Source organism: Symphalangus syndactylus, chromosome 5 (genome assembly GCF_028878055.3).
Source record: "Symphalangus syndactylus isolate Jambi chromosome 5, NHGRI_mSymSyn1-v2.1_pri, whole genome shotgun sequence".
Taxonomy (NCBI): domain Eukaryota; kingdom Metazoa; phylum Chordata; class Mammalia; order Primates; family Hylobatidae; genus Symphalangus; species Symphalangus syndactylus.
In genome coordinates, this window is record NC_072427.2 from 18,908,047 (window position 1) to 19,052,225 (window position 144,179).

Sequence of the window (144,179 nt, forward strand, 5' to 3'; positions counted from 1 at the left end):
GAGTCATGTCTCTGACCTTTCCCCACTTCTTCCCTGCTACCTCCTCCCTCCCTAGTCTTAACACATAGTCACACTTGAGTGGTGGTGGTAGCTCAGTTATACTGACATCGTGGAACAACGCCCCCCACCCCCACCACCCCACCATCACTCACTATAAAGCCTGGAGGAGATTTCTGTCCTCTAAAAATTCAGATCTCATTTTTGAGTGTAGAGTACTTTACTCTTGTATGTCTTAGCTTTGTATCCTGGTCCAAGATAATAGATCCCCCCTCAGCATCCAATTACACTTGTTAGGTCACCAAAGTGCAAAGTAATGCTTAGAAAAGATGGCACAGGTCCAGTTATATGGTACATTAGCACTTTGGAGGGTTTCTTGCCATTCCGATGCCTAAAACATATTAAGAAAAACAGAAAATAGTAAATCAAAGTAATATAGCATTAAAAATTATATATCTGAAATCAAAGGAGGGAACTAAGAGAAACATAAAATGTGCTATAGTTTAAGAAGTTAAGTGAGAGTATGAATACAGAAAAATAAATACTATCTTTGCTTTTGTACCCAAATTAGCAGGAAGTGAGAGACAGGACCAGCTGGATTTCCTAGGCCAACTAAGAATCCCTAAGCCTAGCTGGGAAGGTGACCGCATCCACCTCTAAACACGGGGCTTGCAACTTAGCTCACACCCAACCGACCAATCAGGTAGTAAAGAGAGCTCACTAAAATGCTAATTAGGCAAAAACAGGGGGTAAAGAAATAGCCAATCATCTATCTCCTGAGAGCACAGGAGGAGGGACAATGATTGGGATATAAACCCAGGCATTCGAGCAGTGAGTGGCTACCCACTTTGGGTCCCCTCCTGTTGTATGGGAGCTCTGTTTTCACTCTATTAAATCTTGCCACTGCACACTCTTCTGGTCCGTGTTTGTAATGCCTCGAGCTGAGCTTTTGGTCGCCATCCACCACTACTGTTTGCCACTGTTGCAGACGCGCTGCTGACTTCTATCCTTCTGGATCCGTCAGGGTGTCCGCTGTGCTCCTGATCCAGCAAGGAGTCCATTGCCGCTCCCAATCGGGCTAAAGGCTTGCCATTGTTCCTGCATGGCTAAGTGCCCTGGTTCGTCCTAATTGAGCTGAATACTAGTCGCTGGGTTCCACGGTTCTCTTCCCTGACCCACAGCTTCTAATAGAGCTATAACACTCACTGCATGGCCCAAGATTCCATTCCTTGGAATCTGTGAGGCCAAGAACCCCACGTCAGAGAGCAAGAGGCTTGCCACCACCTTGGGAGCTCTAAGAGCAGGGACCCTGGTAACAGAAGGGCTCTGATCTCCAGGTTGCGTAATATCAACAGGCTTTGGCATCAGTTGTAAAAGTTAAGCTAAAATCCTTCGCTTCTAGGGATTAAGAAACTTCAAAATCTGTTCGCTAACCCTGTTTATAGCTGTAAGTGTTATTTAGAATTACCATACTTTGGGGCAAACTCACTTTGTAGGCAGATTTAATTCACTGAGTCCCCTTTGGAATACACTAGCTAACTGGTCCACTCACTAACCTTAAGCATGTCAGCAATTTCCTGCTTCTCTAGTTTTTCTCATGCTACCCCTACCCAAGAAGCTCTCTCTTCATTAGCTCACAAAATCCCACCCACTGCTGGAAAGCCAGATCAAAACCAACCTTCTGTATCCCGCTGGGGGAAATTCTCTATTCTGCATTCCTCTCTGGAAAATGTATTGCCTTGAGTTGTTACTGAGTGTTTTTCTAGAATGTCTGTGTATCCCACTGGGTATCTGACGATATGTTCTCTAAAGTGACCATATTTATTCTTATTGTTGTTTGTTTGGCAAAGGAGGGAGGAGTTCAAAAGTTCTCACCTTGAGGATTGTCTAAAAAATTAACAAAAGCGTGTGCTGGATCATCTGAATGACCAACAAATAACAGACTAAACACCCACTGTTTCATTGTCCAAGCAAGTATACATGTGAATTTGTAATCACACTGGCACCAGGAGTCCTCCAAGAATGTCAAAATAAAAATTAACTAAATGTATAAGTAACAGGTTTGTTCCAAGTGAAAGACAAATGATTTAATGGATGCTTTGGAAAGGGTAGTTTTTATATAGAAAAAGTAATGAGAACATGAGTGGTTTTATGGCTCAGTGATATGGCAGGAATGATTCAAAAGATTTTACACAGTGGCCTTCAGCATGACATTCACATTGAAAACATAAATTGAGTTTTGATAAAGTAACACCATCCATCTCACTAAATTAGTATTGTTGATGAAATGTTATTGGTTTTGGTAGTTTTGTTTGGATTTAATTGGCAAATTTGACTTGGTTTTATAGTCTTGTAAGTGCAATAAACTTCAGGTATGTGTACATAATTTTGGGTTTGCACATATTTAAGTACCCTTTGTATTATGCTATAACATAGGATTGAATATCAGTGCTAAGGAATTTGACAATTATTTTAAAAAGGGATGTGCAGTGCTATTTAGTTTTGAAAAACTGTGGCCCAGCCTTGAACGTTGGTCATTTGTTCATAGAAACACATCCTTTTTTCAACATTGGTGTCAGTTCTTAGAGATTAGAGATTATATCTATTTTCCATATCTCTCAAAGCAGCTAACTGAGTGCCTTACACGTACCATGGCTTATTAAAATGTGTGAATGATTCCGATTGTTCTGATGTACTCTTTCTGAAAGCTTAAACTCTCAGAACCCCTGTTTTTTTATATGTAACAACATGAGACTGATCCATCAATATGTGGATTTTAAGTTTTCTGTCTACTTCATTCTGAACAGTTTTTAGGAAAAGCAGATTATATACAGGCTAAGGATAAATCTGATTTTGAGAACTATTTTATGCAAAGTTAAAGACCTATCTAGTGATTGTAGCTTGTTGGAAGGAAGCATGGGTCTACGTGTTCTGTGTTTTAAAGGGGGCATTAAGTTATGAGGCTCCATGCTACTGACAATGAGATATGGCTACATAACTATAGTTTCTCTTGTGCCTTTTTCTTTGTTGAAGGGAATGAGGCATTCTTTTTTTCTTGGAGACAGGCAAAAATGGAAAGTGGTTGTATTTTCTTTTCTCCTTGTAAGTTTCCCAAAAAAGCCAATTGTCGGATCAATAGAGAAAGCAAATATACTCTATAACTTGTAAATGTAGTTAGGAAGATAAAATTAATCTCAGCCAAGAATAATATGATTATGTAAAACTTAGACACAAACCCAGAAACTTCAGCAAAAGACTTGGGGGATACAGACTCACCAACATCTCAGCAGTTACCATACTCTGACATGAACTGTTTTTGAAATGTGTATATTCTTCACCAAATTACTCAAAATTCCTGATTTAATTATCAAAAATGCCCAACCCAGTTAATCCAGATGGTGATTTTTCTTTCATTTGGACTTAATTATTTTTCTTTTAATTTTTTATTTCCATAGATTTTTGGGAAACAGGCGGTATTTGGTTACATGAGTAAGTTCTTTTGTGGTGGTTTGTGAGACTTTGGTGCACCCATCACCCGAACAGTGTACACTGAACCCAATTTGTAGTCTTTTATTCCTCATCATTTGGACTTTAATATCAGAGAGCTCTGAGTTAGAATCACAGGTCGGTGAACTGTAAGTGTGTTACCTTGGGCAAATTCCTAAACCCTTCTTAAGATCAGTTTCTTCTGGGCGTGGTGGCTCATGCTTGTAATCCCATCACTTTGGGAGGCCAAGGTGGGTGGATCACGAGGTCAAGAGATCGAGACCACCCTGGCTAATGCAGTGAAACCTAGTCTCTTTTGTACTAAAAATACAAAAAAATTAGCCGGTGTGCTGGCACGTGCTGGTAGTCCCAGCTACTTGGGAGGCTGAAGCAGGAGAATTGCTTGAACCCGGGAGGTGAAGGTTGCAGTGAGCCGAGATCCTGCCACTGCACTCCAGCCTGGGCAACAGAGCGAGACTCCATCTCAAAAAAAAAAAAAAAAAAAAAAATCTGTTCCTCCATCTGTAAGACAAAGACATTGATTTTCATATATATTATATGGATTGTAAGTTCTATATGTGAAGAACCTGGCTTTAGATTAGTAACCCAAGAAATGGAAGCTTTTGAAATTGGGAGAAATAGAGACTCAATGCTCCTTGAGTTCTAAGAGTGGTTCTCAATTCTGGTGAATCATTAAAATTATCATGTGAAGTTGGAAACACAAATGACAGTAGGCTCCCTCCTCATACAGAGGATCTGAGGTAGTGCTCAGGAGTATGTATTTTGAAAAAGCCATTCATCATGTTCAAGATTCACTGTCCTGGCTGGTAGGGCCAATGTGCTGCCTATATTTGGGAACCTTAATCCCTAGAAAAGGGTCTGTGATAAAAAAGTGCTCAGTGAAAGTGTGTTAAATAAATTTTAAACAAATCTCCTGTATCACCTAATGAGCAATGGCGTTGATTCTGGTGTTATTCAAACTGTCCATTCAGAAGATGGATTATTGCAGTAATTATGGCTGGTCCAATTAGAGAAAAGCAACATTTTACAGCAGTTTAAACTAAAATTGATTTGGCCATACTATATAGCATGACACAGAGTAAACTTCTGTTCTTGTAAAAGCCACAACTTAGAGTATGTCTTTTGTTAGATACTTAAAACAGACCTATTACGAGGCGTTTCATGATTGTCATTTACATTTGTGCAGGGCAAGGATTGTTATGACCTTTTTGCTATTCCTGTGCAGAAAGCATTTCATGTAAAACCTGGGGTTGATGACATGAGGTAATGTTCTTATCTCCCCCTTCCATTTCTTCTTCCCACATTGCATGGTGTGCAAGCTTTGAATAATGAATAGTAACTTGTAGTAGCAATACTGTAAAGCATTTGTAAAACTGATGTTCAAAATGGCTGGGCTTAACAATTCAAGAGTTTCCAGAGTACCTGAGAACTGCAGCATTGATGTTTAAATCCTCTATCTAGTAGCTGATTTTATCCTCTGTGGAAATTTTAGATATTTCAGCCAAAGTCCTGTCCTTGTTGGGGAGTGAGAAATTTAAGAATAAATAATCAAGTGTTAAAAAGAGTAGAAAAATAAAAGAAAGTAGAAATTAATATTTATGTGCTCTCTAGAGGAGACTTTTTAGCTTTCAAGCAGTGAAAGAACTCACACAGATTTGACTATAAAATATAAGCAAATAAATCTAAATTAAAGGCCATAAAGCAAACTGGGGAAAATATTCACAGAGTATATTGCAAAAAGGGTGAATATTTTATATTTATAAACATTATACAAATTGCTATGAGACCTTCTATAATTAAACAAGCAAATGATAGTATCAATTCATAAAAGAAGAAAATTCGACAGGTTAATATGTATTATATCAAAAAATAAAAATACGAATTAAATATGAGATTCCATTTTCTTATATGAAATTAACAAAACATAAAATTAAAAAAATGGTAAGACCCTCTGAAGGAGAGAAATGGACATACATAGTGCTTGTGAGAGGATTAATTTATACAAGTGTTACACAGAAAAAAGTTTGTCAATGTTTATCAAGAAATGTTAAAAAGGTCAGACCTACTGACCTGATAATCCCACTTGTGAAAGTGATCATAGTGAAAGAAGGAGGAGGAGAGGGAGGGAGAAAGAAAAATAAAGACAAAAACCAGAAATCAAACTCATAGATTTAAGAGAATATATATTAATTGCAATACAACTTACTGTATGAATATTTGAAAACAAGTTAAAAGTTTAAAAATGGGGAATGTTAGGTTAATTTTGATTCATTGATCTAATGAAATATTATGTGGCTGTTAAAAATGCAATAAATTATAATAACATAAACCATTACACTGTTATAGGAAACACAATACAAACTTGTATACAGAATGATTATACTTATGATTAAATTTGTCTACCCCCCAAAAATGCAAAAGAAAGGCAAAAATCTTTTTATAGAATAGTTACACAAATATGGTATCTCATGAGTTGGTTTGCAGTTGAGTGATTTTTTGCCAGATTTTTTCTAATATCTCCTTTGATGTATTATTTGCATTGCATCGAATTACCATGTATAATAGAAAAATAACTTTTTTGAAGGACTGCCCACTAGCCCTTGCTATCCCTATAGTTGGAATCCATCCTTCTACTTTCAGAGGTTTGAGAGATACCAGATGGACACTTAGTCTTTTCATGGAAAGTGCTATAGAGATGCAAAGATCCTTAGAAGAACTTCCAGCTCATCTTAATGGAAAAATAAAAAGATACATTATTGGGTTGAGAACAAATGATTATAGTGACATTGGCTAGAAAATATAGGAGAATATAGAAATTAATATTTAGTTCTCTGGAATAAATTCTCTAGGTTTTCAAGCAACAGAAATGTTTAAAAGAATTGGCTTAAAATATTTGAAAACCTGTAGGTAGGCAGATATAACCAAAATTAAAAAATAACAAATAGAAGATATTACAGAGTGAATGTGAGTCTCCCTACAGTTGGTTGTTCCTAATATTATTTCGCTTACTTGCTTTTGGGTAGCATTCCTCTGGCAGGGATTGGGATGGAGCCTGAGTATAGTTTACCTTCTCAGAGAACATTCAGACACCGTACCTATTGCCCTTTTATGTAAGTTATCAATATGTCTGCCAGGTTTTGAATGAAGTTAGCTGTTTTTTTTCAAGGCGAAGCCTCCAGATAGCCCCTGGATAGAATATTGTATGATTATGATAATATGCATATACATTACTATTAATATTAATATAATATTAATGTTACATATATAAAAAATGGAATTCAGTTTATGTAGGACTTGGAAAACACCTTTGAGAATGGTCTTTATGGTGGCAAGCCTGTAATATTCTTTTGCCTTAGATTTTTAGGACAGTATAATTATGGACCAACAAAAGAACTGAAAAACATAGAGGTTAAATTTATTTATTTTAAATCTTTTTTATTTCAATAGCTTTAGTGATACAAGTGGTTTTTGGTTACATGGATGAATTGTATAGTGGGGATGTCTGGGATCTTAGTACACCCTCACCCAAATAGTATACATCGTATCCAATAGATAGTTTTTCATCTTTCATCCCACTTCCAACCTCCTACCTTCCGAGTCTCCAGTGTCCGTTATAGCACTCTATGCCTTCGTGTACCCATGGCTTAGCTCGCACTTATAAATGAGAACATGCAGTATTTGGGTTTTTAAATTATTATTAATTATTATTTTGAGACAGAGTCTCACTCTGTTGCCCATGCTGGAGTGCAGTGGTGTGATCTCAGCTCACTGCAACCTCCACCTCCTGGGTTTAAGCAATTATCTTGCCTCAGCCTCCCAAGTAGCTGGGAGTACAGGTGCTCACCACCACGCCCTGCTAATTTTTTGTATTTTTAGTAGAGACGGGGTTTTGCCATGTTGGCCAGGCTGGTCTCGAACTCCTGACCTCAGGGAATCTGCCCACCTCGGCTTCCCAAAGTGCTAGGATTACAGATGTGAGCCACCACAATTCCAGGGTTACTTTGCTTAGGATAGTGGCCTCCTGTTCCATCCAAGTTGCTGCAAAGACATTATTTGAATCTTTTTTTATGACTGAGTTGTATTCCATGGTATACATGCACCACATTTCCTTTATACACTCATTATCTGATGGGCATTTATGTGGATTCCACATCTGTGCAATTGTGAAATGTACTATGATAAACATGTGCAGGTATCTTTTTGATATAGTGACTTACTTTCTTTTGTGTAGATACCCAGTAGTGGGACTGCTGGATCAAACAATACTTTTAGTTACTATTATGCTACTTTTAGTTCTTTGAGAAATCTCCATACTGTTTTCCATAAAGACTGTATTAGTTTACATTTCCACCAACAGAGTATAAGCATTCCTTTTTTTACCACATCCATACCAACATCTATCTAATAATGGCCATTCTGGCTGGGGTAAGGTGGTATCTCATTACGGTTTTATTTGCATTTCTCTGATGATTAGTAATGTTGAATATTTTTTCAAATGTGTTTTGGTCATTTGTGTATCTTCTTTTGAGAAATACCTATTTCTCAAAATAAAATATTATTTTATTTCTTGCTGATTTGAGTTCCTTGTAGACCTGGATATTAGTTTTTTGTTGAATTGAATGCACAATTTTGCAAATATTTTCTCCCATTCTGTAGGTTGTCTGTTTACTCTGATGATTAGTTCCTCTTCTGTGCAGAAGCTTTTTAGTTTAGGTACCATTTATTTATGTTAGTTTTTGTTGTATTTGCTTAGGGGGTCTTAGTCATAAATTCTTTGCTTAGGCCAATGACCAGAAGAGTTTTTCGTAGGTTTTCTTCTAAGATTTGTATGGTTTTAGGTCTCAGATTTAAGTCTTTAACCTATCTTGAGTTCATTTTTGTATACGGTGAGAGGTGGGGATCCAGTTTCATTCTTCTATATGTGGCTATTCAATTTTCTCAGCACCGTTTATTGAATGGGGTGTCCTTTCCCCAATTTATGTTTTTGTATACTTTGTCAAACATCAGTTGGTTATATTTAGCTTTATTTCTGGGTTCTCTATTGTGTTTCATTGGTCTATATATTTACTTCTATACCAGTACCATGATGTTTTGGTTACTATAGCATCACAGTGTAATTTGAAGTCAAGTAATGTGATGCCTCCAGATTTATTCTTTTTGCTTAGCATTTCTTTGGCTATTCAGGCTTTCTTTTGGTTTCATATAAATGTTTGGATTTTTTTCTAATTCTGTGAAAACTGAAGTTGGCATTTTGATGGGAATTGCATTGAATCTGTAGATTGCTTTGGGCAGTATGGTCATTTTCCCAGTATTGATTCTTCCAATTCATGAACATAGGATGTGTTTCCATTTGTTTGTGTCATCTGTGATTTCCTTCAATAGTAGTATTTTGTAGTTTAACTTGTAGAGATCTTTCACCTCCTTGATTAAGTATATCCCCGGGTATTTTATTTTATTTTATTTTTTAGCTATTCTAAAAGGAATTAAGTTCTTGATTTGATTCTCAGCTTTGTCATTGTTGGTGTATGTAAGTGATACTGATTTGTGTACATTGATTTTGTAACCTGAGACTTTACTGAATTCATTTATCAGATCTAGGAGTCTTTTGTAGGCTTAGGGTTTTCTAGGTATACAATCATATCATCAGCATACATAGATAGCTTGACTTCCTCTTTTCCAAATTGGATGTCCTTTATTTCTTTCTCTTGCCTGATTGCTCTGGCTAGGACTTCCAAGATTATATTTAGTTTAACAATATTGTTTTGCAGATTGAGAAATCGAAAAGTTAGATAAATGAATGATGCACACAAACACCGGAACAGAAAGACACAGCTATACCTAGAAGCTGAATCTCTGACCTCCTAGATGTATGCTTTTTAATTTGGTTATTTTTTATTCTTATGAAGAAAAACAATAAATAAAATTGATTGCATTTCTTTTAACATTTCCCCTACCCAAATTGGTATCTGCTGCCGTAGATACCTGAGCCAATAATTGCTAATGTTCCATACAAGAGCACGTTTTGGAAGAGAGATTAACAAATATTTGACAATGATCAACCTGTATCTTTTGGAATATGCACAAAAATAGTGAACCAAGATTAAGAGTTAATGATTATGCCTTTATTGTTTATTTATTGAGCCTATATTTTTGAGTGCCATGTGCTGAATAAATGTTTCTTAGACAATACAGGATTAATGTGAACATAATGCTGGCATTAATCCTGACTTCTGTGTAAATGGTTTTGTTTTCAGTAATATATTCAAACAATATTCCTCAGAATTTGGCATGTATAACCCTGGTGTTGTGTAAGATAATTTCAGGTAGCACTTTTTAATTTTTATAGTAATGTATTTACTTTATCATGTATGACATTATAACTAGCATATTGAGCCTTATTTCATGGGTAGTGTTGGCTAGGATATAAAGTAATATTTTAAATAATTTATGTTACAAGTAGACATGATGAAAATTAGAAAGTGATATGAGAATGACTTCAGTTTTGGAAACAATAATTTAAGAAGTTCCTGCACTGCAGGAATAATAATTTGCAGAGGGTAGAGAAATATTTTGGAAAATATCTGCTTGCAGGTTTAGAATTTAATTCTAGGCCAGCATGAAGCAACACATTCATTAAATAGTCTTTGAAGCATTCGTCATCTTAATGGCTAAAGAAATATAAACCCTGACTCAGTCCTCAACCATTGAGGAGGTGGACAAAGCCAAAATGTCCGTCATATTGTGTTGATGGGACTTGCCATAGCAACAGAGCTAAATTTTTTCCTAATTTACTCATTAGAAATGACACTTTGTTTTTTGGTTTGTGTTCTGGACATTCTATGTGGGCAATTAAAATATGCAAAGGAACTACAATGTAATAGTATTCTCGTTCTTGTTACTTTACTCTCAAACATCTCTGTCTTAAAATTGTTATCTCATTAATCTTCCCAGAACTCCTCCAAAAGTAGATGTATGTATGTGGCACTGGTATTCTGCAAAGAGACCTGGAAGGACTCATGAGCTGTCTTTCAAGGGATTCATGAGTATAGATGAGAAAGGCAATCTTGTAATTGAACCCACATGTTCAGATCAATGTCTGTTGATGCTGAATTCACACAGAAGTCAGGGTAGAGGGATTGATTAAGGCAACGTGTCAAAGAAACAGCCACATATCCTGAGATTCTGATAGTTCACATTCTCATGGACACAAGGGAAAACTTTAGAGTCCTTAAGCGGTATACTCTGGCCCTAAGGACTAAAAAATCTTAATGATAATTATATAGTGACTTCTAGAATTAACAGTACCATAGTTGTTGACATTACTAAGTAAACATAAAATGGATTTTTTTTTTTTTTTTTTTTGAGATGGAGTCTCACTCTGTCACCCAGGCTGGAGTGCAGTGGCACGTTCTCAGCGCTCTACCTCCTGGGTTCACACCATTCTCCTGCCTCAGCCTCCTGAGTAGCTGGGACTACAGGCACCTGCCACCATGCCTGGCTAATTTTTTTGTATGTTTAGTAGAGACAAGGTTTCATCATGTTAGCCAGTATGGTCTCGATCTCTTCACCTCGTGATCCACCGGCCTTGGTCTCCCAAAGTGCTGGGATTACAGGCGTGAGCCACCATGCCCGGCCATAGATTCTTAAGCATTGAGATGGGAGGGAGTTTTCGTAGGCACTATGATTGAAAGTTTTTTTTTTTATTTGATTTCCAAGCTGTCATAAATATGTATAGATGGTGAAGGGGGTGTATAGAACTCTAAGGTAGTTAATATTTCATAGCAATGAGGTCGTCCTTTCAGGAATATTTATTGAGAACGTTCTTTTGCTTTATGATCAACCATGCTGCTTTTATTGTGGCTTTTATCAAGACACTGTTCTGGAATAAATACTGAGTATGGAATACATTCTACTGGCAGTCAGTTTGGTACCTTGTTTGGGAGATTCATTTACTGCTCTATTTAAATGTTTACCTAAAGATCATGTTGCCTCACATTTATTTGTAGAAATTTAAAGAAATTTCAGGCAAACAGCCTGAATTTAGCTCGTGAACTAAAATTTTCCATTTCTTTAACTGCGTTGTAATCACTACTTTTATTTGTGAATAGTTTAAATACAATTCATAACTGCTTACTTTCTTTTAATCTTTGGCGCTTTCTTGGGAAATTAATTCCATACTTCATGAAATAAAATAACTGTTAAATTAAAATTTAGATGTCTTGGCCAGGTGTGGTGGCTCACGCCTGAAATCCCAGCACTTTGGGAGGCCAAGGTGAGTCAATCACTTGAAGTCAGGAGTTCGAGACTAGCCTGACCAACACTGAAACCCTATCTCTACTAAAAATACAAAAATTAGCTGGGCATGGTGGCACGTGCCTGTAGTCCCAGCTACTAAGGAGGCTGAGGCAGGAAAATCGCTTGAACCTGGGTGGTGGAGGTTGTAGTGAGCTGAGATCATGTGACTGCACTCCAGTCTGGGTAGCAGAGCAAGACTCTGTCTCAAAAAAAAAAAAAAAAAAAATCAGATGTCTTAATACTTAACAGGGAGGATTTTTATCTCAGGACCACCACAGTCAAATATATATATATATTTTTTTTCTGGAGAGCCAGAGAACTTTGAATTGTTTTTGAACTCAGAGCTACACAGTCTAAGGTCCACCATTGATTGCAACTTCCTATCATATCTGACCCATTACAACCACACGTATGTTCATCCCAGTTCAATGTAGTTCCCACATACTCATTGAGATCTGTCATAAAGAAGTTGCCTTGCTATATTAGTTTATAGGGGTACAATATTGAAAATACCATCTAAACCTGAAAGATATAGTCCTTCCTTCAAGAAGTTTACAGTCTATCAGACCAGACATTCAATTATTCATTAATGCATTCATTAATTTTTTTAAAATTGCATATCAGCCATGTGTCTGTACTAAGTTTGTTTTTGCTTTTGTCAAGCATAATTTTTCTTTCTCCCTGGACATAAGCCTCAGGAAAATAAGATATGGATACCAATTACTAAAGTACAAGGTCTGACTGCATAAATGCTGTGGAATTGGCTGAATGAATGATAACATTACAGAGAAGAGAAATATGATTTCAAACCTGGGAAGGAAGAAAAAAATTGATGAACTTGGTGGCATTTGAGTTAAGTCTTTTACCCATGAATAGAAAATACTATTAAAAACAAAGGTAGGAGTAGGAGGGAGACACCAGGCTTTGGAGAATGGGGAGAGTAAGATCAGGCTGTAGGAAGTATGATCAGGTATAGAGGAAAGAAGGGCTAGTTTATTAAAGCTTTCATTGTCATCCTAGAGAACTTGACCTTTATTCTATAGGAAACTACTAAATGGCAATATCAGTGTTTCTATCCCAGAGACTTTAAACAGATTTTTCCCCAGCCCCCTTTCTCATTTCTGATCCTCTTTTCTCCTTCACCTGCCATAAGTTCATTTACATTAAAATGCAGTTGAGAACCATGAGATGCCTGCATTTTTATTCCATGAGGAGGACACATTGGCACAGGTGTTCTTCGGAGAGCTGCACCCAGCTAAGTGTGTTGCAGAGGTGATATGATTGAAGTATTAACTACTGTGTTATCTAACCATTCTGCCCCTTTGCTGTCAGAAGCAATTAATGTGGATTACATATATTTGAAAGAAGAATTTGCTTCATTTCAAACTTTGGAGCACCTCCAGAGAGGATTAGATAGGAAAATGAATGGTCTCATTTTCATAAATTAAGGAAATCTGAATAATATTTTGTTTTTGGAAAAGCTTGCTCAGACTCTTCTCAATACATTGGTGCCATATGGCTTATCAGCTAAGCATGACCAGGAAGTAAGAATTCTATATGAGACAGTAGTCATAGGAGCAAAAGATGCTATTGTCCTGTTTCATGTGCTTTGATGCAAAACAAAAAACAAAACAACTAATTTTTAGATATGGCTGTCTGGTGGATGGAAAAGAATATAATCTCTAGGGATCCAGGGATATACACAAACCTTAGACTACCGTTGCTAGAGACATGCACTAAAGATAAAGTGATAGGAACAGATTCATCTTATAAATTTAGAAATTTGGGTGGGACAAATAAAGGCTTTTCCTCAGGTCACTCTCTTATCTTTGAAGGCTGATATGGTATGGCTGTGTCCCCACCCAAATCTCATCTTGAATTGTAACTCCCACAATTCCCAAATGTCATGGGAGGAAGCCAGTGAGAGGTGATTGAATTATTGGGGTAGGTCTTTCCTATGCTGTTCTCTTGGTAGTGAATGAGTCTCACAAGATCTGATGGTTTTTGAAATGGGAGTTTCCCTGCACAAGCTCTCTCTTTGCCTGCTGCCATCCACGTAAGATGTGACTTGCTCCTCCTTGCCTTCTGCCATGATTGTGAGGCCTCCAGCCATGTGAAACTATAAGGCCAATAAACCTCTTTTTGTAAATTGCCCAGTCTTGGGTATGTCTTTATCAGCAGTGTGAAAATGGACTAATACCGTAAATTGGTACCAGTAGAGTGGGACGTTGCTGAAAATATACCCAAAAAAGTGGAAGTGACTGTCTTTGGAACTGGGTAACAGGCAGAGGTTGGAAGAATGTAGAGGGCTCAGAAAAAGATGGGAAGATGTGGGAAAGTTTGGAACTTCCTAGAGACTTATTGAATGGCTTTGTCAAAAATGCTGATAGTGATATGAACAACAAAGTCCAGGCTGAGGTGGTCTCAGATGGAGATGAGAAACTTTTTGGGAACTGGAGCAATGGTGACTCTTTTTTTATTTTAGCAAAGAGACTGGTGGCATTTTCCCCTGCCCCAGAGATTTGTGAAACTTTTAACTTGAGATGATTTAAATATCTGGTGGAAGAAATTTCTAAGCAGCAAAACATTCAAGAGGTGACTTCAGTGCTCTTAAAGGCATTCAGTGTTAAAAGGGAAACAGCATAAAAGTTCGGAAAATTTGCAGACTGACAATGCAATAGAAAAGAAAATTCAAGCCAGCTGCAGAAATTTCCACAAGTAATGAGAAGCTGAGGAGCCAAATGTTAATCCCCAAGACATGGGGAAAGTGTCTCCAGGGCATGTCAAAGGTTTTCATGGCAGCCCTTCCCATCACAGGCCCAGAGGCCTAGGAGGAAAATGTGATTTCATGGCCGGGCCCAGGTTCCCCATGCCATGTGCAGTCTAGGGACTTGGTGCCCTGTGTCCCAGCTGTTCCAGCCATGACTAAAAGGGGCCAAGGTACAGCTCAGGCCGTGGCTTCAGAGGATGCAAGCCCCAAGCCTTGGCAGCTTCCAGATGGTGTTGAGCCTGTGGGTGCACAGAAGATGAAGAATTGAGGTTTGGGAACCTCTTCCTATATTTCAGTGGATGTACGGAAATGCCTGAATGTCCCTGCAGAAGTTTGCTGCAAGGGCAGGGCCCTCATGGAGAATCTCTGCTAGGGCAGTGTGGAAGGGAAATGTGGGGTTGGAGCTCCCACACAGAGTCCCTACTGGGGCACTGCCTAGTGGAGCTGTGAGAAGAAGACCACCATCCTCCAGACCCTAGAATGATAGATCCACCAACAGCTTGCATCATGTGCCTGGAAAAGCTGCAGACAACACCAGCTCATGAAAGCAGCTGGGAGGGAGGCTGTACCGTGCAAAGCCACAGAGGCAGAGCTGCTCAAGACCATGGGAACCCACCTCTTGCATCAGTGTGACCTGGATGCAAGACATGGAGTCAAAAGAGGTCATTCTGGAGCTTTAAGATTTGACTGCCCTGCTGGATTTCAGACTTGCATGGGGCCTGCAGCCTCTGTATTTTGGCCAGTTTCTCCCATTTGGAATGGCTGTATTTCCCCAATGCCTGTACCCCCATTGTAACTAGGAAGTAACTAACTTGCTTTTGATTTTACAGGCTCATAGGCAGAAGGGACTTGCCTTGTCTCAGATGAGACGTTGGACTGTGCACTTTTGAGTTAATGCTGAGATGAGTTAAGACTTTAGGGGACTGTTGGGAAGGCATGATTGGTTTTGAAATGTAAGGACATGAGATTTGGGAGGGGCCGGGGCAGAATGATATGGTTTGGCTGTGTCCCCACCCAAATCTCATCTTGAGTTTTAACTCCCACAATTCCCACATGTGGGAGAAACCCTATGGGAAGTGATTGAATTGTGGAAGTGGATCCTTCACGCGCTGTTCTGTGATAATGAATGAGTCTCACAAGATCTGATAGTTTTATAAGGGGGAGTTTCCCTGCTCAAGCTGTCTCTTTGCCTGCTGCAATCCACATAAGATATGACTTGCTTCTCCTTGCCTTATGCCATAATTATGAGGCCTCCTCAGCCATGTGGAACTGTAAGTCCAAAAAACCTCTTTCTTTTGTAAATTTCCCAGTCTTGGGTATGTCTTTATCAGCAGCAAGAAAATGGACTAATACAAAGGCTTAGAAGCATCATTCAGCCAGAAGCTGGGAACAGACCAACACATTTCAAGGGAAACACTGTTTAGTCTAACATAATGGTCTTATGGAACAAAGGTAGAACAATGACCCATTGTAAATAAATCCACTTGATTGACTATATTCAACTTTTCTGAAAGACATGTTCACAATTGCCTTTCAAAGTGTTAACTAATAACCAATGACAATCATGAAGTCACTTCTGTGATATTGGAATTCCTATCACAATTAATAACACATTTGGACCTGAGTCAAAGTAATTCTAGATTTACTACTTTTGTAAGGAAACTTCCCCAAGAATCACTAGTGACAGTCCTGTTTCTCTGGTTTCTGAGCTCTACTGGAAATACAAGACAAGCCTTTCCTGAATCGATCCAAAAGTTTCACTCTCTGGCATTTTCAGATTGCAGAGCTTTAGCATGGTGAATTGGAGGTGGAGTTGGCAAGCAACAACCTTTGGACTCTCACAGGTTGACAGGAGCTGTAGTGTAGAAATAGTAGCTGCAAGAGCGAACCCCAGTCTGATATCAGGAATGAGGATTCAGTGAGTTAAATAAAAGATACACGGATCATTTCTAAATGATGTCCAGGCTGTCCTCAGCTTTATTCATCAATATACTGCGTTACATTGACAAATTTGTAAATGTCTCAGATAAGAAAAGATATTAATTTTTAATGGTAACAAATGAAAACAGAAAAAGAAGGCGTTGAACATTCTCAGATGATCTTAATTTGGTTTGACCTACCTAAATTTGACTTCGATTTATGCTAATAACACTGCTACACAACATAAGCCTTTTAGTAGCTTACAATCTAGATGAGAAGACCAGATTTATCTCTGGGTAAGTAGCAGACAGATTTAAAAGGTATATATGTATGTTACTGCTATATGGGCACATATGTGTGTATATAATGGATGTAATCCATGTTTAATGATAATTCTGTTTGCTAGGACAATTTTCTCATATAGACTGTATTCTTTTTGTGGATGGTGCCCATGTATTTTCATCTTTTTGTGTTTCTGCCTGAAAGGTAGTGGCATCCCACACAGCTTCCTGTTTCTACTGCAACCCTCCCTCTCAAACCTTTCTCTCTTGCCTTTTGAAGGTTTATCTTCTATGGTAAACAGACTCCTTTGCATCCTCATCTCTTCCAAACACATTCACTCTACCTTGTTGTCTCCACTGAATCCTGTTTCTCTGTGGCCCACATAAGCATAGCAGGTAATTTGTCCCAAACCAGGAGATCTCTGGGGAAGAAAGTGGTTGACTTCTAGCCTTAACATGCCTGTTACAAACCATTATGTCTCCAACCCCTGGAAAAGCCTTGGGCTTCTGAGGCCCGTTATTTCTGGCTATTCTATGCTTGTCCTCACATTGGCCCAGTCGTCTAATAACTCTCTCTTTTGGTCTCCAAATCACTAAATACCTTTAAAACTCACCCACAACCTTTCTGTCCACTGTGGGATGTCATGCAGGGATTTTAGTATGTGTGTCAATGACTCAATTCACACCCTTGCCTTTCTCAGTTCCTTGACTTTATTCCACCAATTTCCACAGGTCGACCCTGAACCTTTATATCACCTCTAACTGTCATACCTCTTAAATCCACAATGCCAACATTTAACTACTTTTTGACCATACAGACTTGTTCTGGTCATGTTTGGTTCCTTTTTCACTTCTTTCCATGCCTCATAGGGACTAACATCCTTCTTCTTGTCAGCCCTATCCCATTTCCAAGCCAATCATATTAAGGTCAGATTCAGTTGCCAATTGGTTATATGAGTTTGGTCCATATATTTAACTTCCCAAGTCTTTGTTTCTTGGTCTCAAAAATCTCAGACTGACTCCCCTCCCCTCCCCTCTTTTCTTTTTCTTTCTTTCTTTCTTTCTTTTTTTTTTTTTTTTTTTTTTTTTTTTTGACAGAGTCTCACTCTGTCACCCAGGCTGGAGTGCAGTGGTGTGATCTTGGATCACTGTAACCACCTCTGCCTCCCAGGTTCAAGTGATTCTTGTGCCTCAGCCTCCCAAGTAACTGGGATTACAGACATGTGCCACTACACCAGTTAATTTTTGTAATTTTAGTAGAGACAGGGAATTGCCATGTTGGCCAGGCTGGTCTCATACTCCTGGCCTCAAGTGGTCAGCCCGCCTCGGCCTTCCAAAGTGCTGAGATTACGGGAGTGACCTACCATGCCCAGCCTTCTAATTGACTTTTGTAAAACCTCTGGCTCTCTGGCCATCAGCAAGCATTATAGGCGAGCAACAATATTTTGGCATTGTTTCATAAAGAGCTATAGGCCTATTATTTAACTTTGTTTTTGACTTATGTGAAGAAGTAGCTAAATGCCATTAGCTTTAAACAGGGCGTTTATCTGATTTCATTAGAATGAGCCTCAATAATTTTCAGAAACACAGAAATGGAAATCTATGTGCTAAGGAGCCATGGATCATTCATGGTAGCAAAATCATTGAGAGGATTTAAAGTCTTTGGTTAATGGTACAATGAGAAGAAATAGAGCCCACTTCTCCAGGAAATGGTTTAAGGATAGAGCCTCAAAGTGACTTTTAAAATATTTCTTTTCCACACAGCCTTTTTATGTGACCTCATTAAAATGTCTCAGCGTTGTTTATTCAACATACCATTTAATCAAAACCGTCTGCTAGATTCTTCCCAAGATTCATTTGTGACTCACATGAGCAAACATTCTGTAGGGTTATAATGAAGAAAAATGTAGGAGAATTATAGAAGCTTTCTTTTCTTTTTTGAACAGTAAATATTTTATTAATCCATCTCCATTTCTCGAAATTGGTTTATCTTTGAATCATGTTGTACTTTTCTGCAGATAAAAAGCACTGTACATGTCTGAAAATCAGAAGCATTGGAAGGAGATTCAGAGTGATATTTCTTACTATTGCTCTTAACGTCTCACATGTAAATTTCAAATCTAGGAAAAAGCAATCAAATATATCATTCCTAAATACTGGTTTTCTTGTTCTTTTGTTAAAAAAAAAAAGGTCTTCATCTTGTAGAGGGTGTTTAAATATGGTCTTCTTTATTGTAGATTCAAGAAACTGATGGAAGATGAAGTAAGTCATTTATGTAGGGTGTCTTCATTTCACAGTTGACAAAACCGAAGCCCAGAGAGGTTAAAACAATAACTACTTTAAAATTTTATGTAGTAATTTTAACGTGGGCTTCATTTTTCTTTCAGTCTCATCCCCTAGATATTGTTGTCTCAATGTTAGGAATAATATTTATAGCAGGTATTATCATAATCATACTTAGGAATACATCCCAATTATGTCAAGAACTACAAACAGAATTTACATTTATCTGGTATTTATTGTTATTGTTTGACTTAGGAGTTACTGGAAAATAAATAAAGTGAAAAAATTCAGATGCTGATTTCTTTTTTTTTTTTTGAGACGGAGTCTCGCTCTTTCACCCAGGCTGGAGTGCAGTGGCGCGATCTCGGCTCACTGCAGGCTTCGCCCCCCGGGGTTCACGCCATTCTCCTGCCTCAGCCTCCCTTGTAGCTGGGACTACAGGCGCCTGCCACCTCGCCCGGCCAATTTTTTGTATTTTTAGTAGAGACGGGGTTTCACCGTATTAGCCAGGATGGTCTCGATCTCCTGACCTCGTGATCCGCCCGCCTCGGCCTCCCAAAGTGCTGGGATTACAGGCGTGAGCCACCGCGCCCGGCCAGATGCTGATTTCTGCATAGATCTTCTGGCTAGACATACTGAACGAAAGAAGCATGCCAACAATATCTTTCATTCCATGTGCTCTTCCAGACCCTTACGATTCCTCCATCAAGAGATAGACTCTCATTCCTCCTCCATTGAACCTGGGTGCACTTTTATGACTGTTTGAAACAATGCAACATCCTGGAAGTGATGCCATATGACTTCTGAGGCTAGATTGTAAAAGGTCATGCTATTTCTGCTGTCCTCACTGAATACTTGCTCTTGAAGCCTGCAGCCATGTTAGCAGCCCAGCTGCCCTGGAGAAACCAAAACTAGCCTACATGGAGAGAACACACAGAGAGGTCCTGCAACTGCAGTCCGCACCTGCTCCACCTTCCTGCTCTTCCAAAGCCAGACCCTGTTTTACAATAAGTGCAGGAGAGATCTCAAACCACAGACATACAGCCAAGCACTTCCTGGATCCTTGGCCCATAAAAACTGTGAGATATAGTTATGCAGCTAGATTTTGTGGTGATTTGTTATGTAGCAATATTAATAGACAGAATCTGTTTTCCGTAATCCTCTTTCCTTAACAGTCCCGTTAATAGTTGTCACCAGAGAGATTTGGAGGTAAATGTGAGGCAGTGTATTTTTTGTTCTCGGAAGGTTGATGGATGCCATTTGGCACGGGGGCAGCTCATGCATGCTGTTGCTGACATGATGACTCACCTTGCATGCATGGAGCAGCACCTGGAGCTCCAGTGACTCCGGTTCTCACTGACTCCTCTTTCGGCTTTTCTAAGTCCTCAACCAATGTGCCTGGAATCCCAGGGCAAAGGATACCAGCTTATCCTGCATGTCATCCACAGAATCCAGGTTACAGGTGCTGAAAGATGTGTGTTCCGGTTTTCCTCAGAGGTTTCTATTTTCTTCACAGGTTTCAGTTCATCTTTGTGAATTATAGTTTGTCTTTGCTGCTGTCCACACTCATCTTTTCTTCCCAGCTGCTGGTTTGGCTGATCTACACCTACTTAGAATCAGTTCCAGATACACGGCCTCTTCCATCAGCTTCTGTACAGATTAAAGTATAATCCTCGTAATACCTCCTTACTCTATATCACTCACAGTGGTTCCGCTTCTGTGATTAATCCTGACTGATGCAGAGGCACTCATGGGGACATTGATGTGCTTAATGTGTTGGGCTTACAATGAGCAGCCTTGATTTAATCTTGGTTACATTTTCCTAGAAAGATCATTTGTCTTAGAAATCTGTGTAGCCTCCAGCTGCTGCAGTAATGTAAATGCCTGAAATCAGAATGGGAAAGCTGGAGGTGAAATTGGAAGTTTGGAAAGGCTCATGCCGAGATATGTATGAATTCTGTAAGTACCTAAACAGCAGCATTCAACTTGAGTGAGGTGGGTTCTTGGCAAGAACATGCACTCATGATTTCATGAGTAAGAAGCTGAAGACACTCAAGTCCAGGTGCTTTTCTTCAGGAAATCTTAAACCATTCGTGTATTTCTCATTTCCATCCTGTCACCAGTCCATCTAGCCAACCATATTTACTGCTTGTCCATCTAGCCAACCATATTTACTGCTTATTACTCTGTTTATGACAACCTTTACTCAGATTTGAAGTATTGGATAAAAATTAAAATAAGTAGAAGTGGTATTACCTATGAATCAATAAATTGACTTTATTAAGCTTTATAGGAATTACTGATTTAACTGCCATTAATTAGAGGCATAGTAGTAACTATCTGCACCGTAAATCTGTAATTTATGCTTAATCACGAGGGGAGGTAGAGGGGTAGTAAAATTGTCCAATCAAATGTTTTTCACAAACTATGGAATCTCTTGAACACTTTTGCTATTTTATGGTATGGGGAAAGCAATGATAGCTATGTTACTTGCTACCTGGATTGATTTTTGAGCTATTCTTTGCAGAAGAAGCTTTCCAGAGGCACATCCAATCACTGTAGCTATGTATATGGCCATGGGGATGAAAGAGACCATTAAATACGACCTCTTGTCCCTACTTTATATTTGAAACCACTAAGAAATAAGACAAAGCATAAGATAGATGGAGGCCAATCATCACTTCATTATCAATAATGCTAACCTATGAAGTTAACATCAGCAGAAAGATGTACCCACTGAGTCATGTGCAATTCTAAGCCAGAGCCAGCCCTCTATGTAAGACAGACTTATATGGAACTGGGAAACTTGATTTGCATGTGCTAATAAAGCAAGCATGGCTGTTCAGATAATGCACTCTAGCCCACCGAAGTGGAATAAGGAAAGATGTGGAAAGAGGCCAAGGCTATGGCACTAACTTAACTCCCTTCATAAAGAAGGAAACAAATGAATGGCAAAGAAGTGCTTACCCTGAATGGTGAAAATTAACAGCAAATATTTGTTTTTTAGGCATGGGACTTGAAATATCTTTTCCACAATTCTCTTTCACTGAATTATTTTCTTTACCCCATAAATCTTGTCACATGAAATATATGCTTTGCTGTTGCCCAGGCTGGAGTGCAAGTGGTGCAATCATGGTTTACTGTAGCCTCCAACTCCTGGGCTTAAGCGATCCTCCCCCTTCAGCCTCCCTTCTGAGTAGCTGGGATTACAGGTGTGCACCACCACACCAAGCTATTTTATTTATTTATTTATTTATTTGAGACAGAGTCTCACTCTGTCACCCAGGCTGGAGTGCAGTGGCATGATCTTGGCTCACTGCAAGCTCCGCCTCCTGGGTTCACGCCATTCTCCTGCCACAGCCTCCCGAGTAGCTGGGACCACAGGCGCCAGCCACCACGCCCAGCTAATTTTTTGTATTTTTAGTAGAAACAGAGTTTCACCGTGTTAGCCAGGATGGTCTTGATTTCCTGACCTCAGGATCCGCCCACCTCAGCCTCCCAAAGTGCTGGGATTACAGGCATGAGCCACTGTGCCCGGCTGCTATTTTTATTTTTTGGTAGAGATGGGAGGATCTCACTATGTTGCTCAAAGGCTGATTTTGAGGTAGGTTCAAGCAATCCTCGTGCCTTGGCCCCTCAGAGTGCTGAATTACAGGTATAGGACGCCCCACCTGGCTGAAATTATTCTTAGTGAAATCACATTGACTCCTTAAATGCCAAATCTAGTATTTTCTTCTCAGTACTCATCTCAACTGTCTGCTTTGTGGCACTGGATAGCTTCCCTTCTTCTAGGAACTCTCATCATTGGCTTCCATGCCGCATTTCACTCCTAGTTGTTCTTCTGCTTCCTCAGGTGCTGCTTTTTCAATATCATTTCCTGAGGACTCAGAACAGGAATTCTTTCCTCATGTGTCTTTGAAGTCCTGTGTCTTGCATGGTGCCTAATACCTGACAGATGTAATTGCTTCAAAAGCCATTTCTCTGTCCTGTATCATATTGACCAAGGTCTGTTTTGTGTTTCTTGTCTTTTTTTTTAGAATTCACCTTCCCATATGCTAAGGGAAAGGAACTTTTTTTTTTTCCTGTTCCGGGGTTGGGTAATGATTTAAGCCAGTCATTGCGTTTTCCTTTTCACTAATTGACTTAAGCATGAAGAAAGCTTCTAGGGTATTTCTGGGTTGGATTTTCCAAACTAATGAGAAGAGGAAGTATATTAGTTTTCTAGGCCTGTTGTAATAAAGTACCACAAACTGAGTGGCTTAAGCAACAAAAATGTATTACAGTTCTGGGGACCAGAGTTCCATAATCAATGTGTCAGTAGGGTTGGCTCCTTCTGAGGGCTGTAAAGGAAGGAGCTCTTCCAAGTTTCTCTTAGCTTTTAGATGGCAATCTTAATGTTCACATGGTGTTTTCTCTATATGCCTGTTTCTATGTCCAACAATCTCCTTTTTTATGATGACACCAGTAATATTGTATTAGGGTCCACTCTAATGACTTTATTTTAACTTGATTACTTTTTTAACTACCCTATGTTCAAATAAGGTCATATTTTGAGCTACTTATGGTTAAGAATTTAAAATATAAATTTTAAGGGAACACAATTAATATGCTAATAATGAGAAAACAACTTTCTCTTTCAATATTACTGATGCCCGGAGCTATAGCAGCCACATTGTAACCATGAGGAGACAACGTAGTTACCAAGCCACTATACAGAAAGTGGTAGAATGGCAAGAGAACCTGATTTTTGTTTACATCTTTGATCATCATATTCTTTTAGAAAAACAAATTGGTCTTCAATGCATATACTGTTTGGACTAGAGCAAGCTGACACTGAGGGCAGACAGACCAATGAGGTGAATATTCTAATAGTTCTATTCAAACAACTTGAACTCGACTTCTGAAAAGAAGCAACATAGGCAAGAGGCATCAATGAAGAAACTTTCTTATAGGAAAAAAGATGGTATCTAGGGCTGTGCTTGGGACATATTCTTAGTGCTGTCTGTTCCAGGACTGTCAGTGCTGGTAGCTGCTTGGATGGCGGGCAGTTTAAGAAAGCATTTGAGGCTGGGCGCGGTGGCTCACGCCTGTAATCCCAGCACTTTGGGAGGCCGAGGCGGGCGGATCACGAGGTCAGGAGATAGAGACCATCCTGGCTAACACGGTGAAACCCCGTCTCTACTAAAAAATACAAAAAAATTAGCCGGGCGAGGTGGCGGGCGCCTGCAGTCCCAGCTACGCAGGAGGCTGAGGCAGGAGAATGGCATGAACCCCGGGGGACGGAGCCTGCAGTGAGCCGAGATCGCGCCACTGCACTCCAGCCTGGGTGAAAGAGTGAGACTCCTTCTCAAAAAAAAAAAAAAAAAAAAAAAAAAAAGAAAGCATTTGAAAAGAAAGAGCCAGCTGTTCTTATAAACATTTTATGAATACAAAGGACTTATAAGTTGGACTTTTCCTTCTTCCCAGTGGTATGATTCTAGATATAACCAGATAGTCTAAAAATAAGCAATTCAGTAGCTGCTTTAAATCAGTGTTCCCCAAATTGTGATTCACAGAATGTTAATTCTGCGAGTTGTTAATAGATATGATGAAAATCAAAGATAGGAAAGAGATGTTCTACACCCAAATGAATTCAGAAATTTGGATATTACAGGACTTCTCAGAGCCTTTAGTATTCTAGTGTAAAGTGTGAATCTTTAAGATAGGAATTTAGTAAGCAATATTTATAAAACATAAAATCTACGATGCATCAATTGAGACTTTTTTTCACAGAGCATGTCGCAAGATTGGTCTGAGGAACACACTTGGGACATGCTGCTTTAAACAATGATTTCACTCTAGGTTTCATTTCTTTTTCTTCTGGGACATCGTACCCTGGCTATTCAGCCTTAGTGTAAAGGGCTCATTGCAGATGAGATTGCCAATTCCCTGGTGACCTGTGAGCCTTTATGCAGTCATATTGACATTCCCATTTAAAATACTGAGGCTGGAAGAGATGAGACATACTACTGTGTGAACAGAGCTGTTCCCAAGAGACAGGAGGGAAGGAAAGGAAATCTATGAGCTTGCTTCATCTCAGGTAATGTGCCAAATATTCAGCTAGACTTATTGGGCACCAAGAGCCATGCTTACAGCTGAATCCACCAAATAAAAGGGATTTGCTACTGGCATCTCAGAGGAAAGAATTTTCAAGTGAGAAAATGCAACTCTTTATTCCCTAGGGGGAGAGATTTTCTAGATTAATTTCCCTAGACATGTGTTGTTCATTATTGCAAGTCCTCAGGCAGTGGTGAAATCTGAGTTCTGCAGTAAGATTATGTTTTGCCCCTCCAAGGGGCCTCCCATTCTTGCACAAACAAGTGATGTGGTTTAAAAGTTTAGAACACACACATTTCTGGGTTCAAATCCTGGCTTTGGCACTTTGTGGACTGTGACCTTAGGAAGATATCTTCAGATCTTTGAGCCTTGATTTTCTCATCTATGAAATGAGAGTGCCAATAATATCTTCCTTAGCAAACACTTGTGAGTCTTATGCAAACTCAGTAATAGGCATAAAATAAATAAATGCTTAATGAACTTGTAACTACTTACAAGAAATAAGATGTTGAATAAATTACAAAATCCTTTTGAAACATGTTACATTTTTAGGAAAAGGTATTTCCAGGCTGAAGAGATGGCATATGCAAATCTATAGAGATGGGGAAATTGCAAAGAGTGAATCTAGCTGGGCTTTTGGGTTCAAAGTCAATTGCAGTCAGATATGGAAAGCAGTATGTGATGGCTAATTGTTTGTGTCACCTTGAGCAGGCCATGGGGTGCCTAGATTGCACATTGTTTCTGGATGTGTCTGTGACAGTGTTTCTGCATGAGACTGACCTTTGAATCGGTGGATACAATAAAGTAGATTGCCCTCTCCAGGACAGGTAGACATCCTCCACTCTGTTGAGGGCTTCAGTAGAACGAAAGGTAGAGAAAAGAGACCCTTTTTTCTGGCCTGCCTGCTTGAGTAAGGACATCTTCTCAACATCTCTTGCCTTCAGACTGGAGTTTACACCATTGGTTCTCCTGGTTTGGACCTTTAAACCCGGATAGAATTACATCACCAGCTTCCCTCAGTCTATAGCTTGCAGATGGCAGATCATGGGACTTCTCAGGCTCCATAATTGCGTGAGCCAATTCCTCATAACAAATATGTCTTTCTCTTTCTCTGGAGGATTTATTGAAGAGGGACGTGTTTAATTTCTTGCATGTTAGAATGGCAACTTTGGCAATAGGGGCTGAGTCTAAGTTCCGAAATTTGAGATATGGTCTTCATTTTCATGTAGCTTGCAGTGTAATTTAAAGATTACTTTGCTGATCCTACAGGTATTTACTACTAATGTATTATGGCTGACACAATAATAAATGATCGGTTGGCATGTGCATGGTAATGACAATGAGTTCAAGCAGTAACCATATGCTGGTGAATTCAGCCTCAGGCTTAGAAAATTGAATATCTACTAATGTGTATTGTTAAATAAAATAATAGACTTTTAATTTAACTTTTAGGATAAAGAACTCTTCCTTTTAGCCTAGTAGGAATGGCCTCTAGTTGACTTTAGAGGAACTACAAATCATACCTGAAGTTCCTTAATTCCTGATAGTCAAACAAGCATATTTTAACCTATGGGCTCCTTACATGTGAAAATCCTATTGGTGGAAAATAAACTTCTGAATACAGACACTGCACACCAGATTTTCTTATCTTGCCATTCTGTGCACTTTCATAATCTTGGCCCACTCTTCAAATAACATTTTCCTCTTACTTCTCTATACAAACACTGCTCTTGTGCCCCGAAAGGCAATGGGTGCATTGCTGTCTCTGAAACTTGGCTCAGGATATTTCCCATCTGAAGGACTCTTCTAACTGTTCTCAATCTGCCTGGGTTATATTTTCCTCAAGGCTTGGATTTCATTTCCTACATGACAATGGCATTGAATGCTTCAAGCTTTCATCATCTTAGCATTCTCCATAATTCTTTTGGATGCATGGTCTGTATTGTTCATTGAGAATTTAAGCTGCAACACAAAAAAAATATGTCTCTCTTTATATACAAATTCTCGTTATAGCTTCAGCAGGCTGTATCTGGAAGTGTGTCGACACCTACCTGAACTGGGACAATGGGGAAGGAGAAATTACTGGGAATGGGTAGAACTTTTGGTGGGAATAGGGTTATGGAACCTGGCCTTCCTGCATGACTGGTCTTTAAGACTGGTGCTACCCAACCCAATATGCTCAAGAGAATAATGACAGACAGAAAAATTGTTAAGGGTTAAGTTTGCCCCCAGGCATATGGAAATTTCATGTATCTCTCTGAATCTTAGTTCTCTTATCTGTAAAATGAGGCCAAACAATGTTAAAAATAAACACAAAACTCCACATCTCACAGGGCTATTGTGGAAATTAAATCGATGAACTTACATAAAGCACTTAACACAGTGACTGATGCATAATAAGCATCCAATAAATGATGGGTATTATAGTCCATAAATGAGAGGCTACAATAAAGTGCTCCTGAAACTTAGAAGTGAATTACCCTCTGCGAGGAAAACTAGGAAAAATCAACACATAAAAAAAATGAGATTAATCATCTGTGGAATTAAACTCTCCTAAAATGCCGGAGTCAACACTAGCTCTCAAATAGGGCAGGCTTAAGCCGGAAGAAGGAGTTCATAACTATAGTTGATCTCTGCTGGTGATGCTTGATTAGATTTGAATCTATTTAATTCAATGAATATCCATTCCAAGTCCATTTTGTACAGAACACTGGGTTATTTAGAAGATGAGTGGGATGATACATTTGCCTTCCAAGAACTTTCAATCTGAAAGCCCAATAAAGCTTGCACACAAAACCCTCGATAATTAAAGCCAGAAGTGATCAAGGTGCTGCATGATCATGCAGAAAGCAAAAAGTAATTCTGCTGAGAGGATTGTCCTGGAGAAATGGACACCCTGAAGGAAATGGCATTGAGATAGGCACTTAAAAATAGTGGTGGGCATTTTAACAGACAAATGATGGGGTGCAGATGATATTACAGAGACCAGTAAATGTGTGGACACTGGGAAAAGTTCTAAAGGGAATGTTAAGACAAACTGGAGATCAACTAACAGGGGGATGGAGAAAGAGGACTCAACAAGGCAACTTTGATTTTGAACATCTTGGTGTCTCCAATGACTGATACAGCAGGCTGCATGCAATAGGTGCTCAGTAAAACCTTATAATTGATTTTGTTGCCTTTCATGCTTGGGAGACATATCACCCATGACCCAGAATAATAGTGCATTTGATCACCCATGACCCGTAACAATAGTGCATTTGATCACTTGATGTTAAATGTACCAAGAATTCTCAAATAACTTGCTGATGCATGTCCTGTACTTGATGTGACTTACAATGGGGCAATGCAGAAATGACAATGGCAGTGAGGAAGTAGAGCAACCCATGGGGCTACTTGAAAAAAACCCATTTGTTTTAGGTTTCTCAGTGTACCACTTGCATCAGTCTTATTTCACTGTCTATCTAATTTAAGTCCGTGAGATAAATAGTCTTTTGCCTCTTTTGTTGTTATGGTATAATAAAAATACATATTTGGTTTTTGTCCTTGGTTCCTGGCTCTGTACTCCTAAAACCCTTGGAATCTCCTGAGTGATAAAATCTAATTGCCAATTAGAGGGTTGGAACTTTCAGTCCTAACCCTGACCTTTGCTGCTGGGAAGGTTGTATTCCTAGAGAGGGCATGAAAACTCTCTCCTGCACCCCATACCTTACCCTATGCATCTCTTCCATTCGACTATCCTGGAGTTATATCCTTTATAATAAACCAATAAACATTAGTAAAGTGTTTTCTGAGTTTGCTGAGTAGCTCTAGTGAATTGTTGAAATGGAGGAGAGGGTAGAGGGAACCTCCAATTTATAGCCTGTTGGTCAGAGGTACAGGTAGGTCCTGGGATTTGCAGCTGGGGGCAGTGTTGTGATTCTGAGCCCTTGCCTTGTGAGGTCTGCACTAAATTCAAATAGTTTGTGTCAGAATTAAATTGAATTGTTGGACAACTATTTGGTGTCTGAAGTGGTGTCGGGAAAAAGAAAAAGCAGCAGTTGAGAAAATGAAGACTCAGGTTAGTAATTTATCTGGGTCACGCAGCTTACATATGGGAAGTCGGGACTAGAGTCCAGGACTATAAGACTCCAGAGCCCTTAACCATGTGAGAACGCTACTAAGAAGAGGTTCACCCCTCTGTTCTGTGAGACCTGTTGGGAATCAAGATAGAATAAGAAATAGAGAGAAGTTGCTCTCACTCCAAAAAATAGCAGAGAATAATGATTGAGTTTGAGCTCTAGACTTCAACTACATGGGTCCTATAATCGGCTTTACTAACAAACTTGGTGAAAGTTGCTGGATGGAGCTTTGTTTCTCAGTTTCTTATGCATACAATAGAGAAAATAATAAAACCTATTTTATGGGATTTCTGTGAGACTTATGTGAGTTAATATATGAATAGCCCGAAAAATAGTGTTGACACATAATAACAACTATTATATATGTTATAAATATTATAATAGGTTAACATATTATTAGTGTTACTGGATAACACCTACAAATGATTGGCTTATGACAACATGATATAACCTGAAAAAGAAGATTTTTTTGTTGTGTTTTTATTTACTAAGGGGTAATGTCAAAGTAAGAAGACCAATTCCATACATTATATATGGAAATCAGTGCTATGATGTTAAAGTCAGAATGGAGCAACTGTGTGGTTGAAAGTAAGATCTTGGAGGTTGAAATAGCTAATCATCACTAAACAAGAGTGGGAAACCTAAATTCCTTGGAGAAAAGGCTAGTGCATTTCCCCAGACAGGGCAGATGATCTTGGCCCCTAGAAGAACCCAACATTCCCCATGAGATGTTAGAAACGGTGGTGGTTGGGGGGAGTTCCTTACTGTTTGGCTTCTAATTCATGTGATGATCCATAGTATTCCACGTGACATGGGCTTGGCAAATGGATGTATGGATACCTCAGCAGAAGAGAAAGGCCAAAGGTCAGAACCAGAGAGAACAAGAGCCCCAGGAACCCACCAGATAGAAGGGAAGTAGCTGATAGCTCACATACCAGTATTGAAAGTGACATAGAAAACTGCAGTGCCCAAGGAGACAGGAGTGTGTGTGGGAAAGTAGAGGCCATTCTAGGGGTGGTGGCAGAGAGGAGTGGCCAGGGGCTAAACGGAATGCTATCCAGCCTGGAAGTATAGGGTTTATAATAACTAGTAAAGGTTCAAGCAGGCTGCATTTCAGGATGGGACTCCACTAGATCAAGCATAAAAAGCAGGAACTAGGCCAGGCATGGTGGCTCACACCTGTAATCCCAGCACTTTGGGAGGCTGATCATGAAGTCAGGAGTTCGAGACCAGCCTAGCCAAGATGGTGAAACCCCGTCTCTACTAAAAATACAAAAATTAGCCAGGTGCAGTCGCGGGCGCCTGTAATCTCAGCTCCTCAGGAGGCTGAGGCAGGAGAATCACTTGAACCCGGGAGGCAGAGGTTGCAGTGAGCTGAGATTACACCACTGCACTCTAGCCTGGGCGACAGAGCAAGACTCCATCTCAAAAAAAAAAACCAAAAAAACAAAAAAAAAACGGAACTAGAAGACAACAACCCGGTTATTAATGCTGGATCACCTGCACATCAGGAAAGAGCTGTGGCATTGGGCACACAGTGCAGAGGGCACTCTTGACACTTCGGATACCAGATAGATGGCAGCGTAGTAAATCCCACTTCCACCTGCTGGTGCTTCTAAGGCACTTTTTGCCCCCAACAGTGTAGACATAGAGCCTTAAGCATGAGCACCAGGCCTGAAGGACTGTAGCCATTAATGGCTAAGGAAGGAAGAAATGAAAGGCCACACTGTTTCAAAATATTGTATCTTTGAGAACAAACTTTAATACGCCTTTAATTTTTGTGAGAGAGCTCATTTCAGTCAAGTATATTTATAAGAAAGTTTTCATGTGAATCGAACAAATAGGTTTTCTTTCTTTACACAAAGAAAATCAGGGTGGGGAAGAGAAAGAATTAATTAAACTTGAGATCAGTCAAATAATTCGGTTACTTGGAAAACAGCAATAATTTATTTGGGGATCGGGTTCCATTATATATTGTCAAAATCATCATTCTTCTTAGATCCAAGCATCTCCCCTCTGTGCAAGTCCCTACCGTCAGATCTATGTGGAAAGCACTTCTTGACAGCAAAGAGATTCTGGTATGGGCTTATAAGCAGACATTTAACAATTAAACATTTGAAGAATTTCCTATCCTGGAGGGCTTGAAGATTAAGATAGCTTCCCTCCAGAAATGTTTTGAAATGCTACCTCTGAAAACAGGAAGATGAACTAATTTACTTCCAGAACTACAAATGGTCAATCATCGTTACACACATACTGATCAGTTACAATGTGTAAGGCACTCCAGCTAGTAGGTACAGGGCTAAATGAGGGGGTAATTCCTACTTTAAATAAACTTCCAAGTCAGTTGAGCCAATAAAAGATGCCCTGAGAAAAAATGGAAATGGTACAAGGCAATAAATTGTACATTCCTCTATCAGCTGGGGACCATTCAGGAAAGTAAAACCTAGTCCTTTTTTTTTTTTTTTTTTTTTTTTTTTTTTTTTTTTTTTTTTTTTTAAGACAGAGTCTCACTCTATCACCTAGGCTGGAGTGCCTCCCTCGTTCACGTGGTTCTCCTGCCTCAGCCTTCCAAGTAGCTGGGATTACAGGCACCTGCCACCACGCCTGGCTATTTTTTTATATTTTTAGTAGAGACAAGGTTTCACTATGTTGGTCAGGCTGGTCTCAAACTCTTGACCTCAAGTGATCTGCCCACCTCTGCTTCCCAAAGTGCTGGGATTACAGGCATGGGCCACCATGGCTGGCCCTCACTAGTTCTTTTAAAATTCAGAATTTAATATAAACACTTAGGGAGACAGGTATTGAATGACTGAAAAGGCAAAATGGTCATCGAGATGACAGAGGTACTAACTTCAGAAAGCAAATACCACCCTCTCAGGCTGGAGAAGCACAAGGAAGAAGAAAGGGCTATTAAAGCATAGCAGCTTGGGGCAAGAGGCTTCCAGAGTTGGACACAGAGCTCTGAAGAGGGAGGGTGCCCAGCTAGTATAGGTGCTACAGAATTCAGAGTAGTACTTGCAAGGAGCTGAGACCCCAGTCTCTGAGAGGAAAACACAAAGAAGCTAATCCTGGCAGTGTGCAGATGGGCATGAGTGTTGGAGGAGAGGGGACAATGAAAATGGAATCAGTTCTGCAAGAATAAGGAACCATTGCTGGAGTCAAGTTGCTACGACAGGAAGCTAATCAGAAGAGGGTCCCTTCCACTTCCTGATTTCCTAGTCTCCTCTAGGGCTTCGATGGGCAGAAAGCAGCAAAAAATACCTGGCAAATCAGAAATGTTGGTTTCAAAGTTCCAGCCCTAGCATTCCAACACAGAGTGAAAGAAGGTCAGTTAAGAGACAATAGCTCAATAACCAAAAGAATACCTTAGAAGAGGCACAAGGAGACACTGCATAGGGGATTTTAGGTATGATAAAACTACTCTGAGCTCAATGGTCAGGGAAGGCTCTGTGGACAGTTAGTGATCTGATCATTTTGTTATAGCTCAGGCAGATTCCACTGTGGGTCATTCATTCATTCAATACATATTTAAATGCCTATTAGGTGAAAAGTGGCCTGTTAACACTGGAAATATAAGGATGAACATGACAGATGAGGTACATATCTTCATATAACTTATATTAGAGGAAAGAGGAAAATAAAAAACAACAACTGAACTTCAGATATTAATAAGTTCATGAAGGAAGGAAATAAGACAGGGTAATGTGATCAAAAGATACAGGAAGGGATTGGGGCCACTTCAGGTTAGGCCATCAGGGAAGGTGTTCTTAAAGAAGGTGACATTTGAGTGGAGACTTGAATGTGAGGCAAATTAAAGATGCAAGTAACTGGGGTAGGGAAGCAATCTGAGCAGCAGAAACCACAAGTGCAAGGCCATGAGGCACCAATGTGCTTGCTGTGTCCCAGGAGCAGAAGGAAGAGTAGGGGTTTGTGAAAGAGTAGCCAGACATGAGGTGGGAGAAACAGCAAGGCACAGGCCTTGTGGGGCTGATATAACCATTGTAGACCCTGATAATGATTTAAAAAGATCATCTTGCTGCTATGTGGACATTGGACAGTAGTGAGACACACAGGTGCAGGGTAACCAACAGTCTGGGCAAGAGATTTTGGTGTTCCGGTTTCAGGTGGTAGCAATAGAGATGGTGAGAAGTGACCATCTTTGCAAGATACATTTGAGGTATTGACAAAAGAATTTACCTTTGGATTAGATTCTGATATGGTTTGGCTGTGTCCCTACCCAAATCTCATCTTGAGTTGTAGCTCCTATAATTCCCACGTGCGGTGGGAAGGACCAGGTAGGAGGTAATTGAATCACGGGGGCGAGTCTTTCCCGTGTTGTTCTCGTGATAGTGAATAAGTCTCATGAGATTTGATGGTTTTATAAAGGGGAGTTCCTCTGCACAGGCTCTTTTGCCTGCTGCCATGTAAAACATGTCTTGCTTCCCCTTCACCTTCCACCACTACTGCGAGGCCTCCCCAGCCATGTGGAACTGTGAGTCAATTAAACCTGTTTCCTTTGTAAATTACCCAGTCTTTATTAGCAGCATGAGAACAGACTAATACAGATTCCAAGGGTGAAGAAGAAAGGAATGTGGGGGTCTGCACCATTGGATAGGTAACGATATCACTTACATGTTTGGAAAAGTCTTAAGCAGGTTTCAGGCTGTTGGAAGAGGCATGCGGTTTGAGATATCTTTCTGGTACTCAGTAAGAAACATAGAATAGGTTGTTAGATTTATGAGTGGCATTCATTCATGGGAGGTATAGGGCTCTGGAGACATACTCACTGGAAGACTGTTGGGAAAGGATCAGCCAAGAAATAGCTAGTAAGAGATGAATGGAATAGAATTAGCTCTTGGATTATCTATCATCAGTCTGAATTAGAGGCAGAAGGAACTCAGCATCTGTTGAGGCCAACATGGATATGCAAGAGCTTTAGTCAGTGGAGATGGGTATTTATGGCTCCCCTTATCAGATAAGAGTAGTACTGTGGATGTAGGTGATTAATGCTTTTTGGGTCAGTGGGGCTGAAAACAATGATAAAAGAAGCAATAATGAGGGAAGAGGGCATTCCCAGTGGGAAATACAGCCTGTGCAAACCATATAGTAGGAGTTTAAAAAGTGTGTTCTATGGAAGAGAGAGTAAACAAGTTAGAGAAGCCAAGGAGAAATAGGGCAAGTCCCGCATAATCTCTTAGTATTGGAAAGCTTTTTAGAATTTATTTATTCCAACCTCATATTTAGACATGGGGAAACTGAGACCTTGAGGCATTAAACACCTTCGCCAAACACACACCATTACTTAGTATCCGAACCATGACTGTAACTCTTTTCTCCTTATGCTCATCCTCCTATTATATCATGAATATTGTATAGCTCATGCTGAGAAGTTACAGTTTTAACTATAGCAATGAGAAAATAGACAAGGCTTTTGAACAGAAAAATTAGGAATAGTGTAAGGTGTGCTTTGTGCAAAATTACCGCTGATAGTCATGAAGAGGAAGAGACCCAGGCAGGCCAGGTTGGCATCGTTGGTAGTGGTCAGGAGACATGAGAAAATCCCTGCCTATGCACAGCCATTCTCCTCATCAACCTGGCCTATAGCTAAGAGTGAAATCCAGCTACAGGGAAACAGGGATCCTATGCTAAAATGTAAAATCTAGTTCATTGCCTTCCTTGTCGTGATGCTATTTCAAGTCACATTCATTTCTTCCCTTGTCACTATTATATGAGAAAGCGTGAGCAGGTATGGTGAGCTTGGGAAGGATGTGTGAACTGACAAATTCTTAGGAAGCCACCTTTTTGGCAGGAGATGCCCGTTAAAACTTAGGGCTCTACCTATTCAGTAACTTAGGAGAAGGACTCAACTGAAAAATAAAGTATAATACAGACACATGCACATATAGTTACCTGGACTCAAACCCTTAGTTGGATTATAAATTAGCTAGCTTATAAATGGTGGTTTCTACTTCAGGTAGAAACTGGGATATTTTGAGACTGTAAGTGGACATTATTAATAATTTTGCCAGGCTGATGAGTACAAATGGGGACTGTCCCAGACAACCAGGAAATATGGTCATCCTATTTCTGTTTTTCCTTTTCTTCTCCAAATACCTACTTTTCTTGCCAAACAGGAAAACTAGAACACAAACACAAAAACAAGAACTCAAAAAAAATGTTAACTAAACTTTCAAAGTTCTGCCTCTTCACTCATTTTTAGGTAATTATGAAGAAGTGTTTTTTAGTGGAAGATTTTAGACTTTGGAGTCTTACAGACCTGTATGCAAATCTCAACTTCGCCAACAGCTTATGTGACTCTAGGCAAGCTGTTTAACCATCCTCAGGTGTCACTTTTGGTCTTTGTGTAATAAAAATAATAACACCTGCTTCTCAGGTTTGTAGTGAGGATAAAAGGCATGATGCACAAAGATCTTGCACTTTAAAAAACGTGAGCTCCTTCTACTAAAAGCACTAAAGCAAATAAAGCTGCCAGAGTACCGGAAAACATTCATTATCTGTCCTTCCATCTATCCATCCATCCAACCATCCACCCACCCACCCATCTATCCATCCATTCCTCCATCCACCCATTCATTTATCCATCCATCTTCAGCTATGAAGCTTCATAGTAAGAGGTAAAGCCATCCAGGTGACTAAATCACATTTTAGTGTGGACCTCAGTATCACCCTTTTTCCCCAAAACGTTTTTAAAAGGGTGAAATCTGACACTGTTCTAAATATCAAAGGCAATGGCAACGTTTGGATTGGCTTTGACATTGCCCAATAGGATAATTACAGTGTAGTTATATTGTACTTATGCACAAATATAATGAAGTATTTATAATTAAATCCATCATTGACTGTAGTAAACGTATTCCACCTGACTTCTGCAATTCATTTTCCTTTAGTCCCTTGTGGGGGAGTAGGGGGGTGGAGGCGGGAACCTACCATATGCACTCTGCAATGAACACCAATTCTTTCTAACTTGCCTTTTTTTCCTTCTCCTTGCTCCTTTATTTTCATATTGTTTAATATGCTTATGCCATGTAGATAATTTTGTAGATGATTTTTAAAAATTTCTAATTTATTTCGTTTTACAACAAATGCATAGGCACATTTGTTTTTGTAGTACGCAGATATTGAAACAGAGACCAGAGAGGTTAAATAACTTGCTCAAGGCTTCTCAGGTGGTGAGTGACAAGTGGACACCTTAGCCCAGGAGTTCAGAGTCTGTTAGTTTGAGACATGTTTATTCTTAGGTTGTTTTTATCCTGTATAATCTTGAAAAACATTACTTCTCTGAAGTGTCACCTCCTTTCATAAATTACCTGCCCTCTCTCTGGGTTCTCCAGCTTGGGCCTAGTTCTCTGGGAACATGACAACACCCTCCACAGAACAAATAAGACCTTTAGACATCCAAAGTGCCAAAATATTGTGTGTCTAGAAATCTGCTAAGTGCAACTGAAAGTATCTAAACACAAAACTTGCATGAATGTTAAAGTTAAAATAGACTATTTCTAAATTTTACTATCAGGTTCTGGATAAGATCACTGAAGCTGAAGTTGTCTAATCTATCTTGCTTTTACCATTAATTTATTTGTGTGGTGCCCTCCTTGCTGGTCCTCTAAGTACACGCTTGTTGAGTTACTGGAAATGCAGCATTGACATTCTCTCTGGGCCTCATGAAATAACGGAGCTAGACTAGATCTCTTCCAATTGCTTTCCAAGCTCTTACCTTCTTTGACTTTGCTGCGACCCTCCTCAGCCTTTGCAGGACATAGCTGTGAAGTTGGCTTTGGTATGATGCTATAGGAGGACAGGATTTAAGCTTCGCCAAGGGTTCCAGGATCTGGAATTCCCAGCACAAAGGATACAAAACCTTCTTTCTGTCCTGAAGACCTTTACAATCAACTGACTCCTAGAGGTTTAGTGTCAGATCACCCTTTGGTCACCAATACGGACTTTCAGATGTAGTAATCCAACATGCTCAGGGCTTCGCTTTTCACATGCAAGAAGCTTTTGGTCACAGAAGAGTGAGCGTCTGCAGCAGAACCATTTTGGGATTTCTGGGCCTACTTATCAACACTTGCCCAAGATCCTGTATGGCAGCTCCTGCAGCACATAATCCTTTTATTTATTTATTTACATTGAGTTGTATTTTGAGGAAAAATGAGACACAGAGGCAATACATATCTAAGAGGAAACGATAAATAAATATCACTTTAATCACAGAGGCTTGACTGTACGATCTTTAGCAGCTGGAAAATTGCCCAGGTGGCGGCCACCCTCCACATCCATCTGGTTCCTACAAGAGACTGCAGACTGCTCTGCTCCCCACCCACCCAGGGGCCCTCTGCTGCTGCCTCTCATGCCTGGTTTTGAAGACAAAATAGGAAAATATTCCAAATTTAGACATCTTTCTTTCTCTCTTGGTTAGAGAAGGCCTCTGCAGCACAGTGTAGGTGGGTCACCCCTCTGTGGAGTGATGGTCTTTCTTCTGCTCTGTGCTACTTTGGCTCTTGCCCCTCTTATGAAGGCTTGGGTCCTGACAGGCTGGCCCTTTAAGATGGGGATTGTGAGACATTATTTTTCTTCTAACCTAATCCCAACCCTAGGAGTATAGAGTCAATCCAGCCTACCTCACCCCTTTTAAGGATGAAGGTGCAGGTAGGTATTAGACTGGGTGTGGGCATCAGCCTGCAGTCAGCTCATCTGGTCTCTCCCTGACTCAGCCTTTCTGGCTGACATATTTGAAGTGTTCAATGAAAGGAAAAGAGCTATGTCCTCATCTCTGTTGGCTAAAAAGGAGACCTCTGGGTCTCTGTGTCCAAAGGGCCTAGGGGCTGTGCTGTTTTGCCTCACTGCTTATTCATTCTATCCATTATTCCTTCTTTTCTGTAAACATTTATTGAGCAATTGCTGTGTGTCAGGTAATTTTGGTGCCAAGACTGCAAAACTGTATCAGACATAAAAAGTAATTAAAATAATTCCTAATACTAATTGCAATCCAGTATAAGTCTTCTAAGAGAAGTTTATACAAAATATCTGAATACTGAGTGAGGGGAAAGAGGGTAAATTTTTTTCTTTTCTGGTGAAGCAAGAGGGTTCCTAAAATAAGTAACCTTTGAGCTGCATCTTTTATGGTGGTTAAAAACATAGGCTTTGAATGGAAGAATTATTTTGCTGCTGCTCCTAACCTATATGCCCTTGTGCCAGTAACCTAAGCTCTCCAAGACCCACACTCCTCATCAGAAAAGCAAGAAATAGAATACTGACTTCATAGGATTGTGGTGAACATGCATGAGCTATATAAAGCACTTAGCAAGGTGCCTGACACAAGGTGACCTTAGCTGTTACTAATTTTAATGGCTGTATATTATGATTATCACTAAAGGACAGACGAGTGGGAAAGAAGAGGAAAACATTCTAGAAGACAGCACAGCCTGTGCAAAGGCATGGGGGCACCTCTTTCCTTCATGTTACCCTTAGACATGCAGAGCTACAACATACAAGATCTGACCCTGGCCTGGAGGAGGTGGAGGGTGAGAGGGAGGGTACTTGGATATTTACAGAGGAGATATGTTGCACAGGCTCTTCCAAACCTTGTTTTCAGAGTCTTGACATTGACTGCCTGGCTATGCACCCTTCTCCTCCCTTCATCAGCCTTCACCCAGTGGATCATCCCATTTTCTTCTGCAGACTAATCCCTTCTCCAGCCCCAGTAGACAACAAATGGATCATCTGATTGATATCTCAGTATTAGAAAATCATTATCAGGCCCCAGAAATGATTTTCTGTTACAGAACTGGGATTATTTATTTATTTCAGTACCAACGAATCTATTTTTCACTCAATGGAGATTTTCCATTTTTGGCCCACAGCAATATCCGGAGAGAGAGAGAGAGAGATTCCTACAGAATACAAGACAAGACTATCACAATGGTGAGTAATAAAAAGATAAAATCAAACATATCTTCCTGTGTTGAGTGTGGGGAAACATTGGTGAGGTTGATACAAGCTTAACTACAGATGCTTTGAAAGGATCCACCGATGTTTAACACATGGAGGGAAAATATTGCTGCAAGCTCCAATTCTAAGCTGCAGTGGAAGAATGAGGTAAGAGAGGTGGAGAATGGAGAAAAAAGAATGTGTTCTTCTCTCCATAATTAAAAGTGAAAGGAGCTTGTGGCTAAGAAAGATGGGGCAGAATGGAGCCATCCATCTGGGTAGCCTCTCTGCCCGCATTCCCTTTAACCAGGGCTGAGTATGTGATTGCCGCTGAGGACAAGCAGTGGATAAAAACCAAGTGGGTGAAATGCCTTGCATTGCACATTCAAGGCAGATGTCCCCAGTGGCTAAAAGGCTGGCATGGAGCTGGACCAGAAAATGTAAATGCGTTCAGTTCACAGGCAGGCAAACTCAAGTTCTTAGAATATAGCAAAACTCCTGAGGCCTCTCCAGAACCTGGGGGAAGATTTGAGTTAATCTACTTCAATTTTATTTTATTCTGAGGGTTTTTTAAATTTTTTGTTTTTAGATGAGTTTTATTTTTCCTTGGTAGAGAAACCCTTGCTGTATCAAATGCCCTCTCTGGGCTTTAGAACTTCATTAATTAGCATCTTTTAAATGGTTGGGTAATATTCTTTTCTGCCTTTTCCAAGCCATTTCCCCAAGCCTTAATTTTAATAAAGCTGGTGTTCATGAACATTTGAATTTTAAAGCCCTTGGTTATAAGAAAGACAGAGGATGCATTTTAAAAGAGAGCCAATCGAGGATGACTCAAATGATGAACAGGACTTCTCTGCTTTTATGAGTCTACTTTTAAAGATCCAATATTATCTTAAGATACTTTTTTAATTTTTTTCCCCTGTAGATAGAGAGCAACCTTAAAAAAAATATGCAGACTTGATTAGGGGGGCAGAGACACTGGGGAGGAGTTACTCTGGCATATTTTAGTGTGGGTGGCAATTTCATTTAAAATAGAGCGATAATAAACCTGTGTTTATTTTTTTCATAGAAGCACTACATTTCAAGCAGTAAAGGTGAACCATTTAAGAGCTTTTTAAAAAGAGAACGCATGACTAAAACTCTTTAAGATCCCAAATTGTTCACAGAATTTATGCAGCGATGAATACATTTGCCAGTGTAGACTGTTAAAGGCAGAATGCTTGGAAATCAACTCCACGGTTACCCACCTGCCTGGTGCAAGGTTGTGCGTTTCCCCAGCAACTGGGATAACATCATAACCGCTTACAGTGCTGCAGAGCCTGCAGCCCCCTGGGCGGCTTCAGGTGGTAGTGATGCTATCAGCTGTTGCCAGGGCAACGCAAAACCTTGACCTTCTGAGGCCTGCCAGGCAAGGAGTGGAGAAATACAGATTTTGAGTCCTGTCTAGAGGTCTGCTGGTGATTAAAGGAATATAATTATGTATCTATCTGCCACTAGATTACTTATTAAATTCACATACACATACAAATCAATGCATAATACCTAAATAATGCATACATGCTTGCAAGCAGTCTCCATTTAGTAGGTAGAGGGTGCTTCCATATTTGGAAGTGGTAAATGTTTTTATATCCTCCATGGAATCTACCGGTTGACAAATGGTGGTAAGATATTTCCCCCAGTCTTCCCAACCTCATCAACTACTCAGGATTTTTACCTCCTGATGCCAGAACCTGGAAGAAGTATTGAAGAGGTAAATCTGCAGTTACTCTTAAAATGTTTTACATGTCGGAGAGATGAGGTCCCAGAGCAGTGAGGTGATTTGCCTTACATCATACAGATTTAGGGAAAGAGAAATAGGATTGTGCTTCTCTTGTGTGTGTCCCTTTTCATCCTAACTTACACTGGCTGCCTGCCCTTTGTGAGATATAATATATATTTGTGAGATATTATATATATAAAATGAATATCAGTTGTTCATTCTGCAAAGTATTTCCTCGGCTTCTGAAGCACCATCTTTTCTGACATCTTTCTACACTATTATTGACCGAATCCCCATTGTCTTCTATCTTGAGTGTTTGGAAGGGAATGCAGGAGGCATCTGTCTATGTACCTACTGGCTTGTGATGACCTCAAGTACCTCTACTTTAGAGCTAAAGGAAGTACAATCCAATCTTTCTTAAAAGTTTATTATTCTCCCTGTCATCGTGGAAATTACCCCTGCTTACTCCCTGAAGAGTAGTTTCAGCACCTTTGATATCCTGAATATTGGGGAACCAATGGGGGACTCATTTAAACCATGTCAGTGTTCTGAGTTTTACTGATCACTGTATACTCCTCTCTCTCCAAATGTAGAGTGTTGTGATGGTGTTCAATTACCATTTCTCATTCACTCAGTTTAGTTTTATGCTTACAACCACACCTTAATGTATTGTGAGAAGAAAAGGATTCTGAAAAGCTCATCTTTCTGGAAAAATAAACATTGGCCCTACTTATTAATTTTTATAGTAGCTCTATCTTGGTGCTGGTACAACAGGCTTGGTGATTGCCTAGGAGAGAGGAATGTGATATAATTCTAGATGCAAATAATAAAGCCATATTTCACCTAGCAACAATATAATGGGGGAGGGTCAGACCATTAGTGGGCATCAAGACAGAATAAACTATCCTTCCAGTGTACTTACTCCATGAGGAAAGACCCTTTTCATGATTCCATTCCTCATGAAAGAGAGTAAATCTGGTTTTCTTCCCTTTTGGTAATTGCATTTTGGGACACAATTGCCAGTTATCTCTAGGCATCCCACAGGTGAGGATATTGGATTCCACTGAGGATTTGATGTAGTAACTCAGCTCTTGGCTTTTTTTGTGGTGCTAAATGCCATTTTGCTGAGTAATCAGCATGTTTTCCCAGTGAATGTGGTGTGCCATCTGCAATCTCTTTACTTAACTTCATGAGCTCCATTTCTTCAAAGGTGAAGAGCAGAGCTTTTAAACAGAAATTTGAAATGGGTTCTTAACAGAACCTTGTTTGTTACTTACAGAGTCAGACTATTAAAAAGCAAAGAACTTGAAAAAAAGAAGAACTCAGTCACTTTGGATCACTGATCATCATCCCTGAATTGATGTAATTTGCTTAAATTGCTGAGTGGAACTCAGAGTTCTGGGTTTCGCATTCAGCTTGTAACTACTTTTATTTTTGTAGCACTTAGACTCTCTCTAAAGCTACTGTTTACCTTTCTAAGTTGCATTCAGGAAAGCCTGATAGATAAAAATCCAAATTTGCAAAACAGATCAATTAGTGGACCAGTATTTCAACCACAGAGAAAATTCACAGCATGGCTCCTTAAATAAAATCATGCTTCACTGGTGAGTTTGAAATAGAATTTGATTTCCCCCATTGTATAGGTGAAGAAACTGAGATTAGAACTGTTTCCCAAATATAAAAATTTGCTTCACACACAACCTTTTAGGAATATATCTATTATGTAAAAGATGATATGCTTGCATGCAGAGAATGATGTCAGTGACACAAATTCTCGGTGAGAAAACTGTCATAAGATTTGAGATTCTGTTATAAAATCCCTGAGTCCTCCAAAGTTCTTCTTATAAGTGAAACAAACCTTTCACTTACCTCTGGAGATTGTCTCCCATTTCTCTATGTACCACCAAACTGAGAAAAACTGAACTGCCATCTTCTGGAAACATCTCAGCATTCATCCACAAGCATGTACCTAGACAAGTCAGTAAAGCTAAGAGAGAAGAAGCAGGGGAATAATTATATTTTATATGTAAAACATTGTTTTCTTGCTCACTTTACCCAAAGCGGCCTTGTTTATAATGTGACCCCACCTCTTGGCCACAGAAAACTAGCCTAGAGGTCAACCCCACTCCAGTCAAACCTATCGCATTCTCCGTCCATCAAATTGGAATTAAATGACATAGACAGAACTCAGTCTAGTGGTTGTGGGTGCTAGAATCAAAGGGTCATGCAACGTTTGGGCTGGAGAATACCGTCAATTATATGAACAGTGATAATAAAACAGAGAAAGCTAAAAGTTATAGAAAGAAGAGATGCTCAAAAAGATGCGGCATCTGGAGTCCATGTGGCTAGGAGAGCTCCTGCTTGAAAAGTTTTCAGTAGTTGTAAGATCCTGATTCTACTTCCTCACCTTTATTTTAATATGCATATCTTTTTTTATATATATATATTTTTTATTATTATACTTTAGGTTTTAGGGTACATGTGCACAATGTGCAGGTTTGTTACATATGTATCCATGTGCCATGTTGTTTTGCTGCACCCATTAACTCGTCATTTAGCATTAGGTATATCTCCTAATGCTGTCCCTCCCCCCTCCCCCCACCCCACAACAGCCCCCGGAGTGTGATGTTCCCCTTCCTGTGTCCATGAGTTCTCATTGTTCAATTCCCACCTATGAGTGAAAACATGCGGTGTTTGGTTTTTTGTCCTTGCGATAGTTTACTGAGAATGATGGTTTCCAGTTTCATCCATGTCCCTACAAAGGACATGAACTCATCATTTTTTATGGCTGAATAGTATTCCATGGTGTATATGTGCCACATTTGCTTAATCCAGTCTATCCTTGTTGGACATTTGGGTTGGTTCCAAGTCTTTGCTATTGTGAATAGTGCTGCAATAAACGTACGTGTGCATGTGTCTTTATAGCAGCATGATTTGTAGTCCTTTGGGTATATACCCAGTAGTGGGATGGCTGGGTCAAATGGTATTTCTAGTTCGAGATCCCTGAGGAATCGCCACACTGACTTCCACAATGGTTGAACTAGTTTACAGTCCCAACAACAGTGCAAAAGTGTTCCTATTTCTCCACATCCTCTCCAGCACCTGTTGTTTCCTGACTTTTTAATGATGGCCATTCTAACTGGTGTGAGATGGTATCTCACTGTGGTTTTGATTTGCATTTCTCTGATGGCCAGTGATGATGAGCATTTTCTCATGTGTTTTTGGCTGCATAAATGTCTTCTTTTGAGAAGTGTCTGTTCATGTCCTTTGCCCACTTTTTGATGGGGTTGTTTGTTTTTTTCTTGTAAACTTGTTTGAGTTCATTGTAGATTCTGGATACTAGCCCTTTGTCAGATGAGTAGGTTGCAAAAATTTTCTCCCATTCTGTAGGTTGCCTGTTCACTCTGATGGTAGTTTCTTTTGCTGTGCAGAAGCTCTTTAGTTTAATGAGATCCCATTTGTCAATTTTGGCTTTTGTTTCCATTGCTTTTGGTGTTTTAGACATGAAGTCCTTGCCCACGCCTATGTCCTGAATGGTATTGCCTAGGTTTTCTTGTAGGATTTTAATGGTTTTAGGTCTAACATTTAAGATGGATTAATATGAATATCTTTATATGAACTTTTTCTGGAGCTAGTTCTGAATGAGTTTGGTCTGTGCAACTTCAGGAGCCCCCAGCATCCTGTTCTTTGAGAAATAGCCTTCAGTACAACTGCTTAGTTTCATCAGTGACCTATTTTGAATGTGATTAATAAATTCAAAGATTGCACCATCAATTATTTTCAACTAGGGTCTCTTGAGCCCTAGACATTTGTCCATTTCAGGATTCCCTCAAACCAGGGCTTAGAGTTCACCTCATTCTTTTTTTTATGATTTTTATTATTATTATTATACTTTTAAGTTTTAGAGTACATGTGCACAATGTGCAGGTTAGTTACATATGTATCCATGTGCCATGTTGGTGTGCTGCACCCATTAACTCGTCATTTAGCATTAAGTATATATCCTGATGCTATCCCTGCCCCCTCCCCCCACCCCACAACAGTCCCCGGAGTGTGATGTTCCCCTTCCTGTGTCCATGTGTTCTCATTGTTCAATTCCCACCTATGAGTGAGAACATGCAGTGTTTGGTTTTTTGTCCTTGTGATAGTTTACTGAGAATGATGGGTTCCAGTTTCATCCATGTCCCTACAAAGGACATGAACTCATCATTTTTTATGGCTGAATAGTATTCCATGGTGTATATGTGCCACATTTTCTTAATCCAGTCTATCGTTGTTGGACATTTGGGTTGGTTCCAAGTCTTTGCTATTGTGAATAGTGCCGTAATAAACATACGTGTGCATGTGTCTTTATAGCAGCATGATTTATAGTTCTTTGGGTATATACCCAGTAGTGGGATGGCTGGGTCAAATGGTATTTCTAGTTCTAGATCCCTGAGGAATCGCCACACTGACTTCCACAATGGTTGAACTAGTTTACAGTCCCACCAACAGTGTAAAAGTGTTCCTATTTCTCCACATCCTCTCCAGCACCTGTTGTTTCCTGACTTTTTAATGATGGCCATTCTAACTGGTGTGAGATGGTATCTCATTATGGTTTTGATTTGCATTTCTCTGATGGCCAGTGATGATGAGCATTTTCTCATGTGTTTTTTGGCTGCATAAATGTCTTCTTTTGAGAAGTGTCTGTTCATGTCCTTTGCCCACTTTTTGATGGGGTTGTTTGTTTTTTTCTTGTAAATGTGTTTGAGTTCATTGTAGATTCTGGATATTAGCCCTTTGTCAGATGAGTAGGTTGCAAAAATTTTCTCCCATTTTGTAGGTTGCCTGTTCACTCTGATGGTAGTTTCTTTTGCTGTGCAGAAGCTCTTTAGTTTAATGAGATCCCATTTGTCAATTTTGGCTTTTGTTTCCATTGCTTTTGGTGTTTTAGACATGAAGTCCTTGCCCATGCCTATGTCCTGAATGGTATTGCCTAGGTTTTCTTCTAGGCTTTTTATGGTTTTTGGTCTAAAATGTAAGTCTTTAATCCATCTTGAAGTAATTTTTGTCTAAGGTGTAAGGAAGGGATCCAGTTTCAGCTTTCTACATATGGCTAGCCAGTTTTCCCAGCACCATTTATTAAATAGGGAATCCTTATCCCATTGCTTGTTTTTGTCAGGTTTGTCAAAGATCAGATAGTTGTAGATACGTGGCATTATTTCTGAGGGCTCTGTTCTGTTCCATTGATCTATGTCTCTGTTTGGGTACCAGTACCATGCTATTTTGGTTACTGTAGCCTTGTAGTATAGTTTGAAGTCAGGTAGCGTGATGCCTCCAGCTTTGTTCTTTTGGCTTAGGATTGACTTGGCAATGCAGGCTCTTTTTTGGTTCCATATGAATTTAAAGTAGTTTTTTCCAATTCTGTGAAGAAAGTCATTGGTAGCTTGATGGGGATGGCATTGAATCTATAAATTACCTTGGGCAGTATGGCCGTTTTCACAATATTGATCCTTCCAACCCGTGAGCATGGAATGTTCTTCCATTTGTTTGTATCCTCTTTTATTTCATTGAGCAGTGGTTTGTAGTTCTCCTTGAAGAGGTCCTTCACCTCCCTTGTAAGTTGGATTACTACATATTTTATTCTCTTTGAAGCATTTGTGAATGGGAGTTTACTCATGATTTGGCTCTCTGTTTGTCTGTTATTGGTGTACAAGAATGCTTGTGATTTTTGTACATTGATTTTGTATCCTGAAACTTTGCTGAAGTTGCTTGTCAGCTTAAGGAGATTCTGGGCTGAGACAGTGGGGTTTTCTAGATATATAATCATGTCATCTGCAAACAGGGACAATTTGACTTCCTCTTTTCCTAATTGAATACCCTTTATTTCCTTCTCCTGCCTGATAGCCCTGGCCAGAACTTCCAACACTATGTTGAATAAGAGTGGTGAGAGAGGGCATCCCTGTCTTGTGCCAGTTTTCAAAGTAATGCTTCCAGTTTTTGTCCATTCAGTATGATATTGGCTGTGGGTTTGTCATAGATAGCTCTTATTATTTTGGGATACATCTCATCAATACCTAATTTATTGAGAGTTTTTAGCATGAAGGGTTGTTGAATTTTGTCAAAGGCCTTTTCTGCATCTATTGAGATAATCATGTGGTTTTTGTCTTTGGTTCTGTTTATATGCTGGATTACATTTATTGATTTGCATATGTTGAACCAGCCTTGCATCCCAGGGATGAAGCCCACTTGATCATGGTGGATAAGATTTTTGATGTGCTACTGGATTCAGTTTGCCAGTATTTTATTGAGGATTTTTGCATCAATGTTCATCAAGGATGTTGGTCTGAAATTCTCTTTTTTGGTTGTGTCTCTGCCAGGCTTTGGTATGAGGATGATGCTGGCCTCATAAAATGTGTTAGGGAGGATTCCCTCTTTTTTCTATTGATTGGAATAGTTTCAGAAGGAATGGTACCAGTTCCTTGTACCTCTGGTAGAATTCGGCTGTGAATCCACCACGTCCTGGACTCTTTTTGGTTGGTAAGCTATTGATTATTGCCTCAATTTCAGAGCCTGTTATTGGTCTATTCAGAGATTCAACTTCTTCCTGGTTTAGTCTTGGGACGGTGTATTTGTCGAGCAGTTTATCCATTTCTTCTAGATTTTCTAGTTTATTTGAGTAGAGGTGTTTGTAGTACTCTCTGATGGTAGATTGTATTTCTGTGGGATCTGTGGTGATAATCCCCTTTATTATTTTTTATTGTGTCTATTTGATTCTTCTCTCTTTTCTTCTTTATTATTCTTGCTAGCAGTCTATCAATTTTGTTGATCTTTTCAAAAAACCAGCTCCTGGATTCATTAATTTTTTGAAGGGTTTTTTGTGTCTCTATTTCCTTCAGTTCTGCTCTGATTTTAGTTATTTCTAGCCTTCTGCTAGCTTTCAAATGTGTTTGCTCTTGCTTTTCTAGTTCTTTTAATTGTGATGTTAGGGTGTCAATTTTGGATCTTTCCTGCTTTCTGTTGTGGGCATTTAATGCTATAAATTTCCCTCTACACACTGCTTTGAATGTATCCCAGAGGTTCTGGTATGTTGTGTCTTTGTTCTCACTGGTTTCAAAGAACATCTTTATTTCTGCCTTCATTTCATTATGTACCCAGTAGTCATTCAGGAGCAGGTTGTTCAGTTTCCATGTAGTTGAGCAGTTTTGAGTGAGTTTCTTAATCCTGAGTTCTAGTTTGATCGCACTGTGGTCTGAGAGACGGTTAATTATAATTTCTGTTCTTTTACATTTGCTGAGGAGAGCTTTATTTCCAACTATGTGGTCAATTTTGGAATAGGTGTGGTGTGGTGCTGAAAAAAATGTATATTCTGTTGATTTGGGGTGGAGAGTTCTGTAGATGTCTATTAGGTCCACTTGGTGCAGAGCTGAGTTCAATTCCTGGGTATCCTTGTTAACTTTCTGTCTTGTTGATCTGTCTAATGTTGACAGTGGGGTGTTAAAATCTCCCATTATTATTGTGTGGGAGTCTAAGTCTCTTTGTAGGTCACTCAGGACTTGCTTTATGAATCTGGGTGCTCCTGTATTGGGTGCATATATATTTAGGATAGTTAGCTCTTCTTGTTGAATTGATCCCTTTACCGTTATGTAATGGCCTTCTTTGTCTCTTTTGATGTTTGTTGGTTTAAAGTCTGTTTTATAGGAGACTAGGATTGCAACCTCTGCCTTTTTTTGTTTTCCATTTGCTTGGCAGGTCTTCCTCCATCCCTTTATTTTGAGTCTATGTGCGTCTCTGCATGTGAGATGGGTTTCCTGAATACAGCGCACTGATGGGTCTTGACTCCTTATCCAAATTGCCAGTCTGTGTCTTTTAATTGGAGCATTTAGCCCATTTACATTTAAAGTTAATATTGTTATATGTGAATTTGATCCTGTCATTATGATGTTAGCTGGTTATTTTGCTCGTTAGTTGATGCAGTTTCTTCCTAGCCTCGATGGTCTTTACAATTTGGCATGTTTTTGCAGCGGCTGGTACCAGTTGTTCCTTTCCATGTTTAGTGCTTCCTTCAGGAGCTCTTGTAGGGCAGGCCTGGTGGTGACAAAATGTCTCAGCATTTGCTTGTCTGTAAAGTATTTTATTTCTCCTTCACTTAGGAAGCTTAGTTTGGCTGGATATGAAATTCTGGGTTGAAAATTCTTTTCTTTAAGAATGTTGAGTGCTCACTTTGGCAGCACATATACTAAAATTGGAACGATACAGAGAAGATTAGCATGGCCCCTGCGCAAGGATGACACGCAAATTCGTGAGGCGTTCCATATTTTTGGCTAGCCATATGTAGAAAGCTGAAACTGGATCCCTTCCTTACACTTTATACAAAAATTAATTCAAGATGGATCAAAGACTTAAATGTTAGACCGAAAACCATAAAAACCCTAGAAGAAAACCTAGGCAATACCATTCAGGACATAGGCATGGGCAAGGACTTCATGTCTAAAACACCAAAAGCAATGGCAACAAAAGCCAAAATTGACAAATGGGATCTAATTAAACTAAAGAGCTTCTGCACAGCAAAAGAAACTACCATCAGAGTGAACAGGCAACCTACAAAATGGGAGAAAATTTTTGCAACCTACTCATCTGACAAAGGGCTAATATCCAGAATCTACAATGAACTCAAACAAATTTACAAGAAAAAAACAACCCCATCAAAAAGTGGGTGAAGGACATGAACAGACACTTCTCAAAAGAAGACATTTATGCAGCCAAAAAACACATGAGAAAATGCTCATCATCACTGGCCATCAGAGAAATGCAAATCAAAACCATAATGAGATACCATCTCACACCAGTTAGAATGGCCATCATTAAAAAGTCAGGAAACAACAGGTGCTGGAGAGGATGTGGAGAAATAGGAACACTTTTACACTGTTGGTGGGACTGTAAACTAATTCAACCATTGTGGAAGTCAGTGTGGCGATTCCTCAGGGATCTAGAACTAGAAATACCATTTGACCCAGCCATCCCACTACTGGGTATATACCCAAAGAACTATAAATCATGCTGCTATAAAGACACATGCACACGTATGTTTATTGCGGCACTATTCACAATAGCAAAGACTTGGAACCAACCCAAATGTCCAACAACGATAGACTGGATTAAGAAAATGTGGCACATATACACCATGGAATACTATGTAGCCATAAAAAATGATGAGTTCATGTCCTTTGTAGGGACATGGATGAAACTGGAACCCATTATTCTCAGTAAACTATCGCAAGGACAAAAAACCAAACACCGCATGTTCTCACTCATAGGTGGGAATTGAACAATGAGAACTCATGGACACATGAAGGGGATCATCACACTCCGGGGACTGTTGTGGGGTGGGGGAAGGGGGGAGGGAAAGCATTAGGAGATATACCTAATGCTAAATGATGAGTTGATGGGTGCAGCTAACCAACATGGCACATGGATACATATGTAACAAACCTGCATGTTGTGCACATGTACCCTAAAACCTAAAGTATAATAATAAAAAAATTAAAAAAATAAATAAAATAAAATAAAGGAATACTGCAAAAAAAAAAAAAAAGAATGTTGAGTATTGGCCCCCACTGTCTTCTGGCTTGTAGAGTTTCTGCCGAGAGATCAGCTGTTAGTCTGATTGGCTTCCTTTTGTGGGTAATCTGACCTTTCTCTCTGGCCACCCTTAACATTTTTTCCTTCATTTCAACTTTGGTGAATCTGACAATTATGTGTCTTGGAGCTGTTCTTCTCAAGGAGTATCTTTGTGGCGTTCTCTGTATTTCCTGAATCTGAATATTGATCTGCCTTGCTAGATTGGGGACATTCTCCTGGATAATAACTTGTAGAGTGTTTTCCAACTTGGTTCCATTCTCCCTGTCACTTTCAGGTACACCAGTCAGACGTAGGTTTGGTCTTTTCACATAGTCCCATATTTCTTGGAGGCTTTGTTTGTTTCTTTTTATTCTTTTTTCTCTAAACTTCCCTTCTTGCTTCATTTCATTCATTTCATCTTCCATCACTGATACCCTTTCTTTCAGTTGATCACATTGGCTACTGAGGCTTCTGTATTCTTCACGTAGTTCTTGAAACTTGGCTTTCAGCTCCATCAGCTCCTTTAAGCACTTCTCTGCATTGGTTATTTTAATTATACATTCGTCTAATTTTTTTTCAAAGTTTTTAACTTCTTTGCCATTGGTTTGAATTTCCTCCTGTAGCTCGGAGTAGTTTGATCGTCTGAAGCCTTCTTCTCTCAACTCGTCAAAGTTATTCTCCATCCAGCTTTGTTCCATTGGTGGTGAGGAACTGCATTCCTTTGGAGGAGGAGAGGTGCTCTGCTTTTTAGAGTTTCCAGTTTTTCTGCTCTGTTTTCTCCCCATCTTTGTAGTTTTTTCTACTTTTGGTCTTTGATGATGGTGATGTACAGATGGGTTTTTGGTGTGGGTGTCCTTTCTGTTTGTTAGTTTTCCTTCTACCAGACAAGACCCTCAGCTGCAGGTCTGTTGGAGTTTGCTAGAGGTCCACTCCAGACCCTGTTTGGCTGGGTGTCAGCAGCGGTGGCTGCAGAACAGCGGATTTTCGTGAACTGCAAATTCAGCTGTCTGATCGTTCCTCTGGAAGTTTTGTCTCAGAGGAGTACCCGGCCGAGTGAGGTGTCAGTCTTTCCCTACTGGGGGGTGCCTCCCAGTTAGGCCGCTCGGGGGTCAGGGACCCACTTTAGGAGGCAGTCTGCCCGTTCTCAGATCTCCAGCTGCGTGCTGGGAGAACCACTACTCTTCAAAGCTGTCAGACAGGGACATTTAAGTCTGCAGAGGTTACTGCTGACTTTTTGTTTGTCTGTGCCCTGCTTCTAGAGGTGGAGCCTACAGAGGCAGGCAGGCCTTCTTGAGCTGTGGTGGGCTCCACCCAGTTCGAGCTTCCTGGCTGCTTTGTTTAGGGAAGCAAGACTGGGCAATAGCGGACACCCCTCCCCTAGCCTCGCTGCCACCTTGCAGTTTGATCTCAGACTGCTGTGCTAGCAATCAGCGAGACTCCGTGGGCGTAGGACTCTCCAAGCCAGGTGTGGGACACAATCTCCTGGTGTGCCATTTTCCAAGCCCATTGGAAAAGTGCAGTATTAGGGTGGGAGTTACCCGATTTTCCAGGTGCCATCTGTCACCCCTTTCTTTGACTAGGAAAGGGAACACCCTGACCCCTTGTGCTTCCCGAGTGAGGCAATGCCTCGCTGTGCTTTGGCTCGGCTCGCGCACGGTGCACTAAACCGACTGTCCTGCACCCACTCTTTGGCACTCCCTAGTGAGATGAACCCAGTACCTCAGATGGAAATGCAGAAATCACCTGTCTTCTGCGTCATTCACGCTGGGAGCTGTAGACCAGAGCTGTTCCTATTCGGCCATCTTGCCTCCACCCCTTACCTCATTCTTTCCTACATTTTCTGCAAATATCTGGGGCTGCTATTCTCCCAGGCCCATTGTACTCATACTTTCTGTATCTGTATTATTTCTTTTACCCTCCGTTGGTCTAGATGCAAAAGTCAGCCCTTTACACTTTCCAAAGATAATACACTCACAAAGTCCTTCAAAAGCATATTACTCAACACTGTGGGTCATAGGGAGGGTTTCTGTTACGTAATGTGCAGCAAAACATAACAAACAACAACTCCCAAATCTCTAAAAACATCTTGGATATCGCTATTCTCTGAACTCCCTTTTCAGACACTGCCATCGGGATTGTACCTTTTAAAATATTTTTTCCCATGCTACTTCCACCTTGATATTCTTCTCTGCTTTCTCTCTCCTGTTTCTCTCTCATATAACCTCTTTTGTCATTTGGCCTTTTCCTCCTCAAAGAAACATAGAAATCCTTCTTCATTTTTAGGGCAGATGAGATGCTTTCCTCTCTCACAAAACTTGGCAATAGCCAGGGCCTAAGCCTTGGCAAACACAACTTCTCACCAGGATTTAATAGGTATTTTCTCAAAGCCTGTGTCCTCTGTAAGTAGAATTCTAGTTCCAGCTGCCAAGGTAGCTGTGAGAGTGATAGTAGTAGTCATAGTCATTCTCTCTCAATACCCTGATATATCAATTCACATCATTTGGACTTTATTCCATCAATGATTTGCAGTCAGTCCTTCATTATGGAGCTGCCTCATGGGCCTCTATCTGGCAGAGAGAGAGAGTGACTGAGCAGGGGAGGATCCTGGTCCCTTAAGATCCACCAAATCCAGAACCTCACAGAGTATCTCTGCTTCACACAATAGAGTTCTATGTAAGAATATATTTGAAGAGAAAGGTCACACTGCTAAAAATAGCTTATAACCTCCTGAAAAAAGAAATGAGATGCCACTGAAGAATTTTAAGCAGGGCAGTGACAAGATTTAACTCACTGTGGTGGGACTGAGAGGAGAGGCCCTGGGGTTAGGGTATCCAGTTAGGAATTCACACTGGGGCCTAGCAAGATGGTGAGAGCCTGAACCAAGGGGATAGCTGTTGGAACAGAGACTAAAAGTCACTGGACTTCGTGGCCAATATGACTTTAGGATTTAAGCAAGAGGAAGACATCTTGTATCTACAGTATTTCTAACCTTGTGACAAGGTGAATCTTGGTGTCACTACTGAAATGAGGGAGTATGGTAGGAGAGCTTGATTTTGGAGGGTAGGTGGGGATGTAGGTTTGACCCTGTATATTTTGAAATCATTGTGCTTTCTGAATCTGCATCTAAGAATGGGTAGCAGCCAGGTGTACACGTGAACCTGTTGCTCAAGAGAGAGTTTAGACTGGAGCTCCTGATTTGGGAATCATTCATGTTAAAGGGTCACTTCAAGGCATGGAGTGAGAAAGATTAGGAAGAGAAGACAGGACTTTTAAGCATGAGAAACGAGGAACATGCACATTGAATGCCAAGAAAGAAGCAGAGGGGCCTGAGAGGGAGGGGGCAGAGAGGCAATAAGAGAAACCAAAGGGTAAGTTATAGAAGCTAAGAGAAGAGAAAGTTGGAGTGGGGAGGCTGGTCAAATATTAACATGAAATCATGCAAGTTGTAGCCTGGCAAGTGTCTTTGTATTTGGCACTTAGAATGTTGATAAGATCTAGGAAGGTGATGGCTGCAGAAACCAGGTATTGGAGTGTAACTAGGAAATGACAAACAGAGGAAGCAAAGGAGAGGGGAGGATGGCAAAATGGGAGTTTGAGGACAATTATAGGCAAAGAGGAAGAAGCCAACGGATAAGAGATAACAGAAGTCAAAGAGAGGGCCTAATAGATAGACAAGTGACTCAAAAGAAGTTAGAATGACTGGGATTATGAACACCAGGGGAGGTGCTCACCACGGAGAAGGGACACCCCTTCAAGAAGATCAAAATAGATAAAGACACATTGGAAGGTTCTTTGAAATTTTTACAGTGTGTTTTTTTCATTTTAAATTTATAAAGTGCTTCTATGGGTTGAATGTTTGTGTCCCTCCCCTCACCCCACTTCCACAATTCATGTGTTGAAACCTAATCCCCAGTGTGATGGTATTAAGAGGTGGAGGCTTTGGGAGATGATTAGGCCATAAGAGTGCTGCCCTCATGAAGGGAATTAATGCTCTTATAAAAACAGGTTTCAGTGAGCTTGTTTGCTCTTTCTGCCATATAAGGTTACAGCTAGAAGGCACCATGTTCACAGCAGAGAGTGAGTCCTCACCACACAATGAATCTGTTGATGCCTTGTTCTTGGACTTCCCAGCTTCCAGAACTGTGAGCAAAAATGTATGTTGTTTGTAAATTGCCCAGTCTATGGTATTTTTGTTACAGCAGCCCAGATACACTAAGACAAGTGCGTTGTGTAATTTCATTTGTAAAAGCCCCTACTGCCCTGAGATTCATGCCATAATTGTGTAAAAGGAGAAACTAAGGGAGAGAACCATGCTATCCAACACCGTATCATCATATTGCAAATGGATGCTTCAGAATGCGTGGTGATATTTCATTCAAACAGCCAAGGCAATCTTAATGGCATCAGCCTAGTGACTGAAAGGAGCTGAATGGTTATCAGACAGCTTAGCGCCTGGCTGGCCTCATGACGGAAATAACTGAATTGACTGAAAAAATATTCAGATTGTTGGAGTCATTCAGATAGTCTCAGACTGTAACTCAATTGGAACAAATGAAGACTAATAAAGTTTGCATCTTTGCATTAACACAGAAGCAGCCAGCTGAAAAGTTTAAAATAAAATGAAATGTAAAAAATTAAACTGTTTATGTGATACATACAATTCTATGAAAGTAGGTCTGATATTTGGTTTTCACTGAATTATAAGAACAAGCCAGTTGTTTAAGTACTGTGTAGAAATAGCCAAAACCAAATGTACACCAGGGCTATTTGTCTTCACTACCCATGATGTAAAAAATCAATATCACTCAGAAATGGTGATTCTCTTTTGTTGGGGAAATGGAGTGTAAGGGTATGGGAGAAGTTTATTGGATGGAGAAGGATTCTGTGATGGTATGGTCATAATGGAGGTTAAGCTTAATTATGACAGTAGCACATTCATGAGAGTTTTAATTCCACATAGATAGTTTACTGGAGACAGCCATCAGGTGACTAATGGAGGTTTGGCTATGACTTCATAATCCACACAGCTAGGCTTTTGCCCTAGGTATACAAACTGGCTGACATTAGCAGGCTTTCTCACTTGATAATCTTCTTTTATAACCAAAACTGATCACTTTATTAAAAGAGTTAAGCACAGCAACAGCAAATAGCCCTAAGTGTTTAAAGAATATAAATACAGAAAGTAAGACTTTAAAGATTCAGGCAGATTCAATTGGATTTTTTTTTAAGTTTGCTTTAGTTTTTATAAATACTCAACTGGAATATTTTATAAATACTAGACTGAAATCCGTAAGTCTATAATTCTCTTAAGGGAAATACTGATTAGAGATGATCATTCAGGGTGCACTTTAAGTCTACCAATACCTTCTTAGTTGTAGCTCAATCCCGATAAATGTCAGTTAAGGGTCCAGTTGCCTTGCCATGCCTCCTAACCAGAGGATCTTGGAGCAGCATGTTCTGACCAACTCTTGAAAATAAAAGTTTCTATCCTCCTAGGAAAATTTGCTCTGTTACCAAGGCAAAAATAACTATAAGAGCTGGTCTTAAATATGCTTCATTGATCAGTGACAACTAGCTCAAGTAATCCAACTTCTGAAGGCTAAGCCAATCAGTGACAATACCATGTTTCTGAAATCAGTCAATTGGCAACGTCCTTGTTCTAGTGACTGCATTTCTGAAAGTCAGCCAATCAGAACCAGCCTCACTTGAGTGCCTAAACTTCCGCAGCTAAAGTTCAAGCAATCCCTACACACTAATTGCTTAAGTCCTCCAGTCCAGAAACTCCATACTTTCCCCAATCCTATATGGACTCAGCTCTCTGCTTTGCTCCCCAAGACTGTACCTTATACACACAGCTTTCTCTTAAAACAATGATTTGGCTTTTTGTTTCAGATAAGGGTGGATTAGGCACAGCTATCCCTGAGAACTGCATGCTGATGCACTTGTGGGTGATAGAATTTTCAGTTGGTACTTTTCTCAATGGACTTCTATAAGACTGGCCTTTCCATCTGATCTGCCTTAGTTTCTTCATTCTTCTCCCTCCCAGTGTACTACCAATTTATCTTGGACCACAGAGCATTTTGGTAAGAATAAAAAGGCATCTGAGCTGGTATTGGTGCAGGAGAGAGAGAGCATCTTTGTAAAATTACTGTAGTAAAAAAGTGCAGTTAGACTGGGTCTACCATTATATCACCATGGAAACTAATTCTGATCTCACTGTGACTCTGTTTCCCCATTAATAAAATGCTAATTATTGAAGCTACTTTCTTGTTCAAGGTGAAATTAATTAAGATATGCAAAGCATGTCATTTAGTGCCTGGAATATAAACTATGTTAAATAATGAAAGTTCTACTTCTTCTAGGAATCTAACAAGTCCTGGTGGTTTGGCTCTCTCTCTCTTTAGTATTTACACTTTCAGAGGTATTTTCAGTTTCTGAGACAGCGAGTCTTGACTGCAGCTGCATACTTCAAATACTTCATAAACTAGGAACAACAGCAGCAAAAGTTTAAAAATAACATATACTGGTGAGGTTGTGGAAAAAAAGGGAACACTTATATACTGCTAGTGAGAAGGTAAATGAGTTCAGCCATTGTGCAAAGCAGTTTGACGATTTCTCGAAGAACTTAAAACAGAACTACCAATTGACCCAGTAACCCCATTACTGGGTATATATCCAAAGTGATAGAAATCATTCTACCATGAAGACATATGCATGTTTATGTTTATTGTAGCACTATTCACAGTAGTGAAGACATGGAATCAACCTAAATGCCCATCAGTAGTAGACTAGATAAAGAAAACGTGGTATGTATATACCATGGAATACTACACAGCCATAAAAAAGAATGAGATTGTGTCTTTTGCAGTAAGATGGACGGAGCTAGAGGCTATTAGGTGAACCAACACAGGGCAGAAAACCAAACACTACATGTTCTCACTTATAAGTGGATGTATTAGTCTGTTCACATGCTGCTAATACAGACATACCCAAGACTGGGTAATTTATAAAGGAAAGAGGTTTAATTGACTCACAGTTCAGCATAACTGGGGAGGCCTCAGGAAACTTACAATCATGGTGGAAGGGAAAGCAAACACGTCTTTCTTCACATGGTGGCAGCAAGGAGAACTGTAGAGCGAAGTAGGGGAAATGCCTCTTATAAAACCATCAGATATCATGAGAACTCACTCACTGTCATGAGAACAGCATGGAAGTAACCGCTTCTTTGATTCCTTTATCTTTCACTGGGTCCCCCACCATGACATGTGGGGATTATAGGAACCACAATTCAAGATAACATTTAGGTGGGGACACAGCCAAACCATATCATTCCTGTATTAGTCTGTTCTCACGCTGCTATGAAAAAATACCTGAGACTGGGTAATTTATAAAGGAAGGAGGTTTTATTGACTCACCGTTCTGCAGGGCTTGGGAGGCCTCAGGCAACTCACAATCATGGCAGAAGGGGAAGCAAACATGTCCTTCACATGGTGGCAGCAAGGAGAAGTGCAGAGTGAAGGGGAAGAAAACCCCTTATAAAACCATCAGATCTTAGGAGAATTCACTTGCTGTCATGAGAACAACATGGAGGTAATAGTCCCCATGATTCAATTACCTCCCACTGACTCCTTCCCATGACATGTGGGGATAATGGGAACTACAATTCAAGATGAGGATTTGGGTAGAATCACAGCTAAACACATGTAAGTGAGAACTAAAGATTGAGTACACATGGGCACAAAGAAGGGAACAACAGACACTGGGACCTACTTGTGGGTAGAGAGTGGGAGGAGGGTGAAAATCGAAAAACTACCTATTGGGTATTATGCTTATTATCTATGTGACAAGATCACGAGTACACCAAACCCCTGTGACATGCAATTTACCTATATAATAAACATGTACATGTGCCCCTAAACCTAAAATAAAAAGTAAAACAGTGAGGGTTCTATTTCATCGAAGACTCTGTCAAATCCCGCCCCCCCCCCTTTTTTTTATTCTTTAGTACTTTAGCCTTTAGTACTATCACTTGTAGAGGAGTTTTTAGTCTATGGGACAGTGAGTCTTGACTGCACAGCTACACACTTGAAATGTTTCTTAAACTGTAAACAACAGCAGCAACAGCAGCAATAAAAACCCAGTGATTCATATGTAGTAGATCTGGAGTGGGGCCTAAGCATCTACATTTTCAAATCCTATGTGAGTGATTCTCATATGTATCCAAGATTAAGGAAAGAGGAGTACTGTTTCAAGGCTCACAGGTAAAAAGAAGATCATTATGTGTTTTCCCAATTGTCTGATGCTATTCACTGGGGCAGAAGCAGTGAGCTGTAGTGAGAAATACATGGCTAAGGAGGTAGGGATTGGAGCAAATGCTCTTTCCATGCTCTTTCCTGTGCCTATAGCGTAATATTTGTTATATGGAAGGTTTAAATAAATAATGCTTAAAGTTCAGAAATAAAACATCTGTTTTTTTTTTTTTGATGAATCCCTTCAGACTATAAACACTGAGAACTACTGGTCTAGACCTGTCTCCTAAGATTGAGACCTGTGAGGCCCTTCCATGTAGACATATTGTAGACTCAGCCCAACTCCAGGCTCTGCAGCCAGACTGCTTGGTTTAGAATCTGGCTCTATGCCTGACCAACTGTGTGTCTTCAGTTATTTTTCCCCCATCTCATAGTTGCAGTGTGAAAATCCCATGAGATTAATATTTGGAAACACATAAGTGACCAACAAAGAGATAAACCTCAATAAATGTGGTTATTATTATATTCGTTGTCCAATTTATTAATCTTTCCCCCATACCCACTTTCCTCAGTTATACCCTATGTAGTGAATTGTAGAACCAGCCCTGATTGCTCAAGTGGAGCACCTGGGGGCAGCCTTTGCCATCTCCCTCTAATCTATCCTCTATGTCTAGTGCACTTTCTGACACTGTTGGAAATGACAATATTTTTTCTTACCATCACTCAGTTCAGGCCATGTTTGACTTCGTCCGGGACTCCTACAACAGATCCCTCTTGGGTCTCCCGACTCTAGTCTTACAACTGCACACTCAGTGTGCAGCTTGCCTCCAGACTCAGCTTTCCAAACTGCAGAGAAAATTATGTCATTGCCTTGCTTGAAACCCTCAGTGACTTCCAATTGTTCTTAGGATACTGTCAAAACCTCCTCATACATTGAACAAGGTCTTGCTTCTTTGGCCATTGTTAACCTCTTCAAGTCTCAGCTCTTTGACACCGTCCTTGCACAATATGCTGTATCAGTTTGGACCTCCCTTCTGTGCTGTAGCTGTGCCAAACTTCTCTGAACATCCCCCAGTGTCATTGTCTCCATCTGGAGCACTTTCACTGTGAATGCAGAATGAAGCATATGAGATGCGGGAGGATTGGAACCCAAAGGAGATGTTGATTATTTCAAGAGCCCCTCCTGTTCTAAATTCTCACATTCTATAATAAAAATACTTGCCTCCTGGGTTGGTGATGATGATGATAATGATTGGTGGTTTCTATCCACCCTTTAATTTCGTCAGCAAGCTCCAGCTGCTAAGTCAGAATCTCTCAAAATAATTTAGTGTTCTGTTCCAGTGCTCAAGGAAATTATTTTGACATTCTCACTCAGTACCTTCTTGATCTCTTGTTTGGATTCCATTTCTAATCACCAGTTGGCCTCTGTAAAGCCTTCTTTTATTCTTGCTTCTCACTTCTGGATTTGATAGATTTTTGTTACCCTTTTGTTTAAACTTCAGCTTTTCACAGTGGACTTTGGGTTGCTAGATTGTCCTTGGAAACTGGAGTTGTATTCAGCAGGAATCCTCTACTCCTAACCCAGTCCTGTAAAACCCAACCCAGAGCCAATCTCTGGCCAGAACTCCAGGATCTGCTTTGACTGCCCTTGGAATTAAAAAAGTAAGACATTAATCATTGGACTGCTAGGCAATTCTTTCAGAATAATAATCTATGATTAGTAGGCTCAAAATTGAACTTGATTTTCTTAACAGTAAAGTAGAAAATGCCCAGGTTTTAAGATTTTAACAATGTGTGTGTGTGTGTGTGTGTGTGTGTGTGTGTAAACACCTAAATGAGAACAAGAAATACAAACCTAATTGTAGCACTAATAATGAAGGAAATCTTGCCAGACAGATAAATTTTAACTTCATTATTGGCTTTAATTAGCAAATGAGTGGACAAATAGAATACAGTGAATGTCCCTGGTCTTGACTTGATTAACACATTGCACAGAGCACTTCACAAAATGATAGCCCATCAGGGCATTTAAATCGTCTTAGAAGTGAACATTTGCAGCAGAGGAGAACTGGCTGGCTGCATGCAAAGGGAAGGTACTAGAAATGACAGGCTTTTGGGAAGATGATGACATGGACCCTGTCTTATTCAGCATCTTTCCTAATGATGTGGAAGGGGAAGCACACGGTGTATTAATTAAATTTGACAAGGATGCTGATTTGGTTAGCAGAGTGAACCTAGAGGGTTTACAACATGGTAAGAAAATAGGAAGAAGAAAATACAGTTAGGAAAAATGCAAATGGTGCATTCTGGGAGAATTAAGCCATTAGAAAAATATTCAGAGATCCCGATACAATAACTGGGGCACGTTTAAGGAAATAGAGATGGAAAGGCCACACTTGTTTTCCTTCCCCAAGTGGGGCGTGCAGCATCACTTCTTACACATCCCCTAAGGCTAAATAAAATCTGTACCACTGATAAGGCTTCAGCAAGAGAATTTTTTTTTTTTTACTGAGATTAAGATATTGGGAGTTGATGGTTTCTATACATTTTACTTAAATGGTTCTTTATCTCAGCTATATCTCACTACCATTGTAGTTTTTAATCACTTGTCAACCTTCTGTATAATGGCTTCCTCTTATGGACAGAGGGCATCTCTCTGGGGTCAGACACCCTTTTCATCTCTATTCAGCCAGGGTTTTTCATTAGGGTTTGGGGCTGCCTGCAGATAGGGATTAATTTCTACTTTGTCAACTTTATTAAAATGACTTGTTAAAATAATCAAAACTTTGCATTTGTTTTTCCTAATGGTATTCAGTTTCCTGGCTGCTCACAGTGACCTTTCAAAGCCTGTTTATCCTGAAAATGTATGTCATAATTAACTTTGATTTACTCCTTTCCTTTGCACACCATTTAGAAAACATGTAATTGCTTTCTCAGTCTGTTCTTTTCTGCAACTCCATAGATTCCATAGATCTATTTTTGACCCAGGCTTTATCAGCCCTTACTTAGTCTGTTGGCTAGATCACAGGTGTAACAATGTTAAAAATGGTTTGGTTCTAATATTAGGTTTTATGTTTTGTCAGTTACATGACCATGACCTTAAGGAATGAAGGATTCTCTATCCTGCTGACTGATTTATCCTCAACTGAGTATGAGAGAGTGATCCATAGGGTAGAGTAAGTGGTCTCTACTGAGAAAACAATTTCTACTGTTCATGCTTCCTGGCCATGAAGATGGTCAGTCACCCACAATAAATACATTGCTTGGTGTTATAAGGTTCTCTTCTCTAGGGTTCTGTAGGCCATTTTCAGTTGCCTACTGGTAAGAGTGTTCTTCCCATCCTATAATTCTAAATGTAGAGACTCATTGCCCTCAGCTGCATGAAGGAGTTTGGAAACAGGTAAGAGGGAGACTTCAAGCCCCTGGAATGTGCCTTTGAGCACTACCAAATGGCAGTTTTTTGTCATTTAGCCCAGCATCTTCCCTCAGTCCTCCAGATGGCCTCCTAAGCGGTACTTAGAGGTGTGTCAGGTATGGCCTCATATGCCATTTGCATTCTAGGTCTCCTTTAAATTCTGCATGTGTGGGAAAAAATAAGTATCTCAGGTCTTTTGATCTAAAAACAAATTCAACCAAACCACAAAATTAGTGGTTGGCCTGGCACAGTGGCTTGAACCTGTAGTTGCAGCTACTTGGGAGGCTAAGATTGAAGGATTGCTTGAGGCCAGAAATTTGAGACTATAGTGTGCTATGATCATGCCTATGAGTAGCTACTGAACTCTAGCCTGGACACTATAGTGAGACCCCTAACTCCAAAGAAAAGTTTTTAAAACTTAGCACTTGGCTGGGTGCGGTGGCTTATGCCTGTAATCCCAGCACTTTGGGAGGCCAAGGCAGATAGATGATTTGAGGTCAAGAGTTCATGAGCAGCCTGGCTAACATGGTGAAACCCCATTTCTACTAAAAATACAAAAATTAGCTCGGCATGTTGGCATGCACCTGTAATCCCAGGTACTTGGGAGGCTGAGGCACAAGAATTGCTTGAATCCAGAAGGCAGAGATTGCAGTGAGCCAAGATCAAGCCACTGCACTCCAGCCTGGGTGACAGCGAGAGTGAGACTCCATCTCAATTAAAAAACAAACAAACAAACAAAAACAGCACTTGACTCGTTGACTTAGTACAAATATGCTAATTTTATAAGTATTGGACTTTCAGCAACTTTCCTGATTTTTTCAATTCCTTAATTTATCTGCCTAATAAACACAATAATTCTTGCTATGTAATGTTATTGTGAGGATTGAATGAAACAATAAATTAAAGCCCCTTGGTACAGAAAGGTCCCTGCTATCAGAATGCTATCAGTTGTCATTCACTTTCTCTGATCCTCATTTAATCTCCTTTGCATAAAAGCAAATTAGATTTGAAATAGCTTCTAGTTATTTGATGTCTGTTAGCATTTTGGTGAGAATTCAATGACCATGGAGGCAAAAGCAATTGGCAAATACAGAGCCATATTATAGAAGTCTCAGGTGATAAGTTATTTTTGCTGGGTTCAAGGTGATTTTGTTATGTACCTGGAATTCGCTTGGTCCAGATTGACTTAAAAAAAAAAGTCATAAACTAAGTAAAAAGTAAGAATGAACCAAACTATATTTTTCCATTCCTTTAAACCTTTAGTGTTTACATTTAAAGTTGAGAACCAGAATGGTTCCCCTATCATCTAGGATGGGGTTGGCAATCGTTTCCTATGAAAATACAGTTAGAAAATACCATAGGCCTGTAGGTCATATGGTCTTAGTTGCAACTTTTCCACTCTGCCATTATAGTACAAACACTGCTATAGACAACACACAAGCAAGAGTGTTTTCCAATACAATTTTACCTACAAAATCAGGTGGTGAGCTGGTTTGTCATGTAGGCCATAGTCTCTGGATACCAGTTGTACGATAATTCTGACATAATGATCTTCTAAAAAATATTAAAATGCTTTTGAGTAAATATAAAGAGTGATGGGTTCTCCCCACCCTCTGACCCCAGGGATGAAGAACTCTAGCAAGGACCTAGTTGGAAAACTATGAAAATTATTTCAGTAGTATAAATAAATGGGCAAATTAAATTACTTAGACTACAAACCATCTGGTTGAATTTTTGGTTTACATTTACAGTAATCATATTAACTGGATTGTCATCTCAGACCAACTTCCCAGAGCTTTTTAGATAAAATCCTGAGTGGACAAATTATCCTTGAAGGACAAATCATCATCTTCAGCTTTTTCTTTTTTTATGGAAAGAGTCCACTTTAGAAAGTTTGAGAACATCTAGAACAAAGCAATGGGAATCATTAAAGCTCTGAAAAAAATTGTGAAGAGTACTCACAGTAATTATGGTTATTCAGCATGAAAAAGAGAAAATGAAGTCTTAAAACATGATCAGTTATTATATAGGCCTAATGTCTTCCAAGACCCCTTCTCTGAGTGTCACCTCCTAACCCCCACATTCTTCTTTTGCTTTTTTTTCTTTTTCCAAACCACTTTTAGAAGGGTTCTACTGAATTTAATGGGACAGAGGCTGTTTAAGTGACCATAAGAAAATATTTTTTTTATTTAGAAAAATCATTAGATATTAGTAATGACCTAGAAAAAAATCATTTTATTCTACAAATGAGGAAACTGAGTCCCATACAAGTTTTACAACTTTTCAAAAGCACCAAGTTATCTGGTGACAGAACTGGATCCAGAAATTGAGAAGCCCAATTCCAAAGCCAGCGGCCTCTGTGATGTGTCTCAGCAACTCCCCAAATCTTTATATTAATAAATGATTTGCAACTTACAGAGTGTTCTCACTATTTGGTGTTCTTGATTGTCACCTCAGTTCTGTAAGGTAGGTGGCCTTGCGTGCTGAGTTTTAATCAACGTTTTACCACTAACTAGCTTTAAAAGGCAAAATTTAACCTCTCAGAACTTCCATTTCCATTACTGAACACAGTAATACTTATCCTGTTACAAGAAACAGAAGCAACAAGGCATGCAAACATACTGTATGAAACTAGAAAGTGCTGTTCAAAGCAGGGTTATTATTTCTGTTTTACAGAAAATTCTGAGACTCAGAGAAATGTAGTGAACTTGTCCAGGGTTGGGAGGATAAAAGTGATGTCATGTGAACCTGTCTCTAGCTGCCCTCCTTCTTTGTCCAGTGCTCTTTCCACTCTAATCACATTACCTCCTCCTGCGAGCAGGTCTGAGACATAAATGTAGAGGGCAAGGTTGATGAACTGCAGGCTGCTGGATGTGAAATACCCCTGATCTGGGCTCTGTGTTCCCTGGTTCATGTAGACTCTTGCCTCACACTCTATCTGTTCATCTGTGTACTCATTTATGTAAAGGAAGAAAAGAGAAGGAGTGAAAGGAAAGGAAAGGAAGGAAGAAAAGAGAAGGAAGGAGAGAAAGAAAGACCTATTTGAAGATTAATCTTACATATAGGACTCAGTTCTCTCAATAAATCTGCAGAGAGTTTAGTTGGAGGTACCTACCACCAAGGCCAGGTAACTCTTTGGCCAGCACCACCTAGAAATGTACAGCTCCCACAAGAGGGAATGCTGAGCAGAGCCATCAGCATCTCCATTTTCTTTCTCCATTTTCCTAAGGATAGATATGTCAAAGATGCAGAGAGTACATTACAAACATCATTCTGGGCCTTGGACTGGACTTATGACTTATTGGAAAGACAACATGAGGGATTTGGAGTCATACAGGCCAGAAAAGTAATTACAGCTTTGTCATTGTGGCAATGACATGAGACTTCAGATTCTGGCTCTGTGTAATGAGCATGAGCACCTCACTGGATTATCTGGGGGTTAAATGAGATAACATCTGTAAATTGCAAGACACTGTGCCAGACACATTGTAAACATGAAAATAACACTACTGAGGACTTGTTATTTGCTAGACATTATTTTTAGTGCTTCACGTGATCAACAAATTAAACACACAAAAATACAAGAATTAGGTTAATATCATTCCCCTTTCACGATGGAGGAAACAGACACATAAAGAAGTTGGGTAAGTTGCCAGCATCACACAGTTTAGGAGTGTTGGAACCAAGATTTGATCCCAGGCAGCCTGACTCCAGATCCCTGGAGTTTTCTATAATTTTTATTTTTTACTGAGACATAAATGACGTTCAGTAAACTGACTCTTAAAAGTGTACAGTTTGGTGAGTTTTCTGTTTTTTAAAAATGTTTAATTTTTGTAGGTACATAGTAGGTATATATATTTCTGGGGTACATGAGCTGTTTGGATACAGGCATGCAATGTGAAATAACCATGTCTTCCAGAATGAGATATCCGTCACCTCAAGCATTTATCCTTTGTGTTACAAACAATCCAATTTTAGTTATTTTTAAATGTACAATTAAGTTACTGTGGACTATAGTCACCTTATTGTGCTATCAAATAGTAGATCTTATTCATTCTTTCTGTTTTTTTGTATCCATTAGCCATCCCTGCCACCACCATCCCAGCACCTCAGTACCCTTCCCAGGCTCTGGTAACTATCCTTCTACTCTCTGTGTCCATGAGTTCAACTGTCTTAATTGATAGATCCCACAAATAGGTGAGAACATGTGATGTTTGTCTTTCTATGCCTGGCTTATTTCACTTGATGACCTCCAGTTCCATCCACATTGTTGCAGATGATAGGATATCATTCTTTTTATGGCTGAATAGTACTCCATTGTATATATGTACCACATTTTCTTTATCCATTAATTTGACATACATACATACTTGTGAGACCATCACCAAAAATAAGATGATGAATACATACCAACAACCCCCATCCTCCTTTGTCATCTCTTCTACTTGCCTATCCCAGAAAACCGCTAATCTACTTTCTGACTCTATAGACTCATTGACATTTTCTAGAATTTTATATAGATGGAATCATATAGTATGTACCTTTTTATCTGATTTCTTTCATTTAGCATAATTCCTTTAGGGTACATTCACAGTGTATCTGTAGTATATTCTTTTTATTGTTTAGTAGTATTTCATCATATAGATACAACCACAATTGGTTTATCCATTCACCTGTTGATGGGCACATGGATATTTCCAGCTTTTGGCTATTCTAATTAAGGCTGCTGTAAACATGAATATGCACATATTTATACAGACCTTTGTTTTCCATGCTTTTAATCGCAAAACTACCATAATGCCTGTCTCTGTTTGAAGTGGGTTCTATAAACCTTAGGATAAGTAAAAAAATGATGGCCTAGCATGACATTCTTTTCTTGAAATCGTACATTATTTAAGAGAGAACCCTGTAGGTACATGGTCTTGTTTCTTTCCTGGAGTAATGGCAGAAGAGAAAGAACCTCTTGCATACCCCATGCTTACATGTGGAAACCTTTCTGGGATAGGGGGAGAGAGTAAAAGGACAAAGGGGCTGGGTTACTGGAATTTGATTTGCTGGAAAGCAAAGCCCAATCTACCTGTCACAGTTTTTAACCTGATGTGTTTTCAGAGTAGTTATTGGTGATGAATGACTGGTCCCAACCGCATTACCTGCCAAAAGTTAACGTGAAAGCTCCAACGACTTAGGCAGGAAATGAGATCCCTGGATGTTCCCAGAGTCAGTGAGACAATTAATCTAATTTACATCCATTGCATTTCAGAGAACTAAAATTTCATCTGCTGCTTCTAGGCATTCATTTGGGGTGAACCCACATTACTCTAAGTGAAACCCCTCAGTCAAGCTGTTTATAAACTACACAGTGGCTAACAGGGATGGAAAACCAATAGAAGAGCTCAGAAATCACAGATAATGCCAAGATGGGAGAATGAATTAGACAGGACTGCACATGTGTGGAATAAAGAAATAGATCAATTGGGTTAAAACTCTGCCCAGCAGAGAACACAGGGACTTGATAAGTTTCCAAGACTGAAGTGATAAACTAAAAACTCCAGACAGTAGAAAGAGACATGAGGTTGCTTCCCAATGCAGGAAATGAAATATTCTTGGAGATTAAAAGAAAAAAAACTAGGGATCTTATGGCAGTTTGTTTTTTATATTTTGTTTTTTAAGTTGTCCTCTCCTGTAGGATTCACAGGCACTAATATGACACAGATAAGATGGAAGTGATGTCTAGAGGGCAGAATAGAACATTAACTGCGGCTACAAAAATCATATCTCATGGAAGGAATAATAGAGAACAGCCTGCAGAGAACTTGCCTGTGAGGAGCCTGCTGAATTGATTCTAGGATTGAGCAGAGTTCTATGTTAGCAATTCTCATTGCTTAGGGGGCCAGCGATTCCAGGGGATCTTGAGACATTATTTCCACTCTTCTTGGCTTAGAAACTTTTCAAAATAAATAGGCAATTATTTCTTATTTTAGACTTATCTTGCAGTCTGCTTCCTAAGGCACTGCTAACTGTTGCCTATGGTGGTAACCACAGATGTCAAGTCAATTTGAAGAAGAAAATTTGAATAGTTCTCAACAATGATGAACCATTCTAAATGTGTTTGATTTTTCTTAAAATCAATGATTTTAAATGATCGGTGACATTGATAGATGAAAAAGACCAAGATTTTAGTGCTTACCTACAGATATGATTAGCAAATGGGAGTTATGGTCATGCCAAATTATGTCTGTGTTCTAGCTGACCTCTGGCTGACCTCCTTTTAGATAACCCTAAGTCACTCTAACTACAAAATATTTTATTTTAACAAACCTTTATGGAGAACCAGCTACGTGTAGGCAATGCAGAGATGGAAGGCACTGACACATGAATGGGGTCCAGGAATAGGTTCAATGTGAGTAACAGCCTCAGTAGGAAGCAGAATTCGGTTCAACTGAAAGATTTCAATGAAGGGATCACATGCAGAGGAATTGGCAGGGTAAAAGAGCAAATACAGATAGGGTGGCATCTAAAAACATAGCACAGCAGGTGGCCTCACAAAAGCTGTGGTCATGGAAGGACACAGCATCTGCCACAGATGCTCAGCTACAGAAGGAGCAGGGCAGGCATAGCTGAAGCACTTTCCCCTCTGCTTATGTCTTCTTTCACCCTTCAGTCTCTTGCTGATGCATCCCATTGGCCAAACCCAACTTGACACCATCAGCAAGGTGTATGCAGGCATTGGCTTCCTTCGCCCCAGAGTGGGTCAGAGAAAGAAGAGACTTGGGATGTGAGAGGTGGAATAAGTATAGGAGAACCTATTCAGTCTCCCTGTTTTGCCATTCAGCATTTTTTCTTGCTTTTTATTAAGTAAAGAAACAGTTGCCCCCAAGACAGAGGAGAGAAAAAGTCTCACCAGCTACCATATTTTCATAGGATGGTGTCAATTCCCTCACATATCTCCCTGAAATTTAATGGGCACTTCTGGAATTTTTTATTTAAGGTAGGAAGAACAGATGGGAAAACTCAGGTAACATGAAATGTACATGGTTTCTATAATTATCACTTCTATGGCTAGTCCCAAGACCTGTGTTAATTATCATAGCTTTCCTCCGACACCAGCCATTCTTTACCTTCACCCTCTGCCATCATTTCAAGATTCTTTGCTTGGGAGAATGATCCGTGACTTCATGATGGAAGGATCTAAGTTCTCAGTTGTTCAGTATTGATTAGGTTGCCTTAGTTTTCTATTTATTATTAAACTTTGATGTACCAACAGAAAGCCCAGTGAATCTCGTGGGTTCCAGACCTCGTTCTCTTTGCTTCTATCAAATAATTGTGTAGTTCTCATTGGGTTTATTTTATTGGTTTTATACACCTGGAAGCCACCTGAAAGCAAGCTTAAGAGGTAGAGTCTGCAAGTGTCAGCCTCTTGGATCACAGAACAGAGCACAGGAGGGAGGAAAATGCAGAATATCCAGAACAAATGACCTCAGTGCTGGGATAAGATTGGCCTAGGTCATGATTCTGCAAAGAAGGAGTCTGAGCTTAGATCTGGATAGAAAGTCAAAGGTTCTATCTGAAGCAGAATTGAATGCCAATCTAGGCAAGGACACAAGGGTTCAATGACTTTCGCTCTGTTGTGCCCAAGCTGCTGACCCCCACCCATCAGACCCTTACGTCAAGTTACCATTGTCTCACAATAAACTCATCATCATAAAAATAGCTTTATTTCCTACACACCAACTATAATGCTACATCCTTTAATAAACTGTAATGGGCATATATTAAGTGTTCCCACTTTGCAAAAGGCTTTCACATACCTTCCTGTAAGTTAATGTTTCAAATAAATCTGTGATTGTTTGATCGGCTTTTTAGGTAAGGAACTGAGACTTAGAGAAATTAACTTTCCCTAAAAGAGAAAGTGAGTAAAAGGCAAAGAGAAGATTCAAATCCAATCTGATGTAAAAATCTATGTTTTTATTGCCTACTTTATGCTGCCTCCTGTAACTTCACTACAATCCTGCAGGGGGATTATTATTTGCATTTTATGGGCACGGATACAGATGGACAGAGGTCCAGTAACTTTTCTAAGTCGTATAGCTAGTTAGGAGAAGAGTCTGGGGACCCACCCTACTCTGAAATCCGTGTTCTTTGCATTCTATATAATTTTAGTTTACACTGAAAAGCAAGTTAATAGAGACGGGGAGAGAAGTGAGTGAAGAAGCATTTGGCAGGGGCCAGTGGCACAGTAATGACTACATGGCAATAGCTTCATGGAAAGGAATAGTACACCTAGTAAGGTAGGGAGGAGCCAGTAACAGATCTGGAAGAAGGAGCAGATGAGCTTGGGATAAGGAAGAGAGATGTGAGAAGGTTTTGCACCCAGCTGAAGGTCACATTTCATTTGCCATAAACATAGCCTTTCTCAAATTCTAAATTCAGTGGCAGATTTTTTTTCAAAACAAAAAGAAACATACATAAAACAAATCTCTTTTTAATCTACGCCTTTGCCTCCACTCTCTCCACATATACAAGAAGAGAAATAGAACAGTGCAGTTCCTGTTGGTGAGTTACCATGGAGACAGCTTCCACGTGATCTCCAGCCATGACTCACCACTGCAGGAGTCTCCAAACTTAATTATTTATTAATAGGTTTTTTACCAGGGCAGCCTCCAGAGGTGGAACATCTTGTTTCCAAGGCTGGGACAGCGGTGAGAAATGGAGGCAGAAAACACTATGCAATTACAAAGAATTAATTAGAACCTCTGTAAACGCACTGACAAACATGCCTTAGGAGAAACTGTGGTAGGATTTGAGGGTACTCAGGTGTCTGGGGGAGAAAAAGTGAGTGAGCAGTGGGTCTCCAACAGTTCTTTCTCCTGTGACACTGAAAGAGTCCCTTGTACTGTTCCTTCCATGAATTAGTTATTCAAGTTGGATTAGTGACCTACAAATTCCAGGAAAAAATAATTTACACTAAAAAATAGAAATATATGTGTATTTATAAATATACATATATAAATATGTGTGTTTGTGTGTGTGTGTGTGTATATATATATATATATATCTTCAGTCTTTGTATACCTCCTTAAGATAACATAATCAAAGTGGCGTAGGTAAACTAATTAATAAATGAGGTGCTTAGAAATGACATCAGTTATATTAGAGCAAGGTCTTGCTGGGAAACATAAGTGATTCCTGAGATACCTATTTACATGATTGCACATGAATTTTTTCCTTTACACTTAAACCTAGTGAATGCAAATGGAATGGAAAAAGCAGGAAGGTGGTTGATTAACCAATTAGTTAATTTATTGGTTCATTCTTTTTTTTTTTTTTTTTTTTGAGAAGGAGTCTCGCTCTGTCGCCCAGGCTGGAGTGCAGTGGCGCAATCTCGGCTCACTGCAAGCTCCGCCTCCCGGGTTCACGCCATTCTCCTGCCTCAGCCTCTCCGCGTAGCTGGGACTACAGGCGCCTGCCACCACGCCGGCTGATTTTTTTGTATTTTTAGTAGAGACGGGATTTCACCTTGGTCTCGATCTCCTGACCTCGTGATCCGCCCCCCTCGGCCTCCCAAAGTGCTGGGATTACAAGCGTGAGCCACTGCGCCCGGCCGGTTCATTCTTTCATCCATTCAACTACAGAGCTATTTATTCATTCTTCTGTACTTACCAGGAATCACTGATTTGAATATCATATGGTGCTTGACCCCATGGATGGCTCAGTCTAGTAAGAGACGTGAGACATGTACATAGATCACTAAATTCATGGTAAATGATTATTAATTATCTTAAGAGATGGATAGATGGAAGGGAATAACAAATGAAAAGATAAACTTGTCACAGTAAAGTCATAGAATGAATAGTGACACTTTGTGTCTGAGATGAAATTCATCACCCACCAGTGTTCCTTCCAACTCGTAAGATCTCTCTGAATGTATGTCAAGTAGTCAACTCATTTTGATGTTGGGTTATGTGAATAGCACACAAAATCATATCTCGGTTCCATTGTTGAGTTTTCTTATATTTATTGCTGTGTGGCGTTATCTATCTTCCATAATGAAACTGTCAAGGATCTGACTGGGATAATTCAGTCTGTCCTTTACTGAGGTTTAAACTTCCACTCCAAGTTAGGGCGTAATTATTTGGCAATTAGTTTTCTTACATATATGAGTATGAAAAGAGACGTTCAGAGTACTCCATAGCATTTTAGAGCTAGAAAAACATTATAGGTTATAAAACGAATAAAAGCTACTGTCTCTTGGTTATTATATGCCAGGTGATTTTCTTATATTAGCTTTAATCCCTAAAACACTGCAGGGTAAGCATGACCAGTCAAAATTTTTCATCAATGAGGAATTTAGGCTTGGAAATATTAATTAACGGGTCCAATATTCCAGAGTTAGTTAGGAAAGCTGGTTTGTGTTGAACCCTAAAGCCAGCATTTGTTTGACTGGACACTGATCCAACCTAGCTTCAATTCCCTAGTTTCATAGGGAAATTAAGACTCAGAAATTTGAGACACCTTCATAGTCATTCCTGATTAAAAGGTTTTAATTAACGAGAAACAATTTGCTAAATTGTTATTTTTGCTAAAATTAATAACCAACGTCAAAATTAACAGTAAGCCTTTAATTCTCATTGAAGTCAGAAATGCTACAAGGATTCATGCAATCACAACTATTACTTAACATTGATCCGAAACCTTAGTAATGGAAATGAGAGATGGGAAAATTAGGTAGAGTTACAAGAAATAGAGAGGAGGGAAAGTTCATAATTAATTCTTTGATGAAACCAAATGGAACAATTAAAAATTCTAATAAGGCAAATATTAGAATTTAAAACACTGATTGGTTTCAAATTATATGTTCAAAAGCAACAGCTATGAAAATACAAGGGACCCAGAATAGCCAAAACAATTTTGAAAAAGAAGAACAAAGTTAGAGGAGTCAAACTTTCTGACTTAGAAATTTACATAGTGTTAGTAAATGTGTACTGGCATAAGAATAGTCACACAGATCAAAATAATAAAATGAAGAGTTTAGAAGTAAACTCATATTTAGACTCAACTGTTGTCAAGGATGCTAGGGCAATTCAATGGGGGAAATAATAGTCTTTCCAACTAAAGATACTAGGATAACTGGATATTAAATGCAAAAGAATGAAGTTGGACTACTGCCTTACAACACAGACAATGATTAACTCAAAAATAGACCTGAAAAATATATTGAAAAGGGAAGACTCCATCAATAACATAAAAAAAGTTTAAAACAGGCAAAATTTATATGAGAAAAATTATAAAACACTCCTGAAGTAGAGTTGGACAAATAGATGTATCATATTCCTGGAAGGAACATTCAACATCATTAAAATATATTATTTTAAAGTTAATATATAAATATCATAGGACCAAATTAAAAGGAAAAATTTTTATATGTTTTTTTTTTCTGGAGCCAGAGAAGTTAATTATAAAGTACATTTGCAAGAACAAAAAGCAAAAATAGCTAAAATCTCTCTGATTAAAACATTGTGAACAGAACCAGTAATAGACTTATATACAAAAATCAAATTTATAATACCATAACATTTCATACTACTGGGGGAAAGATGAACTTCTTGATGAATGGTAATGGAATATATGAATAACAAAATAAAAAATGAAAATTGGTCTATTCCTCATCCCATATACCAAAAAAGAATCCAAAACGAATCAAAGATTTAAATGTTAAAAACTAACGTATAATGGAATAAAGTATGAAGTAATTATTTTATGATCTAGAAATGGGAACAATTAATAATGACTCAAAAATCCACATTCAATAGGCGAAATCTTGAGATATATGAACATATATAAATGTATATAATTATATATGATATAATCTATATAATACATATATGTTATATCATATATTTATAATATGATGTAAATGTATATAATATATGTATAATTTTTAATGTATAATATTATGTATTTTAATATGTACAATTTATATGTATAATTTTTGCAAGTACCAAAATAGTTTGTAACTTACTTGCAAAACACACCAGAAGAGTCAGTAATCTTAACATAAAAAGAACTTCTAAAAACATAAGAAACAACAAGACAAATGCATGAGATATATAAAGACATTGATTTACAGAAAGTAAAAAACAAATGGTCCTTAACTTATGAAAAGATGTTCAACCTCACTTATAGTAAGAAAAATGAAATTTAAAAACGACACTGATATGCCTTTACTTTCCTTCCAGATTGCCAAAATCCAAAAGGTTGACAAGCACACTATTCATGAAACTTCAAAGATATACACACTCTTGTAGATTAGCAATGGATATATTAAATTACACAAGCAATATGGTAACATCTAGCAAAATTATATATCCATATAACATATGCATATATATTGACCCGTTGACCCAGCAATCTTGCTTCTAATAATTTGTCACAGTGATACGTTCCAAAAGTACAAAAAGACATATTCCCAAAGATGTTCGTTACAGCACTGTTTGTCATAGTAAAAGTCTATGTCCCCAAGTGTCCATCTATAGGGGACTAGTTAAATAAGCTATGAGTGTTCACTTCTGTAGCATATATACTAAAACTGGAACAATACTGAGAAGATCAGCATGGCTCCTGTACTAGGATGGCACTCAAATTCATGAAGCATTCCATGCTTTTTTTAAAAAAAACATTAAACACTAAGCAAAGCCAGCATGCTTATGGCAACCTGTTTAGGGCTCAGTTTTGTTTTGGCACTAGCTGAACACAAAGGTTCTTGTTTAATTCTTAGCCTAAGTATAGAGGATCATAGGGGAGAGGGAGTCTGTGTTCTCAGCCTCCTGAATACTTAACATAATTTAAATATAAAAAAAAAGAAAAGTAAGGTAAACCTGTGCTACAGTTCCCAGATGGGTAAGTGTAGCTAGCCCTCAGAGCTCAGCCCAAGGCAGAATCTAAATCACACCATTTCAAGATTGTGTGTGTGTGTGTGTGTGTATCCACACACACACACATATATATATACGTGTATATATATATATGAAATAATGGAGTGTAGCCAATTACGATTATAATTTTTTCAAAGACTGTGTCTTACAAAGTTGTCTGTATTAGTTTAAGGAGACCAGCGAATTTAAAAAATTTTTTTTATTTGTATTGATTTAGGGATACAAGTGCTGTTTTGCCACATGGATATATTGCATAGTGGTGAAGTCTGGACTTCCAGTGTAACCATCACCCAAATAGTGTTCATTGTGCCCATTAAGTAATTTCTCATCCCTAGCACCTCCTGCCCCTCCCACCTTTCCTAGTCTTCAAGGTCTATTATTCCAAACTCTATGTCCACAAGTACACATTATTTAGTTCCCACTTACAAATGAGAACGTGCATTTAAGACACTAAATCATTGATTTCTTTAATATGCTTGAAGTCACTTTGTGATTCGTTGTTACTTTTTAACCTTCTGTGTCTGCTCTGGGAAGAGTGGGTTCTAGGTCCGCCTTTTTGCTTTGTGAGGCCAAGCACAGGTGTCTGCTCACCCTGCATGGCTGACTAGAGAAGGTGTTGCAACAGGCTCTGCCTTTTTGAGAAACCTTGCAGAATGAACAGGCCAGCAGGGATGCCCTTCTGTATGTTCTGATGTTTTGTTTTTGTAAGAAGAAGGAAAGAAAGAGAACGTAAAACTGTACTGATAAGTTGTGAGTAGGGGGACGGATAGATAGCATTAGGAGATATACCTAATGTAAATGACAAGTTAATGGGTGCAGCACACCAACATGGCACACGTATACATATGTAACAAACCTGCACATTGTGCACATGTACCCTAGAACTTAAAGTATAATTAAAAAAAATAAAAATAAAATAAAAAAGGGTCTTGATGGCCGGGCATGGTGGCTCCCACATGTAATCCCAGCACCTTGGGAGACCAAGACAGGGTGGGTAACATAGCGAGACCTTGTTTCTACAAAAAGTTAAAAAAAAATTAGCTGGGAGTGACAACATATGAGATCAGGGTGTGGTGGTAGGTGGCTGTAGCCCCAGCTACTCTAAGCTTAATCAGGAGTATCTTGGGCCTAAGAGTTCAAGTCCAGCCTGGGCAACATAGTGACCACCCATCTCTACAACAAATAAATAAAAATAAAAAAGGATCTTGAGAAACTGGCTGGTCAAATTGGATTTACAGTAATATTTTTCATTGCTGGAGTGAGGTAGCAGCTCTCCTCTGTAGCTGAAAATTGTTTCAGTTGGGGGTGGAGGAAAAAGAATGCCTCTAAGTTTGCTCTTAAAGATAATCACATAGAAGCAGGAGCTATATGTTGGAAGTGCCCTCGTTTCAGTCCACGTACTTAATAGTGGTACATAATCCTAAAGGGGTTTAAATGTACATAAAAATATAGTTTGAAATTATTTGCTTTGCTGTTCACATTGTAGATCACTATAATTTCAAGAAGTGGCATTATAAATAAAAGGAGGCACTTTAGGATGCTGTCTATTTTTAAATCTGTACTTGAATTCACCTGATCAAAAATTGTTTTTTTTTTTTTTTAAAGAAACACATGTCTGGTCTGTCTTTTTAAACTAATTGTTCTCTTAAGCTATGATGTAAATCAAGTCATTACCGGTTAACTTTCAAAGCACATCTATTTAAGAGTATTGTTTTGAAAAAATATGCTACAGGTTAAAAAAATGCTACATAAAAATGAGAAGCTGCTGAATGTTCTGAAATCTGTTGTTTTTTACAGGTAAATTATCTAAAAGATTTATTTAGCTAATAAATCATACAAACAATTTTGTATGATTCAATAAAACACCAAGGTATAATAAAAATAAAAACAAAACTGAACTATGAATACAAAATGAAGTATTATACTAGTGTGTAATTAAACATGTATTTATATGCTGCTGCTCTTATATGATCTTTGGGATGTATTAAGTAAAAAACAATAAAACTATTGGAAACATTTTTGTATAATATGGCACAACATTTAATCGAGAAAGAAGGGACTAATATATATATTTTATATCTATATATATCCATATATTCACATGTATATTTAATGTCCATATAAATATATATTAAAGGATATATGTACATAAATCCTTTATTTTTAAAGTGGATAGATATGGAATATAAAAGGGCATATATACATATAAATCCTTTACTTAAAAATGGAAGAAAAAACTTATTTTTTTTTTAACAGAGAATAGCAGAGACAGGACTGAAGTTAGACTTTTCTAATACATTTTGTTTTGTAGGTTTGACTTTACCACCACGTAAATACATATACTTTTGAAACAAAATTACATAAGACTTAAAAAAGGAATTGCTAATAATTAAAAAAATCTTTGAATTGAGTTGTTGGAAAAATGATGCAGAGAGAAACTGTTTCAAATAATTTTAAAACGCAGTAATTTTATTGCATGCTTTAATGGATTAAATGTAGAAGATAACAATAATTAAAACAAAACATCAACACACCAAAGCTTATTGTTAGTCAATTGTGTGTGTGTGTACAGAAAATAATTATGTGAATAAACCAAGATTTTCAATGTTAAAGAAGAGATCATATCTAAAATCAAATAAGATATGCCAAGAAGTTTAATCCCACATTTCAATGAAAATATCAGTATGAACTCATACTGTATTTTCTTTGGCAGGAAAAAAAATACTTGAAATCATGACTAAAGCAATAGCAATGAGCACCCCAATGCTCAGCTCATGAACTTAATCACAACATTAATCAGAGATCTTTGAAGATATGACTCATTCCTGATTTGAGGTAGAAAATGAGTCTAGATCATTGAAAGTATGGAAGTTACAAAAGACAGTTGGAGTTTGATTCAAAATAATTCAGATAAAATTTTAAGAGGCTTCCACTGCCCAAAAATGGAAAATTTGAGTGTTAATAAGGATATTAAAACACAGCAGTATTTTAAAATTCATCAGTTTATAATATCAAAAAACAAAACACAAAAATACCCTTATTGCTTACCTTTGGAGAAGTAGAAAATCAACTCATTATTTGAAAACTGATAGGCAAGAAAAGGTTTATATGGCAAAACATATGATCATTAATAGTAAAACAATTTTGAAAAAATACTGTGATAAAATATTTACACTTGGATAATAAAATATTATAGAATATTTAAACCATGTGGCATTAGTACAATAATAATAGAACAATAAAATACACATCCAAGTATATCTGTTATTCATATGATACATTTAGCACTCAAATTATTGACAAAGTGCTAGATTGTTTAATAAGTAGTTCAGACATAATTGGTTAACTATTTGAAGAACTAACTTTCATTCTACCATAGCAATATCAATTCCAGATAAAATCAAGAGAATGTAGAAGTTGGGGAAGGAGGAACAGAAAGATGGTAAACAAGAAGAAAAAGAGAATGGAAAAAAAGAAAGTGAAGGGTTAAAGAGAAGAGTGTAAGAAATTTAAAAAAAAAATCCAGTATTAGAGTGGGTCAAGACTTTCTAGGCAGATACCTCAAGAAAAAAGAAAAAATAAAATATTCAATAAAATGAACTCTAGAATCAGATTCTCTAATTTTAAATACCAAGCTCTAACACATAATAATTGGTATGCAACTTGGGAAAGACTGAACCTCTCTGTGCCTCAGTTTCCCCACTGAAATAAGGATAATTATCGTATGCATTTTAAAGGTGGTTTAAAGATTAAATAAAATTGCATGTGTTAAAAATTTAGTACAATCTGAAATCTATAGACCAACTACATAAATGTGGGCTATTACTGAATGCAATTTGAAATTTTACATATTAAAAACTTTATAACAATAAATACAAATGACAAACTGAGAAAATACAACATGTAAATGTAATAGATGAAAGACTAATAAAATTATAACTATATAAAATAAATATACAAAGGAGAAATAATAAAAGATCAGTAATTTATAAAATAAGAAATATCAATGACAAGACTTGAAAAAATATTCAACTAATTAAAATCAAAGCAAAGGAAACTAAAATTAGATACTTATTGTCTCTGAAAAAAACTGAAGACAAGATTCAGTATTGGTGAAATTATATTAAAACTGCTAATCTCTTAACGCTGCTGGGACAAATACATCATTAACTCTCTGCAGGGTAACTTAGAGGCATGGGTGAAGTCTAAATTTACGCTAAGAAAATGCTTAGGAAATTAATATATGAAAATATTCTTCATACTATTATTTGTAATAGTAAAAACCTAGTGTCAACCAGTGTATCCAGTGAATCCAAAGATATATGATTTGTCAAATGTATTTTGATATTTAGAAGAATTGTTAATGACATGCGTATGCTATATTATAAAGTTGTTAAAAGCAGGTCACAAATAATGCTTTCACCATGATATTGATTTTGAATAAATACATGGTGGTATTTTTTTCTTTTTACATGTGCATTTTAAAAATTTTCTTCTGTGAAAACACATTTATTTTGTAATTTGAAAAGTTTTTAAAAAGCTTCTCAAGGTTCGAAAAGTAAGTTATTATAATTATACTAGCTTACCATGAGTTGGTAGTGATGTTTTTCTTACAAGTAAAATAAATAAATAATAATAAATAGTGCTCATAGCTATGATTCCTGGCGTCTCTCAAGGACTATAATGAGGAAAAAGTCCAACCTGGCTAGCAGATTCTTATGAGTTTTTATAGAGCATGGTGTCCCTCCTATATGACATCTTAAGGTGACCTAAAAAGGAATAAATTCTGAGAAAGGTTTACACAGAGTAAACTTTTCTAAACATTGCAACATCTGTCTCAATCTTCATCTTAGCCTAGCAAACACCTATCACCTTCACAAGTGACACCTCATAATAAGTACAGAGAGGACTATTTTCAAGAAAGTGGGGGTAATGGACTTGTTGATTTCAAAATCATCCGCAGTTCAAAGTTGTTCAAACTTCAAGGTCCTATCTAGTAATCATGTATTCTGTTTGTGGGGTCTTGGCATTTAGAACATGTCTCCTACTCATTGGTAATGCATGCACCAGATTTTCCCATACTCTTCCAAAATCTTGGTGTTGGGAATGTTGCTTAGACCCATATACCCTCCAATTACCCAGCATTCAAATTTCATAAGATTAATAACATTACTACATAAATCTATATATCAAATAGGGAATAAGTGAAGAACTTGAATCTATTTCATTGTATCCTAACATCAAAAGTAGACTGTAAAATATTCTAAGATAAATGGGGATGCAGTTCTATCATATGTAGACTCTATTGATAAGAAAATATAGAATATTAGAAAAGATTACAAGCCAAGGCAAATTTGAAATATCTTACCCATTAAGCTAATTGTCCAGCACTGCTTACTTCTAGTCACTGCAATATGCTTTGATATGGGCAGAAAGCTGGTTTAGTGACACCAAGCCAAGGGAATGACTAAACAAATTTGTTTTCCTTTTAGACAAGTTTAAATATTATGGTTCTCTACATTGATTATTTTTTCAACAAGTATTTGCTGAACAACTACCACATGCCAGTCACTGTGATTAGTCTATGGGGTACATCACAGAACTTCAGAATTAACATCTTAGTGATAACCTTTTGGCATGAGTGAAAGGAATTTCTAAATGTTTACATCAGGAATCAGCAAACTACAACTTGCAGGCCAAATTTAGCTTTACTACCTGTTCCTGTTGATAAAATTTAACAAAACACAGCTATAGTCATTCATTTATATATTATGTATGGCTGTTTACATGCTACAATAGTTACAACAGAGACCATATGTAATGCAAAGCCTAAAATATTTACTGTTTTGTCATTTATAGAAAAAGTTTGCTGACCTTTGGTTTAGATAACACTAAAATCTCAGGTTTCCTTATGAATTCCCATGATTCATTCAACGCAGTCTATTCTTCAAACAACCTCCAGAGTCATCCTTTTTATATGAAAGTGGGATGATATTATTCTGCTCTTAAAAATGACAATGACTTTTCATGCTCTTACAATGAATACTACATTCTTACACAATGCTTGTCTTTTTTTTTTTTTTTTTTTTTTTTTCGGTTGCTGTAACTGAATACCCAAGACTGGGTAATTTATAAAAAAAAAAAAAAATAGATTTACTTCTTACAATTCCAGAGACTGAGAAGTTCAAGTTTAAGAGACTGTATCTGATGAGGCCCTTCTTGCTGATGAAAACTCTCAGCAAAGTCCTGAGACAGCACTGGATATCACATGGTGCGGGAACAAGAGCAGTCCTGCTCAGGTCTCTCTTCCTGTCCTTATAAAGCTGCCAGTCCCATCATCAGGGCCATATTCTTATGACCTCATCTAATCCTAATTACGTCCCAGAGACCCCTACCACCAATTAATGTAATAATTTGGGGATTAACTTTCCAACACATGAAATTTGAGGGACACATTCACACCACAGCAACCTTCAAAGCCCAGCTTGTTTCAGCTGTGGTGGCCTCCTTTCAATTCCTTGTTCACTATCTTTATAAACTTTTTCTTTAATCTTTTTCCACCTAAATCTTAGTCTCCCAACTCATTCTTTATTCTTGGATTAAATTTCACTTCTCAGAGAAGATTTCACAGCCATGTTATTTACAGTAATTATTACTACACCACTACCCTGCCCTGTTATTTTATCTTGTACTCTTATTTTCTTTTATGGCATATCTTAAAATTTGTTTGCAGATATTCATTTATGGGTTTGTATGATACCTGTTTATGCCACTGGACTCAGTGAGGGTAATAATTATGTTAATTTTCTTAACTAAGTACCCTATACCCATCTACAGATATCCTGGACAATATTAGTTATGTTATTTTTTTTGAATGAAGAATGTAGGAATATATTATGATGTCAGTTGGGTGGCACTAGACTTTTTATGGAAGCAGAAAAATGGCAGATGTGTTTGAATTTCTTGAATAAAACAAATAAGAGATTGTAGTGCAGTACTCAGAAAACTTGTCTAGGTCTTCTAAACCATGATTTCGGAAATAAACAAAAAGTAACAAATAAATTGGTTGAGAGGATAGTCAATCACTGCCGAGACCTAAATTCATAACCTGGAACACTATTTAGAAGAAACATCTCAAATGACACAGAGATGAAAAACATGAGATAACAGATAAGAGATTTGGAGAATAAACCTCAGAGACCAAAAGTACAAATAATAGGATTTCAGGAGGATAAAAAAATAAAATAGAAGCAATAAGTGCCTATAGGAAGATTTATCTGAGGGATATGTGTAGGGCAAATTAAAATAACAGAAGTTCCAGTCAGATTTGGTGAGAAAAGATACACACACTTAAGTTCATTCTAATAAGATTATAGAGTTCCAGTGCTAAAGAGAAAATCTTATAAACTTGCAGATAAAAAGCAAAAAGGACCTGTATTACTTGGCCTGGGCTACCATGACAGAATGACAGACTTGTTGGCTTAAACAACATGAATTTATTTCCTGACAGTTCTGGTGGCCAGAAGTTCAAGATCAAAACATCAGGAGGGATGGTTTCTAGTGATGCCTCTTTCTGGTTTGCAGACAGCTCTGTCCTCACATTGTCTTTCCTCTGGGTGCACAAGCAAAGAAAGAGAGGAAGAGACAGAGAGACAGAGACAGAGAGATCTGGCATCTTTTTCTATCAGTCCTATTTGATTATGACCACACCCTAATAATGTCGTTTAACCACTGTTACCTCCCAAAAGGCCCTATCTCCAAATATATTGCATTGGAATTGGGCTTCAACATACAAAATTTCGTGGGACACAATTTAGTACATAACAACGTTTATAATGGAAAAACGAGACCGCCAGTGCTCTGATTGTCTAAAAGGCTGGAAGCTAGATGAGTTTGGGATAATATTTGAAGACTACTGAGAGGAAGGACTACAACTAAACTTCCTGTGCCTAGTCAAGTTATTATTTGTCTCTTAGGAGTGAAAGAAATATACTTGCAAAGACATTAGGATTCAAAGAATAGATCACTCAGTCCATCAGAAGAAAACACTCAATGACCAACTCCAACAAACAGATCCATCATAATAGAAATCTCAAGGTAAGGAAAAGGGAGGAAGAGAGAAACATGGTGAGCAGAGAATCCTGGTTTACACATATAAATCTAAATGATGGTGACAGACTTTCTAGTAGTGTGAAATAGAACAATAATATGGTTTATTAAAATAGAAGGAGCATCTGCAAGGAAATTATAATAGCTTACATCTGAACATACTTCATTAGTTCTGTGAAACCAGAATTGGATGGTAGTTGGGAGGGAAAGGGAAGTATTCTAAAAATGTCGTCTGTGTGAGACTTGAACAGTGGCAAGAAGGAAAGAAGAAAGAAAAAAGTAGTGTAAGATTTCATCTCATAGAAGGGTAAGAAGATGAGGTTAATAGAATATTAGGTATAGGAAAGAGTGGGAATCATATTAGTAGATAAATAGGGTCTGATTATGAGTCCTTGAAAAGGGAAAGTGATCAGTTAGAATACAAAGCATGTACTACAGTTTCTAAATTTAAAAGTCAAGAAATGAAATAAATACCAACTTTAGCAAATTGGCAAAAAAAAAAAAAAAAAAAAAAACCAAAACCAGGGAAAATAAAAAAGGAAATCATTAAAGACATTAGGTAGTAAATATAAAGATGGCAGGAATACAATTAATGTATGAATTTAGGAATGAAATTCTTTCATTAGAAGCAAGATTGATAGGGGTAAAAATTGGATGAAAATGTGCTAGTTATTTAAAAATATATAATGCATTTTTAAAATTAAAAACATAAGAGATAAAGAGAGATATTAGGGCAAATGAAAACAAAACTAACAGCAGAAGTGACAATTATATTTTACCTAATACAATCTAGGTGAAATGAACTACTAAAAACACCAAACAGAGGGGCATAATATAATGATAACAGAGTTAGCTAATGTTGAAGATACTTCTATCATAAACTTCTACATACTAAATAACAGCTATATGTATAAATCTGTTAGAAAATCAAGGAGAATTTGATAAGCCTTCAATATAGGAGAATATTTCACTATACTTATTTTGAAATCAGAGAAAATTAAGGACATGAAGGAAATTAATAATATAGTAATTATATTCAATAATGTAGGCCCATATATGCCTAAAAGAAATAATATTCATTTTCTGTAGGTTCATGGAACATTTACATAAATTGAGCTGAACCTGATTACCAAGAAGATTTGATAGGCCAAATATAAAATTCAAAGGTTACCAGAATAATGTCATCCACTTGGAAATTGAGAAACAATTCCAATAGATATTGGAATAGATACTCCTTAAATCATAAAGAAGATCAAACCAACAATACAGACTCCAGAAAGCAATGAAAAGAGTATTTTACAAAAATATAAAACAGCATTTTGATGAATTTGTAAATAAAAATATAATAACAAAATCTAAATTGAATCTAAATTACTCATCTCATGATTTTAGAAAAAGAACATCCACAAAACAACCAAAAAAAAACTAAGAAAAAAAGAATTTATTTTAAAAAGTTGAAATTAATTAAAATTAGTGCTAAAAATAGCAAAAAGGTTATAACATTAAAGCAGATACTGCTTGAAAAATTATAAAATACCTCATGAGCCTGATGAGATACCTAAAAGAAGAAATAGGAGGAATTTGAGGAGGAGGAGGAAAAGGAGCAATAAAGGGAAAAAACAAACTACAGGATTAAGATTGAAAAAAATGTATTATCAAAAACACAATAGTAGAGAAAAAATTAACAGGGTAAGAGAATACATGACGAACATTTGAAATCTTAGGAGAATGGATTATTTTTTAGAAAAATATGTTATTATAATTTTGATCAATTACTATAAAAAATGAATAAACAATTACATATCTCACACTGAAAAAGCCACCACATGGGTTCACAGCAAAATTCTAGCTCATCTTTAGGGAAAAACTATTACACACCACCAAAAAGATGAAAAATTTTCTCAGATCATTTTAAGAAGGCTTCTTAGCTTTAATTCCAAAATTCAAATAGATACATTTTTTTAAAAGTTGATTCAACAATAAAAAAGAATGAAATAGTAATACATGCTGAAACATGCATGACCTCAAAAACATTATGTCAAGCGAAAGAAGCAATACATAGAGACCACATAGTGTAAGATTTATTTACATAAAATATTCTGTTTCTGTAGACGCAGAAAACAGATTAATGGTGGCCTGGAACTGGAGGAACTGAAATTGGCTGCACATGGGCACATTTTTTCAAGGTGATGGAAAGTGGATTGTGGTGATGGTTGTACAATTATAAATTTACTAAAAGTCACTGAATTGTATACATAAAATGGGTGAATTTTATAGTATGTAAATTGCATCTCAGTAAAGCTTTTGTTTGTTTGTTTTTTGAGACAGGGTTTCACTCTCACCCAGGCTGGAGTGCAATGGCATGAACATAGCTCACTGCAGCCTTGACCTCGTGGGCTTAGGTGATCCTCCCACCTCAGCCTCCCAGGTTGTTGGGACTATACATGCGTACCAGCACGCCCGGCTAATTTTTGAATTTCTTGTGGAGATGGTGGTTCACCATGTTACCCAGGCTGGTCTTGAACTCCTGGGCTCAAGGGATCTGCCTACCTTAGCCTCCCAAAGTACTGGGATTACAGCCATGAGCCACTGCATTTGGCCTAAAGCTCTTTCTTAAAGTAAATGAATATTAGTTAAAGTAAATCAGGAATATTATTTATAAATTCACATGCAAAAAGTCTAAAATGCACATGAAAAAATTCTAAAGTAAATCAAGATTATTTTTAAATACACATGCAAAAATGTATAAATACACATGAAAAATGTCTAAAATATAAACTAGTAGATTTTATGAAGATATATAAAGATATTGTCATACTATAAAGAAATAGCATTTCTTTCAGGAAAGCAAATGAAAAAAGTCATTAGCCATTCTTTAGAAAGGAAAATGGGACTGCAAATGTATTAATTAAATTTGCCAACAGTCAATAGCAAATATTATTTCAATCACAAATCAGTAAAATTATTTTACTCTTAAATCAAGGACTAGATAAAGATGCCCGTTGTTAGTCAATATTTTCTTGGAGGTTCTAAAAATGCAGTAGAAAAATAAAAAAGTACAAATATAAGGGATAAGTGATAAACCTATCTCTTTTAGATAAAATTATTTGATACCTAGAAAACTCGCTAGAGTATAGTTAAAACAAAAAGTTCTCCTTCTATTAAAAAGAATTTGGTAAGGTGGTGTGTAATATGATAAAATTACAAAAAGAATATCTTTGATATATCAATAAGCATCCAGAAATTAAAGTAGAACAAAAATTACATACATAATGGCAAAAAATATAAAATCTTAGGAATAAATGTAAGAAAGTAACAGAAAATTTTATGAATTAAATTTTTACAAATTTATATTAAATGATATAAGTCAAGATCTGAACAGACACCCAGTGATTGATAAATTTTATAAAAATGCCAACTCTTCTGAAATCAATGCATAGTTTAATACAATGCCAATTATAATTCCAGTATATATTTTTAATAACTGGATAAAATTATTCTAAGCACTTACATAAATGAAAACAAAGCCAGAGAATTGCCAAGAAGAGCGTGCAAAAGAAAACTAGAAACGGACAATATGACTTATATAAAAGATGATTCAAAATATCCATTGAAATCAGTTTCTCATCGTATTGGCGTATAAACGGACACATAGATTAGTGTAACAGATTGGAAAATCCAGAACTATACCTAAAAATACATGAAAATGTAATACACAATGACATTAATATTTGAACCAGTAAGAAAACATAGATTATTTACAAATGGTAGAGGCATAACTGGCTATCCCTCCAGAAGAAAACACAGTTAATCCTTGTTTTACCCAAAGCATAAAATAATGCTATAAAGATTAAAGATTGAGCTAAAAAATAATAAGACAATAAACATTATAAAAGTAATATTTAAGACACCTCATACGTTGTTTGGCATTTGCACATAGCAAAATATGTATAAGGACCATACGAAATTTAAGAACTTTTGTATGTGGAAAGATTCCAGAAAAAAACGGAGAATAGAAAACAATGATGAATCTGGGAAAATTTTTAATATAAATGATATGAGTTAATATTTATTTTATGTAAAGAACCCTTTCAAACATTCCAATAGAAAGATTAGCAAAGAAGCAATGCATAAAAAAGCAATTCCAAATGGCCAACAAACATTAAGATACTCAACCTCACCAATTGTCAGTGAATGCAAATTAAAATAATGAGATATCCCTTTATGCCCATGATACTGGCAGGCATTGAACAGAGCAATAACGCCTATTGCTGGCGGGAAAAAGGGATGCTTGAATATACTGCTGGCAAAAAATGTGCATTATTATAGCTCTTTTTGAAAACAATCTGGCAATATCTATTAAATTAAAAATATTCTTTGACCCAGAAACTTAGTTATAGGAACCTAACCCAGAGGAAAATATGCAGCAGGAGGTAAAGATACATGTACAAAAATATTTATTGCATCATTATTTGTTGTGCCAAAAGACTGGTAGCTTGGTGAATTCCTATTGGTAGTAGAATGACTGGATATTGTGAATGTTAGAGAACATTATACAATGTAGTACTATATTGCCTGAGTTGGAAACATTTCCATGATGTATTCCAGAAAAGCAGAATGCAAAAAAAAAAGAAGAGTGTAAACAATAGACAAGCAGAAAGCCAAATCATGAATAAACTCCCATTCACAATTGCTACAAAGAGAATAAAATATCTAGGGATACAGCTAACAAGGGGTGTGAAGGACCTCTTCAAGGAGATCTACCAACCACTGTTCAAAGAAATAAGAGACGACATGAACAAATGGAAAAACATTCCATCCTTATGGATAGGAAGAATCAATATTATGAAAATGGCCATACTGACCAAAGTAATTAATAGATTCAATGCTATTCCCATCAAACTACCATTGACATTCTTCACAGAATTAGAAAAAAATAGAAAAAAACTACTTTAAATTTCATATGGAACCAAAAAAGAGCTCGTGTAGCCAAGACAATGATAAACAAAAAGAACAAAGCTGGAGGCATCATGCTACCTAACTTCAAACTATACTACAAGGCTGTAGTAACCAAAACAGCATGGCATTGGTACCAAAACAGACATATAGACCAATGAGACAGAACAGAGACCTCAGAAATAACACCACACATCTACAACTAGCTGATCTTCAACAAATGTGACAAAAACAAGCAATGGGGGAAAGATTCCCTATTTAATAAATGGTGCTGGGAAAACTGGCTAGCCATATGCAGAAAACTGAAACTGGACCCCTTCCTTACACCTTATATAAAAATTAACTCAAGATGGATTAAAGATTTAAGTGTAAAATCCAAAACCGTAAAAATCCTAGAAGAAAACCTAGGCAATACCATTCAACACGTAGGCATGGGCAAAGACGTCATCACAAAAATGTCAAAAGCAATTGCAACAAAAGCCAAAATTGACAAATGCGATCAATTGAAATAAAGAACTTCTGCAAAGCAAAAGAAACTACCATCAGAGTGAACAGGCAACCTACAGAATGGGAGAAAAATTTTGCAATTTACCCATCTGACAAAGGCCTAATATCCAGAGTCTACAAGGAACTTAAACAAATTTACAAGAAAAAACAACCCCATCAAAAAGTGGGCAAAAGATATGAACAGACACTTCTCAAAAGAAGACGTTTACACAGCCGACAAACATGAAAAAAAGCTTAACATCACTGATCATTAGAGAAATGCAAATCAAAACCACAATGAGATACCATCTCATGCCAGTCAGAAGGACAATTATTAAAAAGTCAAGAAACAATAGATGCTGGTGAGGCTGTGGAGAAATAGGAAGGGCTTAAACTGCTGGTGGGAATGTAATTAGTTCAACCACTGTGGAAGACAGTGTGGAGATTCCTCAAGGATCTAGAACCAGAAATACCATTTGACCCAGCAATCCTATTACTGGGTATATACCCAAAGGAATATAAAGCATTCTTCTATAAAGACACATGCACCTGTATGTTATTGCAGCACTGTTTACAATAGCAAAGACATGGAAACAACCCAAATGCTAATTAATAATAGACTGGATAAAGAAAATGTGGTACATATACACCATGGAATACTATGCAGCCATAAAAAGCAATGAGATCATGTGCTTTGCAGGGACATGGATGAGGCTGGAAGCTATCATCCTCAGCAAATTAACACAGGAACAGAAAATCAAACACCACATGTTCTCCCTCATAAGTGGGAGTTGAACAATGAGAACACATGGACACAGGGAGGGGAAAAACACACACTGGGGCCTGTTTGCTGGATGGGAAGCAAGGGGAGGGAACCTGGATGATGGGTTAATAGGTGCAGCAAACCACTCTGGCACACATATACCTTTGTAACAAACCTACATGTTCTGCACATATATTCCAGAAATTAACGTAAAAAAAATCACAAACAAGCATGTAATATCTCATTTGTTAAATGAAATACACACACGCACATACATGCGTATATGTGTACATATATATGTTTTCATATATCCATTATCTATCTGTATCTGACTGAAGAAAAATATGAGATTATACATGCTGGCATGTTAAAATGTATCTCCTGTGAATAGCAATAGAGGGTGATCCAGGTAAAGGGGTATGCAAAGGAGAATGAAGCAATCACAGCAAAACATGGGGAAAATAAACTAAAATCCAGCATGTGTGATTTGACCTCATCTGTGACAGACAGACTCTAACATGGCCCCTCATTACTGCTTTTTTCTAGAATTCATACCTTGTATAATCTCTTCCTCTTGAACGTGGGTAGGCCTGTGATGTGTTTCTAACCAACAGAATGTAGCAGAGTTGATGGGATGTCACTTTCACAATTATGTTACTTGTAACTTGTAGCTTCCATCTTGCTAAAAGACTCTTTATTGACTTTTTCCTTTGTTGACTTTAATGACATAAGCTGTCATGTAAAAAGGTCCACGTGGCAAGAAACTGAGGGCAGCTTCCAACAGACAGAGAGCAAGGAACTGAATCCTGCCAACAACCACAGGAGCTTGGAAGTCAATCCGTCCTCAGTTGAACCTTCAAATGAGACCCCTGCCTGGCTAACACCTTGATTTCAGGCTTGCAGAGGATGTAGCTTAGCTAAGCTGTGCCTGTACTCTAGACCCACAGAAAATATAAGAAATAAATATTGTTCTAAGCTGCTAAATTTGTGGTATATGTGTATGCTGCAGTAGATAGCTAGTATATCATTTAGCCATTTATATAAAATCATATATGTGTTAGAAAAATTAAGCATAGCTACTGTTTATTGAAAACCAACAACCCTCCAAAAACTCTATTTGTATTATATCAAAGCCTAATGAAAAACCACTGTGAAATAATATCACTTCCATCTCACGAGAGAGGAACCTGAGACTTGGGAGTTAACTTACAGGAGGTGTTTGGCCAAGGGAGGTTAGAACCCTGGATGTCCAACTCAAAAGTACCTTTGTTTTGTGTGTGTATGTAAGTGCTTTTCACTCATCCCATCGGCAGTCCAAACAGGCAAAATATCTGGATTGTTCATGGTCCAATTCTCTGAAAAACTGCTACAAGCCCTCTAAGCTTCTAAGCTCTAAAGACTAAAGATGCTTGCTGTACAGGACAGGTGGTCCCCAACCCATGCCTAAGCAGCCTTTTGGCTTATGTCTACTTAGAATATTATCTAAAACCAACAGGACAGCTCAGGGGGTGTCATTGAGCTCTGCACTTCAGAGCATAAAGAACAGTATTTCCACATGTCTGAAAGCCAAAAGACAGAAGCAACAAAATGTGTAAGTGAGACAGAGCAAGATGTGTAGACAGAATGTCAGTACTTGCAGAAAGAAGCTTTAACTTAGTGTTTTCTAAGAGGATCCTGTGAAGATGTTAAATGAGTGTTTTATAGAAAGCCAAATAAAAGAATCAATGGGCAACTAGTTTGCAAAATGCTGAGTTGAAATTAAACAAATGTCTCTTATTGCAAGTTTTCCCAGAAAATTTAATATGCTAATATACATTGAGCATTAACATTAATTTAAATATATTTAAATCCAGAAAATTTGGTTTTGTACAACCAATTTTGTACAATATTGTATAACCAATATTAATGTACAAAATGGTTGGACATTTTGTACATGAATACTGCATTTTCAAAAAATGAGAAGTGGAAAATGCTTTTGTATTCTTTCTGCCTGCTTCAATACATGTTCCCGTCTCTCTAAAGCTGATTTGACATTGCCCTTCCTCTCTCCTCCTCCTAAACTTGTGTCATTTGAAAGCAGTGAACTACTCTGGGAACAGAAATTGTGATAACCATTTTAGAATTTTCTCTAAATATTCCCTAAAAGATCCAAAATATATATTGGAATTAGACAAATAATTTTTCAAAAACAAAATCTAGTGTATCTGTATTCTTCAAAAATTAAAGACATCAATTCTAGGCATTATCTCCAAAGACTAAACACTAAAAAGATATTAGTTCTAGAGGAGACCTAGAGAAGCGTAAGGAACTAAGTCAAGGTTTTGATATTTATTAGCAACAATATTGATAATAATATTGCTTTATATATGTGCACTTTGAATATTACATTCATAACCCTAATCTCATTTAATTACCACAGTGATTCACTGGGATTTGTCTATTATTAGTTCCAATTTTAGAGATTTTGTTTTAAAAAAGAAGAAACCATAAGAGATTATATGCTCAAGGTTATAATTCTATCAAATGAGATAATTAAAATTGAAAATAGATTTTATTTTTGGTAAAGTTTGTAAGGAAAATGTTTTACATTCTAGGTGACTTTCACAGATCAATTTAACAATTCATTAATTCACCCTTCAGCTATATCCAGTCTACCATTCAAATTGACCACAGAAGTTTTGTTCTAGTTTTTTTAACATCTCTCTCTTTTTTTAAACTTTGAAATTTGATTTAGTTCTTAAAAGTAATGGCTTGTTTTCGCTTTGTTTTCCCCCTTCCTTTCCCTGTTTTAGAAAATTAATTTGAAAGTTTTAATCATGTCTATTTAAAAGCCCTTTTATGTTGTTCTTTCCTCTTAGTTTTGGAATGCACATTCTCATCTCTTTCTCTGTGACTTTCTCTCGTGGTAGTTGTTTAACTCATGGCTATGAAATTTTGCAATGTAAATGCAATTCTACCTTCATGTGTTTCTATGGCATCTCACATCTCTTGGGTGGGAGGTTAGGGAGAATAGAAAGGAACTCATGGATTTTCAAATACTGGGCTAAGTTTTGTACTATTTTATCTGCTTATGGATGATATCTGCTTAGGTATAAGAGGATCCTGTGAAGATGTTAAATGAGTGTTTTATTGAAAGCCAAATAAAAGAATCAATGGCCAACTAGTTTGCAAAATGCTGAGTTGAAATTAAACAAATGTCTCTTATTGCAAGTATAAATTTGGGAAGTATAAATTTGGATTTATAGAAGCACATACGATGTAACCCTCAACTCTTTGTTGTTTGCAGGTAATTCCTTTTACACACATAGCTCCTGTAAGATGTTAAATTTCTTTACCTACCTATGGCCCTGACTGAGTAGTTTTGTTTTTGGGGTTTTTTTTTAAGTCATGTTTCAGGTATGGAATAATCTTTTATAAAGGCCAGCTTAGTGCTACCTAGTAGTTCCAGCTCCCTTTATGCAGGAATCTGTGATTTTTATCCACCCAAATTAGCAGGAAGTTCATCAGGAGCCTCAGCTTCAGCTGTTGCTCCATGCCCCACTTCTCTGTTTCCTCTTGGTTTCTTTCACTATGTACTTGAGAATTTTCCTTTCTTGATTACTGGTTCAGCTGTTTCTGCTTATTGATTATGTCTATCTATCTATCATCTATCTATCTATCTATCTATCTATCTATCTATCTATCTATCTATATCTATCTATCATCTATCTGTCCATCCATCCATCCATCTATTCATTAAGTTAGTTAGTCAACTGTTTATGGTTTAAACCAGGAAAGGAAATTTCTTCTTAGCCATGTTAAATTGGTATCTATCCCCCGTGTCTTACATCACTTCTCAATATTAATCTTTCACTTTGCAATCCGTAAAATAATTGATATTATGGAAACAGTAATTATAGCTTGTTCATAAAATCTCAGAAGACTGGATTTAGAAAGCAGATTATGAAATTGAAAGAAGCAGTTTAAAAATAAATGAAAGGAAATATTATATTACTACTTTCCACAACAGATAGCAAACCTACGAAAGTGCTTCTCTAAGTGGTATTTTAGTTCAGTTAATGATGTGTTAGGCATCTTAGGAGGTAATTCATGTGAAGGACTGTCTTTATTGAATCACAAATGTACTTTGAGCAATATTCTGTGTTGGGCAGGGGGAGGATGCTATGGTTAACAGCTAGGTAGGGTTGATGTCATGTGAAAAATGCAGTGTAGTGAGAGTCAATAGCATGAAAATTTCAGAGGACAGGGAATACATAACAGGCCAGAGAAGAAGTCTCGGACCAAATAATTTTTAAGCCAAAATTTGAATGATGAAAAGGAGATGGCGATTTCAGTTTTGGTCACGTCAAGCTTAGTGAAATCCTTTCAAGTGTGGATACCCAGTAGTCATTTGAATAAACATGTCTGGAGCTTAGGTGGCAATTCCGGATTGGAGATACTGATTTGGTCCTCCAATTGAATGGTAATTTATTCGTCTATCATGTTTAATTTTAATTCCATTTATATGCTATCCATGAATAATGTTTCAAAATCCAAAATATACTGAAGTCTGCACAATGAAAAGTGAGTCTTCCTTCAACCTCTGTCACCCAAATATCCAAGTACCCTCCCAAAGACAGCCATTGCTACCAGTTCTAGAGAGTAGCATATCCATGTTCATATTTCACACATATCGTATCATATTATTCAAACCTTTCTGCATCTTGCATTTTGACTTAGCATTATATTCTGATGATAATTTTATATCAGTCCATATGGAGCTTCCTTATCTGTTTTTATTTTTGGACAATTATGTATTCTATTATGTGTATCAATTAGTCCCACAATTGTAGATATTGTTTCTCATCTTAAATGATATTTTTAAAATGTAAATCTCAGCTATATATCTTCCTAATTAAAAGTCCTAAGTAGGCCAGGCACGGTGGCTCACGAACTGTAATCCCAGCACTTTGGGAGGCCAAGATGGGTGGATCACAAGGTCAGGAGATCGAGACCATCCTGGCCAACATGGTGAAACCCCATCTCTACTAAAAACACAAAAAATTAGCTGGGCGTGGTAGCAGGCACCTGTAGTCCCAGCTACTTGGGAGGCAGTGGCAGGAGAATGGCGTGAACCCGGGAGGCAGAGCTTGCAGTGAGCCGAGATTGCGCCACTGCACTCCAGCCCGGGCGACAGAGCAAGACTCTGTCTCAAAAAAAAAAAAAAAAAAAAAGTCCTAAGTAGCTTCTCATATGATACTCAGAATAAAATACAAACTTTTCACCCTAGCTCACAAAGCCATTGTTATCTGGTGTCTGCCTTCTCCCCTGACTGTACCCTATACTCCTCTTTTGCTAGCTCACAATGGTCTAACCAAGTTAGCTTCTTTCTCTTTCCTTGCTATATCAAGATCTGCTTGCTTTACAGGTTTTGCAACTCTATACTCTTCCTGGCATGCTGTTCTCCCCAACTTTTATGTGACCAACTTCTTCAGATTTTATGACTAGTTAATGTAAAGTAGCCACCCAGTCACATTCTATAAATTGTCACGCTACGTGAATTGTCTACATAGCATTGTAAAGTCAAAAATGAACATGGACTGACTATGAGCCTCGAGTGTGCCAGCCAGGGGAACAAATCTCTCAGATGTCTAACTGCAGGGAGTTGGAGTGGTGGGTGGGGGATCCAGCTGGTGTGCTCTAATATCTATGGCTTCATTTACACCAAGCCCACACTTCCCTTGGGCTGCTCCAGACAGTGACTGATAGTGGCAGGAATAGTAAGGCAGGCCTATTTTTGGGAGATATGGGGCTCTGTTGATAGGGAACTTTCATTTGAGGACTCTCAAATGGCCTTAAACTTTTCTTGGAATTGTACTACAATCTAGGACACGTCCACTCAACCTTTCTTCCTTCTTTTGTTCTCTTCCTCTTTTCCTTACTCAGGGATGAATCATGGATGTGTGTCCCATGACTCTCTCCTCAATTTCATTCATAGACCGTCCCATGATACATTTTTTATTTGCATGTTTAATACTGTCTTGGCTTCTGCTTCTTGGAGATCAGGACTAAAACATCAACAAACATTAACATATCAATATTGATTGAGAAAGTGAATGTCACAAAAAGAATAGGCATGCTCAGAGCAGTAAAAAGAAATAAAATCTTGCATCATTAAAGAGAAGGAACAAAAGAATATTTCAATAGGTAAGTAGCTATGAAAAGTATACATTGCTGTTGTGAAATAAACACACTTAAGACTTCCAGCATCAGGCTTTTCTAAGCATGAGTCATCAGTGATCTTGTTGAAGGCATTATCATTGGAAATGTGAGGGTGAGGACTAAAATATAACTGTTTAAGGAATGAATGTAAGGCGAAGAAATGGTAGGCAAAAAGTATAGACAATTCTTTTAATACAGTTATATAAAGGAGAGGAGAAAAGTAAAGTGGTAACATGAGAAGGAGGAGATGGATATCAAAAGGTTTTTGGGTGTTTTTGTTTTTGTTATAGGATAGAAGAGATTGCAGCATGTGAGAAAAATCTAGTAAGGTTGATAAATTGAAGACAGGAGAAAGGATAACTAAAGGAATAAAATTCTGTAGGTTATTGGAGTTGACAGGATCCAGAATACAGATGAATTTATTGGCTTTAGCTCTTCTCTTTGTCAGAGAAATAAAGGAGGAAAAGTAAATGTTGGTACTAGAGTTGAGTTGAGAAGTTAAATTATCTCTTCCAATGGAATATTTTTTCTCTCTCTCCATGAAATAAAACCCAAAGCTATCTGTTGAGTAAGAGGGAGAAGAAAATGGGAGTCTTGAGGAAAATGGGATGTTTCAAAATCATTTTATAGGAAATGGAAGAGCAAATTGACACATTCCAGTTGTTATGGGGGACTATACATTTATAAATGCCTGTCTGTTTAATTATGGAATTTTATCCAGCAGTATGCAGCTACCCATGTGCAAAAGTGAACACATAAACCAGCTATGTTCATTCAGATATGGGCTTTGGCCAGACTTCTGTGATGGAAAGGCACTAACTAACACAAAATCTTAGGGAACTGGTAAAAATGGGGAAGCATCAGACCTTGAACTATTAGCAAAATAAGAAGCAGAGTGAAGAAACAAAGAGGCTTACATAATAAGAAAAAATCAAATAACTGGAGACCCAATAAATTACAAACAGAAAATGTTTTAGAAATAATTGGAAGAACCTGAATGAAAGATGACTGAACAAATTTAAGTGTCTGAATTTAATTATCAAGAAATGGCAGCACTTCAAGGGATTGAGAATGTCTAAGATGTGCACATGAGAATTGGTAACTGGCAGGATATGGAAAAGAAATACGTGGGAGATGAAGAGGTCAAGGAATTGAGACATCAGGGAATTGAATGGGCCATCCAAATGGACATTTAAATAATCCAAGATAATGACATGAGTATAAGGTAAAATAATAAAGTAAGTTGAGTCAATGTCTTACGAAAATAAAGAGGATTATACTGATGAGGAGGCGTGAAGGTGACGCAGCCAAATAACGTGAACCTAGAAGCAAAAAAAATAAAATAAAAAAACTTATCAGAAGAGGAAAAAGATGCCTGTATAGACATAAAATACATAGAAGATGCTTACAAACGTTTTGGACTCGTGACCCAAAGCCTTCAGGCAGAATATGCTCTGCTTCAGATTCTAGAGAGTATTGGATGGCCTGGGCCCTGGTCTTTGCCATGTCTATGATGACCGTGTTTTCAAAATTAAAAACTGAAACTTATAATGTGGCAATTATAGATGTACTTATAAAACATTGTGACAGAACATTGAAAGTGGGCCTGGCAAAGAAAATGAGGAGCATATGATATCCATAATTAGGGTATGGCTTACGGTTCAATGTGACAAAAAATGGGATGTAGAAACAGGGTCTACCAAACATTTGTCTCTCTGCTTCAGTTTTCTCCTCTGAGGCATGATTCTTTGATTGCCTCGCCAAAGCTAGAATAGGCACAAAGAAAAGCAAGAAACCTAGTAAAAAATTCTTTAGATTTCTGAGTTATGATTTTTTTAATTAAACTTTCTAGCAAATGAGGAACACGCACTTGAATATAGATGTGCTCAAGTGTTTTTTGTTGTTTTTGTTTCCTTCTGTCATCCATTCAGCAACACCTTTTGCCACCTACTATATACCAGGCATTGAATTATATCTGGGAGTCAGTGATGAATACACATGGTTCCTGTTCCCATAGAGCTCACACTAAAAGAAAGACAAATGGTAAAAAAAAGAATAAAATAAAATAAAATAAAAAAACTATAATACACTGCAATAATTCCCCAGTAAATTTGTAAACATTGCCTTAAAATCAAGAAAATAGAATGGTTTATTTTGCCTTAAATTATGATTAAGCATAATAATAGCTACCATTTATTGAGCTTATTACCCTCTGCCTGGTGCTGTCTGTACACTTCACTTTTATTTCCATGACCTCATTTAATCTTAACATCAGTACAAGGTGAATATTTTCATTATTATTATAGTGTATGAATATATTAAGTAGTATAAAGGATAAATAAGTTATCCAAAGATAAGTCACAAAATTGAAATGTGAACTCGTGACTGTCTGACCCAGAAGACTGAGTTGTTATTTTAATGCCTCAAATGCATGATACTTAAGTTTTAGTCTTATGCTAAATCTTTAACCTGACTTGAGATTCAGAATGACATGATTGCTGTATACTTCTGAGACCTTTAAAAACTACCTAAGTATCTGCAATTTTTTATTGTTCCTCTAATGCTTTTCTAAATGACAGCACTAGCTCTGAAGTTTTTCTCCCCTGAGGCCATGGCAGACATTGCTAATCAATCACAGCACTAGTTTCAAATGAGCAGAATGGGTCCCAGTGCTGTTTCATTTGGTACCTCAGGTAGGCATGATTAATTGATCAACATCAACAGGAAAAATAAACACATTTGCTTGCCATCTCTGTTCTAAAAGGTAAACCACCCTGGTTAATACAAATCTAGGAGGAAGACACAATATTAAAGCAAGGTAAGATAGAGAAGGCCCATGAAAAATAGCTAGACAAAGATTTAGTACATCATAGGGACTTATGAGTTAAGTAGGCTCTTGATAAATATATGCTGAATGCAATTAAAGAGAGATCTTTTCCTTTCCTTTCTTTTGTCCACATTATTTAATTTGTTGAATTTTTCTGATATATCAGGAGGGCTTATAAATAGCTCCTCTACTTCTTTTTTGAGAATATGAAGACTTCAACATGACTTGCTCTAGGATGACCAAAGGAAGGGGATCTGAGTGAGCCATCTCAGAGGCTCCAAGGTGCCTGCTTCAGAACACTGATGGATAGCTACATGCGGGCTGAAGGTAATGAGGTTAGTCAGCTGGAGGGCTTTCACCAGGCCCTTAATCTGTCACTTCCTTGACACCTGCCTTCCCCTGAAAAGCGACAAATGATACATTGAGCCATGGTGGTAATGTAAACATCAGTGTATTCTAGAATCCCATATCTACTGTTCTTATGACAAGCACTTCTTTTATGTACAATTTATTTTTCTCTGGAAAGCTCTGTCTAGACATAGTCTTAGTTTCCAGGGATATCCCATATCTTTAATGCACTCTTCCAGGCTTGATGAACAAAGTACAGGGTAGGCAATGGGTTTTTCTGGAGGACTGAGTTAGGATTTGTTCAGAATCTGAACTATGATTCACTCTGAATATACACCCCTTTTGCATATACCAGGACATAAGGATCTTAATGATCCCTGACTCTACGCAGTTGGCGTGAATTTGTTTCACTAAGCAAGTAATACTCAAAGATGACATTTCTATATCCTTTCCTCAACTGATATTAGATGGATGGAATTCCATCAATATATAAAATATATTCTATTTCTAAATATGTAAAATGGCGCCTTCCTCCAGCCCCCTGCTTTCCTTATCACCGTTACCTGGGCTTTTTCTTTCCTTTTCCTTCATAATACTAATCATTTCTGACTTATTATTTATTTATTTGATTTTTGTTTATTGTTTCTCTTTTCACACTAGCATGTAATAGAACAACAATTTTGTCCTTTTTGCTACAGTAACCTTGGAACATTGTACTTCCTTATTCATATTCGTTGAAGTCTGAATGAACTACTGTTACCAAAATAATTCCTTAAAGCAGAGAAGTTTTCATGGTGAAGTGGTAAGAATAGTGAATCTGGAGTCTGAGCCTGTTTGAGTTATTTTTCTTCTGGGCTTACCACTTTTATGTGTGTGCATGTGTGTGTATGTGCATGCATGCATGAATGTGTGTGTAAGTGACTAGGTCTAAGACTCTGGTTTCATGTCTAAAAACAAAGAACATAATTCTTGTTCTACCCTGTGTCACAGGATTTCCATGAGGATCATATGTTGTGGAAACATCTTGAGAACCCTAAAGTGCTATATAAGCATCAGTTATAGTCACACTATAATGTGATCATAAACTCAGGAATAAATAGCTGGTGGTGTCTGGGTAGCACCATAAACGTGCAGAGCTTCCAGGAGGAAGACAATGAGGCCTCGGTGGCTGAGGGGTCCTTCTGAAGTGTTTTCTTGTCTAGTCTCCAGCTTTTAGCCTCCCTCCAGCTCCTTCCCTCTATCTTTTCATTCTTCCTTTCCCTCTTCCCTTCTCACTAGTATGCATGCTTTAATTTGTTCAAACAACAACATAACACTCTGCTTAAATTTAATTAGCAGTTTATGCCAATTACAAATTTATACTGTTAAGGTGAGTTAGGAGTTGAATTTTTTTAAAGTTCATTCAATGAAGATGAAAAACACCTTTGTATTTTGCTGTGCTGAACTAGTCTCTTTCTTTCTTTTTTTTTTTGTGATGGAGTCTCTATCGTCCAGGCTGGAGGGCAGTGCCGCAATCTTGGCTCACTGCAAGCTCTGCCTCCCGGGTTCACGCCATTCTCCTGCCTCAGCCTCCTGAGTAGCTGGGACTACAGGCACCCGCCACCATGCCCGGCTAATTTTTTTTGCATTTTTAGTAGAGACAGGTTTTCACTGTGTTAGCCAGGATGGTCTTGATCTCCTGACCTCGTGATCCTCCTGCCTTGGCCTCCCAAAGTGCTGGGATTACAGGCATGAGCCACCGCGCCCGGCCTGAACCAATCTATTTCTAGTCAAAACTTGAGTTTGGCGTAACTGCAAGTAATCACAATTTTAGGTAGAATCATAGTCTTTCTCGTGCAACAGAAATGGTGGATGAGCATATTGATGCCTGGACTCAAAGCCTTTCCAGGCTACAACTTTGAATCTACTGGTGTCTCTCTGTTGCCAATAGGAAAAAGGATTAGAGCTGTTCTTAATCCACATAGACAAAGGTTGGACTTGGACACTCGGTGTAGCTGGGGAAAGACTCAGAGCTTTGGAGTCAGACAGAGCTGATGTTGAGTCAAGTTTGGCACTTGTTAGTTATGTATCTTTGAACAAATAAGTCTCTGAAAGAACAATGATATTTACCTTAAAGGAGTGAGAGTTAGTGGTTAAACTAAATGTAAAGTGGGCATGGATTCTACGCCAAGAGCAATTGTCAGTGTTTAGGGTACTGTGAATAACATCACAGAGATAAGGTCCTGCCCTCATGAACTCACTGTCTCTAGATTCTCTTTTTCCCCATTTTTTTTTTGTCATTTCTGACATGCGGGTTCCAGCACACAACCTCCAGATACATACTGTTTTATTCCCAAGATAATTCAGACTTAATGGGTTATTGTTACTGCCGATAATCCAGTTAATAAATATGAGCAATTTATTCTAATTCATTTTAATAAGCTTATATAAAGATGGGAGGATGGAGAATAATCTCAGAGGAACCTTCAGTTGACTAGAGCTTCCAAAAGCACAGAATGAAATAAGCTGGTGATATATAAATTGACTTTAGATTGTACACCAACAATACATTTAGTCTTCCTACATATTTTACTCTATTTACTGGAGAAAAACCATCATAAGCCCATCAAAATCATGATTGAATTTATGTATATCACTACTTAGTAGAAAAAGTGAAATGAATGTAAAATATGAAGTAATTATACAGGTATTACAATTACTTAATATTACAGAGATGGTGAAAAACCTGAAGGTAAAATTTAACTAGATTAGAGGGTGGAATATTTTGGCTAAAATTTATTCTGAACACCTATAAATCATGATATCAGATGAGAACATCACAGAAACATGGCTGAGGCTTGGATATTCTGAGAGCATTGTTACATAAGAATTTACTGATAGACCTGAGGATGATTGATTCAGAGAAAAAATCATTAAAGGAATGTATGAACATTTTATTTAGAGATGAAATGCTGTTCTGTGGAAGAAGAAGTAAACTTATTCTCAGCTGATCCAGAGAAAAGACTAGGATTAATGGCCTAAAATTTCAGGAAAGCAGCTCTTTTAATCAATATAAGGGTGACCTTTTTAATAATTAGAATCATTTAGAATCAAGTTCTGGTCAGCTTCCTTGAGTTTCTCCTCCTCCTCCTTTCTGAATTGATAGTTTTTCTAAACATTCCAGGTTCCTTTTCAACCGTCTCCTATGCCAAAATCACTCATACAAGGTTTCTTTCTATTTCCTCTGCATGGACATGAACAGAAATATTCTATGTAGACCATAATCACATCTTAATTGCTTAGCCGCTGTTAATACTGGATCAATACTTATAAAGGTACAAATGATTTTTATTTGAAGTTAGATTTTCTGCATCTCGAAATAGTCTACAGTCCCTTCACAAAAAGCCTGCTTTTTTTTTTTTTTTTGGTTATACTTTAAGTTCTAGGATACATGTGCACAACATGCAGGTTTGTTACATATGTATACATGTGCCATATTGGTGTGCTGCACCGATTAACTCCTCATTTACATTAGGTATTTCTCCTATTGCTATCCCTCCCCCCTCCCCTCACACACGACAGGCCCCAGTGTGTGATGTTCCCTGCCAATCAACATAGTTTTGAACTCCTCTTGTCTGTAGCTATGTAACTAGCTCAGAAAAAAATAAGTCTGAAAATGTGGCCTTGCTTTGCTCACATGACCTTGAGCAGAACATTTCGCCTTTCTAGGTTTCAGTATCCTCATTTTCTACAATTAATCATTTGGACTAGATGATCCCTAGAGTTTCTCCATACTCTAATTTTCCATGATTCTATTAATCAGCTTTCCCCACAGTGGTGTAGGCAAACTCTTAATTATCCAATGAAACTTTGATAGATTCTGTGTAAATAGTTGTAATTCTTTCTTTGTGTTGTATTCATTTAGGCTCTGCCTAAAATAAATAGTCAGCTATCTAATTTAAAATTGTATCCTCAGTCTGCTTAGTATTTATGTGTAGGTGTCACTGAGAGACAAACAAGGGGGAGGGAATACTTTATTCACAAATGTGAACTTTGTTCACAATATTGAACTTAAAAACCAACAGAAAAATCTCTTAAATTTTATTTTAAATCTTTTGGCGAGAACTACAACTGGTTCCATGTCTAGGTGAAAATAATAACATTTTTCTCTTTTAAGAAATTGATAATTTTATCTTTCCTAGAAATTCAAATATTTATCAAAAAAGAAAAGTTTTAGTGAAAAGTTGTCATATATATTTTAATAAAATATTTGCTGGGATATAATTTATATACCATACAATTCACAGAATTAAATATGTAATTCAATTTTTTTAGTATATTCACAAAATTCTGAAACCATCACATTAATCGATTTTCGGACATCTTTGTCACCCCAAAAAGAAACCCCACACCCATTTGTAGTGAGTTTCCATCCTCCTCTTCCTCCTCCCCCAACTGCCCCAATCCTAGGCAACCATTAATATACTTTGTTTCTATAGATTTGCCTATTCAAGACATTTTGAATAAATAGAATCAAACAATGTGTCATCTTTTTTCACACATTGGCTTCTTCGTGTTAATTTATTGGTATAATTGGCTTCTTTTACTTAGTATACATTAAAGGTTCATGAATGTTGTAGTATTTATCAGGACTTTATTCCTTTTTATGGCTGAAGAAGATTTAATTTCATGGATACACCATATCATGTTCATCCATTCATGGATTTAGGGACCTGTGGGTTGTTTCCATCTTTTGGTTATTGTAAATAATGCTGATAGAAACATTTATTTACAAGGTTTTGTGTAGATGTATGTTTTAATTTCTCTTGGGTGTATACCTGGGGGTGGAATTGCTGAGTCAAGTGGAAGCTTTATGTTTAACTTTTTGAAGCACTGTCAGTCTCTTCCACAATGTCTGCACAATTTTACATTTCCACCAGCAATTAATGAGGGGTCTAACTTCTCCGCATACTGGCCAACACTGGTTATTATCCATCTCTTTTATTAGAGCCATCCTAGTGGGTATGAAATGGAATCTCATTGTGATTTTGATTTGTATTTCCTTGATGACTGTTGATGTTGAGCACGTTTTCATGTATTTATTGGTCATTTGTATATTTTCTTTAGAGAAATGTCTATGGAGACCTCTTGCTCAATTTATTTGGGTTGTTTGTCTTTTTAATAATTAATTTGTAGGAGTTCTTTACATATTCTAATACTAGTTTCTTATCAGATATATGATTTGATCTGAAAATACTGTTTTCCTGTTCTGTGGGTTGTTATTCACTTTCTTAATAGTGTCCTTTGAAGCAAAAAGTTTTTTCTTTAAGTTTGAAGAAATCCAATTTATCTATTTTTTTTTTTTCTCTTTTTGCTTGTGCTTTGGTGTCATGTCTAAGAATCCATTGCCAAATTAAAGGTCATGAGAACTGAATTCTATGCCTTCTTCTAACATTTTATAACTTTAGCTTTTCTATTTAGGTCTTTGATCCATTTTGAGTCCATTTTTGTATACAAAGTGGGGTAAGGATGAAAATTATTATTTTCCATATGCAATCCAGTTGGCTCAGAGATGTTTATTAAACACACTATTCATTTTTCATTGGATAGTCTTGGCACCATTGTTGAAAATCAATTGACCTTGGATAACATGGGTTTACTTCTGAATTCTCAATTCTATTGCATTGATCCATATGTTTATCCTTGTGCTAGAACCATACTGTGTTGATTACTGTCACTTTGTAGTATATTTTGAAATTAGAAAGTGTGAATCCTCTTTTTTTTTTCTTTGTTAAGATTGTTTTGATTAATCTGAGGTCTTGAGTTTCTATATAAATTTGGGGGTCAGCTTGTAAATTTCTACATAGAAATGAACTGGAATTCAGATAGAAGTTGTGTACAATATGCAAATTAATTTGGAAATATTACTCTTTCAATAATTGTCTTGTGATTTATGAACATGAATGTCTTTCTGTTTATTTAGATCTTTTTACTTTTTCTGATTAATGTTTGATTTTGTCAAAGTGTTATTTTTTACACTTTAATAAATTTATTACTATTTTTTATGCTATTACAAATAGAATTATTGATTTTAATTTTAGGATTGTTTATTGTGTATTAACAATTGATTTTGATTTACTGATTTTATATTCTACCATCTTGTCAAACTCTTTTATTCTAATAGATTTTAGTTGATTCATTGGGTTTTCACATACTTGTTTATGAAAACATGTATATATATAGATAAATAATGAATGTTATGTGCAAGTAGAGATAATGTTACTTTTTCCTTTCAAATTTAGATGTCTAGTATTTCATCTTCTTGTGTCATTGCCTGGCTAGAATTTTTACTAAAATGTTAGATAGAAGGGTGAGAGTACATATCTTTTTTTTCTTCCTAATCTTAGAGTGAAAACATTCATTCTTTTACCATTATACATGATATTATTTATGGATTTTCATAGATATACTTTCTCAGGCTGAGGAAGTTCCCTTCTAGTTCATTGAGTGTTTTATTATGAAAGGCTGTTGGGTTTGGTCAAATTTCTTTTCTGCATCTATAGAGATAATCATATGTTTTAAAAAATATTTTATTATATTGCTATTGTGTATTATCTTAATTAATTTCTGGGTTTTAAACCAATCTCACATTCTTTGGACACATTGCACTTGTGCATGCTCTATAATCTTTTTTTAATGTTGCTGGATTTGATTTCCTAGTATTTTCTTGAGAATTTTTATGTCTATATTAATAATATATATCAGTCTGTAGTTTTCTTATAATATCTTTGCCTGATTTTAGTATCACTGTAATACTGACCTCAGAAATAGTTGGAAACTGTTTCTCCTCTTCTAATATTTTTAAAAACAGAGTTTGAAGAATTGATATTAATTCTTCTAAAAAATTGAGGTAGAATTCACCAGAGCAACCACCTGAACCAGGGCCTCTCTTTGTGAGTTGTCTTTCTTTCCTTTATTTCCTTTCTTTCTTTCGTCTTCTTTCTTTCCTTTCTTTTCTTTTTTTTTTTTTTTTTTTTTTTTTTTTTTTTTTTTTTTTTTTTTTTTTTACAGGGTCTTGCTCTGTTACCCAGACTAAAGTGAAGGGACATGATCATAGCTCACTGCAGTCTCAAACTCCTGGACTAAAGGAATTCTCCTGCCTTAGCCTCCTGTGTAGCTGAGACTACAGGTGCCCAAACCACCGTTCATGCCTAATTTTTATTTTTATTTTTGTAATACTGGGTTTTACTATGTTGCCCAGGCAGATCTCAAACTCCTGGCTTCAAGCGATCCTCCTACCTCAGCCTTACAAAGTGCTGGGATTACAAGTGTGAGCCACCACACCAAGCCTCAGTGTAGTTTTTGATTACACATTCAATCTTTTTACTTTTTACAGGTCTATTCATATTTTCTAATTATTCTTTAAATAATTTGAATAGCTTGTGTCTTTCTAGGATTTGGTCTATTTCATCCAGATTATCTAATTTGTTGATGTATAGTTGTTCATAGTATTCTCTTAAATACTTTTTATTTCTATAAGGTTGATAATAATGCTCCCTCTATTATTTCTGCTTTTAGTAATTTGAGTCCTTCTCTTTATCTCTCTGTAAATCTCCTTAAAGATTTACCAATTTAGTTGATCTTTTCAGAGAAGAAACTTAGTTTCATTAATCTTATCCACTCTTCTTTAATTCTCTCATTTATGTCCACTCTTATTTTTACTGTTTTCTTTCTTATTTTGGCTTTGAGATATAGTTCATTTTTCTTTTTCTAATATCTTAAGGTAGAAGATTGGGTTATTGATTTGTGATCTTCTTTAATATAGGTGTTTATAGCTATAAATTTCCTTCTGAACACTACTTTTGCTGCATCTCATAATTTTTGGTATGTTGTTTTGTGTTTCATTCATCTAAAAATATTTCTCATTTCTTTTGTGGCTTATTCTTTTAATCAGTGGTTATGTTAGGAGTGTGTTGTTTAATTTCCACATATTTGTGAGTTTCCCAATTTATTTCTGTCATTTCATCTTAAAGAACTTTTTTAGTTTTTCTTCTAAGGTTGGTCTGTTAAGCAACAAATTCTCTCAGTTTTTGTTTGTCTGGGAATGTCTTATTTTTACTTCATTTATGAAAGATATCCTCCCAGTAGGTGTATGTTGCTGCACATAAGATTTTTCAGCATTTCTCTGAGGCTCTGTTTATTTTTCTTCATTCTTTTTTCTCTCTGTTCTTCAGGGTGTTTAATTTCTATAGATTTATCTTCAAATTCACTATTTTTTTCCTTCTGGCAATTCACATATGCTTTTGAGCATCTGTAGTGAATTTATCTTTTTAGTTATTGTATTTTTAATTCCAGAATTTCCATTTCTTTTTTTAATAATTCTTTTTTATTAATATTCTTTATGATACGTTGTCATCATACCTTCTTTAATCATGGTTTCCTTTAGTTCTTTGAACATATTTATAATGGCTACTTTGAAGCCTTTGTCTGCTATATCTGACATCTACTTACTCTGCTTTTGTTACCTGCTTATATTTTCCTGTCATTGGGTCAGAATTTCATGCTTCTTTGCCTGCTTATAATTTTTTGTTAGAAACTGGACATTTTATTTACTTTATTTTTATTTTCTGCCCCAATATAATCTGCAAAAAACAAACAAAAAATGGACATTTTGGATAATATAGAAACCTCAGGTCCTTGCTCCCAATCCCCTTTGGGGCTTGTTATTGTTAGTTATTTATTTGTTTAGTGGCTGACTGTATTATTTTTGTGAAGTTTGTTTCCTCTGCAGTGAGTTAAATTACAGATGTTCATATAAAGTTGTATCCGGAGTAGATTTTTAGTAAAATTGCAAAAGTAGCGTGCATAGAGCACGCTTCTAACTATGGAGGCAGAAACAAGAACATCTGAGCATAGACGACTTCTGAAAAAAGAGCCAAGAAACTAGTCAAGTAGCTACTTCTGGGAAGGAGAATAAAGAACCGGTGGGCTATTATGAAGAGAAACTCATCTTTCCGTGTATCGTTTTTTTAGCATATGTTTTGTTTTGCCAGGTATATGCGATTCTTCGTAAATATACAAGGTCAGAACAAGTGAGTTTTTTATTTTCATTAGAATAAGAATCTTAGCAATCTCATAATAAATCATGAATATATAATTTCAATAAACATTAAATGACTTTATTTAGAAATTCTGCTTTGATTAGAGATTAATGGTGAGTGAACATGAATTTATCAAACTTATTTGATAGTTTTCAAAATCAAACCAATCTTTGTCTACTGTTTTATCTGGTTAAGTCATTAATGATATAAACCTTAGCAAAGGTGTCTGACTTTAGAACTAAATTGTTAACCTAGAGGAAATGCAGGTACGTTTTGATTATTTCCTTCTCTGCCCTGTTGGTAGCCTTCAGGGATGGCTGTTACCTTGCCCTTGTGCTCACTTCCACATCACTGGGGTTTCCCCTTACGTGGCCACTTCTCCTTGCTCAGTTCCAAGATCTTTTGCAGAGTGCATTTATTTCTCAATAATTGCAGGCAACCAAGAAAACTGTGAACTCTTTCTCAAACTTTATTGTCTGAGTTCCCCTCCCCCGGAAGGACTCTCTGCCTTCTCCCTTTAGAGTCTGGCTCTTCTCTGATCAGGTTCACTACAGCAAGATTAACCTGTCATTAAAAAAGATAATTGTACTTCAGGCTTTTCCTGTTTCTTAAATGAATGTTGAACTTAGCTCCAAACCCCCTTGCCAGAAAGTGACTGAAAAGCCCTTGGCAACAGAAGCTGATTATTTGCAAAAGTGGGACTCCTAATTGGAAAATGTGATGGAATGAAAATAGTGAGTCCCTAGTAATCTCCTTCTAAAATGATAATGTGTTCCACTTACTGAATATTAATGTGTCATATTCATGAGCCTGGAGAATTTGAACCTGTGAGATAAGAATTTTTTTTTTTACTTCAGAACCAACATGCTCACTCATTCACACTTCTCCCATTCACAGGGACAAGCCTGCCATTCTTGACGGGACACCTCTAGCAGGCGGCAATTAGCATGTATGCAGACCTCTAATTGGTTGCGAATTTTTTTATGATTTTTTTTTTCTGTTCCTTGGAGTAATTATGCATGCTTTTATGCTCTTTATTCTGCTCTGTTATAAATTCCTAACACCAAATGACCATGTATTTCACCTCTTCTTTAATTTCACTGCTCATAGGGAATGTGCAATGTATGCGACTTGACCATAATTTAGAAGGACTGATTGTGTTATTAAGAAACACAAAGAATCTATATATCCAAATTTGCGTTGTGTGTGCCAAGACTTTTACCTGAGGCTCCACACTCATTGCAATAATGTAGTTATTACTTAAAACATACCTAGAACTTTTCTTTGAGATCAGGTCACGTTTCCCAGGATAAAGGGAAGTGAAAGCCTGTACTATGATTAGCTTGGTGGTGCCAAATGTGATTCACTTATTTAAGACACAGTTTTTGCATAGTAATCAGGGCTAGACCTCACAAGGGCCCTGGTATAATTAAAGCCCATCCCTGAGACAGTTCCACTTTGCAAAACTTGGGGCTTTTTAAAAGAAATTTCACTAACAGTGGAAGACTTGTGCATAGAATTCATTTTTCAATCAATTGAGCATATATAAAGGAATACTTCTTAGATATAAAAATATGTGCCAATAAACAAATAAATTTGTAGTAGAGAAAAATTAGATTTTGCTCTGCCATTTTTTAAGGAGAATGGAATTGGATTGTGTGGGAATCCTTTGTTTTGTTTTGAGCTCAAAGCCAACCTTTGTGTGATGACTTATTTTCCTCAGAGCTGAAATGTTGGGTCTGTGAAAGTAATGAGAAGCACAGTGGGGATAAGTTTCTGAAGGATGGAAGAGGCTGGAGGCTGTCTAGTGGGAGAAAGTTCCCAGACACGTGAGAGACCCAGCAACAGGTAAGAGAATAAATTAGTAAAGAAGAGACACATTGGAGGGGTGATTTATTTAAAAGTAAAATGCTGTCTGTTAGGTATTATAAAAAAAATCTATCCTATGTCCCTTATGAAATCCTCAGTGAAAACTCAGTTTCATTTTGTTTAATGAGGATAAGTGCTAAGGGCTTTTCTGAGTGTTGGGTGTGACGACCACAAGGGCTACATCCCAGGAGAAAGTTATGTTGCATTTCTGTGCTAGGCCCAAGGTAGTGATCACCAGATGGGGGTTGTATACCTTCAGTTCTTCCTTCAATTTCCAGCACTCTCCCCTGGAGTCCCTCACAGCCTGTCATCAGCCAAGTGAATGACTTCCTTCTCTATCAGTGCTGACACATTAACTTTGGGGAAATCTCAGTGCAGGAATCTCTAGCCAAATCTTAAGAAACACCATGGCTGGCAAAACTGCAACTGATAAAATAAATTTCATATCAAATATAGGATTGGGGGAAATCAATGAAAGTGGCATTGAATGTATGAGTGTCAAAAATAAATAAAAATTGTACAAAGCCTCCATTTCCTCAAACAAAGCAAAATTCTCATCTTTCTGAATCTGCTCAGGTAAGTAAATGTGTACCTGCATCACAGTGTTTAGCTGTTCAGGTGATGTTGCTGCTGGACATTAAGAAGTTCACATATCTGAAATTAAATAGCTTTTTAACTTGAATTGCCTCGTTTCATTGTTTCTTTGGATTGAGCAGTGGCATGGGTTAGTGGTTAAGTGCCCAGATACCTAAGTTTTAAGACAGTTTGAAGCTCAGCTCTGCAATGTGTGATTCTCATGATCCAGGGAAGGATGAAATAACCTCTCCTTACTTCATCTGTAAATGCAGATTAAAATCATCCTTACCTGACAGAGGACCCAGTGAATCAATGTAAGTAAAAGGCTTAGTCCAGTTGCTGGTGCAGGGGAAGCAGAGTGTGCTTACTATCTTCTTGCTTCATTTTCAGAAGATAGACAGGGTGTTAGTGCCACCACTGGCCTGTCACAAGTCATCTCACTGGTCAACAGTTATTTTGCGGGCCTGATGCCCTTCCACTCACAAAGAGGATGGTGTGTAAAGAATCTCTCTTGGTGTGACTCCAGGACTGGCCCACTGGCTTTTAACACACAAAACCCTCCTCTTTAGTTAGGCAGGAATCAGCCCAAGTCTGAGGATTGGCAAATTGTGAGTTTTGATACTGATATGTTACTCAATCTTAATTACTCATCCACATACGTTGTAGTGCCATCTCTGGAAACTGAGAACCCCCTGAGATTCTAGTAGGAAAGATTTCTAGTGCCAGAAAGAGTAATGGCCCTAAATCAACATGGCCCAAGGACACGAGCAATTTCATAATGTAAATGATGATAACCTGTAAAATTATAGTTTTTATTTTCTCCTACTTTTACGGTAATAAATAACAATCTGGTAAAGAAGAGTAAAGAAGACACATACAAGGCTGTCAATATTTTAAACATTTTTAGGAGGAGAAATCTAAAAGAAGAAAGGAAATGGGATAAGACACATATACTGCATGGAAATGATAGCAAAATTTATTTAGAAAATCTTCTTTTTACATTTTAGCATTTAAAAATAATTTTTTATACATATGCCCACAGGCATAGTTTTTACAAAAATATAAATCCTGAACTTAGCATACATACCATTTTTAGTACAGTCTTTTATTCTCTTTTTTCACATATCTTCTTTCTGCACCTCAGCCAATAAGATTCCCTGCTTCACATACTCTCTCAGTGCTTGTTAAAAGCATTCTGGAAATATTTTTATAAATTTCTCCATGATTATCATGTCATGATTTTATACATATATACAGTTTTTTGGCCTTTGTTCTTTTAAAAAATTATTTTATATTTGCTTTTTTGAATCTTTAGTTCCTCAAATAATAAAATAAAATCCTAGTCAACTGGACTAACATTAATTTATTATTATTTTTTTAAATGCTGCATGGTGTGAATGTACAGTAATCAACTGTTTCTCTATACAAAAATGTTCATTTGGTTTACAGGATTTTCCATTTTTATCCTTTTCCTAGATTGTGCCCCCAAATGGTTATGTCTTAGTTTATATCTGTTGCTTTAAAGGAATACCTGAGGAAGGCCTGGTAATTTGTTTTGAAAAAGGTTTATTTGGCTTAGGGTCCTTCAGGTTGTGCAGGAAGCATGGCACCAGCATCTGCTTTGGGTGAGGGCCTCCAGCTGCTTCCATTCATGGTGGAAGGCAAAGGAAAACTGGCTGTGCAGAGATCATGTGGTGAGAGAGGAAGCAGGAAAGGAGAGGTGCCAGGTGCTTTTTCACAACCAGCTCTGGTGGGAGCTAATAGAGTGAGAATTCACTCACCATCCCCCATCCTAGGGAAGGCATTAATCTATTCATGAGGGATTTGTCCCCCATGACCCAAAAACCTCCCATTAAGTCCCATCTCCAATATTGGGGATCAAATTTCAACATAAGATTTGGAGGGGTAAATAAACCAAATTATAACAGTTTATTTCTTGATTTTGTTTTTGTCTTATCCTTGTAAAATAAGCTAGTAGCTTACATTTATATTTTCCTGGCTACCAATGAGTTTTCACATATTTTCATAAGTTTCTTGGCTTTTGGGGTTTTGCTCTTTGGCAAAATTTTAATGAATATTCACAAGTTGTTTTACTCATTTGTGTCAGTTAAAGAAGAGTCTTGACTTTTCCCCCAAATCTCATAGTTACCTGTTTACTTTATGATATGATTGTCACTCAAAATAATCAATTTTTACATAGTTGCTCTAGTCTGAATATTCGTGTACCTCAAAAATACATATATTGAAATCTAATCCCCAGTATGTAGGTATTAAGAGATGGAAACTTTGGGAGGTGACTAGATCATGAGGGTGGAGCCTTCGTGAACAGGACCAGTGCCCTTATGAAAGAAGCCTGAGGGAGTTCAACTCACCCCTTTCTATGATGTGAGGATGCAGCAAGAAGATGTTGTCTATGAGGTAAGAGCCCTCACCAGACACTTGATTTGATGGCAACTTGATCTTGGACTTCTCAGTCTCCAGAACTGTGAGCAATAAATTTCTGTTATTTATAAATTATCCATTCCGAGGAATTTTGGTATAGCAGCCCAAATGGACTAAGACAATAGTAAAATGTATCTATGTTTTATTTTATGGCTTTGGATTTTCTATTCTGGATTAGAACATTTTTCTGCCCTTGGCTTATACATATTGTCTTCAGGATAGTCTCTAAATGTTTTATTGCTTCATTATTTTACGTGTAAATCTTTAGTCTACTTGGGAAATAATTTCATGTATTCTAGAAAATCAATGTCCAATTTAATTATTTTCCATATGGGTAGCCAGTGCCCGAACACCATATATTGAAAAGTGTATTCTTTTACTTTGGGAGGCCTGAAGCAGGCGGATCCCTTGAGGTCAGGAATTTGAGACCAGCCTGAATAACATGGTGAAACCCTATCACTATTTAAAAAAATACAAAAATTAGCTGGGTGTGGTTGTGGGCACATGTAATCTCAGATACTCAGGAGGCTGAGGCAGGAGAATTGATTGACCCTGGGAAGTGGAGGTTGCAGTGAGCAGAGATTGCACCACTGCACTCCAGCCTGGGCAACAGAGCAAGACTCCATATCAACAACAACAACAACAACAAAAAGTGTATTCTCTTCCAGCTGAACTGAAATACCAAACAAATTTTTATATGTATCAGTATATATTTGTGGATTTTCTATTCAGTTCTCTTATTCTCATTGTCTCTTCTGGCTAATGACATACTGGCTCAATTACAATAGTTTTAGAATAGTTTGAATCCTGGCATGTCCAATGTCTTGCCATTCTTTCTTTCTATTTATTAAATACTGTTTGGCTATTATCTAAAAGTTATTTCTTTTTATGAAAACTTGAAATGCCACTTTATGTAATCATAAAAAGCACTCTCTTGGGCTTTAACCAAAATGTTATTATATTTATTAATTTAGAAAGATTTTATATTTTGTGATCTTAAGTCTGCTATCCAAAGAAATGGCATGCCTTTGGCTGGGAGTGGTGGCTCATGCCTGTAATCCCAGCACTTTGGCTCACACCTGTAATACCAGCACTTTGGGAGGTCAATGTAGGTGGATCAACTGAGGTCAGGAGTTCAAGACCAGCCTGGCCAACCTGGTGAAACCTCGTCTCTACTAAAAATACAAAAATTAGCTGGGCGTGGTGGTCGGTGCCTGTAATCCCAGCTACTTGGGAGGCTGAGGCAGGAGAATCACTTGAACCCGGGAAGCAGAGGTTGCAGTGAGCCAAGATCGTGCCATTGCAATTGAGGCTGGGTGACAGAGCGAGACTCCATCTCAAAAAAAAAAAAAGGAAATGGCATGCCTTTTCATTTTCTATATCTTTATCATCAACATCCTATACCACTTCTATATATTCATTTTTAAGTTTTTTATAATTTATTTTTTCTACTATGATGAATATTTTCTTCTCATTTATATGTAAAGGTGGTTATCCCTAGCTTATAAATCCTATTATAAATTCTAATTTTTTCAGTCCTGGAATTTTGGGGCAAAAAATGTTATTATTATAAAACAATTTAAGCTCTTCTTTTTCAGTATTATGTACTTGAGTCTTTGCATTTTTAGAACCTCCAAGTTAATGTTAAATTATAAGGGTTATTGAGGATATTCATCTGACTTTTTATTTATTTTGAGTGTTAAATATTACCCATTTAGGGTAATATTTTCTGTTATCTTTGGTCATTTTATTTTATTTGTTTACCTCCTTCATTTTTTTACTTAAAATGTATTTAAAAGAATAATAAATTTAATCTAACATCACTTCAGCATTTGCACGTTTTATTCTTCTTTATTTTCTTAACATAATGTATTATGTAAACAAATTTCCTGATATTAACCACCCTGCTTTTCCTGGAATAAGCCTTACTTGGTCATAATGTATTCTTCTAATAACTGTGCAGGATCAATTTTCTAATATTCCATTTGAACTGAGATTGTATAGTAGTTTTCTGTTGCATCTTTGTTATGTTTTGGTACTAAACCATACACATAAATGAATTAGATAAATGCCCATCTTATTATCTATGGCTAGTTTAAATAACATTGGAATTATCTATTACTTAAAGATTGGATAAACTCAGCTGGAAATCCACCTAATCCTAGTGCCTTTTGTTATCCCTTCTATGATAATTAGCCTATTCAAATTTTCCCTTCTTATTGGGTCAATTTTGGTTATTGATATGTTGCTAGGAAATCATCTATTTTGTTCAGGTTCTCAAATTTATTGCCAGAGAGTTACATGCTGGATGAAATGTTAACAGAAAATACAGAAAAAGTATAATTCTATCCATAATATTACTTAATGTAAATAGGTAAAATTGAATATGTACATTATCATGTATTGGATAATATAAATGAAAATACTGAATTTGAGGATATTATTTTCCCCATGAGTTTCTGCAGTTATGATATCAGCAATATTATTTTAAAAACAAAGCATTGTACATTAGTAGTTGATAGGGTTTGGTTCTGTGTCCCTACCCAAATCTCATGTCCAGTTGTAATCCCCAATGTTGGAGGAGGGCCCTGGTTGGCAGTGATTGAATCATGGGGGCATACCACTTCCCCCTTGCTGTTTTTGTGATGGTGACTAAGTTCTCAGGATATCTGGTTGTTTAAAAATGGGGAGCACTTCCCCCTTTGCCCTCTCTCTTTCGTGCTCCACAATGTGAAGATATGCCTGCTTCCCCTTTGCCTTCTGCCATGATTGTAAGTCTCCTGAGGCCTCCCCAGTCATGCTTCCTGTACAGCCTATGGAACTTTGAGTCAATCAAACCTCTTTTCTTTACAAATTACCCAGCCTCAGTTCTTTATAGCAATGCAAGAATGGACTAATACAGTGGTTAAGAAAGGAGGTTCTGAATTTGGGCAGACATGGATTCAAAATATGGGTCTGCCATGTGTTCACTGTATGACGTGGACTGTTTACTGGAAGTCTTCTAATCTGTTTTCTTGTTTGTATAATACAATGGGAACAATAATGGTGTCGTCCTCTTAGGGTTGATGTAAGGATCAAATGATCTAATGCAAAAGCTTAGCATAATGTCTGATACATTATTAAACTTTACTTATTGTTAGCTTTTGTCATCAAAAAAGCAGACTGTGGAGAACCTGATAGCTACAGTTTGACTTTCATCACAGCTGTTATTATTTATAATTCCATTTAGCCTTCCCAGCCTTAAGGGATGAGACAGCCAAAATGAAGAGTCTGTGGTGTAGCCACTTTGTTATTATTTAAACTTACAGGCCCTGGCAAGTCAATAGTTGAGTCTAATCCAAGGTGATATGCAGATGGCAGAAAGACCTCCAGGCAGAGTTGTCGGAGTGGCAAAAAGCTGTATGAAAATGCAGAATAATGGGCTAAGAGAGAAAAAGCTAGAGGATTTAGGAAGAGACAGTGGAGTGTCATTGATGGGATGAATTTTAGGCTTTCAGGATCAATTTTAGAAATTCTGTTTCCACCATTTACTAACTGGGTCTTTGAGACTTAGTGTCCTCATTTTTAAAATGGGGCTAATAATCACACTTGCCTCATAAGGTTATCTTGAGAATTAGAAGATGCATGAAAAGTTCTTGATATGTAGTATATACTCAATAAAGATTTATGTTAAGAAGTGTCAAAGTAATGCAGTCAGAGAAGAACCCCATATAATGTACAGAGTAGTAGAATGTACGTTTCAAGATGGACTCATGAATAATCCCTGAAGTCAGCAGGAGAAACGATGGAATAGGAATTCCTAAATGGCCTAATTCTGAAATGAGCATGAGAATGGAGAAAACAGTATACCACCATTTGTACTACCTGCTTCCTTAAACTCATGACTGGATTTGGGAGAAGTTCATGTTGGTCAGGAACATTGTATTTAAACTCCAATTGGATTTTCTGGATATAAGTAGTTACAGTAACGTAAATAACAAGAAGTGACTATCAGTGTGCAGATATGCATTTAGAAGTGGCCTGTTGGGGATAAGGTAGAGCCTTGTCTGGAGGGTTGGTACCTTTAACATGACACTGTAGAGGGACGCAGCATTGATAATAAGAGATATTGGGGAAAGACTAGGTTGGAGAAAAAATAAGTAAGACCAGATGATTGACGTACAACATGAAGATTTTAAAGCCTGAGTTGAATCTTTCATTATAATTAAAAAATACATATTATTATTTGTTCTGGAAGTCGTTATTGTTGTTTTGTTGTTGTCTGTTAAGCAGGGTTTTTGAAGGGACCTGATTCTTGTAGGAGGAGAAAGGAGTTTACTACAGTTGAGAGTCTAAGAGAAAAATCTAGGGTGGCTATAGAATAAAGTTTCTTCCTTTGGATGCAAAAAGAACAATTTTGGCTGATCACTGAAGGATATACTTAAGCCAGTTAGAAAATAACTTGCTTCCCCAAAGATGAAGGATATATAGAAAAAGAAGCCTTGAGCTGGTCAGTTAAGCAGGCAAGAGAAAAAGAAGAGAGAGGTGAGAAGGCACAAGGAGAAATAAATGTGGCCATGAATGCTGAAACCCTCTGTATACCTGTAATTTGCCCTATTTGCTTGATACTTGTACCTTCATATTCTTCTTGCAGCTATAAAATCGCCTGAGCACTTTAAAGGCACAGCTGAGTGCACCAAGCTGGAGGAGATCAGGCGGGCAAGGAATGAAAATCATCAGTGAAAGGCCAGGGAAGAACCCTGGGTGCATTGTCTTTAGATAAGAACCTCTACTTCCTGAAATGCAAGACAGACAGATATTGAAAGAATAGCAAAGCCAACAGGTTCATCCTAAGGGCTATGTTTTTAACATAGATGAAGTACTAGTCAAGGAGAGGGTTACATTAGGAGGATTGGAAGGGAACGGAGAAAAGATTCAGAAGAACGAGCCTGGAAATGAAAATTAAAACAAAGAAATGTCATTTGTCAACTACCAAATTGGTGAAGACTTACAAAGAATTACAGTACCCAGCATTTTCTAGGATAAATGGAGAATGGGACTGTAATTTATACATTACTAGTGGGAATATTCATCAGCACAGACTTTCTGGACTCAAATTTGGCAATGTGTGCAGAGAGCCTTAAATACGTGTACTTTCAAAGCCATTGTTTTAGTTAGGATTAGTTCAGCTGCATGTGATAGAAAACCAACTTCTAAAATGACTGAAACAAGATAAAAGTATATTTCTCTTTCTCTGGAGGTGGGCAGTCCAGGGCTGGGTTGGCACGCCATGGAAGGTGTCATGGACACAGAGACCTATATCTTGTTGTTCGATCGCCCCAGCAAAGGCTTCTCATATCCTCGGTGGCTCCTTTGGCTCCAACCATCCTGTTAGAACTCTGTCTGAGGAAGACCAAAAGAAGACTTTACCTTTAAATAACACTTTCGAAAGTTGTACTTTACTATACTTTTACTTCTAGCTCAATGCCTAGAGCTTCTGGTTGAAAAGGTGGCTGGAAAAAAATGTAGCCTTTATGTAGGCGTCCATGTGCTCAGCAAAATTTCAGTGATCAAATAATAAAAGAAAAGCAAGGAACAACGACTGAGACGGTGTAGCAGCAGCCTCTGACCTATTCCACTTTTATTTATTTAAGGAAGTACTCAGAAAACAATTCAAAAATGGGTATACACACGTTTATTGCAACACTATCATAATACAAAAAAAAATAGAAATCACTTAAGACCCCAAAAAGGAATTGGTTCAATAACTTATAATACAAATTATAATACATGCCTGTATAGGATACTCTACAGCCATTAACATGGTGTATAAAAGGACCAGGAGCTGTGGCTTACGCCTATAATCCCAGGGCTATGGGAGGCAAAATCAGGATCACTTGAGAACAGGAGTTCAGGACCAGCATGGGCAACATAGTGAGACCCAGACTCTACCAAAAGTTAAAAAAAAACAAACAAAAAAAACCAAGTGTGGTGCTGCACACCTATAGTCCTAACTACTGGAAAGGTTGAGGCAGGAGGATCATTTGAGCCCAGGAGATGAAGGCTGCAGTGAGCCATGATTGTGCTACTGCACTCCAACCTGGGTGACAGAGCTAGACGTTGTCTCTAAAACAAACCCAAACCAAACAAACATGGTATATAACTGAATTTCTTGACATGAAAAAGTAATTGCAATGTGTTACCAATTGAAAAGCAGTTTACAAAATGGCATGGCTACAGTCATTCATGTTTGTAAGAAAAAGTCTAAATAAATAAAAGTCAGAATAGATATACATTAAAATGATAATCTCTATTGATTGGTGGAATTATTGGCAATTTTAATTTTCTTCTTTGTACTTTGTAATTTCTGAATTTGTCACCAATGACTATAAATGTATATTTTTAAAAAATCACACACCAGGATTCTATACCTACGTTGCACTGCCACAGATACACCTTTCTTTAAAATCTTGCTATTTCTCAAACTATCACAGTATTTGCTCCTTCTTCCACTTTTGACTTTTTCCACACTAATCATTCCTAAATAAAATCAACACATCAATTTCCCTATAAGAACAACTCTTACCATACTATTTCTGTTAAACCGTAAATACTCTGCAATTCTTCTTGAATTAAAATAAATAAAATTTTCTTTCCTTGAACTTCAAAGTTTTTCACTTGATATTCAAAACCTACTTTGCTCATTTCATCATGCCAATGACATCTTCCCTGACAAATGTGTTATTAGCTGGTCTCAAATACTTCCAGTCTTTTTCTGCTTCCGGGTCTCTATGTCAGAAATGCTCTTCTTTCTCTATCTTTCAATGTTAAAATCCATCTTCCATAATCTTTAAGATCCTTCTCAAATAGTGTCTCCCCTCTAAAGCAATTCCAGTAGATGTAATCTCTGCAAACTTTTTACAGTTGCAATGGTTATCTTCAGTATTATGTAAAAGCTATTTTGGGGCTTGTCTTCTTCCTTTTGTTAGAATCTTGCAAATTCTCTGAAGCCCAGCCTTTAAGTTATTCATCTTTGCATCCTCCATTATACCTATCACAGAACTTAAGTACAATAGGACCTCAGCCAGTGTTCCAGGAAATAAATTAAATTGAATGAAATTTACATACAGTGATAAGAAGGAGATTACTGCTGCCCATGGGGAAAAAGGAGAACAGAAATGGGAAAGCCGTATTGAGAGGATGTTTGAGGACTGTGAAAGACAGAAAGCAGAGTGAGTTGAAATAAAAAAATTTCCAAAAAATGAAATGTCACTGAACTTTAATAAAAAGATACGATTCAGAGAAATAAAAAATAATCCAGGACCAAACTCTTTTGTAATTATCCATGATTCTCTTCCTAAAATTGACACATGGTCTTGTCTTGAACATCTTCAGTGACAAACTTACTACCTCACGTGGTAGCTTATTTCTTTGGAGGACAGTTCTAATTGGAAATTTCTTTCTTTGTATTGAGACAAAATAAGCCCAATTTTTGTCCATTGCTCCTATTTCACCTTAAATCTTCCTTCTCTAGGAGAGCCATTTACATATTTGATCAAGTTTATTTTGTTCTTTCCAAATCTTTCTACTCTTAAGCTAAGCTCCTTGGTTTTATTAAATCATCCCTCAGAAATCATAACCAGGAGATTCAAAAAGAGCCTGTCTTTTCAACAGATTAATATTCTATCACTGATATTATCTGATACACATTGCAGACATGCATTGCCTGTCTTCAGCATGCTATGTATAATTTATGATCACCCAGTACCACACTGCTACTTTGCTTACTCTCCCCTAAGAAGACCTATGGGGTTTAACAATTTTATAAAATGGGAATTAAAGTGTCCTTAATAAATAGCTGTATTTATTGACCTGTTTATGTTGATGAGATTCTCATCATAAATCTCTGACTCATCACTTCTAGCCAGATCGCCATGCCTAAACCACTTTCTTTGAAGTTTATGGAAGCACCACTGCACTTATGCTAGAAGGTGAAAGTCCAGAACAGGTGGGTGAATCTTCAGGTGGGTGATATCTTTCTCAGTAGCACAGATACATGAAAGCAAGCAAGGGCAGAAAGCACAGAGCTCACCAAAATGGGCCAAGCCTTAGTGGGGCAATGTCAAACCCTACCATATTTTTAATCTGTTAATTGCATCTCAACCAGAAGGTCAGGAAGCGTTATCATGAGAAATTTGGAAATCAGAAATGGGACATGGCTGAGCATACAACTAACTGGGGGAGAAGGACATCTTCGATTCTGTGAGGGTAAATGAAGGAATGCATGATTGTATACCGCACTCAGTTTATGAGACCATGTGAGTAATGTCTTCAGAGACAAGAAAAGTTATCTTCATCACAAAGTGATGATGGATATCACCTAGAGACAATACAGATCAATAGAGAAAGTTTCTACAAAGATTAAAAATCTAATGAATGATGTCTCCTTTCCTACCAGTTGAATAAAAATGTCCAACAAACATTTTCAGAACTGAAGGGTACCAAGTATCTTTTTTTTTTTTTTTTTTTTTGAGATGGAGTCTTGCTCTGTCGCTCAGGCTACAGTGCAGTGGCATGATCCGGGCTCACTGCAACCTCCTCCTCCCAGGTTCAGGTGATTCTCCTGCTTCAGCCGTCTGAATAGCTGGGATTATAGGCATGCGCCACCACACCTGGCTAATTTTTGTATTTTTAGTGGAGATGGGGTTTCACCATGTTGGCCAGGCTGGTCTTGAACACCTGACCTCAAATAATCCACCCACCTCAGCCTCTTAAAGTGCTGGGATTACAGGTGTAAGCCACCATGCCTGGCCAAGTATACCTTTTTATGGATTAGAAAAAAATCTCAGAAGTCAAGTATGTTGTGTAAGGTCATGCCCCCAGTTAGTTGAAGAATTGGGATGAAATCCCAGGTGTCCTGCCTTCCAATTTACTATTCTTTCTACCAAAAAAAGTAAGGGATTTTTTTTCTGTTTCTTTTTCTTTCCTTTTATCTCTCTCTCTTTCTTTCTTTCATTTTCTTCTTTTTTTTTTTTTTCATAACTTGAAGCAAAACATGACCACTAAGAAAAATCCTAACAAGGCAGAAATGGGGAACAGGAGGAAATCAACATTATACCTCTGCTTTTGCTGAGGCAAAAACAGAGGCAAGAAATGATGACTTTGACATTCCAACCCCCAATATGCTGCCTGCAGGGTAGGGACACCAACAAATTCAGCAATGGCATGAGAAACACAACAAAACAAAAAAGAAGATGTTTTTAGGCATTTATTAGATCTATGCAGGAGAAAGAAGAGTTACAAATATGTCTATTAATTTCATCTTAATAGTGGCTCCCTAATTTGAATGGTGTTAATTTCATTGATTTAACACTGTTGAGTCATTAAGAGAAATGGAGGGATAATCCTGAGTCCTCAAAGGAAACACTGCAGCTAACAGGCTCACGCCAGGCTCATTAACTGCTGTTTGTAACCCTTAAAAAAGTTCCCATTTGGCCCAACTGTGTGGATTAGTTTGTATCTTTCTATTTCCTTAAAAATATTAATGCAAGATACTATGAGCCTGTCTCAGGGGCAGGCACTGTATCACCAAAGACAAAGTCCCTTGCCTACTTTCCAGTGGCTTTGTTTCCTAAATTTAGATTGCAACCTTTTTCAGGATGGAGCCAGGAGCCTCCTTTCCTCTTCAATAGACCACAATCCTGTAAAGTCACTGCCAGAACCAGGGCCGGGGCTTGGGGGAAGATGTTATCTGTTGATTAATGTGGTCTGCACTCATATTTTGTATTGCTTTTGCTTTCTCTTTGTGACTTTGCTATGCTGATTAAAAAAAAAAAAAAAAGGGAATCATTTCTCTGTAACGTCTTTGCAAATTGGAACTAATTAGCCCATTTGGGAAAGTGACATGTAGTTCAGGGAAACAGACATCCTGAATTTCCTAGGACAGTGCCAGTTTCAAATATATGTTCTTAATGTTTCTGTAAATCTGTGACATATGCTGAAAATTTAATGTTCAGGGGACACAACTACATCTTCTATGTTGCCTTTTTTACAAAACAAGGGGTTTTGTTTAGGTGCTTTTTGGTTTGAGAATGAGTGTTCTACATACTGGCCTGTAAGGCAGTGCTACTCAAAGTGTGGTCCACAGGCTGGCAGCAACATCATAGGGGAGTATGTTAATAATGCTGATTCTCCAGCCCCAGCTCTGGACTCTATTTTAACGGTCTCTCCAGGTAATTCTTTTGCATGATGTAGAATGAGAAGCACTTCTCTAGGGTGTAGATTCCATAATTACCAGTTTTTGAGGCAGCAGACAAGCATACAAAACCACTGGACATAGCATGGGAGTCCCAGCAGCCAGTATGACTCCAAAAATGCAATTCAGAATTTATGAGGTCACTTGAGATGGTAATTACAGGCTTTCTCAACAGTGCTGCTTCTTCAGCAAAGTGGTATTTATGAAGTCCCAAGATAGCCTTGGCAGCCCATAAATCACTGTGACTCTATACACTTCTGTGAATGCCTGGACCCTGGCAGGAGGTGCTCACTGGGTAAAGATTAGTTACCAGTCTTCCCAGAAGGGTTAATGACTCTTGCAGTTCTTACTGCCTGTGACATATGCCCAACACAATGGAAATCTAGAAGGGATAGATCCGTGGCTAGCCACATTATTATTTTTTTCTCCCCAAAGGCATGAATTCTACTCAAGTGGCCTGCCCCTCAGCAGAAGGTGGACAGTTGTTTATGTTGCAATTAACAAAAAGGATACATGATGGGTCCTGCACTAAATGTCTCCCTTGGATCATGAAGTCTTTTTACCATGTTACTGGAACACAGAAGGGATTGCAATATATTAGATATGTCAGGTAGAACATTTCAAGATTAATAAGATGCTATCCTGTCTGCCAAGTGGATTATTGATTATTTTTTAATTTTTACAACAAACCAATGAGGTAGGTATTTTTATTTCCATTTTGCAGATGAACAAACTGAAGCTAAAGAGAAGTATTATGTGTGCAATGGCATACAACCATCTGAAATGGAAAAATAGATTGTGTTCCTATGAGCTTCCATAATACCATGTGACTTCTCTGACATATGGAGGGTTTTGAGGCTGGGAATGAGGCATTGTCTGTAAGTTACTAGCACCAACAGTGTATTCTGGGAACAAACACAGGCTGAGAAAAAAGAACAAGCCAGATATGAGAAGGAATTCTCAAATATCGGCTACTCAGAAGTGCCTTCTCTGGCCACTCTCTCTAAAATAAAAATGACCCTATCTTTCACAATTACCTAACCTGATTTGTCTTTTATAGTTCCTCACAGAACTTGACTTGATATTATATATTGTTTTGTCTATTTTTTGGAAATATTTTCCCCATTGGAACATAAGCTTCATGAAGGCAAAGACTTGTTGGTTTCACCTGTACATCCAGTACCCATAACAATGTCTGGCACATAGTAGATACTCAATGAGAGACTCAATGTACACACAGACAATGGCTTCACCAGATATAAAAACAGAACTTTGACCCACGATCTGTAGCAACCTGTCCAGGAAATCAACCCCTTATCTACAATAAGCAAACCAGGAAGCCAGCCTGCTGTAAGTCAGACTTTTCCAGAAGTTAGATTGCTGTTTCCAGTGACATTCTAGGAAGCTAAACAACTGCTGTAACAATTTGCCTAAAATGAACAGGACTTGATTAATACCTGAAAGCTTCCCTCATTTTTGCCCCCAACTTAGGATCCACTAGAGAAAGTCAAATATATTCCCCTAACCAATCACATGGCATTCTGTGTCCAGTTAGCTAGCCTGCAGCTTCCCTGTGCCAACAGCCTCTAGTCGGGACATAGCTGAAACCTTTCCTTTTTTTTCCACCATAAAGCTTCCTACTTCTCTGTCTGCCTTTGAGTCTCTGCCAAAACACAAGTGACAGTGGCTAACTTCCTTGCCCTGGTAAGCTCAGAATAAATAGACTTTGCTTTTCCCATTTGGTTGGTCTTCATTTATTTCTTCATCAATAATAGATGTTGAACAAATGAAGGAGTAGATGTTCCTTGAGTTGGAAAGGCCAATCAGAGAAGCTTATGAAATCTGTAGGAAGAGGATGTTTTAATGGAATATACTGTTTGTATAACAATCATATTTGTTTGTGTGTGTGTGTGTGCGCACACGCACACACATGCCTCCAAAGAGAAAACAAGAAGGAAAGGCAAAGAGATGTCATTTAGATGAGACCAACCAAGTAGCCCTGGGGGACATTTTGAAACATAGTCACAATCATTGTGGTCATGTCAAAATCTTAATGTTGGATCCTTGAAGACAGGGTTATTACTATGATTTTTCTCCAAGAGAATTCTCATTAGTGTGCCCTGAATGAGAGTATAAGAGTCAGCAAGTGCTAAGGAGCTACCTTTCTAGGTATAGCATTAAAGGTCAAAAGTCCCACTGTTCCATTGGCTAAAGACAAAGACAATTAAGCCCAAAACACTACTAAGCCCCATATAGATGGAAGCAACTTTTATAATTAGGCCAATGTCTGGTGATCAGGGTGGTGAAAATATGTGTCTTCACCCAGTTAGATTGGCCAGGAATAGGTCCAGGAGCCTCAGGAGATATCCAACTCTAGTTCACTCTAGAGAACTAGCACCCCACTCTAGCTCAGATCTAGAGTTTAATTTAACTGAAAAGGAGGTTATCAAAATGGGTATACTGCTATCGATGCCTTCTTTCATGCCTTGTAGTGTCAATTTACCTTAGAGGCTCCTGTCCCATCAAACTATATTTTTCTGGCTGGTCTAGTTAACAAAGGTTTGTGTGTGGGCAATTTTGTATGCATGTGTGCCAGTGTCTGGGACATATCTCAGTGTTGGATCAGGAAGCACACAAGGGTATTCTTGACCTTTTTATGCATAATATGTGTGCCCTGGTCTTGACAGAATGTGATTAAAATGGAGAAATTAAAGGGCAAAAGTGAAATTCAGTTATTTTCAAAGCAACTGTAATAGAACAGATCAATAACTTGTGGCTTGTTTTTACACCAATCTTTATTGTTTTTGACAGATCCCCTACTGCATTAAGTGCAATGTATTTCGATGTTATCTAGGTACCCTCCAACAGGTCAGCTGGTTTCACAGGGATTATTTCATAGTGGGTTGAAATATAATGGTTCAATCCGGGCATGCTGAAAGGCAGGGTTTGTAGCAATGTGTGAGTCCTGTGATCCACTGGTGAGATTGTGATGAGGAATTGCTTGCCTGAGGGGCAGAAACAAAATGCTATGAGATAAACCAAGGCCATTATCCAAGCATTCTTTGGTGTGTTTCATTTTCAGCTATAGATGCTGCTTTTCTGTCAAAGATGGGATGGAAAGAAATCTCTTGTTGGTAAAATGCTGGAGGGACATAGATGGAACATGTTTTATTATAGAATTATGAGGCAGGAAAAAAAAAAAAACCTCACGACTTAATCTGGTCACCTCCAGGCCCTTGGCAGAACTTTGTTTAAACTACCATGAGAAAATGCTTTGAATATGTATGGCACCACACAGTGTAATATTCTTATTAATAATAGATTTATCCATCTTTTGCTAATTGTCCTTAAAAGGTAATACTCCAGAGTTGGCTATTAGTAGATCATTTCCATATCTTAAAATTAGTAGAGTCAGTTAATTTTTTTAAATATCTCATCTTAATTATTCCTTCGGTGTCTTGTCTTATTCTTCTTGAATGACAGCAAGAAAGCAATATTCACTCTAGCTTTTACACTACAACTTCAGAGTGTCCAAAGATTCCAATAATTTTGTATTAATCAAGGTAAGCTAATCCTCTTTGATGCCACAGACAAATCCCAAAATCTCAGTGGTTTAATAGAGAAAAGGTTAATTTATTGCCATAAGCAAAGTTTAATGTACATCAGGTGACCTTCCTCCACCTTGGAGTGATTCTGTTCTGAATCTGTGGTCTTCAGAATCATCATGGCAGGGAAGTGTGGGCTACAGGTATGAGTTCAGCAGTCATTTGGGAGGTGCTTGGAGCAATCATCTCCTTTCTAGGCAAGTACTCTGGGATGCATTTGTTTGTTTGTGGTTCTTTATCACCTGTAGTTTATCCCTCAATTTCTAATATTTTAATTCTCTCAGTTAACTCAATTGTCTAGGACCAAAGAGAAGGATTTTCATCCACATAAAAGAGGGGTTTGTATTATCTGTGATCTCTAGAGCCGTATCAAGACACAAATTAGTATTTGGTCTCAATTATCTAAGTTGACTGCTGACATTGCATTACTCTCCAATTTAAACTTCATTTGAAACCATACAGGCTTTGCCCATCTAAAATTTTTTCTTAATCTCATGAAATCACTCAAAATTCTTTTTTTTTGTTTTTTTTTTTTGTTTTTTTTTTTTTGAGATGGAGTCTCGCTCTGTCGCCCAGGCTGGAGTGCAGTGGCGCAATCTCGGCTCACGGCAAGCTCTGCCTCCCAGGTTCACGCCATTCTCCTGCCTCAGCCTCTCCGAGTAGCTGGGACTACAGGCGCCCGCCACCATGCCTGGCTAATTTTTTGTGTGCTTTTAGTAGAGACGGGGTTTCACCGTGGTCTCGATCTCCTGACCTCGTGATCTGCCCGCCTTGGCCTCCCAAAGTGCTGGGATTACAAGCGTGAGCCACCGCGCCCGGCCTTCAAAATTCTTGTGTACATAATCCACACTTGTGTCTCATTCTTTTCATCTGGGGTAGATGTCCCAAGGAGACCTTATGCACTCATGCCTGATGCTAGGCAAAGAGACTTTTCTCAGTGAGCCAGTTATTGCCAAGTAGCCTAAAAGAGGTCTAGCTTAGCTTTTCATTTAGCCATTTTATTTCATTATTTTTCTTATTGAATAAAGTATGTGCCCTCTGGGATTAATTCCCATTAGGAGGCAAGAATCAAGTTAAACACATCCATTAAAATGCATATGAAATGAAACAGCAGAAGAGTAAAAGAGTTTGCATTTCAAAATCCCAAATACATGACCACTTTGTGAAGAAAAGCAAACAGTTAATAAAGCTAGAGCAGCCTTGTAACAGTAAGGAAATAGCCTTCCTCCCTCCCCCATAACTTTGGAGAGCCCTGCTGTACAAGCACACATTATTCTTCCCCTACTCTTCACTTAGGAAATTGAAGGCTATATTCAAAATTATGTTAAAATTAGGTGAAGCTCTTACGAATAGAACTGGATGTTCCCAGCTATTTATCTGAAAAGTGGATGAGTACGTCATCCTGAAAGAAGCCCATCATAACCCACAAACTACTTCCTCCTGGATCGGAGAGACCCAGTAAAGCTTGGCCCTTTGGCTCTACTTCATTCAGTCTGACCAGCATAGCTTGGAACTTTGGCTCTACTTAACCATTCAGTCTGTTGACTAGAACATTTTACTATGCTTGGAGGGTGGAACTTTTTCATGAACAGGGTCTTCTGTAGTCAAGGGTTGCAGAATATGCCATCCTAAAATATGCCACGTTGGGATTATTTTGAGCCAAAAGCAATTGAAAAGAAGCTGATACGAGAAAAACTCTCTGCCCTTTCCTCCATTTACCTAAAAGCAGGACATACATTTTCAAAAGTGTCCCTCCTTTCCTCTCCACCAGGAAGGATGAAGATGACTTTAGACCTTTATCAGCCTGGAGACAGCACCAGAGGAATCTACATAACAAACTTTCCTAAGCAACTTTTATCTACCATTAGTTTCCCACACACCTGATTCCCCACAATTTGCCTTCCCTGGAAACTCAAGCTCCTTTGTCTTGTCTTTTCTCTAAAAATGCATTATTGTTTGTTCATGATACCATCTAAGTCAGAGTTCTATACCGGCTGTCAGATAGTTACTCTTTCCCTGAGTTTTCTCCCATGTATTCATGAAATATACATGTTAATAAACTTCTGTTGGCTTTTCTCTTGTTAATCTGTCTTTTGTTACAGGGGTCCCTGCTGAGAACTCAGGCAAGTGGAGAGGAAATTGTTTTTCCTCCTGTACAATAGTCATAGAGTGGCACAGAGAGCTGAAGAAAGCATGCTTTAAAGTTGCATAGATAAGGGTCATGTCCAACACTGACATTTTATAGTGTGTCCCTGTGGGAGAAGGGTTTACTCTCCTTATCAGAAAAACGGGCATCAATTAACCTATATTGCAGAATGTCTGTGGGTATTTACTAGAAATATATGGGGAATAGCCAAGTACACAGAGCTCAGTAATTGATGACTTTTATTCACTTTTATTTTTTGCATAGCCTTGAGAGATTCTTCCGGCAGATTACTTGTTTGGGTTTCCTGGGTCCAACTACCTCTCATTTCGCAAAATGTGGCCCATTTATTTTAGCTTTCATTTCAAAATAAAGTAAAAAACAGAAAGCCACTCTGGTTTAGTGCCTTGCCCAAGGGCATAAAGCTATTGAATCACCCAGAGCCAGGCATTACTCGTGTCTTAGTGAGAAGGATGCAAATCTAAAGGCATGTCCTTTTTCCATTTGACTTGGAAGGAGCTTTGGATGTCACCAAGTCCCCACAGGCAGCCTAAAGAGACTTTGTGAGAGGGATGCATGGATATTTGGGAATATTATTCTTTTTGCACTACAAAGGATCTTTGTCTGTTGCTTATTTCCATTAGTATTGCAGGGTGAAGGACATTTCATATCACAGAGATAGCAAATCATTCTGAGAGAGCAGCTGTTAGAATTCCTAGCCCAAGTGTATCAGGAGGTACTGTTTTTGACAAAACCAGAGAAATACTATGAGCTGAGTAAAAATGAGAGATTTCAGTGAGAAGTTGCTATTGTTACTATGAATTCTTTTATTTTAGAAACTATAATTTATGCATATTGGGAATAAGGATCCTGGATCAAGTGTAAAATCATGTTTTATCCACTCTTCATTTGAAGCATGCATTGAATACTTCTTCTGAACTTAGCATTGCTACTGTGGCTAGGGGAATAGAAGAATAGGCTCTGATCCCCACCCTCAAGTTTCGTAAGTTGTTTCAGAGATAAAATTTACAAACTTAAATTACTTGTAGAACCTACATAACTGAAATTAATTAATTACCAAAATTCATGTTCTAGAGAGTAAGTGTTATAGGAGATAAGGCCAAAAGAGATCCCACACCCTGTCGAACAGATGAGGAGTTAGTTTTAGGGGAAGATAGGGAGGTTTTATCCCTGTTATATGAGGTAGTCACAGATATCAGGTGGTAAATCTCAGCAGGACCAAGGACAGAAGGGGTCAGGCCTACACATGGAAATACATTTGTCCACTGCATAGAGTTGATGGAAATTAGAGAAACAGATTTGTAGAATAGTCTTCAAACAGTGTATAAACCCCAGATACAGGAGCTCTACAAAAAATATTTATTTTTAAAAAATATACAATTTAATATGTTAACTATTTTCAAAAAATATTAAAAATCAAGTTTAAAATAAAAAACCCATTAAATAGGTTTTGTATTAAATTTCAACATATTAGAGCACACCTGTGCTTTTAATATGTTGCCAATGCATTCATTTTGTGCAGATATTAAATATAAACTTTTCTCATCTCTGGATATATATTTGGTCTTTTTGTATAGGAGTCATGTGCTCATCCTTTTCTCTTCTAAATGTAGGTATTTGAGTGTCCAATCATGGAAACTAGTACAAGCAAATACAATCACATATCCCACAGTGGCAGTATTATGTTGTAAACACTTCTAATGCATCTTGGTGGCTTTGAGAGACATTGGAAAGGATTCAGCTGTAAAGCAAAATGTCTAAGTACACTTAATACTCAGCAAAAACAGTTTAAAAATACAAAAACCCAAATTGTTATTGTTTGCAATGATTTATGCATGAGAATTAGCATTATTTACAGACTGCGCAACTGCAATATCCAGAGATAAATTTAATGCTATGCCGGATGCCCCCCCGCCACCAAAACAAAAAAAAAATTCATCAAGGAAACATTATAGTTTCTTAAAATTAGTCTCATTATCATTATTTTATTAAGCAGTAGTTGCTGTAATGAGGAGTTTAAAATACATCGATAGTGAAGTCTTTTCAAATATATATTCAGAATCCAAACATTAGATTTGTTTGGATAAAAAGGTTTATTATAAAAGGGTATTTGAAAACTATTGATTTAGAGGCACAAAAGCTGAGGGCTTAGGTCTAAACCTTGGGATCTCCAAGCCTTAAGGAGATGCAAGGGAGAAGCAGAGGGGCAGGGGATGCCTATTAGCAAAGAACATAAGTTATTGGTCTTAAATTTCAGCAGCTTTGATATTCCATGATTGCCCTTTTGATGTAGTATTAAGAGGGCTAGAGCATCCCAAAATTGGATAAGTAATCCCTTAATAATTGCTAGATGACTTGTGTAAAGCAAAAGCCTTTCTTACAATTAGCATGAGTTTCTGGTAGCCTCATTCTGGCTGTGGTCAAGGGTACTGATGCACAGCGAAATGCAGATGCTATAGTTGTCTGCTGCTGCTACCTGGGAATAATCAGCATCTCAGAGACATGGAAGTACCTGAACCATGAGTCGATGAAAGGGGATAGAGGTGACCCAGAAGAGGCTTCTGAGCGATGCTGGGGTTAAGAAGACTGAAAAATGGAAGACTTAGAACTAACTGTAATGAGAACAAGGAATTCTAAGAAAACAGTTTTTCATGTCTGGCTAGAGGAGAGAAATCAAAGTTAACAGCTGTTCATTGGTGAGGTCACGCAGACACCACAGAGTAGTATGTTCAGACAGATAGAATTTATTTCAACCTAGAATGGCTCCTCGGTGACCAAGGAAACTTGCTGAAGTTACTTTTCTGTGTGCAGAAGTGGAAGAAAGGGTTCGTTAGTAAAGGATAGTTTCCCTACCCCAGCTTACCAAGAATCAGCTCTGGAGGTAGAGCCAGACAACTAGAGGGAAGCAAAACTCCATTAACCACTTCCTTTGGTAAGCACCTGCCAAGACTTATCTGTACCAGTCTCGGTACTAAGACCTGGGGCTACATCGATGAAAGCACAGTCCTTGCTCTCCAGGAGCTTACAGACAGTATAAGCTAGGGGACCAGAACCAGTAAGCAATGGCAATACACTGAGATGGGAGGTCAGATGAAGAACAGCACAGGATGGGAGAGGAGCCAGAGGAAGAATAGCTAGTCTAGGTTAGATTACATTTGATCAGGATAAATTGGATGTAAATTAGCTAAAGAGGAGTGGAATAGAAGGGCAGTTTCAGATATCAGAAATAGTGCTTGCAAAGGCAGGGGGAGAAAGGGAGGAGGACATGTTGAAGAGCAAAGGGGAGGCTTGGACACAGAATTGGGAAATGAAGCTTAAGAAAAAGGACAGGCAGTGTTATCAGCAAGCCAGTTTCCCTGCCATCAAGCAGCCTGCATTCTCATGGGGGAAATAATACAAATATGTAATGCAATCCTGAACCACAGGGGCATTTCTTTCCCTGGATACCATAAACAACTTCAAGAGGAAAAACTGAGAACTTAAGGGGTAATTTCATCCTTATGCCTGCCTGAGATCAGATTTGAGTGACCAACATTACAGAACTCCTTGATAAATCACATACATTGGAGATAAGCTAGGCTTTCCTTGATGGTGAGAAAAAGCTGGAGTGCTGTAAGTACAACAGTAAATACCAAGAAATGGGTGTGATAGGAGAAAAGGAAATTAACTTTGGAAGAGAAAGGAGGGAAAAAGAAATCTTCCCAGAAAATGTGAGATTTCATTGTGTCTTTAAAGATGAAGAGATGTTTATTAGGAAGTCAAAGAAGGTTAAGGGCAGTCTAGCATCTGAGTGCAGCCTGTGCAAAGTCGTAGACATGAGAAGCAGCAATGGGGAGCTAGAAAATGCAGCTGAAATTGGGAAATTTCTGTTAGGAAACCTGAAAAATGTGTGTGTTTTTAGAAAGGGTGAATGATAAAGGGGAAAGATTTTATTTTGTCAGTAATGGGGAGCCCCTGAAGGATTTTAAGCCAGGAAAGGATAAGAAATAGAGAGTTGCAAGAAGAGCTTAATCGGTTCTTTAAGCTAAGGGAAGTTAATTAGGAAATGTAAGAAAATTGCCTCTGTAATTTTCTTAGTGTGTACATAGTTGATGTTCAAAATTTTGTGGAAATGCAATTTTATATATTCTCTCTCTTTGAAAAGATAAATGAAGTTTCCAAAGCCCACTGCATCTGGTTGGGTGAGTTGCAGGACAGCCCTAACCCAAGAAACTTACCACAGTGGTTGCCTGCAAAGAAAGGAATTAAGTGTAGAGAAGACAGAGATGGAAGGAAAACTTAGATCATAAACCTATTCCCCTTTACTCCTTGATATTGCAGCACATACACAGGTATATTATCGACCACCATACTTTTTACTTACTTTTTTAACCAAAAAATATTTCTTTATGATTCTCTCTATATAATTTTATGCCACACAGGTTTAATTTCCTGGTAAGCACAGATTTTTAAAGGAACAAATTTTGTGTGAAGGACCCACAACTAAGAAAAAAGAAATATGAGTGAGAAACATAGAACCTAGTTCTTATATGTGACAAAGAGGAAAGCTTAGAATTGGTTGAAACATACAAAGATATTAAACACAACACAAATGGCCTTTAAAGTCTTGTCTATAGTAACAGGCTTTAGGCTCATTCCCTGGCTGGTGATGTGATTTTAAAAGGTGGTAAGAGGAAGAGAGATGTATCTCTAACTTATTTTGCTGTGGAATTCTTTAGCAACTAAACTAGGTTTTAAACTGGTAAGAACAGAAGACAAAATGTAAAAGTACAATGACTACTCAAGACAGGTGGGGAAGTAAGAAGTGAGTGCTTATCTAAGGAAGTTTAAATTTGTAACTCAGAGGATTCCATCCCAGGATACTAAAGGAACTTGCAAATGTAATCTCAGACTCGCTATCTATAATCTTTGAGGATTTTTGGCAATCAGAAGATTAAAATAGGCAAAACTGTAATCCTAAGCTTTGAAATCAGATAGGAAAGTTGAATCCTAAACATTGTAGATATTGACTTATGGACATTGCTCTTGGGTGAAAAATCAACGGCAGTCTGGGACCAGGTGAGCAATTCTCTCTGTGAAAAAAGACCATAGACTCAGAATGGAAGGCAAGGCTCAGTTTGTGAGCACTGCACTGGCAGGCAGGGAGAGACTTCTCAGCAGCCTGAGCTGAGTGGTGCCCCACACCACACCAGTTTCATTACACATCAGAACCACGTACTTTCTTTTGTACTTAAAAACAGCCTAAATACTCCCTCCAAGAACTGCCCTGTGGTCAGCAGGGCCAGAGGATCCTCATAATATTTTGGAAGGGAAAGACAGTTATCATAAGGCTTGGCATAGAAAAGAAAGAAGGACGTGGTGCCATGCATTAGGAAACTTCAGAAAGGCTATTTGAAAGCAATAGTGATTGCAAGAAATAGGGATTTGCAATATGTCATAGTATTTGTCTAGGAAAACATTTGAAATGTCTATAATATGGCTGTATGGTTGTCTAAGTAGAACATTAATATTCCCTTCATTTCTTTGTTGAACAAAATTTCCACTTTGAGAAGACATGATTTGATGTTCTACTGGTTACAGTGGGCTGATTTAATTATGACAACATCCAGAAAGGGAGATCGTGTGGCTCTTTATACAATGAAAAGTCATCCTCTCTCTTTTCTTTCCCTTCACTCTCCTTCTCTCCCTCACTTCCTTTATTCAGTGTTTGTTTATATGCTATTTCTTTTCTGCTAGGCACCGTGCTAGATGCAAACACAAGCTTTCTTGCCTCTAGGTACTCACATTCTGGTGGGAAATTCTGAGAGGTAAGCTAAATAATCATCATGATCTAGATCATAATGGCTAGATGGAAGACAGTTCTAGAGAAGTGCAGAAAGAGAGCAGGAAGGAAGCTCAGAGAAGACTCATTAACCTTGTGGCATTTTTAAGTGTTTGCCAACTGGATGTTACAGAACCAAACTGTGGTCCGCTTGCCTGGTCTAGTAAGGCCAAGCATCCACACTGGTTTGCAGTGGGAGAAAGGAGGGCATTTATTTGCAGGGAACAAAGCGACGGAAATTGGGCAGCTCACACTGAAGATCAGACCTTCCTGCTGACCTGCCTTTAAAAACCCAGGGGGCAGAGGTTACAGAGAAAGTCGTACATCAATACATGGAGGCTATACATTGGTTTGACCTAAAAAGGTGGGGCCTCTCAAAGCAGGGGTTTACAAGTTGTACGTAGATTCAAAGATTTTATGATTTGCAGTTGATTAAGGAGGGAAAAGTTTTATCTAAAAATTTGGGGTCAGGAGAAAAGGATGTTATCTCTATTGGATGGGTGTGACTTCCTTCAGGCTCCTCAGGAAGAACTTCAAAATAAGAAATGGTAGTCGATGTTAGTCTCAGTTTCCCCTTATCTGAGGTCTATATGCCAGTAGTTCCCTTTCGTGAGGGTCTGAGTTTCTGAAAAATGACTCAAAGACATACATTAATACGGTATCTTTCGACCGGGCGTGGTGGCTCATGCCTGTAATCCCAGCACTTTGGGAGGTGACATGGGCAGATCATGAGGTCAGGAGATTGAGACCATCCTGGCCAACATGGTGAACCCTGCCTCTACTGAATTACAAAAATTAGCTGGGTGTGGTGGCATGTACCTGTAATCCCAGCTACTCGGGAGGCTGAGGCAGGAGAATTGCTTGAACCAGGGAGTCAGAGGTTGCAGTGAGCTGAGATCGAGCCACTGCACTCCAGCCTGGTGACAGAGCGAGACTGTCTCAAAAAAAAAAAATATATATACACACACACGCACATATATATACTCACATATACTCTATTATATATATACATATACTATATATTATATATACTATAATTTGTATATATGTATATATGATATATAATATATGATATATAATATATGATATATAATATATGATATATAATATATGATATATAATATATCATATATAATATATCATATATTATATATGATATATAATATATATGATATATATTATATCATATATATGATGTAATATATATCATATATGTATATATGATATATAATATATATTATATATGTATATATGATATGTAATATATATTATATATGTATATATGATATATACTATATATGTGTATATATTATATATAATATATATGTGTATATATTATATATTAGATATGTATAGTACCTTTAGTTTCTATAAAGAATATCTCAGGATTCTAACTTCCTTGGCTATTGTTTTAAGCTACTATTACCTTCTTCGTTATGAAACTGCTCATTTAATTCTCAGGGATGGCTAGGTGCCTGGAATTTCCCTTGAAGAAACTCAAAATTTGCTGTTATTTCCATGCTTCGAGGATGGGCTCAGCAGGTCAATAAGAAGTATTCTTGCTTTGTCTCATGGAGAAGGGAGGTGGGGTGTTTCAAACAGAAAGAACATCATGTGCAAGGCTAGGTATTGGGACAAGGCTAGAACTCTCAAAAAGTCTACAAAGTTTGGTGTCTTAGGAGATCAGCCTGGAGAGATGGGGGAAGTAGCTTAACTTGTAGGAGAAGACACCTGTTGGGTGGGGTACCGATCAGGAAAAATTCAGAAAAGCCTGCCCTATTAGAGACGGTTCAACTAGTCTGCTCTCCTTGGACGCCAAAATCTTAACATATTTATCAGTTCACTTGCACTTGGTCTGAATAGTAATAATTATTTACGACAATGGCTGCAGTCTCTCCTTCCCTCCCTCCTTCCTTCCTTCCTTCCTCCCTCCTTCCTTCCTTCCTTCCTCCCTCTCCCTCTTTCTTTTATTGTCTCTTTCTTTCTTTCTTTCTTTCTTTCTTTCATTCGTTCAGTTGTTCTTTCTTTTTCTTTTTTCTTTTCTCCTTCCTTCTTTCTCTCCTTTCATCCTTCTATTATAAATTTGTAAATAAGAAAACCTTAGAAATAGCTATACCAATATAGAGAAATAAAAACTCTTCAGGTAGAATAACTTAAACACGTCTATTTATTGAATAGACTACAAATATTTTTTCCTTCATTTATTTATTGAACAAGTACTATTGAGAACCAACTAACTTGGAGCCGTGTATGAGCCACTGGGAATAGAGTAAATGAGATAATCAATGTCTTTGATCTCATATTCTTTCATTCTACAGGAAGGAAGCAGGCAACAGGTAAGCACACAAATAAATGAGTAATTTCAGAGAATGGTACATCCAAAAGCAATATAATCATGTGTTGGTCATTTTCCTGTTTGGTGTCAGTCCCCCTCAGGGCCTTTCTATGCTCTGTTATATTTTGGGGGTGGGTGGGATAGTGGGACCAGGCAAACTACATTTCCTGACGTTTTTCCCAGAAAGCTTCCTAAAGAGCTCTGCCAGAGATGATCTCTACTAGGGGTTTAGAGGCAGGAGGAGCCTCCTGCTTGCCTTCTCTTTCAGCAGCAGCTATAGACTCCAGTGTCTTTCACCCATATTCCTGCAACCTGTTCTGTGCTCTTTTATGTGATGGGCAGTCAGGTGTGGCCACAAGCAGAGATGCAGGAGATGCTCAGGAAAACAAAGCTTATTAATATTCTCACATGTCTTGGACACAGGAGGCATGGGCAAGCCTCAGGGTGGTCTGAAGGCAGAAAGCAGAAGTGAGGGGAATGTCTAGGCCAGAGCCTTTATTGCGATTTCTACTGGAAAGAGCAGGGCAGGGTGAACAGTTTAGGACTGACTAGTTTGAATAACCTAGGAAGGCTTTGGGCTATAGGGTGGTTCTTAGTTTCTTGGTCCCTTGCTCTGTGGTAATTAAGGCAAAGGAATATTGCCTCCTGACGTGTGGGGGCCAAATAAAGGAGTTTTGGCTCTAGACAATTAATTTGCATATCCGAGAGAAGCTCCTGGCTGAGCCCTTTGCTATTTTATCAACTGTATGCAAGCTCCCTGCTGAGCCTGGTCCTGGCACTTGTCACCCCCATGGATTTGTGTGGCATCTCCTCCAGCTGCCAGCACAGGCTGTTGTAGTTGTATGGGAGGGGCTCCTTCTGGTGGTCCTCGCTTTGCCTCCTCCCTTTGTCCTCCAAGTCCTTTGGATGGCAGCTGCTTCTCACGGTTACCAATAACTCAGTTACTTAGACACCTCGTTTTGTCTTCTCAGTATTTCTAATGCTTTTGTAATCCATTTCTTATAATCAGTCCCTCTATTTGAAATGTAGGGTGATTCCTGGCATTGGTCCTGTTGATATAGAGAGTGACAGAGGATGCTGCCTTGGGTCAGCTACCTGGGCAAGGCATCTCTGAGGAGACTGTAAAACAGATGTGAAAAATGTCAAGAGATCACCCTTGTTTATACCCAGGGGGTGAGCACTCCAGGCAGAGGTGCCTGCAAGTGCCTTGAGGAAGGAGAAAGTGTGGTCAACTCTAGAAACGACTAGGTAGAACTCTGATACTAACCTTCCAGTTACTCCTCTTTAAGAATTGACTTCAGGCTGAGTGTGATGGTTCATGCCCATAACCCCAGCACTTTGGGAGATCAAGGCAGGAGGATGGCTTGAGCTCAGAAGTTTGAGACCAGACCAAGCAATACAGCAAGACACCCATCTCTCCAGAAAAAAATAAAAAATTAGCTGGGCATGGTGGCTTGCATCTCTGGCCCCAGGTACTTGGGAGGCCAAGGCGGGAGGATTGCTTGAGCCCAGGAGGTCAGGGCTGCAGTGAACCATGTTTGTGCCACTGCTCTCCAGCTTGGGTGACAGAATGCAATCTGGACTGGAATTTCTTTAGCTTGGATGTTGGTAGCTGTGTGCAGTGGTCCTAGAACACTGATAGCCCGTGTACAATGCTCCTAAATCAACCTTTCTAAAGGTCCCAGTTGAGACTCTTTCATCTGTTGCATTTTTCCAAAGGTTTTGGTTGCCATCTGGTATTTTTTCATCCAACCAATGACTTCTCCTTTGTCTTACATAGTTTTAAAACTGTTTGCACTCTCTGGCTTGCTCTCTCTCTCCCTGCCATGCTCTCACTTCTGCCCCATCTCTTTGTCTGTCATCTTTCCCTTGTGAAATTCAGCTGTGCTGAGGAAGAATCAAGTGTGACATATTTACTCCATTCTGGATTTGGGCAAGGAGAACAACTGCTGGGTCCCATCTGAGCTGGAAAGAGCTCCCCCATGGAGAAGGAGTCTTAGACACAATGGTGTTTCCTGATTATTGCTATTTCATATTCTCATTCATTCAGCTGTTCTCTTACTCACTGGAGAATCAATTCACTACCAGTGTCATCAATGTGGTGACTGAAACTCAATGAGACTTGGTTTCATTTCTCACAAATAGGTTGAGCTTCATCCTTCAGTTTAGTCTCATTTGACCTTGGAAAGCATTATCCAAATTTGTTGAGCCCTTCAGAGTGAGCACTGACCTCAACCACCCTCCCAAGGAGAAGCTGGTGCTTCATGACACTTCATGACCTTTTATCCGAAGGTGGTCACTTGGGTGTCTATTTAAGTCTAGACGAACACAGCAGGCCATTGTTTGAAAATAGGCACTTTTAATCTAAAAAAGCTTTTTTTCCTTGCTTTAGGAGAATTAAAATGATCAATTCTGTATAGCTGAGTGGTAGTGCAAGCCAAAATATTTTTGAATGAAAAGGGATGCATGGTGAACATAACTTTGATCTTTGTCTACCCTGGCTTATAGGCCAAAAGTTGTTTATCCAGGACAAGGTTTAGTAAAAAAATATATCTCAGTACAAAAGGTATGGTTTGTTAAAATGTTAGTCATTCATTCTACATATTCTTTGTAGACTTTACAAATCAGAAAATCAAAGACTATGGTGGATTCTCATCTCTGCCCATAAAGGGGCTTCCAGGAGGGCAGTGGACTGGATAATACTCATTTTTGTACTTTTAATGATAAGAGTCTATGGCTGGCAAATTCTTTGTAGTTGTTGTATAGGCTGTCTTTACTGATTCCAAAAAGCTTATTTTAGTTATTTCTATTCACATATCTGTTTCTCAAAGAAAATGGTTAACTTTCCTCTGAGATACGAGGAAGAACTGCATTTTGTTGTAGATTTGTATCCCCCTCTGGAATGCTCCCTCTATTATTTTGCATTAAGATCAAGCCATCCTTCCATCAAGAGAGCTTCCAGGACCACTCCAGCACACAGGGATCAGTCTGTCCTCTCACATCAACTCTATGTCTGTCCCTCATATTTGACAATCTGCACACATAGCCATAGGACATTGTTGATTGTGTGCTAAATGAATTATTTTTATCAGCTTTATTTTTTGTGCTGGATCACTACTCATAAATGTCTTATGCCCTTAATTAGTTTGTAAGTTACTTACGAACAATAATTGGAGTTTATAATTTTTGTGTTGGTCGTGATGCCAACCCAGTACTGAGCACACAGTAGGTCTCAGTAGGTTTTTCAATTTGATGATTTCAAGACAACTAATGTGAATATCTCTTTGTTCTGGTATTCAGAGTAACAAGATAGAAGTCAAACTTATATATAATGAGCTAAAATATTTGTGCTCCAACTCCATCCATTTGGCTGGTAGATATGTTTTCAGTGTTTAAAGATGAGGGATGCAGCCAGGCGTGATGGCTAACATCTGTAATCCCAACAATTTTCGAGGCCAAGGTGGGCAGATCACCTGAGGTCAGGAGTTTGAGACCAGTCTGGCCAACATGGTGAAACTCCATTTCTAATAAAAATGGGACAAAAATTAGTAGTGGGTGGTGGCACACGCCTGTAGTCCCAGCTACAGGGAGACTGAGGCAGGAGAATTTCTTGAACCTGGGAGGTGGAGGTTGCAGTGAGCTGAAATCACGCCACTGCACTCCAGCCTGGGCAACAGAGAGAGACTCAAAAAAAAAAAAAAAAAAAAAAAGGATGAGGGATGCTAATATTACAATCCTTTTAAATTACTGATTTTTCTCCTCCAAGCTTTCTTCAGCCCAGCGTTTTTCCATCTTAGTAAATAGCACCGTGAACATCTGACTGATGAGGCTTAAAACCTAGAAGTCACCCCTGTTTCTTTCTATTTTAAAAACAGATTTATTGAGGTATAATTGATAAATAAAATATTGCACATATTTAATATGTTCAATTCGATGGCTTTGGACATACACAAACACAGATGATACCCACAATCAAGGCAATATCATATAAATCTTTCACCTTTTACTTCTAGTTTTTTTTTTTTTCCCCTTCTCGCTACACATCCAATCCACTGCAAGTGCTCCACTGATAAGTCTAGCTAAACCACAAAAGATGACTGCTCTTCCCATCCACACCTTAGTCTAAGGCACCATCATTTCCCCAGGTCAACAGCAGCTGCTTCAATGGTCTCCAGCTTCCCTTGTCACCTCCCTACTCTGCCTAACAATCACTGTGATCTTTTCAACAAATTCTGATAAAGCTCTTGTAACCTCCCTGCTTTAGAAGCTCCAGTGGCTTTTCACTGCACTTTAAAAAAAAAAATCCATCCTAATGGGTGTGCAGCAGTATATCATTTGGGGTTTAATTTGCATTTTCCCAATAAATAATATGTCAAGAATCTTTTCATGTACTTATTTGCCATCTCATCCATATATCATTTTTAGTGATGGGTCTGAATTTTTTTTGTAGGAAGAACTTTAGCTAAAATTTCTATGTATTTCTTAGATGTATGACTATTCAGGTTATCACTTTCTTGTGGAAAGAGCTTTGGCAGTTTATGTCATTCAATACAATTATCTTCAGCTCTTCAAATCTTCAAATCTTCAGCTCACATTTTAAAATAAGGTGGTTGTGCTTTCTTATGATTGGGTTTTGGGAGATCTTTATATATTCTGGATACAAGTCTGTTATCAAATATGTGTTTTTCAAATGAGAATTTTCTCTCAGGCTGGTTGGTGTCTTTTCATTTTCTTAACAGTGTCTTTTGAAGAACAGATGTGTATAGTTTTTATGAAGTCCAGCTTATTAATGTTTTCTATTATGGCTCATTCTTTGGGTGCCATATCTAAGAAGTCTTTCTAAAATCCATGGTTACAAAGAATTCCTCCAATGTGTTCTAATAGAAACATTAATTATAGTTTCAGTTTGGGTTAAGATTTTTTTCCCTCCCTCCTTCCTTCTTTCCCTCCCTCCCTCCCTTCCTTCCTCCCTCCCTTCCTTCCTTCCTCCCTCCCTCCCTTCCCCCCTTCCTCCCTTCCCTTCCTTCCTTTTCCCCTTCCCCTTCCTTTTCCTTCCTCCTTTCCTCCCTTCCTTTTGCCCATAGATGCCTGTTCCAGCACCATTTCTTGAAAATGCTATTCTTTCTCCCTTGATTTGCCTTAGTATCTTTGCCAAAAATCAGTTGGCTCTATTTGCTTGGGTTTATTTTCTGGACTCCCTCTCCTATTTCACTGATCTGTATGTCTATTCTTTAACCCACACTACACTGTCTTGATTATTGAAGCTATACAGTATATCTTAAAATCAAGTGTGTGAGCACTCCAATTTTATTTTTATCTTTATAATTGTTTTTGGCTATTATGTTTACTTTGTATTTTAATGTAAATTGTTAACTTACACATTTCAACAAAATATCATGGAATTATTTGAATCTATAGATCAGTTTTGAAATAATTGAACTTTTCACAATATTGAGTCTTCCAACTCATGAACACATTATATCTTTTTATTTACTTAGACTTTCTTTGATTCCTCTTCGCTCGGTTTTATGGTTTTCAACATAATGATTATATAGACATTTTGTTTGATTTATGCTCAAGTATTTCATGCTTTAATGCTATTATAAAGAGATATTTTAAAAATTAATTTCTAATTGCTCATTGCTAGCATATAGAAATAAAATTGATTTTTATTGTTGGCCTTTTATCCCGTGCCCTTGCTCAATTCACTTATTAGTCTTCGCATTTTTATTTGTCATCTATACAGGAATGTCTACATAGAAAATTATTGCTCTGTAATTATAGATGGCTTTATTTTTTCCTTTTTAATCTGTATATATTCCCCCCCTTGAACTCCATCTTTATTGCAGTAGATAAGACATCCAGTATAAGACATACAATATAACAACAAAAGTATTTTGACAACAAAAGTATTTACCATTTTCTTAGTCTAGAGGGAAAACAGTCAGACTTTCATTATTAAGTGTGCCATTTGCTGTAGGGTTTTCATAGATGAAGATTGTCACCCTGAGGAAGTCCCCTTCCACTTGAGTTTGCTGAGAGTATTTATCATGAATGAATGTCAAATTTTGTTAAAGGCTTTTTCTGCCTTTAATGAGATGATTGTAATGGTTTTCTTCTTTAGTCTATTAATATAGTAAATTACACTGATTGATTTTCTATGTTGAACTAAACTTCTATTCTGGGGATAAACTCCCTTGGTTATGATGTGCTACCTTTTTATATCTTGCTAGATTCATATCCTAATTTTTTGAGCATTTTTGTTCCTATGATTATGAGGGATATTGCTCTGTAGATTTCTTATAATATCTTTATTTTCATTTCAGGGTAATTCTTGTATTATAAAACATGTTGGGAAATTTTTCTTCGTTTCCTATTTTCTAGAAAAGTTCATACAGAAATGGTGGTGTTTCTTCCTTAAATGTTTAGTAGAATTCCCCAGGGAAAGCATCTGGGTCTGAATTTTTTAGGAAGAATTTTAGCTAAAATTTCTATGTATTTCTTAGATGTATGACTATTCAGGTTATCACTTTCTTTTGGAAAGAGCTTTGGCAGTTTATGTCATTCAATACAATTATTTATTTCACCTAATTTGTCAAATAATTTCACCTAATTTGACATAAAGGTTTTTTAAAACTTTATATTTTATTATCGTGTAATGTTTATAGAATCTGTAGTGAAATCCCTGATTTCAAAATTCCTGATATAAAAAATATGTTTATTTTCTCTTTTTTTTTCTTTATTATTTGAATGAGAGCAGGATAGAATTTGGCAATACTTTTTGTATTATGGGCTATATGGTAAATATTTTTTGTGTATGCAAGTCATTGGTCTCTGTTTCAACTAACTCTCTTGTTGTAGTGGAAAACAACCATAGAAAATATGTAAATAAATGAGGGTAGCTGTGTCTCAATAAAACTTTATTTACAAAACAGACAGTGAGGTAGATTTTGCCCGTGGAATGCAGTTGGTTGACCACCTGGCTATATGATTACCAACTTTATTGATCTTTTCAAAACACTACCTTTTGTTTTAATTGGCCTTTTTAAATTCTTTTCTCTTTTTGAATTTTATTTATGTTATTTTTTTCTCCCTGCTTGCTATAGGTGTATCTTTTTTTCTTTTTGCTAATTTCATAAAGTGAAAGTTTAGATCGAGGATTTCAGTCCTCTCCTCTTTTCTAGCAT

The 144,179-nt window shown here is 37.7% G+C and overlaps 1 long non-coding RNA gene and 2 other non-coding genes across 3 annotated transcripts; all 3 read left to right on the plus strand.

The window, feature by feature from the left end:
- Positions 1-39,165: 39,165 nt before the first annotated feature.
- LOC134736699 (uncharacterized) lies at positions 39,166-112,803 on the plus strand. The gene is made up of 3 exons (XR_010120954.1): positions 39,166-39,215; positions 109,670-109,794; positions 112,652-112,803. It is a non-coding gene; the product is annotated as an uncharacterized lncRNA (long non-coding RNA).
- LOC129483575 (U6 spliceosomal RNA) lies at positions 49,175-49,281 on the plus strand. The gene has a single exon (XR_008658098.1). It is a non-coding gene; the product is annotated as a U6 spliceosomal RNA (small nuclear RNA).
- LOC129483592 (U6 spliceosomal RNA) lies at positions 74,801-74,907 on the plus strand. Its single transcript, XR_008658115.1, has one exon. It is a non-coding gene; the product is annotated as a U6 spliceosomal RNA (small nuclear RNA).
- Positions 112,804-144,179: the final 31,376 nt, after the last annotated feature.